General features: G+C 35.2%; 2 protein-coding genes across 5 annotated transcripts; one reads left to right on the top strand and one right to left on the bottom strand.

The window, feature by feature from the left end:
* Nucleotides 1–3,765: 3,765 nt before the first annotated feature.
* Nucleotides 3,766–55,092, bottom strand: MFS18 (major facilitator superfamily transporter 18). The gene is made up of 8 exons (XM_081760549.1): nucleotides 54,856–55,092; nucleotides 42,001–42,347; nucleotides 40,046–40,219; nucleotides 33,180–33,345; nucleotides 29,218–29,314; nucleotides 24,750–24,915; nucleotides 15,891–16,049; nucleotides 3,766–12,018 (listed from the first exon to the last, which is right to left on the bottom strand). The coding sequence occupies exons 1-8, from the start codon at nucleotides 54,945–54,947 to the stop codon at nucleotides 11,879–11,881; spliced, it is 1,341 nt and encodes a 446-aa protein (XP_081616675.1). The 5' UTR covers nucleotides 54,948–55,092; the 3' UTR covers nucleotides 3,766–11,878.
* A 14-nt stretch (nucleotides 55,093–55,106) lies between these two features.
* On the top strand, nucleotides 55,107–89,307 carry LOC145686830 (protein O-glucosyltransferase 2-like). Of its 4 annotated transcripts, none has more exons than XM_081760547.1 (7): nucleotides 55,107–55,238; nucleotides 63,922–64,127; nucleotides 67,154–67,365; nucleotides 70,936–71,183; nucleotides 79,568–79,805; nucleotides 83,983–84,282; nucleotides 86,470–89,307. In XM_081760547.1, the coding sequence occupies exons 2-7, from the start codon at nucleotides 63,959–63,961 to the stop codon at nucleotides 86,644–86,646; spliced, it is 1,344 nt and encodes a 447-aa protein (XP_081616673.1). In that variant the 5' UTR covers nucleotides 55,107–55,238; nucleotides 63,922–63,958; the 3' UTR covers nucleotides 86,647–89,307. The 4 variants fall into 4 exon arrangements, with proteins under 4 accessions (XP_081616673.1, XP_081616671.1, XP_081616670.1 ...); XM_081760545.1 differs by lacking the exon at nucleotides 55,107–55,238 and adding an exon at nucleotides 55,300–55,397; XM_081760544.1 differs by lacking the exon at nucleotides 55,107–55,238 and adding an exon at nucleotides 55,331–55,690.
* The last annotated feature ends 12,074 nt before the right edge of the window (nucleotides 89,308–101,381 follow it).

Genomic DNA, 101,381 nt, shown 5'->3' on the forward strand with positions numbered 1-101,381 from the left:
TAAACACAACAAGTTTGTTACCAGTGTCCACCATAAGGCCTTAGCAGGCACACAATATATACATTACCAATCTCCACATTCACCAGTTACGAAGACAAACATTTGAAAGAGCTTTTTTTTCTTCTGCCTGCTATACGACTTACTTCATTGGAGTCCAAATTACAAAAGATGTATTATTTTCTGAAGCCAGGTAGAATCAATAGGTATTCAAAGTCCATTTTATTAAGTTGGTATAATCAGATTAAAATGAATTTGTTTCGACAGTGAACCGAAATAACAGACATCAAGTGGGTTGTCTTTGTTTCGACAGTGAATCGAAATAACAGACATCAAGTGGGTTGTCTACCTCGGAGTGACAACTGCATTAAAGATCTTTACAAAATATGGTTTCCATACCGCATTAAAACCACCTGGAGAAAAAAACATCACCCAATTTAAGATCTACTGCATAGATCCCAGTGATAAATCAAGGGTTTATGAAATAAAATACAATTGGCAGGAGGAATATAGAGATATGGTAAACGAGACATCAAAACACGTGTTAAAGAACATTTTAAGTGCCAAAGTAGAACACTCTGTTTCAGAACTGTCGAAACATTTGAAAGAAACAAAGCAATATTGATGATTGAACAATTTTATTCGAGGCCAAAAACGAAATTGAGAGACTTGCTTCCGAAAACTTGTTTATTTGTTTAAGAAATTCAAAGTTGAATTTAGATAAGCGGTGGTTGAGTAATGAATGGAAGACGGTGATCGACAAATACAAACAACGTTGGCATAGAAATAAAAACCCAATATGAACTGGTAACCTTCTACTACAGAACAAAAAATACAACCTGAACCTGCCATGTTGCAATGTACTGCCCTACTAGTAGATGAGCGTGCAGAAGTTAGGACAAAATTTCCTTTTGCGCACTGCTCGATCCTGGTGAATCCGTTTTTACTTTCCTAATGTTTTTAGACTTCCAAACTATACTATGCATAAGTGTTAATGAACAGCTTGTCTGTCCGTCCTTCAACAGGTATCACAGCAAAAATAGTGAGTGATATCGACAAGCGGTTTTCTGCAATCGATTCAGCGTGTCAAGGGAACATACCACCGCAATTCGCTACACACTACCAAAACCGGAAGCTGTTGAAACTTACTACCACTTACGGTTTCCATACTGATTTCCGTAGAGCAAAAACGGTAAGAGAGATCGAGATGGAGTTTTCTGAAATCGATTCAGCTTCCCAAGAGTAGGTTCTATCACCTCCCTTAACCTTCTATTGAATCCGGTAGTGGTTAAAATTAACCATTTCCGGTTTCAACATCTATTGCCATAGAACAAAACAGTAAAGTACAAGGGTCGTTCAAGGTTGACCGGGATTTTCGTACGTAAATAATCGATGAATAACCGGATCATAATGAAACTTGCGGGTGACGTAATGTATTCCTTCTCGAGTAACTAGCGCCCGGCATGACGTATTTGGCGCATGCGTGGCAGTTGCAGTGAACATGGCGGTAAGCAGTGTGTCTATGGAGCAGCGGTGTGTAATCAAATTTCTTGTTAAGGAGAAAGTTAAACCAGCTGAGATTTTCAGAAGATTGCGAGCAAAGTATGGTGAACAAAAGATGTCACGGACAAGAGTGTACGAATCGTGTGAACAGTTTCGCGAAGGACGGGAGCTGGAAAGATCATGGCAAGTGTCTTCTGAGACATGAAGAGTGTTAAATCCGTGTGGATTTTCTGGACAAAGGGAGCACAATTAATGCCCAGTATTACTCCACATTGTTGAGTGGTGCTGTACGAAAGTCCATTCGCAAGAAAAGACCTGGGATGTTGTCTGGAAATGTCATTCTTCTCTATGACAATGTCCGCCCTCACCCGGTCACTGTGACAACAACAACTCTGCCCGAAATGCGCTGGGAAGTTCTGCCCCATCCCCCCTACAGTCCAGATTTAGCTTCCTGTGATTATCATTTGTTTGCACCCCTTAAAGACCATCTGGAAGGGAAGAAATTCACGACAGATGAAGCACTGCGGAACGATGTCCTCCAGTGGCTACGACAACAACCAAGTTCTTTCTACGCCAAAGGAATCAGGGAGTTGCCACAACGATGGCAACGATGCCTCGACGCGCACGGGAAATACCTTGAAAAGCTGACATAAGTTTGGTGCTTCTTGTGCAATCTGTTTCCTCTGAAGAATGAAAAGTCCCCGTCAACCTTGATCGACCCTTGTAGAACGAGTAATGGCTTTTTGATGTTGATTCAGCGTCCGAGGAACAGGTTTTATCTTTGATATTTTTAATCTATTGCAACCAGTAGCTATTAATGTACCACTTCAAGTTTGAGTATTGAATTCCTATAGTTCGGAAGTCTACTATAGTTTCACACTGTGAAACGAAACTCACTTGTTATTTTTCATGTGTTTTTAACCTTTGTGATGGGGAAGAGCCAAAAGCTAGGTAATGCAAGGTGTTTCCAGTAATTAGACTACCTATAAGTAAAGCCTTAGTAAGATTGTTTTATAAAAATATTTTCGTTCCTGACATTGTAGAGATTTGAAAGAAAGGAAGAAAAATGGTGAGAATTTTTAATAAGAATACGTGTACCTTGCAAACTAATTTAGCCAAAAGTTCCCTTGTATTTGGAAATATCTACTCTCAAAATAATCATAGTTCGTTGCTGATCTTTTGTAAACATTGTATTAATCTATGTAATATTGAACTGCTCTATCTTTTTCGTTTGGTATACTGCAAAGTAATACGAAATATGAGCAAAATGATATTTTTGTTATCGTAATGAAAGTATTTTTTTGAGATTACGTTTGTTCTTTAAGCACAATTTAGGGCGCTAGGTTCACAAGATTCGTTAGACAAAATACTATACTTTGACTAATTTCGTGATAGATATAAGATTCATAGTCTTTTTCTTTGTTTTCAAAACTTCTATTCGTTACATAACTGACCGCAGAATTCTTTTGTTTCAAATTTTTCGTCTAAGATTACACTCCAAAATATTCTTCGTATGTACTGAGATCTTAAAAGATATATATATATATATATATATATATATATATATTTTACCCATTTAAACTATAACAATATGAGAAATGGGAGGAATGAGACAATTGTACCTTACTTTCTTCTCTATGGGTATTAATTCAATGATTAAAAAAGCTGGAAATCGAGCCCGGATCTCTGGCATACTATGTCCGGGTACTAACTATATGACACCCAGTCCACTCTCCGAATACTGACACACCTTTCATTCATAACTGTCGATGTTCTGACATTCAGACCACATGGACTGTACCACAATTTCTGTTGAGCTTAGGAAAACCTAGTACCCATATCCTAGCCCTGTAGATAGAGTGCAGAATCTCACGACCATGCTAAGCGAAAAGGATTAGGCAAAAATCAGAACAAACAAATCATCAACCACATTTGTTGCTAGTTTACTCTCTTCCTCCGGAATATAATCTGACGAACTATAACCCTCATCTTCTTCTATATTCTACTGCTTTTGGGATACAAAGTACACAAGAACAAAACTCTAGTACTCTCAGTCGTTAAACCTTGTTCAAAAAAGGATGTAGAAACGAAATAGAAAACTACCAACCCATATCACTTTCGTTTTTTTTTTTCACCGTGCTCGTGGGTTTTCTCGGGGTTCTCCCGTTTCCTCCCACTTTCTTCATTCCACCATTTCATTCATTTCTCATCTTTACCGTCTCCTTTAGCCTAACCGGCATAACCGTGGGACGTAAAACTTAAAGATTTCGTTTTTTTTTTTTTTTTTTTTTTTAACTTGTTGAAAAACTAGTATGTAAGCGGCTACTAAGTTTCATTAATGAACAAAACTTAATAACGAAAACGCAACACGGATTTATAAAAGGCAAATCCATAATTACTGCCATATATGCACATATCAAAGTAGGTATAACGTCTGTTGATCAGAAAGCCAATACTGTAGGCATATATTGTGATCTCTCAAAAACATTTGATTGTGTAGACCATGATATACTTTTTGGTAAATTAGAAAAATATGGCATTAGCGGTATTGCTTTGGAGTGGTTCAAATCATATTTCTACAAATGTAAACAAATCGTACAAATTCTTCATATGGACGAAACAACTAAAAGTCTGAGCAAAATAAACTCAAATGAACGAATAAATAGAAAAGGTGTTCCACAAGGATCAGTTTTAAGACCAATACTCTTCTATATTTTATTGATTTATCCTTAAATATAGAGAAGGGTAATTTACTTCTTTTTGCTGATGACACAACAGTAATTGTAACTGAGAAAGACAGAGATAGCTTGCAAGAAACCATCGATCCTACAACGTCCCAACTTACGCATTGGTTTTCTTCAAATAAATTGAAACTAAATGCAGATAAAACAAAGTGTTTTCTACCATTTATCTCACAGAATATCACCAACAACTGCCACAGATATCATTGAATAATGAAATATCTACATTTACTAATACTGTAAAATATTTAGATATGTATCTGGATGATAATTTTTCATGGCAGGAACACGTAGAGAAACTAAGCAAAAAATTAGCCCAGGCTATGTACATAGTACGAACTCTAGTCCCAATACTTAATCTGCAATCAATTCTGTCCCTGTACTATGCCATATTCTTTTCTCATATTAAATACGGAATTGCGTTCTGGGGGTCTTCGCTGAAGCTTCAGAATATATTTAAACAACAAAATGTGTCTTAAGAATCATTACTAAATCACCGAAACGCACCATAAGAAACTATTTGAATCCTTGAATATGATGACAGTTCCTTCTTTATACATATTTCAACTTCTGAAAATTACCTGGGATCATTTAGATAATATTAAAGGAGATGGTGATACTCACAACTACCTTACACGTGTAAAAGATAACTTATCCACTGTGTATCATAGAACATCTGCTTACGGAAAATCACACATCTATATGGGTGTAAAGTTGTATAATAAACTACCTAGGTACATAAAAAATAGTCATGGAAAGAGTTTCTTTGTGAACTCAGTGTGCAAACTGCTATTAGAAAACACATTTTATACTGTAAATGAATATCTTAGCAGCAAATTTTGAAACTTCCAAAAGTAATTAAATTCCAATTGTATATACTAGATTTATGTCAGTTTATGTAGGTTTATATATAGTTAAAATGGCAAATACAATTATACAGTAATTAAAATATATTATTGTTATGTAGATTGTGGAATTGGTTTAGCTTTTATCTATTTTCACAAGTTGTTGAACACAAGAGCATTGTATTTGTTTTAAATATTGTATCGAAATTATGTACTGACGAGTTCTATACCATTTTGTACAAATGTACATGTAACATGGTCCAGAGAATGATTAATTAATCTAATCTAAAAAATACACGTCTCATAAATAGCAGGGGTTCGTACTCTCAATAACAGATGGCTATCGTGCTCTGCTCATTGTTTGCAAAGATCACGTGCTCTAATGATGTCACAGCAACATGTGGATTTCGGTTCTCCCCGACCAGAATCATTCGTACGTTTTCATGGCCACTACCATGCAATAATATTTCCTCTTCAGCCATTGGAACTAGCTACGTACGTAGTGGTAGAGATGAATGCAGGCTCGACTACGTAGTCGAGCAGTTAGTCGAGTCAGTCAGTGAAGACGCACGTGCTGGTTCTCTCTCCGGAACACCCATGGTCAAGTGAACAATGGGAGTATCGTTGGAAGTCTGTCGAGCCAGAATTGGCTTGTTTAGAAGTGCAGTGAAAGTAACCTCGAGTTCGTCCATTGATTGCACACTGAACTACACAAAAGCATACTTTGTTTATGGTGGGGTGATTCTTGCATTATTAATTATTGGAGGAGTTGAACAACATCCGGGACCTTATTCACGAAGTAAGCGCAATGACATAGGTGAAATTAAAGAGATGTTGAAATCTATTAGTGCATCAAATGAAACACTGGTGAAAGATGTGAAGATGACGAGGGAAAGTGTATCTAAACTAGTGGACAGATCTACCACCATTGAAAACGAAATTGGACGCGTAACTAATGAGCTTGGTGAACTTCAGGACGTTGTTAATTATTTGCAGCACAAGGTGGATGACCTGGAAAACAGATCTCGTAAGCAAAGTCTGGTGTTTCATGGTATACAAGAAACTGATCATGAACTTGGTCTGACACGGAAAAGAAGATTTGTGATGTGTTACGTGATAGGTTTAATGTGAATATCAATGATGAACTTGTGCAAAGAGCTCATCGGGTAGACAGAAAGTTCACAGACAAACCCAGGCCTATTGTGTGTGAGATTTCAAGTGATAGGAAGAGGGAATATATTTTTTAAAACCGTAATAAACTACGTGGAACAAGAATATTTGTGAATGAGGACTACTCAACTTTGGTCAGGAATGAACGAAAAAAATTACAGTTTTATTTGTCAAAAGCGCGTCAAGAAGGAAAACATGCATTTTTACGCTTTTATCATCTGCTTATTGACGGGAAAAATGGTCACTCTCACAGCTTGAGAACAATGACTTCCACAGCGGTAGGGATCAGGAAATGGTGCGGCAAGACAAGCAACCCAGTGCAATGAGAACTTCTGAAACTCCCGAAGGAACTGTCAATTAAATACCTTTGACGGTTGAATTTGATATTACATAAAAAATGAATCAATCGATTATTTCCTAATGCTGTGGTGGATATGGTGTAAGGAAAATTGTTGATTCCTCTCAATTCTTGTATGATATAATCTGTTAATATGGACATTGGGCTATCCAAGTATAATAGGGGTTATACTACTACAGTCCATGTGATCTGAAAGACTTTACAGAGGAACAATGTCTGGCTGTTCAGAGAAGTAGACTTGGTATCAATAGTTAGCGCGCCGGCACAGTAGAACGGAGACCTAGTTCGTTTCGCAGCTCACTCCTTGAATTTTCATCGAATTCGCACATACAGAGACTATAGTGTAATAAAAAATTGTCTTATTCCTCCAGTACCTCATATTATATCGAATTCAGCTGCCATATATGTTTATTGATATGGACGGACACTGAGTTGTCCAAACAAACGGGAATTATGTAGTCCACGTGGTCTAAACGTCTAAGTTTGGACTCCAAGACTGAGTGGTATTCAGAGAGCCAACTGAGTTTTTTAAGCATATCGGCACGGTAAGCCAGAAGCCCGTGTTCAAATCTCAGCTTAGTTAGGTTTTTCTCATCTTTGAACTTTCATAACTGTAACAACTTGTAAGGTCATTCCTTGTTCTTAAAAATAAAGGAATTTCAAATGAAGTAAACACAAAGGTCGAAAACATTATAGCTGTTATTATCATACACGTGAACAATACACACGTCACAGATTGATGTAACTTGGCAATCTTATGCGTCTTCAATGGAAACTGACAAGGGAAGTTCGGGAGAAAGCACTCGCCTGTAGAAAAACTAAGCATGCTATTTGAAGGACCAATTTACGCTGATTACAACAAGCTAATAAAATTCCTGTACGGTTGAAAACTTTTCGAGAAGTTAAACAATAAATGCACGATTACGCCTTCTAGCGACCTACCGTTACTATGCAGCCTGGTGGTTTGAACTTGCTACTGCTTAATCATTGGAGTCTATTCACAGACAAATTGTCCTTTGGAAGTTGGATGGCAAAGACGTAATGTTGAGAATATACCAAAGAACTGTACACGATTTGTACAACCAATTAATGTGTTTGGGTTCCGACTAATCAATGATGGCAGGAGATTTGTACATAGTATGAAACGTCTTCATCCGGACGTTATGATATACCAACGAAACAATCAAATAAAGTTCGTGTCCATGCTAATGAATCAATTCCGATCAGCGCGATATATTGGATTGTTTTAGTTTGTGTTCCACAAGGTAGGTTACCAACAAATATACATTTTGAATCACCTGTCGAATTTGCTTTTCGCTTTGGTTATGGGAATTGTTCCCTTGACGGATGCAACGCAATTGCACATATAAAATGTTCATGGTGCGAGGAAGTCTTTTGCCTACGTCATTTCTTCATAGAACAGAAGAAAAACATTGATCAATTTTTCATTTCTAACATCATTATTGTGAACAGTATGATGACTAATTTTAACTATTCTAAGGCCATCATAACCTGAGCTCTGACAGATCTAACATCGTGTAAGTTGACGACAGTGTTGCGAACTGTCATAACAAGAAGAATCAAAGCGACCACTTGACAGAAAGATGAAGGAATCGAATTACTTTATCACTGATTGAATCAGATTATAAGTTGAAATATTTACAAACTAGATATTTAAAAAATAACCGTACTTCACTTTACTCCTCAACATTCCAGTACAATGTAGTTCCACTAGGCCTAACGTTATTGCCACAATAATGAATATATATGTATTTTTTCCTTTTCCACTTATTGACACAACTCTGTCCTTTTGACAAGTTTGCTACGTAAATAGAAATGGGGTTACATGGAACAACAACTGGTTCACCTCTCTGTCGCCGCAGGGAGTAGGTTTTCGTGGAATTGAAAGCGAAGAGGGTAGCGAGTCTGTATGGCTCTTCTAAAGTTCAAGGGCAATGAACTGTGATTTGGAATGTCAGGCTGAAATTAGTAGAATTTCTAATGGTCTTTGTAGGAAATTTGTTGACATCGAAAAAAAATGTACATAGTCTATATATTACAGAGACCGTTATAATGAGCTTTTCATAAGGACTGATTTAGAAATTGAGTAGTTGGAAAGTAACGAACATGATGCACCTATGTTTGTCTTTTTGTAGAAGACATTTTTTCACCAATATGTGAAGGGGAGGATAGGTTTAGACCTACAAAAATACATTTGAAAACACTACGTTGTTTCCGTGGTAACAGAACAGTATTGTCTCATTTATACCTACTCAATGCTGTGAAAGTTTCTGTGTTGTCAGGTTGTTTTGATATTTTGTGCTATCATCTCAGTGCATTGGTGTGAATACTGTGGTGTAATCGTTATTTTCATTCATCAGTGGAACATAGTTTATATTCGTATTATTCACATAGACCTAAAATATAAATTTAGTATGTGTATGTGTGTGTGTTTGTGTTTATGAACACAATGCCTGAAGTGCGGAAAGGGGGTGCCCTTGACAAGTCAGGCACGGGAATTTGTGTTTAATCTTAGGGAATACTTCGAAACAGAACGTAACGACGGTCCTTTATTGCCATTGAATAAAGTGATCGAAAGAGTAGATTCAGCTTTATACATTAGCCCTACAACTGTGAAAAGAATCACAAAAGAGAAGTGCCCGAAAGACCTCGCTAAACCGACGGAAACTTTATCCATCCTAGGAAAAAAGCGTACGATTTCTACAGTAAACGGAATTAAATTGTCTACAATTGAAAACCATTCTCTAACGTAAGTAGTTTTCAATTTTTAAAAAGGATATAACATTATGGGTCTTACGCAGAGTCGTTCTGACGCGTGTTTAGTGTCATACTAAAGAGTTGAGTTGATTTTGAGTTTAACGTCTCTTTCAGCAGCGAGACTATATGAGACGTGGACCTACTGATTAACGTGGAATCCGAACCACATGAGCTCCCGCCGGGAATCGAACCGGGGTCTCCCATACCAAAGGCGTACGCTAACCGCTTAGCCACGAAGAAGGTCGATGTCATACTAAAGAGTTCGACTAACATATGTTTCCATGCAGTAATCAGGCATTTAGTGTGACGCTAATCATATGTCAAAACGATTCTGCATAAGACCTTACGTGTTTAGAAGTAACGGTTGTTTTCTTTACAATTTTGTACACTATCTTAACGCAATACTAATTTGTTTGTTTCTTTTGACTAATATTTTCGTCAGGCAAAATGTTAAATAATATTTTTGTTGTAATACATAGGTAATTCTTTTCCCACAAAATGTGCCCCTTATTATATTGTATTGTTATAGAAGATAAATGTGGCAACCGCGCTTAGTCGCACGTGAGAGTTGTCAGAGCTCTTGTTAGCGCGGCCTTACTCTAACAAACCCGTTAGTTATTGCAAAACAGTTTTCTTTTTCTTTTTTCTGTTACACCCGATATATTTCAATTCGTTGCCAAAAATGATGTACTTAACGCGTTTAAATGAGCATATACTCATTTTTCATACAAACTTCCAAGTTGAATCTCTCGAACAGTTCTCAATCGTACAGGAATTTTATTAGCTTGTTTGTAATTAGCATAAATTGGTCCTTCAAATGGCATGCTTAGTTTCTCTGCACGCGAGTGCTTTCTCCCGAACTTTTCTTGCGAGTGTTGTCGTGTCACGAAGGACATCCGGCCTGGACAGTTCTGCTTGCTCTTGATAACTATGCAAAACCAGCCAACAGCTCATGTACACGAACTACATCACAGGCCTTTAACCCACGCACACGCTACTCATTGCAGAATACTCTCTGACACTGTAGCAATCTTAATGATTCACTATTCCACTTGTTGGTAAAGTCACTAGCAATATAGCAGATATTTAAGTTTCATTGAACAATACTTCGTAGTGGTTCTCCACCAAACGGTTTATTATTTTTTTCTTTCTTTCTTTAAATGTCTCATGCTGAAAATGGATAGTCGAAAGTACGTTTGTTTGTTTGAAGTATAATGCTTCTTTTCGTCGTAAGTTATATGAAATAAAACCCGTAGGTTCTAATGTGGATTCTGAACCGCATGCGTCCCCACTGGAAAGCGAACCAGGGGCCACTTGTACAAACTATGCGGACTAATCATTAAATAATAAATCCGGGTGCACTATTGAAAAATGAACACAGAATTTCTGTTATTGTTATGGATAAATTTATGTTTTACTTTATTAAATTTCTTGTATTCGGTTTTCTATTAACGTTCTTCGAAAACAATTCAGATCAGTAATGAATATTTACAATATACGAATAATAATGACGTACACAAAGAAATAATACTACATTGGAACTTAAAATACTTAGCTCTTTGTTTTATAGTGAATATAAGTTTCAAAAAATTGTTTCATACGATTGTTTCATACGAATATTGTAATGCATTTGTGAATTGATTTAATGATATTCCGTTTTATGTTGCCTGAAAGCATGAAGGACGGCAAATCGTCAATAAACATAAGTCTGATTCAACATAAATTACTCTAGAATTATCATAACTTGATACTTGAATAAACATATATAAATTCTACAGACACATACACATATACAAGTACATGGACTTCCTTACGAACTGTACTACCCAAAGTTAAAAACTATATGATCTTTATTAAAGAAAATACAATATCCGTTTTTATTACCCATTTCCAGAAACGAATTGTATTTAATATGGAATACTACTTACTAAATTTTCTAAATCTATACTTACAACCTGTAATATTAAGCCTAATATGGCAGTTCTAAATTATGGAAGGAGGTTTCGGCATCTTGTTTTCGAGTTTCCAGGCCTCGTCTCCATTTGATTTTTACAAATCATACTGAATATACATACACACAACTAAGCATCTAGGTGCATTATACATAACTGTTAAAATTACTGCTTTGAAAGGAATGGTAAACAAACAAAACACAATGCTCTTCACAATAGATGGTACCACGCCTTTTACTTGTTTCCAACATAGTCACAGATTATAATGCTTCCATAGTTTTTTCTTTCTTTTCGATTAAGTGATTTGAGGGACGTAATTTTTGAAAAGTCAATTAAAAGCATAAAATAAATTTACACACATATACACATATATACACAATCATTCTTGTAATGCTATCATACGAAAATTTATGTGAATTGCCAGAACTCAGCTGCCGATTATGTTTCACAATCATTACGTGTTGAGAAATAAATTCATCTTCATTACCATCTAGGTTCTCATAGCACCGGAATATAGATCAGAAAAACTTCAAACTAAGTAATGGGTTTACCACTGCCAAATATAACGAATATAATCAATCCAATAACGTTGATTAATGCTGTAGTATGGAAAACAGCTTCCCAACTCTTGGTAATCTCCAAAATGTAACCAGCAAGATATACGCCCACAAAACCTAGAGAATAAAAATAAAGCCGCTTGTTTTTATACATATTAATGAGTAGTTGAAAAGCTTCCTGAATTGAAAATAGATTTTATACATAATTCACCTCCGTAAGAAATTTACGACGATATGAGCAACCTGCAATATAATATTTACGACAATGATAACTGGGAGCATGATGTGTAAATAAATTCGATAAGTAAGTAACTTTATTGAAACATTCAAATATATACAGGGTGATTCAGAAGAATCACACTAAAATGAAACAGGAAAGTGGGAGTGCTCTACTAAAGAATGTAAATAGACAACTTAGGGTCGTCAAAGGTACTTATCATATGAGAATGAAACTTTAGGTGACCACCATGCATATTTACTAATTCAATTAAACAAAATACAATTGTTCGATAGGAAAATCAAGAAGTAACGTTAATGAGAGATTCTGTGGCAAAATCATAGACCTGCGTGAATGATTTAATCCACTGATAAACCAATCACGTGGATTGGGCCAAACTAAAATAATAAATATCATCCGAGTTGTTCGAATAGTTGAATAAATGAAACAACTACATGCACTGCAGATGTTTTCGATCCTGTTACCTGCGACATTCCTTGAAAGCCTGCTACCCTAAGCTGCTCTCTATAGCAGAATCGAGCATTAGCTGTAATGAAGTAAAGTATGGAATGTTAAAAGCGGCAGAGTTCAAGAAATACAGAAGCAAATATGAATTGGAGGAATAAAGGGGTGGTGGTTGTAACGTAAATTATACTTGGGCAAGGAAAAGGCGACAACAGGATTACCGAACTTAAAACGGTATTGTCACACGAAACATAACAAAATCAAGAAACATATTACTGCAACTATATGATACTATGCATTGTTGAAGCAAGCGACCCCCCTATTCCATTTCATTGATTTCTACCCAAACTAAACGTGCAAGTCTCTGATTTTCAATCGAGAGGGAGGAGATTAACTCCCTTATTATTACTCCATTTCACGTCATCATGAAAGAAGTTTGGAATTTTCAGGAAAATTTACGCAATATTCTACCAAAATCCAATTATTTCATTTCACGAAAGCTATGGTGGAATATATAATATTAAGTTATAGCGTGTATGTGGGAAAGGTGGGGTAGAGTGGTATGGTAAATTTTCATTGTTGATCAACTTTCAACTCCAAGCATTAAGAATTATGTGAGAGCCTCAATAAACACACATACCATATTGCATCAAAATGGTACGTAATCGCGGAATATATTTTTTTACACAGGGGAGGAGAAAAGTTCACACTCCTGTTGATTGATTGATTTTAAATCCAAGTAATACAGATGAGTGTGTAGCTTAAAAAAAAAAAAAAAAAAAAAAAAAAAAAATCTCCATATCGCATCAAACTCTTAATACATATATCATATTTACTAAAATTGATGTGAATTCTTTCCTTTTTTACTCGGAGGGAATATTCACATCTCAAGAGGTAAATTCACCGTTTATTTCTGTGTTTAACCCAAGCACTGAGGACTCTGGAAAAGCCTCAAAGAAAATGTTCATAATATTTTATCAAAATCGATTTATTTTTACGAAAGTTACATCGGAAACTTTCAAAAAATAAATAAATAAATAAATAAAAATTTTAAAAAATTAAATAAAATCGGGAAGAAAGGGGAGGGGAGGACGTAACTAATACTTTGCTCTTCAGAGATCTTACATCCATCCAGAGGGGATGATTCGGAAGCCTCAAAGAAAAATATCCCCATATTACATCAAATCAAACATTTTAAAACATATTTCTGAACTGGGGGTAATCGGAATCCTCTAGAATAATTGAGGAGTTTGATGTAAGAAGGACGTAAGCGAGTTTACGCTTTTTTTTGCATCAAACGCATTTGTGGCTTTTGCCATGCTCGTTTAGCCTCCTGGTAACATTTCAATTCAATATCGGAATACAATGCTGCATATTACATTGTCTTATGTAAGAAAAAGACACTACTTAAATTTTCAACATCGTTTTTCTCCAACTCATGTTTCAGACTTATGCCCTTATTGCATCAAATTCCTCAACTGTACACTACGTTTTGTCTAAATCAAATAATGTTTTCGTACGTCATTCTGCAAAATTGTAAGTATATGTTCAAACCTGCAACATAGGGTTGATTTTACTCCATTGGCTCCGCTTATTCTTCATGGATTGGAACCGCATACAATAGGATTAAAGGAACCTACATACCGAATTTATTAAAATCAGTTGACATAGAAAAGACAGATAGACATGTCCATCGAGTCAAATAGTAGAAGCTCGCTTCAATAACATGAAACAAACGATGTTCTTTGTGTTGAGTTTTGTGGAGTGGTAAAGGATAATATCAAGTGAAACACCAAATAGCACATGCACTATAGATTAGTCGTAGTTGATGGTATTGAAAAGTAGTAAGAAGATGAAACATTGAAGAAAAGATGAAAAATAAATATGTGCTCAATCAAAGGAAAGAGAGAAAAGTCCGCCGGATTTTTGTGTCAGTGGTTTAAGTCTACATTTATATTGGGTTGCAATTCCATTAGGTTAGAAATATACATGATGAGTCATCTATCAATTAGGTTTCGCATTAATGTATTTATAACCTTTTGTATGATGGTTTCGCTGACCTTACGATGTCTATTTCAGAATTCTCAACGGGGCGTTCCCTCTTTTATGCTTCATTTTGGTACATTTATTTTGAATCACCCAATACTAACCTATCATTAATATTAGCTTAACAAAGAATTTAGCATTTCTGTGGCTGTATTTCTACGTCTGAAGTTACGGATAAACGTTAATATCTATAGCAAAAAAAAAGTATGAAATCCAAACTCAACTGTAATTTGTATTGTCGCTGATTTTAAAACCTGGGACAGAAAAATGCTTCCAGTCTTAATTGTACTGTTCATCGACCCTACATTTCAGATGAAAGTGCTCCCCCCCCTCCCCCCCAAAAAAAAACTTTCATGGAAGCCAAATTATAAATTATGTTTGACGTTGATATACACATTAAACCGCTGTATTCGTAGTAGCTGAAGAAGTTTATGCCTAATTGCCATTTTTTGCCATGCTCTTTCAGAGCTATTGCATTGAACATTATGAATATTGGTAAAAACAATACATGAAATAATCTTGTTTCTTTTAAAGAGGACAACAGAATTAATACAGATTAACATATTAAAGTATTCATTTTAATACACTATTTTGTATAAAGAGATCAAATAGTATTACCTGTGAAGCGTGTCTTGTTCTACATTATTTCGCAAACCTTACTGTTTGCTTATTCACGTAGTTCAAGTCTCTGGATTACTTTTTGTACCGCTTAATTCATGTTTCTTTTCCTGCGGTCGGTATAAAGGATAATTTCAGCACTTTAGGTTGAAATTCTGTATATTTGTATAACTTTTTCCCGCTTTCTAGAATTAATAACTGTACACTGAACAATTGTAGACTGAAAATAAAATCTATGCTAAGTGCCAAAAATGAAGAGTTCGGTTTAATGTCAAAATGTGGGCTACGTGCCTAACACTGTTCAGTTTAAATCGGGCTATCTACTTAGGTAGTATTCACTGTGGAAGTAGTTCAAATAATTGCCAGAAGAATGCGCGTGGGCCTATGTGCCACCAGTTCTGAAGTAAAAACTAGGCGTTTTCTCAACATTTTCATTTTGGGACTTAGCACGGATTTTATAGTCTGTCTACAATTTATGACGAACATGAAGTGTCCGCCATCTTCCTATTTTGAAACAGCTGTTTCTAAATCTATTAACGTGATACTAGATTGACTTTTTTTCTTTTTTTACTCGATACAGGTAACAATATTTGCTCTCTTTTATATAATAAAGTTAAGTTTTAAAGTCATGTGTACGACTAACCTGGAATTGCTCCAACTGTGTTCATCATACCAAACACACTCCCAGAATGCTTTGGAGCCAAATCTTGTGGGTTAACAACTATGCCATTGTTATGGAATCCTGAAGCGCCTAATGTGATAGTCATGCACATTAAGGCACCATAGAAACTGTTTATTCTAGCTGTGATTAGAAACGAAAAAAATTATTAATATCTCTTCTTATTTGAACATAATATTTTATTTATTGAGTACACTACAGAAGTATAGACTACATCTCTTATATACTGATTTTATATAGAGTGTCCGAAAAGTCTCTATACTCCTAGGTTCGAGTATCAGACTGATTATTGCTGGGAATTCTACTGAAACCTGGTCTTACCTTCTAAAATGCATTTGTAGGTCCAGCGGAGTTCCTCAACATCTATATTTAGATAGAATTTTTATTCGTTTCTGTATCATTTTTTTTTTTCTTTTCTTTTCATAAGGAATCATCTCCCAAAAGATGAAGTTCCACTGATCATAAAATCGTCTCTCAGATGGGGTCTTGCTAATTATAAGAAATTCTGAAAACATACTAGTAGAAATGGATTTAGTCCATTGGAATCATATGACAAGCTGGGACGCTTGAAATATTTCAACGTTTAAATCACGCAATGGCTAGCACTCGCGAAGTGTAGCCAGCCAATATAAACGAAAGTAGTACATCTTTTCTCACCTTTACAGTTATTTTTTTAAACTATTGTTTAATTAAGTTCACGTTGCAAAGATTCCCTAATACATTTATATCTGATTTATATGTTTAAAACAGGTGGCTTAAACTGATAAGTTTTACATCTGGACTTCTGACATTCTTGGAAGTGCAAGGCGTTTCAAGGAATCAGTTCGCTAATGAAGGTGCGAAGGTTGCTAAACTATTTTGGAGCTGATATGAAACGTCTTTTAGGTTTAGGGCGAGTGAAGCAAGATTCACGTAAGCTGGAACAAAATTTTGCAGAAGGAAATACAGAGTAAAGTATTTTACACTGTAATTTTTTCTTCTTTCTTCGATGGAATTTCTTCGACGACTTAATTGTTTGGTAATAAGATTATGGAAGTATTTCAGTTTGGAAAGTGTTCACGAAAGGACCTTCAGGGATAATCTGGTGGAACCGAATAGCTACGATATAAGATGGAAGCAATTGAAATAAAGTTATTGCATTGTGTTAATAGCTTGAATGCATACGCCAGTCTCGAGATATCCATTCTCAAGACAGACATCGACTTCAAGAAAGAGGACTGAATGGTTGAGAAGGACAAAATGAATTGGACCGACCACTTGATGTTTACGAACTGTAGAAGTAGTTCCAGTGCTGGTTGGTCGTAGGTTTCATATTAGAAAAGTGTTATCTGTGACTATAAGACCAAAGAAAGGTTGAAATAGTAATGAATGTAGTATTTATTGTCCCAGGTCCCCAATGAATAGCTTGGTGTATAAGGAAAGTCATGCAAGTACTCAAATCAGGGACGGCATTAAGGATGGGCAAACGCCCACCCGATGAATGGCCTTGCCCACCCCAACAGAAGTAGAATAATGAAGGTGACATCTTGTACTTCAAAACCAATAGGTATTACTATCGATTGTAATGTAATACGTTCTAGGACCCTGTTTAACTCTGCAATGAACAATGATTTTAAGTAGGATAAGCAGTCTTCACCCTAAAAGTGAACATTTCCTCTCATTGAGACAATTGAACCACTTGCATGTCATTATGGATGTAATGTCGATAGTGTAGAGGTGGAACTGAAACTTCTCCCGAAAGTTTTGAAACGTTATGAGGAGGAAAAGCAATGCAAAATTACCTCCGTATCTCAGTTTGCTGAAGTGATGGATCGTTTCAAAATTGCTTTTCATGAAATTCACAAATTAGCCATAATTGCTGTCACCATTTCTGTATCTAGTTCACCATATGAACGTTCTTTCTCGTGTCTTAGACGGGTTAAAACATATCTAAGAAATCGAATGGCAAACGGTCGCCTAAGCGATCTTTGTTTCCTTTCAGTAGAAAGAAAACTTGTAATGAATATTGCTGTAGGAGGATGTGGTAAACGCATTCGATGCTGGATATAAAAATCGACGCATTGCACTTCATTAGAGTGCAGATATAAAAGTTTATTGTAAGCTTGTTCGTGCCATGTGATCATCCCTTCAGAGTTTAAAATACATTGTTGTTTCTGTGGATCATGATGAAGTTTTGTTAATTGCTATTTACTTCTTTATCCAATTTATAGTTTTTTTTTTTCAACTTGAGTTTCAGTTTAAAAGATTTCTGTGTAAGGTATGATCAAACAATTATGCTGTCGAATTTCCCTATTCTTTTAGTAACATTCTTTTAGGTCTTTGCTGTTGCATATAGAGATCACGTCAAAAAATCTAATGTGCACAAATTAAGAATATACGAGAGAAAATGATTTATATTTTTTGTCTGTTGCTTTTTTATAATAAATCCTTCAAGGATAAAAATGTTTGCAGTAACCTATTTTATCCTTGTTTTACTTTACCTACTTTGTGTATTTTATGATATTAACGAAAGGCAGAGTATTATCTGTTAGTCTGTTTTTTGAACCTTCTTTTATTTCTATGCATTCATGTGCATTCTTGGAGGGAGAGGAGGTAAAGCTGTCTTGAACTTCATCGATTTCACAGTACACACCGTTATTATTATTGTTATTATTATTATTATTAAAAAAAAAACTGGAAGTAGAGGTAGTGTGTCTGCTACGCGGAATTCGGTAGGTCGAGCATATAGCCACGAACTCCCGCAGCCCATCCTAAGTCCTGCATTTCTTCAGTCCCACCAGGCGAATGACGGAATTGTACCTTCTATAAGGCCAAGACAGCTGTTTTCCACATCTTTGTTCCTCCCGTATTTCGGTCTGAGCCTTAGCTAACTAAAGAGTATAAAATTTTACAACGACTTATCAAAAAGATAGTCGTAAACCTGGTTCGTTTGCTGAGGTAAAAATTCGAAGTGGTAGTATTTCTTTGACATTAAAATATTAGCTTCGATATTTAAATACCATTAATCTCACCTTTTTAATAAAACTGACAACGTCTATAAACGATGTTAAACTGGTTTATTATTTGATATAACTTATAATATCCTTTTCTTAAAACTGTTAGGTACACGAACTCACTGACTAGGTAACCATAAAACATGTCCATATCAACAACTATCCCATAATAATCACTTACATATATTAAAAACATTCTTCTTTTGTTAATATGAAATGAACATTCTACTAAGCATAGTGCACATGTATGAGTACTTTCTGCCCAAGGTACAGGTAAATATTACACAAACCAAAGTATTTTGTTATATAAAAATGTCGCTCGACAATGGGACTGAATATAAAAGTCATGAGTAGGCTTGGCTTTTATCTTCAAGAACCACTGGTCCGTTTACATTAGTGTTCTTTACATTGCTTATGTCCATCATATTTTAATCGCACCTTGTATATCTATTCATGACATTTCACATATACATATATATATAAATACATTCATAACAATTCTTTCATTTCATCAATATTTATCTTTAATTACATTAATTATATTTATTTCATTATTATCTACTATATTATTAATATATTTTCTTATTAGAATATCGTCGCTTATTTAATTAATCGTCGGAGAGTGCGATTTCAAAAAATGTAAAGGACAAACGTGGGTTACAAATAGTATTAATCTTTACGGGCGCATTAAATAACAAACAAGTTAGATGTTGCATTTAAAGGTATACATAGTAGCACTAAGATGTTATAACACAGAAGAATATCATTCAAGATAGTCGTCAAATAATTGATTTTATAGAATAGAGCTTCTTTTTAACATAATCTTTGACAATTAAATTTTCAACACAAATCAATCTAATATAAATAATCTTTGCTTTTAATTAATTATAAATCGAATTATGATTCTTCACATTAACAAGAAAGAATAAAAATCATTTGAAAATTAATTTTCAGTCTACCTAAAACTCTATTTAAGCAATTCAAGTATTTATAAGAATCGTTTTCATTATTGATATTAACACATAAACTTAAAAATGAAAATTTACAAGAATCTACAACTAACATGAATTTAACCTAATTTCAGTAACGGTAATCAGGTTACATTCGAACTTGCATACGGTTCCAATAACGTACACTGTACTGCGCTATCATGATTAGGTTCTACATTATATTGTACATGTCTTTCATCGTGATTTTGATGTTGATATGAAATCCCATCTCTTGATCTCCAATTACGTCTATCCACGTAGTTCGCTGTATTTCTGGAGTTTCGCTCAGTACTTCGATTATTTTTATATCTATTGCGGTTGAGTGATCTGACATCATAATTACCATGATTAGTGAGGTTAGGCGGATTCCCTACATAACTTTGCCTATTTTGTTCATTTGGATTGCTAGAGTATACTCGGCTTAGGTTAGGTTCTGTATTATTCACACTCCGAATATTTAAATTCCGAACAGGCACCAAATGATCTGAATTATTCTTATTTTTATCCATTCCTGATTGTGGATTCATGGCATGGTATTGGGTTTCGTAGCATTGGACAAGCATCAATAAATGGCTGAAACTCATACACTGTGTGGAAAATAAGATCTGTTGCAGTTTAAATGAAAGCAAATTTCGAATCGATGCTATTATTCTCGATTCCGATTGCAAAGGATTAACGACCTTTAATTCGTTGTAGACATTTACAACAAACTCTACAACAGATTTGTGCAATCGAGGATTGAAGTGTTGATTTCTAAGGGTGGCATCTCTATTTGCCAGCAAAAAGTCATTTTCATAATTTGCGATCAATGCCGCTTTGAATTCCTCATATGAACTAATGTGATCACGTATTGCTTTAAACCATAAGGAACAAGGTGGGAGTAATACATGGAGTATTAATTTCATATATTGTGATCGATCGATAGACATTATATTGCATTCGTCTTGGAATTTCTCTAAGAAAGAAGTAGCATTCTCATTACACTTACCACTGAATTTGCTCATAGCTCGAATTTCACTCATCTTAACACTTAATTTTACCTTCTTTTTCTCATTCCTTGTTCTTGTTGAGTGATAGTTCCTATCCGTGACATGCTGTGTCGTCACACCATCTATGTTTCGCTCATCAGTACTCTTCGGACAACTTTCTTCTAGTATAATATCTTCATCAGACCCCGGCGAAGGCGAGTTCATCTCTGGTGAGTGGGGAAACTCAAAGCGATCACTACCCAGGTTATTACGGTAAAGGTTGTCTTTAGCCTGTAACGTTCTAATCTCTTCCTGAATAGTAGCTAACAACTGTGTATTTACACGTATGTTATTAGAATTGTTGCTAACCTGGATCTTTTGCTGTTTAATGGAAGATTCTATTACTTCTAAATCTTTTTTTACTGCACTAAGTTCTTGGTTTTGGTGATTGTGCCTTTCTTGACAATCATCGGATATCTTTTTTAACTTTTCCTCGAACTGTGAGGATATGTCGTTCACCACCTGGACAATTGTTTGTTTCGTTTCATCTGATTTCTGTTCTATCCGTCTACTTAATTCTTCATATTGCTTATTAGATTCGTCGAACTTCTGGTCCATTCGTCTACTTAATTCTTCATTCTGCTTGTTAGCTTGGTCAAACTTCTGTTCCATTTCGTCAAACTTCTGTTCCAATCGTCTGCTTAATTCTTCATTTTGCTTGTTAGCTTCGTCAAACTTCAGTTCTATCTTCTGTTCCATGGTCTGCTTTAATTCTTCATTTTGCTTCTTTATCTCGGTAGACATCTGCATTAATTGTCGCTGTAAAGCTAACAAGATATCTTCCGATGTCAATCCTGGTGTTACACTAGTCTCATCACTGTCACTAGTATTTGATTCCTGCTGCATTGTTTCGTTGTCCATTTTTCTAATGATTACTTTACCACTTCGCAATAAGGTTAAGTTCGTATTCATAAAAGTAAATTCAACCTTACTCTTCTTCTTCGGGAACTGAATTTACAAAGTCCCGGGTGAGGTAAACCAAATTTTTACAACGACTTATCAAAAAGATAGTCGTAAACCTGGTTCGTTTGCTGAGGTAAAAATTCGAAGTGGTAGTATTTCTTTGACATTAAAATATTAGCTTCGATATTTAAATACCATTAATCTCACCTTTTTAATAAAACTGACAACGTCTATAAACGATGTTAAACTGGTTTATTATTTGATATAACTTATAATATCCTTTTCTTAAAACTGTTAGGTACACGAACTCACTGACTAGGTAACCATAAAACATGTCCATATCAACAACTATCCCATAATAATCACTTACATATATTAAAAACATTCTTCTTTTGTTAATATGAAATGAACATTCTACTAAGCATAGTGCACATGTATGAATACTTTCTGCCCAAGGTACAGGTAAATATTACACAAACCAAAGTATTTTGTTATAATTTGAAACTTAATTATTGTCCAAAAAAATGTCCACATTGCCCAGTTCTTATTTTTATTGTCCGCCCACCCAGCAATTAGGTCCGCCTCTTTTCGCCCACCCCATCAAACGATTCTGGCGCCGTGTCTGACTCAAATTATCCTTGATTTCAAGATAGTGGTTATTTTCAAATGTGAAATAATTTATAGTTACACAAACTGGGCTAGGATGAGGAATTGTGTGGTGAGATTTTGAGAATCAAGCATGTGTTAGTAATATTTCAAGGGTGCTGTGACCATGGACAAGTAGAATAAATAAAGTTACACCTACGGAGACTAGGATGACAGGTTTAGTGATGGAACGAATATTGGATAGGAAGTAATTTGTGTCATTGAGGTATGATAGAAGAGCATAGAAAGCAGATATACGTTCGTTAGGGTTATTAATACTAGAAACAGTGGATTTCCCTGGGTTATCAGATCTGTGGATTTTACAGTGGCGCCCTTGAATTGGCGAGTCAGTATGATTTTTGAAGAAGAAAAAAAATGAAGTTTTCTATTTATCTATTATTTTCCCATCAAATATTAATTACAGAAAATCAACTATTCTCACGTAAAAATGTCATGTCACTACTCGCAAAACTGATTCTCCTACACTGTGTTGTCAATGGCGATTTGATGTTTTCCTTCTTTAGGTCACAGATTACTTTCAGACGTTGCGCGGAGTAGAAAGTGCGAGTGCCGTTACTACGGTTACTATGCCGTTGAATCGATGCTCAAGTGCGTAGATTTTGCGATTCTACAATTTGAATGTTGTCACAGAAACTTCTGCACTTCAGTTGAAAATACAGTGATGCCAGTTTGGTTCAAGCAATTACCAGATAACAATCGCTGGTGAAATTTTCATTAAATCATAACAATAAACAGCAATTCTAGCCTAGCTTATTTTGTGAATGAATACAATTATACATGAGATTTCTTTAAATATAGATCACATTGAATTTAATACTCTTTGCACACATATGTCGGTTAACTCTCCTGAAGGTATGTTCAGAAAAAAAAAGTTAGTTTAGTTATGTATGTGTCATCAGTGAATTTATGTTATATGAATAAAGCATAGAGAGGTCTTTTCTGTGGTGGGAGATAAGTAATAGGTTCTACAGTACTATTATTACTAACAAGCAAAGTACAGAACAAGGCAGGATCAGATCCGACTCAAACTTTGCCCAGAGGACACACAATAGAAAATAAGAAAAAATGCCAAATTTTAGCTGCCCCCATCCAGAAACACCGGAGATATGCTCCGCAACATAACGCACCACGCGACAATATGATATAAGGTAAACGTCGCAAGATACCCATTTATGTCGAAAACGAAAAGGATGGGCAGCACCAAAATGATATCAAGATATTTGATATGCTACAACACTAACTTGGCAGCCATCTTGAAAACCGCGATTTTGGATATAGCGTAAGGTATTGAAATGAGAAGCAGGATGTGTTATATATTAATGTAAGGTAAAATGCAAAAGGAAAACCAATGATGTAACCGCGAAAAACATATGTATAATGGTGTGGACGGGACGAAGTGTGGAAGACTCGGGCAAAACAAACGTGTTATCGAAGGACAGAATAATAGGGCAAGACCCCAAGAATTTGGTACGCGACAAATAACTGCAACAGTGTCTGTGCATGAAAGTGCATCCTCCTTGACAGATTATCCTTTTCGAGGATATTGGGATTCGGTTTGGAACAGTTGCAACCCGCGATACGAGCACTCGTTTGGCGTCTACATAAACTACAAAGGATAATCTCTTATGGAACAGCAATTCGGCAGCTTGCTCCGGAGTGTAAGAGATATCATCTTGGATTGGTGATCAAAAGCACGACCTACCTGGGATGGAAGCCCACTCCTGGACAACGTTTTGTGTTTTTTGTTCAATTTTCTTGCTGTTTCGTGTAAACAAAGGACATTTTGGCCTATCTGAAGCAAAGTGTGTACGGATGAGAAAGCCCAGCCATGTTGTAGCTTACATTTCTTTACGAATGTTTCTTTTCCTTTGCGGGGTTTGCTACACTATTTCGCGACGGTCCCAACTGTCACAATATCAGGGAAAGGAACATAACACACTATCACTTCTCACTGGCCGGCCCCTGCTGTCACGTTCACTTCGTTCCATATGTGCAAGTGAAACCAGTAGACGCAATTCGAGTCGTCTCATTGTCGCCTGGTGCGTTATGTTGCGGAACATATCTCCGGTGTTTCTTTATATGGGCAGCTAAAATTTGACATTTTTTCTTCTTTTTTATTATGTGTTCTCTGGGCGAAGTTTGAGTTGGATCTGATCCTGCCTTGTTCTGTACGTTGCTTGTAAGTACTGTACATAATGAGTCTTTCCAATCAGTATCTTAAGAGGATATAGTAAACTTGCTCACCTATTAAAGATAATCCTAGAGCTTGAGAGCCCAGACAAATGACTTCGATAATTTTTCGTGTAGAAGTCACAGAATACCCCTTCCTAAGGAGCTGTTCTGATAACCATTTACCTAGGAATGTGCAAGGTACGGACAAAAGCCAAGGAACAACGTTAAAAACCCAACCCTGAAAAGAGAAATCAATGCAATAATACAATAAATAATTGATAGTAATACAGTGAACTAGTAGAAATTCAAAGAAAATTTATCATTTTCAATGTTTATGAAGTGAACTGTTAAGTAATTATAAAAACCCATTGTTTCTCCAAAATTTCTTTATCTAAGTTCAACTTTAGTTCCTCGTTTTAATCTGTATAATAGGATTCAAATACTTTACTCTCTACATTGAAAAAGTTCTAAGTAAAATTTTTACGCCTAGATGGACAGTTTAGAAACACAGTGCTTAGCAATGTGGTAATTGAAGGGGGGAAAGAGGGGAAATTCCCAGGCACCTCTGTACACTTTCCCGGAACCTCTTTCCCTTTGTGGTTTCTAGGGCGGGAGGGACTTGGTAATGACCCCAACCTTCATGTGTAATTACAAAAATTAAATTTATATACAAATAAAAGTCATCAGTTTTTCAAGTTACTAATAAGGAATCTGTGTCGAAATAGAATCTACTCCGAGAAGTTTTAGTACAGTGCAGTGGCGTATTTAAGGGGAGGGCTATCGGGCTTAAACCCCTCCCAAAATAAATTTGATGGTTTTTCGCATTCCACCTAGGGCTAAAACAATAATCCTGCTCATTATTTCTAAGAATTTCATTGACTTTCCATTTTCTTATCCTCTTTGTTCACAAATAATACTGTATATGCCAAATTTCATTCCATGTAAGAACTGTGTTCTTTTTTCTATCTTTCGTCCATTCAACTCTTCTGTTTCTTTTTCTTGGATGTTACTTTTTTTCGTTTCTTCTATCATAGTTTCGACCGTTGTTGGTCGTGATTTGAGTCGGCCGTCGTCAGTAACACCGAAACTAAGAGAAGCTGACAAGCGAAACTGATGTTCCACACCAACTTGTACAGAATCAACATAGCGGGACTTTATTTATTATAGCAAAGGCATATTTACATCGTTTAGTTATAAAGAAAGGTACATGTTTGAATTAAAGAAAATCAAGAGGGGGGGGGGATACGTGGCCCGGGAAATTAGGTACGTCAAGAGAATGCTTCCTTTTTCTTCTATGAATAGAATAAAAGTTAAATTCACTGTTAAATTTTTGTGTGTATTATATTATAAGATTCACCATCTACAATTCTTGCCATTAAAACTGCAATCAGTATATTTCAGCTTCTACTTGTCTCAATATTTTCTTTCAGGTAAAAACTTACACAGATAAAACTGAATATTTCCATTTTTTCTAAATTGAAATCAGTTAAGTTGAAATGAAATTACAAATATTCAACGTGTGTTTGTAGGAGTGTCATTTCGGATTTGCATGGGAGGTAAGATCCTCAACCGACATACGAGTTTCACGTTTTTCCTAGTACAGAATTAGTAGACAATTGATTAAAATATTAATTCTCAAATTCAGGTGGGCAATTGCTCCCCTTCTTCCCCGTATTGCGAAACAAAATCCTAAATACCCCACTGGTACAGTGAGTTATCCGAAACGCTGAAAAGTAACATCTCCTGAAGAGTGAACAGACTGAGGTGTGTTTCAGTCTCTCGGGTTTAGTTCTATGTTTCGTTGGAAGCTATTTTACTGTGAGCAATGGATATAAGACAGTTTTTAACAAATATCTCTTCTACCTTTTTTGTATAATACACCTCTTTTAAACTAAAAGGTTAACTACTTTGAATGAATATTCATAGTAATTGCGGTTATGCGTATTTGTAACTTAAATTTAACGTGGTGTTCAAGTGATTACATGAGCACATTTTATGGAGACGCTCTCACAGAGGGCCTTCACGTGATCCTTTATACACTATACACATTAGAAAAACTGATTTTTCAAGTCTTTTGTGAGAAAAAATACTGTGAACTGAGAAATTATAACCTTTTCCAATTGTATAGGAGTATTTTCCTGCGAGTACAAGTTTCTTTTGGAAAGTGTTGAGAAATTAACACAGTCTGCACGACACTGTCGTATTTTGTGGACTACCGGTCCTACCGGCAGCAGCCCAGAATATTAAAAAATAAAGTTGTAATATGAACTAAATTACATTAACCGAGCGAAGTAGCTCAAGTGGTAGAGCGTTGGCTTCGCATTCGGGAGGTCGTGGGTTCGAATCCCACTGCCGACCATCCTGACTGAGGTTTTCCAGGGTTTCCCTCAGTCCTACCAGGCAAATGCCGGGATGGTACCTACTAAACAGGCCCTGGCCGATACCTTCCCAAATCCTTTCCATTGTTGTTGTTGTTAGATATCCAGTGTAAAATGGCCTCTGAGCTGTATCTGGTGATTGTTAAATAAATAAAATAAAATAAAATAAAATAAAATAAATTAATAATTTTATATTTTAGTATCTTCTTTCAATGATAAAAATTTCTGAGAATGTATTTAGAAAGATCCACTGAATTCTTTGCACGCAGCCTGTCTCGCGAACTTATGAGGTCTTCAATATGACAACGCAGCAGAAACCACTCTCTAGCTACTACAGAAGAATCGTATCAGAGCATTCCCCTTCGCTCCACTCCGCCCACAGCGTACGAACGGGCTGCAAGGTAAAACCAGTTGCCTCTAAAGAAATCGGTTTCTTGGGCGTGAGTGAAGAGTAAAAGGAAATTATACGAATAATGACAGTGCGCTTTGAAGATCTCTGAGAATTGTTTTGGACATCATGATCCTCGTTCCGTAGCGATTTGCGTTAACGCAACCAAAATTTTGTGTTTTACAGTAGTTTGCGTAGCTCTTACAGACTAAGGCTCCTTCTTTCCTAATCGCCTATTTCAGCGTTCATTATTACTTGGACAGCTTCCATTTGTTCTGGTGAGTAGGATTTCCACCTATCCAATGCGAAATGTAGTGACAGTTCATGCAACAAATAAAGATAGAAATGTACGATCGTTTTTCCGTAATACTAATAAGATAATGTAAGTCTTGCTAGTGAGGAGAAAATATTTATCTACTCGATAAAAGGGTGGTGTAAGGTGTTTTCTTATTTCCGAGATAGTATAACGTGGAAACTAAAGCCCAATAATAATAATAATAATAATAATAATAATAATAATAATAATAATAATAATAATAATAATAATAATAATAATTAATAATAATAATAATAATAATAATAATAATAATAATAATAATAATAATAATAATAATGTACAGCTGTGATAAAGGTTAGTGATAGCACAAGCCATCAAACGCCAATACTGCAAGACTACACTCTTAGTACAAGTATATTTTAGGCCTACACTAACTCCCCCCCCCCCCCACACACACACCTCAAAGTGCTTCAATTTCCACACTGGTGCTTAGACAGTCCTGATACCCCTGAACAACAGACCCTTAGCGTCCCTAATGAATTCCTTGCTTCTACGTTTTTCTCAATCGTACAAATAGATGTGTTTCACTTCATAAACACCAGAATTCACAAGCTTTTAGGAGATTTAAATACAACCTTGATTGAATTCATCTTGAAGCGTAATCTTAAAGTATAAAAAATGAATTAAGACATAGTAAGAATTATATCTATTTTACTTTATATATATATATATATAGATAGATAGATATAGATATATATGTAATAAAAGGTCCATTCAATAAATACCGGAAAAGTTATATGAAAAATACAAAACTTCGACTAAGTTTTTTTTTTTTCTTTTCTTTTTTGAATGGTGTCCTAGAACTATTATCAGGTGTGCCTGGCACGCCTGCATCGCGAATGGGATGGTGGCATCCTTGCAGGCTTGCATCAACGTGGAGCACTGGAGTGTCATTAGACTTCTGTTAGCTGAAGTCGAACACAAGCGTGCGAGTGGGAGGGGAATGGGCAGATAAGTACTATTGTTGACGATTTACCACGCTCAGGGCGCTCTGTCTGTGCAGACATGGAGAACAACATTGCGAGAGTTGATGTCAAATGTTTTGAAACCCACGTCGCACACAATTCCTTGAACACCAGTACGTCATGAACAATATAGTGGGCTGATCCGACACTAATGTTCATCTTTGCTACAATATCATTCAGCGTAATACGTCTATTTTCCCACATCAACTCATCGCCCCAGATGTTGGTGCAAACCTGTAAGGGTGCCACCATCTTGTTTCATTGATTTCCAGCATCTTGTTTGCGAGGCAGGCGTGCCAAGCCCATCTAATAACAGTTCTAGGACACCACTAAAAACTAACAAAAAAGCACAAACTTTGTCAAAGTTTTGTATTTTTATACAACTTTTTCGGTTATTTATTGAACGAACCTTGAATATAACCCCTTCGTCTATCAAACCCTTCGATTAGTATCAAGTGTTATGAACACATACCTTGGCATTAGGGAATGTATCGTGAAAGTAAGTTGGCAGCCAGGACAAAAGAATAAAGAAACAATTGTTTTGGCACGCATGACCTATTACACATGACCTGAAAGAAAGAAAAAAAAATACACAAATATCCTTAAGGAGCTGTTTTCTTGTGCGGTTCATTGTGTTAAACATTCTACATCATATCTACGTTAGTTTTCAAGATATACATCGATAAATACAATTAAATACAATAAACTTATAAGTAACACAAACATTACAGTATCAAAAGCAATATTTTCTTATTAAATTCAATGAGAAATATTGCGATTGGGCCGGAAATGAAATCTAGGTCTCAGGCTTAGTGTGTCTGTGCAACTGACTACTGTTTAGTTCTTCCTCAGAAAAGGAAGTTCTTCTGCAGTTCTTCCTCAGATACGTTATACTTCTGGCGTTATGCAAACCCTTCAGACATAAGGGACGTACCAAAATTTATTTGTGCTTAGATAGTCGACATTAATGAATACCTTTTATGATTGAATCTATATTAATAGAAGTGAATGAATGTAAACTTGTTTGTGATCGCATCACAGCCCAACGGCTGCACCAAGTGACATGAATTTTTAAACTTTATTAGTGTCAACCTCGAACTTTGATTTTATCGTGTCACTTTCATTAAAATACATGTAGTAAGGGGATAACGGGAATTCAAAATTTATGCCAAAATGAAATTGTTTCCAACAGCAACAATGGATTTATTATCTAAACATGTGTTTTTTATTTTTACATGTCATAAAATATTTTCCATTGTTTCTTACGTAAACACTGAACATAAACCACACAATGCCAGTGAGGAAACGAACAAATTTAGGAAGGGAAACCAGACACTCTACCGGTATGTCCAACGACATACTTAGAACAGCAAAGGAAGAAGAAATTACATGAAAGCACTTATGCAAAAAAGGGAAACGAAAAAACATAATCAGCACTTGGCTCGAACTGAGTCCTCATAATTTCATTTCAACTGAAATATGCATTCTAAGGGGAATGGTAGGAGGGTGGGGTTGCGTGGGGGTGAAGCAGGTTTATATACACCTTTCAAATATTTCCCATAAATCTACCGGTCAGTCGTTGAAAATGGAAACTTTCATTGGTGCGGAAAGAGCTAAGTGCGTGTTTTGGTTTGAAGAAACGAAGTCAGCAACAAGTGTACAGCGTAAGTTTCGCACACACTACGGTAAGGAACCACCCAGCAGACCAACAGTGTACAAATGGCACCAGACATTTGTTGAAACAGGTTGTTCTGTGCAACACACAAAGGCTCCAGGGCGTCACCCGTGACTGACGATGTGGTGGAAGCAGTTAGGGAGAGTTCTGTCCGCAGTCCTCGAAAATCTACACGATGTGCACCACAAGAAACTGGTATCCTTCAAACCACTGTTTGGTGTGTATCGCGTAGACGTTTGTTCATGAAGCCATACAGACTGTCCTTGGTTCAAGCACTGAGTGAAGCGGATAAACATACCCGACATGAATTCTGTGTTGCAATGTTGGATCGCATTAGTGGTGATGAGTCATTCTTGAACAATGTGGTATTCAGTGACGAATCAATTTTTCACCTTTCTGGCCGAGTCAACACACATAATCGTTGTATTTAGCACGAAAATTCCACATGCGCACGTGGAGCTGGTTCGTGACAGCCCCAAAGTGAACGTGTTTTATGCTGTTTCCAGAGCAAAGGTGTATGAACCATTCTTCTTTGCTGAGAGCACCATCACCGGCATCGCCCATCTTGATATGCTCCAGAACTTCCTTGTTCCGCAGTTAAATGAAGATGACTACAATGGCTGCTTATGGTGGCAACTAGATGGCGCACCGCCACACTACCTGATAGACGTAAGGGAATTTCTTGATCAGCGTTTCCCAGATAAGTCGATAGGTCGTGGTGGACCAATTGCCTGGCCGCCACGGTCTCCCGATTACACGCCACTTGACTTCTTTCTGTAGGGGTTTGTGAAAGATAAGGTCTGCACCCCTTCCCTACCTGCTAATGTTAATGAACTGAAACATCGCATCAAAGCAACCATCGCGGGCGTTACTCCCGAAATGCTGGCTATTGTTTGGCAGGAAATCGACTTTCGTTGGGATGTGTCCAGGATGACCGCAGGTGTACACATTGAGCCATAATGGATTTGTCACAAAAAACTTCGTGTTTTGCAGTATAATGACATATAAACCAAGTCTGTATGTGGTTCCAATAAAGAATTATAACTGATTGAAGTTGTAAACCCTATAAAGAATCCCCCTGTATATATATGATTTAAGAGAAAATCGTCTGTTCCCTCCATTTTGCGATACAAGTAGCTTATGCACTTGACTAACAGAAACAGGAGTTAATTAATTCACCTTTGGAGCCAGTGGTTCTGGGATCGATTCTTTGTAAGGGCTCAGTTTGCAGTACAGAGAAAGGGAACAGCCAAAACAGAAAGAAGGACTACACATTTTTCAATATTTGACATGTATACCAAGTGTTCTGGAAGAATAAATTTTTAAAATCTTCGTCTATGAATATCTAACTGAAATTGCCTAACAATCACCAAGAGAAACGTAAAATGAAGTGAAGACATATAAACTTGTGCTATATTACAAAACAGGAACCTATTGAATACGTAATGCCAGCCGCACAAATGGTTATTTATGGGGAAGTGAGCAAAATGTACAATATTAACAGCTGTTTGAAACTACGTATTATATGACTGGATAAACAAAAATACTTAGAACTAAAACAGGACCAATAAGTAGTTCAATTAACATCTACGGGAGAAATGGAAAATAAACATATACTATGATTTTATATTAAAATTTTACTCTTATCGCTATAAGCAGTTTTACAACTTGACCAACTATATAGTCTTACTTCAACATATCTCATTTGTATAAACGTAAGTTCTTCAGTATTTCACCTGAAAATCGTCAAAATGCTCACTACTACATGATTAAGTTTATTACAAACAATTTGAGAGAGATGAGAGCATGACATTTTAAAATTGCACTGCAAAAATCGTTATAGTATAGATAAGCGCGGTTCGATGAAGTTGTGGTTAGATATGTATTGTTTCAATTATTATACTTTATGATATGAAGGACATTAGTAATTTTATATTGCAACAGTTCCTATATAGATAAGAATTCAATGATATACGAAGAATTAAAGACAGGAAAAAAAATGCACGACTGGACCAAGATCAACGTACTAGACATAGAGCTACTCTTAGAAGTCAGTAATTCTTGCAATTCTTGCAATTCTACTGAACATTAATGCAATCGTGTATCATATCCATCAACTATCAGGTAAATGAATTAAATCTCGAGATATCAAAACATCATGCCATTGATTGCTATCCACAATATTAATAATAATTATAAATACGTCATTTATAGTTTTCATTCTATCTCATTTAAAGTTCTGAGGTTCTTATTGGTAATCCTTTTATAAGCCGTTTCCTGTTTCGATTTTTTTCTCTCCTATACAAATGCATAACGTAGAAAGCCAAGTGGTCAGAAATACACCTCTTTTAGAGATCCTTACCGCATGATACGACCATCAGATCATTTTGAAATAATTTATTCATACATGGAGGACGTAAGTGTATACCATGCAGATCTGTTTACAATATCTGTCGTTATTAAAGAAAGAAAAATATCTGCACAAGTTTCCTTGAACAGGTCTTGTACAAATGTCTGGGTCTTTTTATTTCACTTTATCCTTTCTTTAATTAATATATTGAATTGAATAATGGTATAATATGGAGATACTTGTAAACAGTGTTCTTCCAACTTATTATATTAAGAATCTATTTAATTGTATAAAAGTTTTTACAATCTTAAAAGAACCATACAGTTACACAGATAGGTACCTTCGAAATAGAAATTATTATTAAAGATATTAATTAGTAAAGTAAGTATTAAGCGGATTTTGACCATACCAAAACGCAGATCTTCTGAATATTTGCACCCATGGTACTGGAAGCCTCTGTCTTGAACAGGGAGATGAATAGAGTTTTGAAGGAAGAGAAATCAGAGTATGCTTCCTTTTTTCCACATCAACAGCATAATAGCGAAGTAACATTGTCCATAAGACTCCAAAGGAACCTACAATTTACAAAAATCTACGATCTAACCTTTACAATATAAATATAATCATGCTGCAGAAGTGTTAAAAAGACAGAATTTTTAATAAGAGAAGTACTAAGTTGTTAGCTATTACCAAAGTTGAATTAAGTTACAAAGTGTGGCATTTGAAATTTTATAGAAAGTGCTTTGATTAAAGACAGTAAGCATATTTACAAAGCCTAATTATAAAAATTCTATAAGTACATTCAAAGTTGCCTGCAGTGACTGAATTTGCTTTATGTGCTTATGCAACACTAGAATGGAACTTAATATTTATGTGGACTCCGGTCATGCAGGAACTGCAGTCCGACACAATTGGCTGGTGTACATACTATCTATCATGCAAAAATACCTCATACAAGAGTACGCCGTTCACCGCCACGTTGTCTCACCCCCACAAGGTTGAAGTACAGAATCATGTCATAGGTTCCAGCACTTAAATTGCTGTTCAAATGTTATCTAATATTTTTCTTGTATATTCCCATATACGGTTAAATTAACGGAAATTAGTTGAGTTATGAAATAAGAAATAAAAAAAAAAAGGGGAAAAAATAACTTCAGTAATAGCCTGTAGTTTGTCAATTTACGGTGGACTATAGAAAATTATGAAGCTTTACGAGGTGTTTCTTCTTAACGCTCGGTTAAGTCGGATACCCTTGTGTATACTTCACGAATAAAACAAATGCTATTACCTTAGTTTCTTACCTCCTGTCATATCCAGCAAAGAATAGTAGTTCTAAACGTTAGAAAGGAAAATACTTGCAGCTTTAACTTACCAGTTTCCGAGTATTTTGAAAGTAAGATTCCTTGCAATCATGAAAGAATGAAATGCTGCTAGATTTATTGCTAAATTTCCTTACTATGCTTAATTATAAGACTTGCATGATTATCAAAGTCTGGCACATTTTTTTTGTTAAAATTAACAACTATTAACTTTTTATGTGTCCTGGGAATCCTTATCCGGTAATTGCTTTCCTAGAATATAATCGGTAGCCAATCCTGTTGTCATTAACTAGCAGATATTAATTGAAGTACGCAGTTTACAAAGATTATTACATGTTAAATTTAACATAGTCCTTTTTCACAGAAAACATATTAAACTCAGTTTTTTAACAATTGGTGATCACCTACACAAACTAGTTCTGAAGTTGGAGGTAACAGTTATGCATAAATAAAACGACCTTAGAAGCAAATATTTACAAACGAAAGTAACAATTTGAAATATTTCAATGTTGTCAATATCATTTCAGAAAAAAAAATCTGATAAGGATTCCTAGGCACAAAGAAAAGATTACTGCTTGTTAGCTTACATGATTATTTCATTATTTCAAATCACATTCATTCCCTCGAACAACTAAATAGGGCATTTTCTCCCCTCAAAATTTTTCGGCTGGTTGACAATAAGGTTGTTCTAAATTCTTTTCCTCTTCTGAGGTAGACGCAGCTATAATTTTCTTTGTTGTTCACTTGGAATTCATTGTCTTCTTCATTCCACAAGGTACTTTTCTCAACTGCCGCTCATGAAATTTGATTTAATTATCCCTTTCACTTCTCAGCTTTGATATGTTCCCTCTTTTCTATATTCTGTCTACTTTCCTTTTTTCCTTTAGACGTAGAAGACTTTTCATTAAGATTAGTTGCTCCTAGTAGCTTTGGCTCATTTTCGCTTGGTTTTTAAGTTTTCTTGGACTAGTATGCAGTTTATCTGGTACCTCCCAGTTTCTTCACATGTATCTTCTTCTAAGTAGTTGATCAAAGACAAAGTATCTTATCGTGAGATTATGGCTTCGTCGGAAGTCCTAGTATTTTGTCACCTATCCCTTCACAAATAGCTACGTTTAACCAATCATAATTTTTAAAATTTCCCCATCTCGGACCTGTAGCAGCACTTCATCAACTTCCTCCTAATCACTTAAAGTGGGCATGTAAACTTGCACTAGTGTTGCATTTCGCGGTTTTGCTTCTATCTTGAACATCGAATTTACTAACTACTCCCTGTCGCATATCCGATTTTCTTTTCGAAAAGAAATATTACACAAAAAAGCATATATTACAAAACTTCCTTTAGCCTAAGGGGCATAATCGTGGTGCGTTAAACTGAAATATTTCATTGCATTACAAAACTACATTTGCATTAATAAGTGTAACCACTTATTTTCTATTATCTCCAAATTTTCGACCAATTCCTTTTATACAAGATATTTACCTAGGAAATTGAGTTTTGAATATCCTATTCATGTTTTATTGATATTTGTATACAAAGTATCACTATCATAGACAATGTTCCAAATTACACTTTTAAATCGTATTAGCATTGAATTAGCTCAACGAACTGTTTGGCTCTTTTGGAAGTTTGATATACTGGACACTTGCAAGTGTATGAGAATACTTTAAGCGACCTTACATTACTAGGCACTATTTTAAAGCAACCTTCCCATTAATAATACATCTTTATCCAAATTAAATATTGGGTTAGTCTATTTTTTAAAAAGTAAATATTTATAAAGGGAGGGAGGTTGTACGTAACAGCTCTTGCTACCAATACATATTTTTCTGATATGTTAGTGTAATCTGTTTGTATAGTAAAAACTGAGCTTTTGTTGTAGTACAAAGAGTGATACTGTGACGATAACCGTAGATCGTTGAGAGGCCCGGATTAATGCCTAGGCTTAAGACTGGTGCCTCGAGCGCATATTTCCCTCCCTCCCCCCTCTTTACATATTACAGAATAAATTAATTTACTGTACTAGAAATTTCCCAAGTGGGAGTTTCTGTATTACGGATTATATCAGGAAGTCGACAAATTATTGAGTCTTTTGCGCACAAGATGGCGTAACTGTCCCAAATCTCGCGGTATATGAGTCGCAGCAGGTCAAGCCTAACGTCATTTGACAGCTGAGAGTTAAAACTAGTAGTTGTGAAAAAATTGTTAGAATTCTTATAATCAAACGTAAACTATTGTGTCGTTAAGATAAGTGAACTTTTCGCAAAACTGAGCTGTATTTTACATTTTTATTTCGATAAAGGTGCAAATGCTACGCAGGCAGTGAAGAAATTTGTGCTGTTTATGGTAAGATACTTTATCAAAAACAACCACCAAAAGATGATTCAGTTGCTTTCGTTCTGGAAATTTCGATGTCCATGATTCTCCTCGTATTGGGTGACCAATCACAGCAACAGTGAATTATATTCTGGCAAAAGTCGAGCAAGACCGGCATGTAAGCAGTCACGACATCGCCAAAAACCTAAACATTTACCACCAAACAGTGTTAAACTACTTGGAGAAAGTTGGCAGCAAAAAGAAGCTCGTCGTTTGGGTGCCACATGGTCTGAATCAGAAAAATTCACTCGATCGAATTTCTATCTGGAATCTCTACTGAAACGTAAAATAACTCGAGCCATTTTTGAAGCGGTTCATCACAAGTGATGCGCAGTAAATAACCTACGACAACAACACACGAAAAAGATCACGGTCGAAGAGAGAAGATGATCCACAGTCTGCGGCGAAGCATAATTGACGTCTAGGATGTTATGCAGTGTGTTTGGTGGGACTGAAAGGGCTTCGTGCATTACAAGCTGCTGCCATCGGGCAGATTGATACACTTCGATCTGTACTTCGACAATTAGCGTAAGTGCACCTAGCAATTCAAAAGAAACGGCCGGAACTGGTCAACAAAAAGGGTATCGTACAAATATTTTTTGAAATATATTTGTAAGTAAATGATTCCATTTTTTAATCCATTGTACTTTTTTGAGGGGAGGGGGGGGGGCAAATGCGTTGCGCTTCAAAAAAGAGAGTTTTATTTGCAAATTAATCAAGCCTCTTACATTATATTAAGTAAATATTTAACTGATTAGAGCATTTTAGTTGAAAACTCGTAACGGTAAAAAACAATTTTCTTAAGCATTTCTAAAAAAATCGCTATATCTAAATACTGATTAAACGCATAAAAGCGTTCACCAAAATGAAATGAAATGAAATGAAATCTGTAAGTTTTACGTCCCACGATTTTCACCAAAATGAATAGAAGTATTCGCAAATAAAATGTATCCATATATTTTTTTCTAATTTCTACAAAATTGAATGCATAACATTTTATCACAGGATTTATCAACCTTGATAGAATAGCAGAAAATGGATGTATAATTACTTGTCGCATGGTATAAATAAACCTTCCATATTTTAAAATATCTCATAGTGTCAGGAGGAATCGATGCATTTATAAAAATACCAACCAATTAGTGTGTATCTGCTACAGAAAATACGTATGAAAGGAAATAACATTTTTGGAATAACGACAGGAATGTAGGTGACAGCCAATTACTTCGTTCTCAAGGTACTGTAGACCAGAAGAAGGCTCCAGATTCTCTTACAGGATCCCAAATCATTATCCTTTAATACAAATAATGTATACTCCAAGTACGTATACATTATTAAAATCGTATAATACAACATGATACTCTTAATATATTGTGACTATATGATTTTAGCCTATACAGTAGGAAATATTAATAATCGCTTAAGTTATTTTCCGGTAACTAAGCAGTAGTCGAACTGTGTGGCATCGTTCCTATTTGTTTCTGAATACTTGAATGATTTCATTAGATATACTTTTAACTCTTGAGCTCCTCCGTGGCTAAGCGGTTAGCGTACGCGCCTTTGGAGTGGGAGACCCGGGTTCGATTCCCGGCGGGAGCTCATGTGGTTCGGATTCCACGTTAATCAGTAGGTCCATGTCTCATATAGCCTCGCTGCTCAAAGGGACGTTAAACTCAAAATCAACTCAACTCAACTTTTAACTCTTACTGGTTCCTTTGAGTATATTCCTTACCCTCAACAACTATTCATATGGTTATCATGTTTATGTTATTTACTTCTGGTATTATAATTATTAAGTATATTATATGTACCTACCTTGCTTTTCAATTAAGTTTGTAAAACATCTTTTTTAAAATTGAAGAGACTCTCCAATGCGCTTAAGCAGCGTTTCTCAAACTATGGTTCACGGATCTCAAGTGATCCTCTCAATTTTGACATTCATTAACCCAAAGAAGACAGAAAAATAAAATTTAATTCAATTGTGTATCACATACTACAGTTGAGAATTTTAAATATGTACAAATTATATAAATAATCGATTATACAATTTAATAACGTAAAGATGATACAAATTTTAATAATTTATATAGATGTGTCATTATAAAAATATTCTAAATGGGCTACAATTATTAAAACAAGAAATATATGTATTTATTCTATTAATACCAATACAATATTAAGGAATTTCAATTAATATTTTTTTTAAATAAATACATTTGTAAATAGATATAGGTATGTTCAAAACAAAAGATGATAAATTTGCTTTTGAAGGGGAGTGTAGAATATTCTGACTAAGTCTCTACTCGAAAAAAGTTTCACCAACGCTGCCCAAGAGCTTTAAGAGATGCTAGGAAACCACAGTGTACCTTTGTTCCCATTGAAGCGTGTCGAAAAGCTGAAGATAGTAGCAGAAAATAGAAATTAAGTTAACTGATTACTAGTCCTATTATCAATATTTGTATGTGTACGAATACGACCTATTAAATCCTATTTTGTTTAACTAATGACACTCTTTTTTCTTTTTCTTTTTAGTATCTCGCTCTATTAACGTCTTAATGTCAACAACATATACGTGACTCTTCATAGTCGCTCTTACCTTGTGTGGGGTCCCGGATTCAATTACCGATGGGTTTGCTTGCCTTGAATAAAAGCACGAGAAGGTCCCTTCCCTTCTCATATAGCCTCGGTGCTGAAAATGGATCAAACTCCAGTCAATCAATCTACAACGTGTAACGGAGTATCTGTTGTTATCGGTTGACATTTGTAACTGGGTTCACATAATTTCTATTGTTATTTCCCTAAAGAACACTAGAAATATAGTGCGAGAGAGAGAGAGAGAGTAAAAAATAAGAAAGGCAAAACTGTTTTACCACCGTTTTTTGAAGCACTCACAAGTCTTACCTACTAAAATCAAACGTACACTCATGTACAAAATTATTGTCGCATGTCTATAGATATATTGTTGTAGGAATATAATTTGATAACGAATTCGCCCGGTATTTCTTATAATGTTAGTACCTGTATAATCGCCAAAGACATGTATGTGTCAAATTTCATGTCAAAAAGCAGTAAATAAGAACAATAAAACGAAAATAAAACTTTTTTTGTCCATTTAGCAACATTTTGTTTTACTCATTCTAATTTTCGTATTTATAATTCTTTTCCTATGAAATTTACCACAAATATACATTTCCCGATTATACACATAGTATCAGTATTAAAAGTATCCTGCAAAATCATTATCAAATTATATTCTTACAAGAAGACAGTTCTAGATATGCGACAATTATTTTGGACATGAGTGTATATTCATGCAGTGAAAGAATCATGTAAATGTAAGTAGGTGATTTTTTTGCGGAGAGATCACACGAATGGAATTAATGAAACATTGAATGTTACTTATTCTGATACTTACGCAAGTACGGTGTCCTTGATAAATTTCTGTTCACCTCCCACCCCCCAAAAAATGTTAAAGCATCAATTAAGGCTATTAAGGCTTTATAATAATGGGTGAAAACAATACAGTTGCATTTATTACCAAGTCATGCCAATAAATACTGTTACCCTTGATGCTCTTACCAATAACATAGAATACTGCTGGCCATTGGTAATGCTCTAATAAATATGATCCAAGAGTTCCCGTTACAAGCGTCCCCATAGCAGATCCTGATGTTACAATACTAAAAAATGATGCTCGCTCTGTATCTACAAGACGCTGACTAGACAAACTGCTCATACTAGGAAAATGTACACCTGAAATAAATTTATCAGAAATAAATAATTAATATAATGCATGAATGCTCTAAAAACTGCGAAAACTTTTCCATCTATCAACATTTAAGATAATTTGTCATAATCACTTTGAAACATTACTTACATGTGGAAAAATACAGCGCAAAGAAAGTTAATATTTAAGATTCGAAAAAGAGTAACGCGAACAATGAAAGTTACCAATTCAATAGCTTAACGTAAAAGAATATTTAGGGAGCTTAAAATTCTTCTACTATCCTGTCTCTACATATTACGAACATCAATCTTCATAAATAAATATATCAAATCAACACTTAAATGCAACAGTTACGCATACGTACAATATTAGAAATAAAAGGGAATTTGCTATTCAAATTGATGGAGTAAGATCCAAATGAACGACGACTGATTTCAATTAAATATAGTCCAAAGTTGCAGTTACATGAAACGAAGAGAATTTTCACGATTATAGTTATGCCACGAAAATGCGATTTTTGAGACTGAAATTGACAGAACTAACTTCAAATAGATATGCTATTCTTTCTGTCCGAATAACAAACAGTTTAACATTCATTAATAAATGCATTTTGTCCTTTTAAGAAACACCTAACTAGTTCAACTATTCCCATTTGATTCCAAAGATTTCCAACCTAAGTGATTCCCATCACTCTTTTTAATGCTTATAATACAAATTGCAGGGAGATTAAAATTTAACTCCTTGAAGTATGTTGCTTACATATACAGAACAAGTACAGAATTCAGAAACTAAATGGAGATTGCAATACTTTTGAACTGGATCGTAAATAACTATTTTATGAGAAGAAAATTACTTAATTTCCGTTTTGCAATGCGCCGAAAAATATTTCAACGTTCACTTGGTTCTTGCAGCTCGTGCGATTTTTTAAAAACTATTTAGTTATTGTAATGCGATCAACTGTCTCTTCATCTTTTACACACAGATGTTTCGACGAGAGACCCTGGTTCAATTCCCAATGGAAGGTCATATAGTTCGGATACCACGTTAAGCTGTAAATCCATGTCTCAACAGCCTCAGTGTTCAACGGGATGCTAACTTCCAAATCAACCAACCAAATATTTTAAATACTAGAAGCAAAACAAAAGTTATCGAATTAGAATTTACTGCATCTTCATCTTTGTGCCTCTCAAATCACACATGGAACGCATCACTGCATAATCTTTCAGGACACAAGCCACAAACTACCACTACATACCTAGCTATACCCGTGCTAGTGAGCATCTTCGATGGTTTGAACTGCTTCAGTCATGTGAGATACATGGTGGGAACGCGACAAGATGTGGAAGATTAATCGAAATCAAACATTCTCTCTGATCAAGAATGACATTAGCAGTTAGTATATAAGAAGAGAAAAACAGGACAAGCAACCTCAGTTCTTGAAGATATCTTCATATACGCATTAAGAAGTTAGTGGCTATAACCAGCATTGTTGATGATACACACAAATTTGGGATGTGGATAGCCAAATTTAGTACTAAGATTTCCTACTAACCGAGAAAGATGGCGGTTTCCATTAAAACTGAGGTGAAAATAAAACAAGATACATTTTTGGGTAAGTCATCTATATTGCAAAACTTTCAGTTTGACCTTATACCTGATCTCAAACATCCGACACAAAACTAATTTTACCGTTGTTATCTTCAATATCAAAGACACTGTAACTGAAGTTATTTTTTTTACCTCTATTACATTCACTAACTTATTAAGGAAACAATACTAAATATATTGAAATAAATATTCCATTTACCTTGAAATGCTCCATGCAACACTCTCATGAAGACAATAAAACGAATAGAACTTTCTTTGAGGGAGAAAAATCTCACAATATGAGGCATCCAAAACGTAATCAAAGACCATCCCACAGCGGCTGTTAACATTATTTTCTCTCCACCGAGTCTGTCACTAAGGTAACCACCCATTACTTGGGTTAACGTGTAACCCCAAAAGAAACTAGATAGCACTGTTCCAGAGTCTGTTTTGCTCCATCCCCTGTCTTCTGTAATAGCAGGAATGACCAACGGCACCGACGTCCTGCTCGCATATACAGCTGCTGTTCCAAATAATAGTGTCAGAAGCCATTTCCTTCTCTCGCTCCTGAAAAATAAACAAACAAAATATTAATAATAGTTATTATAATGATATAAGCTACCTTCTCTGATGTAAACATACCTTTAATATTTCGGCTGAAGCCCTCACCGATGGTTTAGTGGCTAGCGTGCGCGCGTCTTTAATGCATCGGATACCGGGTTCGATTCTCGGTGGGACATTATTGAAATTTAAATGCATTATGATGACCCACATCTGATATAGCCTCACAAGGGAACATCTTATATTGATAGTAGCATTGCCCAATCGATATAGGAGTAAAGAAAAGTGAGAAATCCACCAAAGTTTTACGGGCCGACACCCAGAAACATAGGAGATATATAGAGAAAAGAAGGATCTGGAATCATGTGAAGATAGCAATGCAAAAGATACACCGACACAGCAAGAACTTCAAAATGATTAAAGTAATCAAAATGAAATTTACACAACAGTATAGTAAGCAAACATTGTACCCACAGACATGCTCAATAAGAACATATGTAATGCAGTGTTGCCAACTGAGAACAAAATGAAGTTTTGTTAAATGGCACGGAACGCAAATTATAACATCTAGCAAATTTAATTATGAGTAGAACCATACCTGTGAAGTATTGATGTACAGTGTTGCCAACGTTTGAGGATAGGTCTATATGAATCTTGGATGTAGAAGAGGACATACAATACACGATTCGAACTAGTTAAAACCAAAATATGAGACTACAAACAAGAATATAATCACTGAAGTACGAAAAAAGGGACGAAGCACCGTGTCGAAGCAGGTTTGCTTAAGTGGAAAATCAGCTTATGTTCTGTGTTTTGGTACTATTTTGACATTTTCCTTTGGCCGTACATCAAGACTTCACAGGTATGGTTCTACTCATAATTACATTTGCTAGATGTTATAATTTGTGTTCCGTGCCATTTAACAAAACTTCATTTTGTTCTCAGTTGGCAACACTGCATTACATATGTTCTTATTGAGCATGCCTGTGGGTACAATGTTTGCTTACTATACTGTTGTGTAAATTTCATTTTGATTACTTTAATCATTTTGAAGTTCTTGCTGTGTCGGTGTATCTTTTGCATTGCTATCTTCACATGATTCCAGATCCTTCTTTTCTCTATATATCTCCTGTTTCTGGGTGTCGGCCCGTAAAACTTTGGATTTCTCACTTTTCTTTACTCCTCTATCGATTGGGCAATGCTCCTATCAATATAAGATGTTCCCTTGTCAGTGCTGGAAACAAACACTAAACTTCAACAGACAACAGCAATAATATTTGACTGAACATATTGAAGACGTGCGTCTGTGTAAGATTAAAAATCCCGATTGAGTAAGCCAATGCTTTGGTCAGCTCCTTCTAAAAATTTGGGACCTACAAATCTCCTTTTACTCTGAGAACATACGCAAGGAACACATTGTTAAATTATTAATATTACTGATGTTTTTATTCCAGTTACTATAATTTCACAATAATTTCAATTACTGGTTCCGTAATCTTATTCGCGTAAAGAAAATAACACAGGTTTAGAAATTGTAAAAATTGAAACTATACTTTAGAGTTGCGTGTTCCTTTGCTATTCTGATCAATTTTTGCTGCCTATACTTTATCCGCTAAATCTTCTGCGACTTTCTGAGGTTTTACAGCTTTTTATACCAGGTGAGTACGAAGTTTTTACGTCTTGTTTCAACCTTGTTAAATACGTAAACATTGCAATAAAATTATGAAAACACTAAAATTACTTATTCAATCTCCACTACTAGAATGTTTTTGTTATTTAATGTTTACTAGTTCCAAGCCTTCAGCTCGCTGTACGCTTCGGTTCGGCTCGTAGGTTAAAATTAGTTATTAATTGAATGTTCTGTTTACATTTAACTTTTTTTTTTTTTTTTTTAAATCTGTCCATCATCTAACCCGCTGTTACACAAATATTAATGCTCAAATCTAAATATGGTTATGGTTCTTGTCTTAATAAAGAGCAAAGCACAGAGCTCATCATCACTATCCATTCTCAAATAATTAAATCAAACAATATAGTTTAAGTTGCGAGTAAATCGTCACAATATATTATTGTAGATATACATAAATATTAATGCTCAAATGTATATGATTACAGCCCTTGTCATATTTTCAAACAATTAAATTGAAACAATTGAGTTTTTAAGTTGCAATTAAGGCAATGTCTAATGCTTTCAACTGAAATCGTTTACCCATATAAGATAACATGGTAAATTTCGTCGCTAAATACCACGAAAACTATTTGTCGTACGCAATTAAAAATTTATCTACATGCTACATATTCACTTTTTATTTTTAAACTAACTTTCATAGTTCATTAATATTACTTTTGTTAAAGAAATATAGCACTGGAGACAACATAAATATACACCAGATGCAGATATTGCAAGTTCGTGGCTTTCCCTTTATTCTTACCCTGCTGCGAACTTGGCCATACAGACAGGAGGGATATTGTTTGGAAGAGGGAAGAATTAGGGGAACAGATTGTTTGCTATCAGACAATGTTATAACAACAGCCTTGTCAAACGGGGTAGGCTTTCTCTATTTAAGTCATTTTCCAATCATTTTTTATCCTCTTTTACTCTTTAATTCACAAGAATATCTATCAATTTACAGCATATCTTTTTTGTATAAGATAGAATTGACATCTATTTGCCCATTCATCAGTTTGACTGATTTAAATTGTTTTTGATACAAGTTAAGGCCTTCGGTCTGTGAAGTTGTTTATACAATGATTTTTGTAGTATAGTGGACATGCGATAGAGGAAACACCAACCTCAAAGCATCATCATCAAAACGGCTCGATCGATTTGAACCATTTTTTATACATATATAGGCATTTGGGCCCAGAAGATTTATATATAGTCGTTATCGTAAAAAAGTTGTTCAAAAGACGATATCTTCCGTTTTCAGTTGCTTACTACCTACCAATGTTCATTCCCTGGTCCAATACAATGTGTTGGTGACTTTTAACTATTGATTATTTCATTCCTAGTCTCTCGACGGTACTTATTCGCATTCTAAAACTCTCATATAAATGAGAGACTACATAGCCAATATTAAAAATGCTTCAATCCATATTCAATAGTAAGGAATTCATTTCTCAAAATATTTAGTAACAGGAAATCCAACTGTCTCCCCATGATTTTGCACTCTAGGTCCTGGGTTCTATTCCCAGCGTAATCACATACGCATGTATTGATCAAGAATCATGAGCTGATTGGGGAGTTACCTCAATAAATGTAGCAAATTCGTTTAGAAGGCCCCGGGTTTGATTCCAGGCGGGAGCTCATGTGGTTCGGATTCCACGTTAATCAGTAGGTTGCGTCTCATATAGCCTCACTGCTGAAAAGGTAAACTCAAAATCAACTCAACTCGTTAGAAGGCCAGAAATAATAACGCTTAAGAACCAATGGGCTGACCATGAATCATCCAGTTGAACGTATGTCATCTGGCCAACCACAGCCCTTTACTCTGATTTTTACACCTCTCCATGTTAAAATGTTCTGCAAGAATGCCTATTTAACTGCATGCAGGTGTTATTAGGAGAAAATGGCATGTTTTTATCGTAACTTACCGTATTATAACTTTCGTTCTAAAGCTTGAATAAAACAAATGTATAATTCAATTTTAAGTCACTGGTTTCTATTTTTTTTAAATATGTATGTCTGACCAGCCTCGAAAGGTTTATGTTCATTTTGGTGCCTGGGATGATGGGGTGCACCATCCTAAAACAGTTCGGAGGAGGACGCAAAATATTACCTGCTGAAACACTTGGGGATGTAACTTGATTGTAGTAACAATACACTGAAAGCAGACTATTGATTTAATACCTGTTACATCGACAGAAAGAAAAAATACTCTTGTCGTATCGTCTCGTTGAAAAAAAAAAAAAAAAAAAAAAAGTATTTTTCCTTCGAGGAAGGGACGACAATATGGATCAATCGATGGTCCACGGATGGTTTATATGTTTTCACTCTTGGCCAAAAGGTTGCAAAGTTTGAGGGACGCAAAATACTAACCGCTGTAACACATGGGGATATTAGCTTGTTTGTGCTAATAGAGTGAGAGCAGATCATTGGTCTAATATGTTGACAGAAAAAAAAAATACTTTTGTCGCCTCGTCTCATTGAAATAACACAGAAAGAGTTATATTTTCCCTTTGGGAGGGGGGAGGAGGAGGTGCCCCTTGTGGATCCGACACTGCCTTAAACAAACTTGCATAAAATGAAATTAGCATTTTATATTAATTATAGGGGTTTACAAGCAAAGAAAAATTCAAAACAATTTAACTCTACTGATTACCGAGAGGTAATTTCAGTTTTATGAGAAATTAATAATTAATAGTGCTTCGAAAAATGGTCACACAAACTCATCTTTTTAAGAAAATCGTAATTTTATTCGGTATCTGCAAAGAAAATCAAAATGGTACATTCCAATTTGCGACCAAGTCAAATATCGTTCGTTTAGCAGTCAACTTTGAGTGACAGGTAGATAAGATTTGTCAGCTATGATAAAAAGTTCCAATTTGCGACCAATTGGTGACAGATTCTTTTAAAGAATTTTCAAATCGCTCATTACTGTCAACAACGCTTTACCGAAAAGAAAACGGTGCAGAGACACAAAATATGGTTGAGACCTGTGGTCGGTTCTGAAGTTGAGAATTCGGACGAGACACACTCGCTGAAGGATTCACCTCTGATGCATGGGATCCTTGGTTCGATCCCAGCTCGCGTCAAGTGAGCTTTCTACTGGACAAACACTGTATGCGTGGGTTTTCTCGGGGTTCTCCCATTTTCTTCATTGCACCATTTCATTCATTTTTCATCATCACCATCTCCTTTAACCTAGCCAGCATAATCGCGGGACGTAAAAACTTAAAGATACTCAGTTTCTTCGCTCGCTGAAGAAACTGACAAGTAAACCTTACGTTTGGGTGAATCGAGTTGCTGACTGAGACACATATGAGAAAGTAGTACTAAATGTGGTCAGTATTTCAGTGAAGTTGTAGGTGCGAAGCTCCAGGGGTTTAGGAGATACAGCTACCAGAACATCACATGGAAGTACAGAATAGTCTTCATACAGTTGGAGGTAAAAGCCCTGTAAGACCTCTTGTAACGACAAAAGGTGAATAACAAATATATGGGTACATATTAGGACTAGGGGAGAAGTCATATAGTAAGGGTATATCTGACGGCGGCCATCTTGAAATCCGCCATTTTGAATTAAGGTTAAGTTTTTAAAATAGGAATAGGGTCATGTGATACATGATTTAAGGCGCAAATTTAATCAGAAGAACAATGGTCACGTTAATTTTGAGTTACGCACAATTGGTAAAAAGTTACAGAGAAATTAAATATTGTTGCATCATATTAGTCCTTTACCCCACCTTGTAAATTTTGTTTTAATGATAATAATTAAATAAAAAGCAGGTGGATAAATATTAGGTGTATGGTAAGAGTTGCCTTGATGGCGGCCATGTTCAAATCCGCCATTTTGAAGCAGACAAAAGTTTTAAACAAAACGCATAACAGTGATACCTTATTAATAGCAAATTTTACCATAAATCCAACGGTATAACCATTTTTGCTTAATCATCAACCAGCATTTGTTATCTCATAAACAAGTTGCTAATTTAAGAAAAAGTGACCAAAGAGGAATTGAGTCATAATTGAACTTGGGTCTTTCTTCCAGAAAAGTCCTCAATTAGTACAATCAATATGTAGTTCAGAAAAGAGTGCATGACTTGCACAAATGCTCTGCTCACAGTGAGCACATCTGACAAAGGCAATCGAGTTACACATGACACATCTGTCGTTAACAATTCCGTCAAAGCAGTAGTCGTAAGGAGCGATCCATTTCATTTTGTGCTGGTTAATGATAAAGCAAAAATGGTTATACCGTTGGAGTTATGGTAAAATTTGCTATTAATAAGGTATCATTGTTATGCGTTTTGTTTAAAACTTTTGTCTGCTTCAAAATGGCGGATTTGAACATGGCCGCCATCAAGGCAACTCTTACCATACACCTAATATTTATCCACCTGCTTTTTGTTTAATTATTATCATTAAAACAAAATTTACAAGGTGGGGTAAAGGACTAATACATATGCTGCAACAATATTTAATTTCCCTGCAACTTTTTACCAATTGTGCATAACTCAAAATTAACGTGACCATTGCTCTTCTGGTTAAATTTGCGCCTTAAATCATGTATCACATGACCCTATTCCTATTTTAAAAACTTAACCTTAATTCAAAATGGCGGATTTCAAGATGGCCGCCGTCAGATATACCCTTACTATATGACTTCCCCCTAGTCCTAATATATACCCATATATTTGTTATTCACCTTTTGTCGTTACAAGAGGTCTTACAGAGCTTTTACCTCCAACTGTATGAAGACTATTCTGTACTTCCATGTGATGTTCTGGTAGCTGTATCTCCTAAACCCCTGGAGCTTCGCACCTACAACTTCACTGAAATACTGACCACATTTAGTACTACTTTCTCATATGTGTCTCAGTCAGCAACTCGATTCACCCAAACGTAAGGTTTACTTGTGAGTATTGCAACGCATGAAGAATCGTACAGTGGTCCACTGAAAACAATTCATGATTTATAAGTTTCCATTCCACATTGGGTCTTACATTGAATGGAGAAAGGTTTTTGCAAGCGAAAAACAGGTTTTGATCTTATCAGCGGTCAAACGCATTTTCTTGGCATTGTTTTCAAGGCAAACCTATCTAAGTAGCTCAAGGATGAACTTCCACTCTGTTGTCATTCCAAAGTCCACTCATTTTGACCTTGCACGGCAAAGAGAATCAAAGAAGCGTTACTCAGATGTGGAGCATATTTTAAACAGCTTTTAAATGGAAAAGAATAATTTTTAACTAGCGCGTTCTAATGTTACCTTAGCAAGAACAACTAAAAGTGAACATATAGTATTAATAATAACACAGATCAGAGCGAATTTTGAAATCTGTAAAATAAATAGTTTTATTAAAACTTCCGAATGGAATTTGCCATGTTATTATATGGAAAGGTTCAATCGTTTCCCAGGTGTTAAACACAGCCTTAAATCTGCACGCTAGTGACATCAATTAGCGTGACTGTTTATTATTAGGAATTTGCGCGACTCACTGACATGTTTTTTTAAAATTACTATTATCATTATTATTTTTAATAAATAGGATTGTAAATTCACTATTAGCAGGTATCGACTTTTACTGACGCGTAGGATTGTTGGTACAAATCATTAAACTTCTCATATACTCATAGATACTGGTATGTTCTCGAAACTCCGAGAAACATAGGTTGTAATTTAATAACACTGTTAACTCCTTCAGTGTGAGTGGCGAGTTAACTCGTGTCTTCAAAACGCACCTGTTGTGCGGATGGCGTATATATACGCTTTCATTTTGCTTTGGCTATTTTGTATTACGTATGGCGAATATACTTGTCCATAGTATGAGTAATGTTATCCCAACAATATTTAGCGAGTTTGCGCTCAGCTGGTTTCAATTGTTGCTTAATTAAGAGCAGAAGAGAAAAAAAGAAAGAAATTAAAATAGAGTTTGGGCTTCGTCAAATAGTTTTCATTCTTTGTTTTGTTTGAGAGCAGACAGCACAGTAATGGGTTCAAAACGATATTTCAACGATGCTGACATCAAGGAAGAGTTATTAATTAGTGATTCTGATGTAAGTGATTTTGAAACAGATTTAAAATCAACATCCAAAGTTCTCAAAAAAAAAAAAAACTACACTTTTTACAGCGGTTCGCATCTGAAAATTACGCACTGAAGGTGTTAAACTACATTTGATACAACTTGTCTTTTTTGACAGTTGCTTTCCTCTGTTTATTCAACCCTGCACGTGGTCATAAAAATGAGGCAAGAACTTGTTTATATGGCAACAGCACTTTCAGCCAATTACAGTGGCTTATTTCTCTCGCTCTGCAATGGTAAACATTCCACCCTTTCCGCACGTTGCCAATTTGAATATAAACAAATGCATATTGTTTTACCCGAATGTCAACTTGAGTAGTGGACCTGTCGGTTATTGAGAGCATTCTTTTTAGCTCTCTTTTGTGTCATTTACTTTTATAAAACTGAGATTTACTTGCAGTGAATACTTTCGTGTTTCAATACCTGACGCAAAAGCTGGCAACACAGCATTGAGCACCACGTGCGGGCAGTGAGCTGTCAGAAAAGACAAGTAGTACCTACTGCAGTATAATTTCGGATACGACTGAATGCACTAACACTTGATTACCATCTTCCACTATAGCTGTAATTCATTTATATATGATCTTGCTCTGCAATGACATGCTACAACAGCTAATTTGACCTTCGCTTTCTGCAGAAGATGTGAACTGGCAAAAGAAATTTACAGATTCTAAGCATTGCGTAAGAATGTGAGTTTCTTTGCGAGTGACTAACTGGCTTGGATTTGTATCAAGATTAATAACCAGGAGATTTATTTCAACCCTTCAGACATTTGACACGATAAATCAGCTGGCCACAGAGTCTGAATCAATCTTTCTAATTTCTATCGCATCGGTAGATGCAGTAAAAGGTTTTGATTAAAGAAGGTATCGATAATCAACATTAGAAGTTATCAATGTTGTAAAATGTCTGAAAAGATTGAAATTAGTCTTCTAGTTTCTATCCTTGGTTGCGACTGGGAAGTTGAAAATCACTATGACATTTCGATAAGTGCGTTTTGATAACTTGTTTACATAAGATCTCCCTCGGAATTATTAGAAAGTAGTGCAATGATATTTAGTAGTTCATAGAAAGCAGAAGAGCAACTTCTGAACATTCCTTTTCTTTTCTGTTCTATATATATCATAATAACGTGAATGAAGGAAGTATATAATTATGTGAAATATTTCCTTATATTATTATTATTTGGAGTTTTCCTTTTAGAAGAACTGCATCCTTTTTATGTCAACGCCCTAGTTGCAGTGGAATGCCGTTTCTCGTGAGATAAACGAAGTCAACTACTGCTCACCAGGTTGAGGTGTTGACATGTGTCTATCTATCGTCGTTAGGAGAACTGGAAAGCTACTTGAAAGAAATAAGTAGCGAGCCGGTCGGCTGACCTCACATCACCCCAAAGGTATGAGTGCCACAAGACGGTTGGTAGGCCATACCTTCCCTAAAGGTTGTTTCAACAGAAATTTACTTTAGTTTCAGTATCCCTTTTATATTTAGATTAGTAAAGTACGTACAATTCCTAAACTCGTATCACCTTTTCCGCACCAGGAAAATTATACAACTAGCAGTTGAAATTACTGTAAAATGAAATAACTAAAATTCCAACAGGGCCAGCAATATAAAATACCTCATTCCTTACAATTAATAGTACTTACACAGATGTTCCAAAGAACTGTTAAGTTGTAGCTAATTCATGGCAACTTTGGATTCTTCGGAACACCTGTAAATACTAATATTAATCTTATAATTTGTCCCATGCACTTTATATATATATTCATGAAAGAGGCCGACTATTTTCCGATGAAATATTGAAGAATTACTTTATATACAAGTCCAGGTAATTTTCACCGTTCTGAGTCTTCAGTGTTTATAAAAACAGAACTGAAAAGTAAATAGATTAAAACATTTCGAAATAAATTATTATTACCTTTCTATAGAAGGAGTTACAAAATATACGTTTAAAAATAGTATCTATTTTTTAGAAACTACAGTTATTCATTTTCGGTAACTTCTTATTTTTACAAACGTCAATTTAAATTCTTTAGTGGGGCCGCGGTGGCTGTTCAGTTGTAGAGTGCTCAACTCTGGTACATGAAGTTCCTAGTCCAATCCCAGCTCAGGTCAAGTTCTTTTCTTGGTGGACAAACACCTTGTGCGCGAGTTTTCTCTCATTTTCTTCATTCAATCAATTCATTCATTATCATTACAATCTCCAGCCTCGGAGCATAACCCTTGGACGTTAATTAAAAAAAAAAAAAAAAAAAGCTTTAGGGCACACAAACAAAGAATGCAGCTTTCCTATTTGTCTACGCCGAACAGCGTCAGCCAGCTTGGAGAACAGCAGCATATTTGTAAATAAAACAGCACGTTCAGACTTGCCAGCACTTGGAATCGGCGCTGACAAGTTTGCCAGAATGAATTTTTAGTTGAGCGCCGTGGAGAAAGATAATAGTATGTCTCATTTCCTAGCTTGAAAGTAAAGTGGGAAAGAAAGTTCAACATTCTGTTGCAATTTAATGCAATGAAAGTTTCACACTCTCATCGACGGCTCCGGAGCCAGTTTTTGAGCCAGAGTCAGTACAAAGTGAACAGAGAAGAAATTAAATAATATCCATTATTTTATTATTTTCGATTTCCTGGAGAAGTTTAGACGCCTTTGTTTTGAAAGCCTACCCTAAGGTAATTTAAAACATTCCTTACCTAATTTAGTCCATTTTGGAACTTTTTTTTTTTTCGACTTTTCGTATGGTCCGGTGATACAGCACTAATGCCAACATCGTTCTCTTGTGGTAATAAATAATAAAAATTGATTCCAGATACTTATTGACTTATTCTCACACCTGTTAATGAAAATTTGCATGTACATACTTACAGAAAATAAACTTTTCAATCTGAATCCTTGTACCGTAATTGCATTGTGTTTGATTTGCGTTCAACAAACGCAAAAACAACATAGACTAAAGGTACCGTTCAAATTCAGAACTTTTTTTTTTTTTTAATATGATGCTTCACTTTTCATGCTCCACATGATTCCCTAAGATAATCTGCATGCTTATTTCCTTGATGTTTGAACAAATAGTTGCATATAGATTGATATGTGTACAAACTAATGCGACCCCTTATGGATATAATTGCACGCTCGGACGAATATCGCAAAAACTAGTGCCGAAACATTAACCAGCCTGTGTTTAGTGTCCACTATAAAGCGAGAATGGTATAGTTCTTGAACCGTGGGGACACTACTAAGTTAACCTAACCTAATCGAATCTAATATAACCTAACATAACCTGAACTGACAAAAATAAAGCGGTTAACGGTAAGTCTTTACTTTGACTCCAACTGTGACTTTAATCGGTTCCTATAGGTTCAGTTACTTCCTGGAATCTGAAAATTCATAGTCACCGCTTCACCTGGATTGATGTTTAGTAACATTGTGGCCCTTGTACTAATAGTATAACTCTTAACATCGTACATTACTTTCACTGTGTTAGTAATTGTAATCGGATCACATGAATCGGTTGAAGTCACTGTTTGGCTCAAAGTAAAAATTTGCCGGGTTAACTTTACAATGCCCCTATATTTGCTCGGCTATTGTTTAGCTTTGGGGGGCCAGGTTTTTAACAGACTTATTTATTTATTTATTTTTGTAAATTATTCATTGTAGCTTTGGAAAATTCAACATTACTAATAAAACTCCAACTGACCAAAACACTATATATATATATATATATATATATATATATATATATATATATATATATATATATATATATATATATATATATAATCTTAAATATATATATACGACTTTTTTGCGATATTCTATTCACATTTGGTTAGGTTAGGTTAATAACATTAAACTCAGACAGTATTGACGAGCGAGCGTCAGCGAGTGAAGGCGGGTTACAGCCCCGCAGGGCACATCCTTTTCTGTGTTCGTTGGTATCGGCTCCCCATTACTAAACAGTTACCGCCCGCTACAGCTACTATACTCACTGGGAAACGAGAAATTACACATCATTAATTTTACGAAAATGGATCAAAACTTAGCTAATCTTAAGCTAACCCGCTCCAACCCTACTTACCCCTATCTTACTCTGCTCTACCCTACCCTACTCTACTATAGATTTTTAAAGCGACCTTACTTATCGATGAGCAGCTGGAGCAAGGATTGTGAAGTTGACCCAAATATAGAAAATATACCGAGAGAGTAAGAGATTTTAATCTAAAAATTTCTGGCCCACAAACCCAAAATATGCTACGAGAATGTTTTTAACTGAGTCAGGGCAGGAGCGTAGTATAGGTAGGGTTGCAGAAGTGAGGGTGCGTCCGTAGTATATGTGCGCATCAGCGATGAAGGGGATGCGCAAATATAAGGATAATGGACTTTATATCGCATAGAAACAGAGCACTTGTATAGGTTAAGCACTTCGATACTTGTAAACATACTTCTTTCCTGCATTGTTCAGAAACACTCCGCCAATGGAACTTAATATGTCACACAGTTGTCTTTCAAATGCACCCACTCATTTTAACTATAGTATTGTACTTGGAATGATTTGACACTTGTAAACACAAGATAATGGTTTCCTAATACGTGCGGAAATCCTCTGCCAAAGGAAATGAATATTTTATAGTCTTGTTTAATTTGCATTCACTAATTTTATCTTAAAAAATACCATTTTACAGACGATGTATTATAAATCTACATCCAAATTACATATAGTCAACGTACTTCAACATCTGTATCACTATAACAAGAACAAAGCTAAATTACCTTGTCCACAAGTACTGATTTTCTTCATTGGACTCCTCTACAGATGTAGGCCTATGTAAGAGTCGTTTTTCCTGTTTCGATGGAGTTGTCATTTTATTTCATTTGTCAAATTTATAAAATAATGATATGTCTCAACATAAAGCTTTTATGATATTACATTATGTATTAACAATGATTCACAAAAACATTTCTTCTTCACTGCCTCCACGCAATCGTCTGCTGCAAATCAATGTTACGCATAACGATTTTTCTTTGTTTAAACCTTTATCTTCTGCTTTTTATTGCTCAGTTTTAATTGTCATATGCAGTATTGAAATAATCAGTAGAATCTATAGAAGATAATTACAGTAGAAAATAATTGTTTACCGGTTTTATTTGAAAAGGTTGAGTTTTATTTTCAATCAATTTAAAAATAATTCTTAAGTCAAATATTGATGAAGGTGGCGTCTAATACTTCTTTTGTTACAGCAAAAGTATGGAAACAAAATACTACGGCTGTGCGCGTCGTAAATGTTGTCAAACGAAGTGGGCCGCACGAGTTTGTAAGATTAAATATGTACTTCTGTAGAAACTGTTGATAGATTTCTATTTAGGGAAATTTAGAGCTCTTTATCCAATTATATGTTATCGTGTGAATATATATAGTTAAATTATACACAATGTTTCATGTTTTATTTATTGTTTCTGTGTTGACTTGTGCCCAATTTTGCGCTAGTTCAACATTGGATATTGATCCTATAAACACTATAGTGTGGGGTCCAGGATTGAAACCTGATGCGATTGTTATGCCAGCACGATATTTTTTTATTCATGCAGTTGACAAAAATCGGAACAAGTAAGTGAACAGTTTATTAGTATATTATAAGGGCTTCGCGAAAAATTGTAGACAAAGGTATCTAACTGGCTTCAAGACTAGGAATGAATGCTATGGTATTATATAACATATTTACTAATTTTGTGTTCCGTAACAACTTGTTCGGATGGCATTTAGTATCTCCCAATACAGTGATCGGTTGTAAACATCCTCATTTATGCGTATACTTACTGTCGCTGACGCGCCTGATCTTTGCGAACACACCCCCTCACCACCACTCGTATCCCCGTGCTGCATTGCTGCTCTGACTCAGATAGCATTCGGGCTTTTTAGTGGCCACCTAGCACAAGTTGGTTCGTTTCATGCATTGTAGTTTTTATGCCATGCGTTCACACTGTATTTATATTCATGACTAGATCACAGTTAGAAATAACGAATCGTGATCACTATCAAGTGATTCGGGAGAGAAACTAAACAATACCTTCTGTTCAGAATTAATCACGCAGATCAAATGTAGTTGCTTAAGAAGAAATTAACAAGGTAAGGTCCCGCTGATGGCTTCCCCGTGATCAGAGAATCATCAAGCTGTTGTAAATATTACTATTCTAATTACTTGTGGTTATGTTAACGTATTTTACTTCCACAATTACCCTTGAACCGCGGTGGCTCAGTGGTAGAGCGTTCACCTCTAGTGCATGGGGTCCTTGATTCAATCCCAGCTCGCACCAAGTGGACTTTGGGTGGACAAACACCGTGTGCGTGAGTTTTCTCGCATCCCATTTTATTCATTCCACCATTTCATTTATTTCTCATCATCATCGTCTTTTTTGTTAACCTAGTCGACATAAACGTGGGACATAAAACTTACATATTTCATTTCATTTCCCACAATTACTCCTGCTTCATTTCTCTACTTCAGTCTTTTGGAAATATTCGTTAATTACCTGCTTTCTTTTATTCTTCACTGACGAAGTATCTATCCATATTGTTTTACTGCGCAAAAGTAGTACCTTTCAACTGTTCTGTGTTCCAAACTCTGCCATGATCAGAAATAACGGATGAAATTACAAACTTGTTTGCTTTCCTTAGCGTTGTGAAGGAGAGTATAGCTTAACATGAAAGCTACAGTACAAAACCCAACCAAAAGAAAAGGAATATTTTTGGAACGGAGGGGGAGAATATTTTGCTTGAAGTTCGTGCTTTCTTGGTATATTTAATGTATTTTTTGATGGTTTATGTTAGGTTAGATTAGGTTATGTTAGTAATTACCCATATGTAACATCAACTCATTTCTTCTGTAAACTTAGTGCTTTTTACCAGATTCTGGCCCCTCAGTTCCAAAATTATCCCAAAATACAACTAGTGCTAAGTGTCCACTAAAAGAAATACCTATGCTGTTTAACCTAGAGTCAGAGCAGGGTGTCCGCACTTTAGCAGTGTTGGGTGTATACATAAACAAGGATAGTGGAAAAATACTTTATGGCGTAAAAACACATGCCTCGTGTATGGCATAGCTTTGCGGCACTTCTATGATTACTTTATAGACTGCGTTCACATGTACTTCATTTTATCATATCTTACTTTTGGGATAGTACCTGGTAAGGAGCACAGTTTGCATTTCGTATTTCTAACTTATTGTATGTATGAGAGAAGTAAGATCCGGCAAATTTTTACTTTGACTCCAACTGTGACTTCAACCGATTCATGTGATCCGGTTCCCGGAGCAGTTTAGGAATCATTCCTAAACTGCTCCCGGAACCGGATCACATGAATCGATTACAATTACTAACACAGTGAAAGTAATGTACGATGTTAAGAATTATACTATAAGTACAAGGGCCACAATGTTACTATACGATGTTAAGAATTATACTATAAGTACAAGGGCCACAATGTTACTATACGAAGTTAAGAATTATACTATAAGTACAAGGGCCACAATGTTACTAAACATCAATTCAGGTGAAGCGGTGACTATGAATTTTGAGATCTAAATGGGGGGCTACCGCCCCCCAACCCCCCCGCTCAAGTACCATAAAAACATCCAAAATAATAATAAATAATCACACCACTACTATAAAGCTAAGATAAGAAGGGAAAAATTAAAAAAAAAAAACCACTCGTCTCTAATCATAAATCAGTGCATGACAAAGAAAAAAAAATTACATCTCAACAAGACAATAGGACAAGCAGCAGCAAACCAAATACTTTGCCTAATACTCAAATGCAAAACAAATCAAGAATAAAAATAATATGAATTAAAAAAAGAAAACACTCACCATGTCGCCATAGGAGAAATCTCATGAATAATGAACTCATAACTGCTGATTCCACACACGAAAAAATAAGATACCAAGAACTCATGCACAATACTCAACATTACTGAAAAATGTTCCTTTCCGCACACACGTCGTTTTATTAAACCGAGCACACTTGCTATTATTACAAACAAGAAACCAATAAACGTCCACTTTTAGAATACGTCGAAAATATCTTCAGTTTAGACCACAACTATGATAGGTTTTCTCTAACTCAATTCAACCAATTCAATTACGCGCTCCCGCATGCCACAAACAGCTGCACACACATACATGCACACAGAACATGTGACTACTAACCAACTACCATATGACTACACAAACACCTAGTGGGAAAAATATGAACTAAGACGTCACACCAAAAGCACGAACAGTTCTAACAAGTGACTCACGCACAAACAGTTCCAGGAAGTAACTGAACCTATAAGAACCGATTAAAGTCACAGTTGGAGTCAAAGTAAAGACTTACCGTAAGATCCCAATATATTTTGATTTCGTATACAATCCTTTGTGAAGTCAATTCACATATTTCATTCCTAGATTTTACAAATTTATGCTCCCTAAGATAGCATAGTACCGAGTCCTAAAGGGGTGATATGTTGTGAGACCTATCGAGTGTTGCTAGAATCAACCTATAGATTTCTCTCACATACTCTCCTATTGCATCATACTCCCTAGGTTAGTTACTAAGTCCCTAACTAGAGGGTTTGAAACACTGGCACATTATGCTCTATTGTCAGGTTAACTACTATAGCATCTTAACTTACTACACATCTTCATATAGTTCAGGATTAAACTTCATTTTTTCCGTAATTACTCACTGTTTGTCTGATGCTTATATTTCTATCAATTTCCTGGTACATTTTGTAATTTTGAGAGGCCGTCTGTAGAACTTAACCCAAAATTGGCTTATTAAAAGTATAAATGTTAACTTTACATTTCTCACTTCAGTTCGTATTCTTACACAGCCACGAACAATGACCACTTTCAACCATGAAAAGAAACAGTCATACTGTAATAGTAAATCTTGAAACGAAGAAATCTTCCTTTATGCACAAACTCACCTTCGCTAACGTGCTTGCTTCCTAGGAACGCACTTCGCGTCCTCCCGCTTCCCTGTGTCCTAACTCGAATTAGATGAAATATTAGCTTGTAGGAACCATTTAGCTCAGACAGATGAGTGATTTTCGCACAATTGCAAGAGACATACCTTACGTAGAAAGCTATAACAACGCGATCTGCCGAAAAAGCACTTCTAAATCAGTCCTACTTTGCAATGCACATGAAGACCATCACTGCGCGTGTAATGTAAAGTTAACCACTCAAATTTCACTACAACTCATCCCTGGTCAGATTAAGCCTTTTTCGGTGGGCAACATGATATATCGCTCACTGCGCATTAAGGACGATTTATAACGTACCTATATAAATTGCAAGTTTCGGTGCAGTTCCCTCTTTATATTTGCTGAGATGACATTAGGTGCAAATAATTTAAACTAATTTTAGGAAAGTTTTGATTAATCCTTACACCAGAGACTAACTTAAAAAATAAATAAATAAAAAGAGTTTACACAAGACGCTTACTAAAAGTGAGTATCCTATTTGGTTTTCCGGTAGGTACACGCTTAAATAATTTATTACTAAGTGAGTCTTCGTTCAGAACTGTGACCACCAAATTCTTTGTCTTCTATGGTGTATTTTTAAATTATAAACTAGCTGAACCTGCGCTCTCTACACAGCGCATCATTCGCATATGGGCATAAATCTCCTTCTCATTCCTCACAACATATGTACATGTCCCTTTACAGACACAAGTAAAAGACGTCTTGATTTAAAAAAAAAAAAAAAAAAAAAAAAAATCGGCAAGGGGTATCATAAAGGGGAGATTTTTCTCAATATCTCGCACCGTTTGTAAGATTTGAGCCTACTTCCGGTTGGAGTTTATAATTCATGTATGACCAGTGTTTTCTTTCTTCTTGCATGCAGTATGTAATAAGCAAATACATTACATATACAATTAATTATAATATCAGTTATATATGGTGTTCATTGGGCAAAACACTCAAAATATAAAGATTTATCTTAAGACTCGAGAAATGGTTATCCTTCCTTTTTCACTATTATTTGGCCATGGAGCAAACGCCTGAGACATATACAACCCCAATATACAACATTGTGGTGTTGGAATATATAACGCATAGGATATGATACTTTAGTTTTTTTTTTTTAATTTCAACGCTTCCAGCGTACCCTAAAAAAATGTAATAAAGAAATAATGGCCATGTTTTTTTTTTTTCAATATTCAATTAGAACTGGACAATCTACGCAAAATTTCCAATCGATCAGTGGAAACGTCATTTTTCTAGAGCCTTTAGTTTCCGAGATCTCATTGTCGAAAGGATTGGCCATAAACATATAAACATAGTTTAAAAGAACTCGGAAGATGGAAGCACAACTCACATGCATTGATTTTAGAGAAGGCTTATTAAAATACAAAGGCTTTGAACAATAATTTTATATCATAAACTTTATGAAAAAGGTACAGTTAACTAATTTATACTATTTAAAGTACAAATACTTAAAATGTTTGTCTTTGTTAAACGTGAAATCACACATAACCGTAAATGAAAGATTTGAAGGCTAAAGTTATAGGTTGGAGCTCAGGTGCTTTTAATTGCTATTGTAGCATTTTAATAGCTAGATTATTATTATTAAAGTATTGAGAGAACATGTCAATATGTTATAATTATTAATTACCTGATTTGTCTTAAGTTCAGTGTATGAATCAGATTTGCTGTAGTTGGTTGCGTTGGCTCAGTGGTACATTGTGGTTCTTTTCTGGTGCGTGAGGTCCCTGGTTCTACCGTGGCCTGCGCCTACAACGAGATTGTATAAGTCTAATCTCTAAATTACTTCCATTTTCTTGTAGTTATTTTGGGCAACGGCGCTTAAAGGTGTACAGTTTGTTGATAAGAAGAAGAAGAAAAATAAATCTTTGAGTTTTACGTCCGACGGTTATGCCGGTTAGGCTAAAGGAGACGGTGATGATGAGTAATGAATGAAATGGTGGAATGAAGAAAGTGTGAGGAAACGGGAGAACCCCGAGAAAACTCACGCACACGGTGTTTGTTCACCACAAAGTTCACACTTGGCGGGGCTGGGATTTAACCCGGGACCCCAAGCACCAGAGGTGAACGCTCAACCACTGAGCCACTGCGGTCCCAAAGAAGAAAAATGTAGAATATATATATGTTGATTTTATATAGATAAGTATGTAATGTGAGCTATTGAAAAGTAGATAGGTTTTTGTCTATTATTACTATAGCAACAGAATAATGTATATTCATATTAATAAGAAGAATAAAAGGTTAATGGTGTCTAATATTTAATGTGCTTGATTTTCCAGGAATTCAATTTACAATTTCAGGTAACAATAAGGGTGTTTAAGCGTGTTGACTTCAGTGATTCGAACTGTGGACATATAAATAGAACGCCAAGATAGATAAGAAAAAAATATAATAACGTCACGCGCCAAGTAGGCTTTGTGGTGAACAAATACTATTTGTGTGGCTGTTTCCTTCTATTTTATTTATTCTACCATCATCAGCCACCTCATAATCTCCATCTTCATTAGGGTCAATGCATAACCATGGAATGTTAAAACTCAAAAACGAAAGGGATTTGCTGAATCTTCCTTTATGCCTTTTTCCGAGTCCATAGTAGGAAGGAATTAATTAGGATTTTTAAGTTTAGATTTGTTATGACAATGTAAAGGTATAAACTCTGAGAGGGATGCCGGTAAGGTGGCGTGGTCTTGTAATCCAGTATCTTGTAGGTGACCTTTATTGTCAGGGTTAATCGTAAATGATGGACTGTACGGGATTCAAACCCCGGAGCCCAAGTTAAGAGCATGTTCTGTCTTGCTTAACCTCAATTAGATGATAGTTGATTTGAAGTTTAGCGTTCCGTTCTGCACTGAGATTATATCACACGTGGACCTAAGGCTTAATGTGAGATTCAAACCACATGGGCTCCCTTCGGAATTGAACCCAGGTCTCCTGCGGCAAGGGCACAAGCATAAATTCCCTGCTGAACAAGGTTGATAAAATTTTTAAAAAGCCTATATAGTGTGTGTTAGTTGAACTTCTTGTTTTAAATTAAAATTAGGTACTGATCTTGTATCCCAAAAGAATATTGTATTAAATTATGATTTCTATCCTCTCTTGGGGTCTCTTAACTCTTCCATCTCTGTTTTACATTAATCCCAATAATCAAGAATAAGTATAACGGCAGGGAAAAGGTTACTGATGAAGATCCCAGAGATGGTTGAAATCATTTAATTTAACACAATATTTTTTGGGGATACAAGGTTAGTACTTAATTTTAATTTAGTGGCATGTATCCTACAGCGTCCATTAGCAGCTATTCTTGTCGTCTTGTTTTTGTTTCATTTCTGTACACTTATGGATTTTAACTAATGAAAGCACTGATTCAGCGTGCTCTGACCTGAGATAAAAGGAACCCCCACAGGAAAATCATATCAGTGTGACTTTTCCTGAAACATTAACACACTTCTTCAATCGGCCCTCCGGTGCTTCAGTTCCAACAGAGAAAAATATTTCGGGTGATCCTGCAACCAAGCTTCCACAGCGTCCATAACCTCAAAATCACTGCAAAAATGTCTGTCACGAAGGACCGTCTTCAGACTCACGAGCAGGTAGAAGTCAAAATGGGGAATACGGGGGCAAGTTCGAACTCTGATTCTTGTATTGCAGCCACCGCAGCTTGGGAGGTATGGGCGAGTGCACCACCGGCCAAGGTTTCTCTTTGATGGCAGTACGTAATTTGGCAATTAAGGTTGTAAAAAAACACCTGTGATTGTCTTTCTCTGCTCGAGATAATCTTTCAAAATAATTTCCTCTACACCCAAAAAACAGATGCCTTCATTTTGCCCTTTTATATTTGAACTTGACTCTATTGCATGCTTTCGCGTTTACACTAAGGATCGAAGTGATGAACCCACGTTTCATAAATGGTGACAAATGTGCTCAAAATCTTGTGTTTGTCAGCCTTGATTGTTCGTGACAGGTTCCAAAGGTTGTTTTGTAAAGATTTTAAAATAAATCAGTTATGCTTAGCAATACGGTGAATATTGTAAATCTTGTTTGATTCATAAGCTCTATGAAATGCCTAACATGTAATATTCTATGGGGATAATATAGCCTATATAAATAATAAGAAGAAAAATTGAAATGAAATCTTTCAATTTAATGTCCCGCAATTATGCCCTTTAGGCAAAGAGAGACGGAAAAAAGAACAACAAAGTGTTGTTATTAAGAAAACTGTGCCGATGTTTTTGATGACCTTACCCATCGTCAATATAAGACCTTATGAATATTCTTTTCTTGTCAGATTTCTGATTTATTACATTAAACTGAAGATTAACTGAAGAAAAATCTTTCAAATTGAATGGATTTTTTCTGAAAACAGGTGGATTTATTTTCAGTCAAAATACTTGGGTACCAATGTCATATGTAAATTGATGTTTTGTTTGAAAATCGCAATCAAAACGCAATGTTTGTTAGGAACTAAAAAAATATAAGTTCACTTCCTCGTGTAATTTAATAGGAAAAACAATTCAATGTAATATTGATTTGGTTTATTTTTTAAATTCTCCGTTTCCTAAAAATCTATATTAGAAATTATCTATTCAGTTGTATAGATTCCAAATAGCTTAATTGGTAGTGGAAGATGAAATAATGATTGTCATTATGAGGACTACGATACTATCACTAATAACTGTATTCATAGGAATTCATATTACTGGATACCTTATTAAGATTATTTCACACTTTAGCCAAAATCATTTTTCTTCCTATATTAGTTTTCTACTTAATTTAAATGTCTTGTTTTATTATCCTCTTTCTGTTCTAGATTGAATAAATCTCCAGGAGAGGTTTTTGAAGTATTTATGACGGGAGAGTCTGAGACGAATAAATGTAGAGCATGGGTTAATATTTTAGACAGAAAAGATGGAAGCTTTATTGTAAGATACAAAGTGTATCATACTTGTGAAAACTTTCACATTCATGTAAAATACAAAGGAATACATGTGGCTGGGTCACCGTATAGTGCGTTAGGTAAGTTTTATTACATTTGTTTTAAATTACTGCTGAATTCTAAATATAGTTGTAGAAAATATATGTCAAAATAGTTGTCAGAAATTCCTCTGTTGGCTTACTATTGTCTTTAGTAAAAGAGATTCGTGTTCGATTCCCAGTTGGAGCTCATCTTGTTCGGACCTGATGTTAAGCTCTGCATCCACCTTTAATGTAGCTTTGGTACTGAAAAGGAACGCACAGTGGGGCGAAAACGCAAAAAGCTGGCCAAAAGTAAAAAAACGAAAGTTAGTAATATAGAAAATTTTTAATGTGTTTGGCTAGAGTGATGTTAGCAGGACCCAAATCCATAAATAGAATAGGGTTTTTACTTTATTCCGACTACCTGAGCCACTCTTAAGTAGACCCTTCAGCAGGTCAAATGCGTAGAGAACAACAGAAGAATTGTGAGGCGTCCGTTGAAACGGTTCTAACTTTCGAACGCATTCATAGTTTTTAAATCTGTAAAGTTTTCCTATATCATACTGGTAAGTAGAATAAGTGTATGAAGTGAAAAATTAATAATAATGATGTAATAATTTATAATTTGAATCGCAAGTCAGGCAAAACTTTCACATTGTTTATATATTTTATTAACTTAAAGCGTTGAAAACATTATGTGCACCCTCGTGCACCACGTTCATATTTTGTAGAATGGTAGTCTGAATATTAATTAATGCAATCGACAAAAACGTAGCTGCCAAAACGTGCCAATTAAGAAGCGTGTTGATGTTAATTATTGTCTATTTAATGTTATAGTGACAAGCCGATGCAGTTATCATAACCGAATCAAATACCAATAATTTGTGTCATTTAAGTAATAATACATTTCTAATAAATAGGAACGTAAGTAACAAGTAATTGTTCATCAAAATATGTGAAAAAAGTGAATGTTGTTAAACATACATTGTGAAAATTATGAAGTATGTTGACATTCTTTTTATTCCGCCATTTTGTTTTTTTCAACTTTAGTTGCAGAATCGTAGTCAGCAACCTCAATAACCCCTTTATCGCCACTTTTGAGGACATTTCTACGAATTTTTCGACTTTCGCAAATTTTATTCCGCCATTTTGGATCCGCCATTTTGTTTTTTTAACTTTAGTTGCAGAATCGTAATCAGCAGCCTCAATAACCCCTTAATACTAAATTTCAATCAATTTGAATATAGTTATCATATTTTGGCCATCTTTTTGCGTTTTCGCCCCACTGTGGGACGTTAAGAACTCCCTCGTCATTATTTGGTTGGCGTACATGTCTTCGCCGCGGGAGATCCGGATTCAATTCTATGCGGGAGCACATGTAGTTCGGATCCCACGTCTTATATTGTCTCGGCACACTTAATTTTAATCCAACCAGAAGGGACGTTAGACGTTAGACTCCTAAACAACTGTGCCCATTATAAGTATAGTTCTGGCTCAGTTTTTGGGAATAGCACTGCTTCTGTTAGAAAGCATAATTTCCATTAATAAGGAAGAAAGTTATAAGAAGAATGGCGTAGCTGTGCCTTAATAATAACAAAAAGTTTCAACTCGATGATTTAACATAGCTTATATATATATATATATATATATATTACCATTATGCGTACTGGAAGTAGCAAAAATGTAAGCGAATATTTAAATATAACCAATTTTGTTATGGAGAACACTAAAAGCGAATTATTAGTAATTGGGCACAAGTTTCCGATAAATATACATGGAAAATTATTTGACAATGACGACTACTAGACGGTTTTTATTTTATTTAGTGTATTTTAAAGAAGATTGATTGCTTCTTTTAAAGGAATCTTTAAGTAATATTGTCCTGAAAATATTAGTTTAATAAATTGACTAGGTTTGTTTTCATTTTATTTTTAACCCCCTCCAAATTATGCAGGACTTTCCACAATTTCAATTGTGCATCATTTGGTGCTATATTCATACTTTTATGCTACTGCTTTATATACGAAGTGTCTAGTATTCTTTTATTGATGATATGATTTCATTTTCCGCCCATATACTCCATATAAACCCATTAGTGAATCTCAGTATTCATTTTTCTCCGAGATTGACACCACTTATCATCGGATTTTTATTTGCGGTGTGGTGCGTTTGATTATTGCCCGTTTAAGATACATGATACCAAAGATACGATCACCCATCGATATACAGTATGACAATAAGAAACTCTTTTACCCGGATCAGTACTGGAGTCGACGACAACGTAATAATTTAATATGGTAATTAGTGGGACATACCTTTTGTTATATGTATCAACATTACCGTCAGTGTGATTTGTTGACTTATATAGTCTATATTCAACAACGACCCAATTCTGTTCATCGCAGGAATAGACTTCATCGATATTTTTCTACCTACTCAGATCATTATGTGAGTTTCTTCATTCATTATAATTATTTTTCTTACTCTCATTTTTTTGTTATAGTTTTGTACGAATGTTTGATTGATAATAAAAAAGTCCCCTAATAAGCCCCTGAGTCTGCTTAGTCGACATTTATCGTATATTTCATTATATAAGTGTATTCATTATTATTTTCTTTAACCTATTGTGTAAGGATGTTCGTTGATATTTCACGAAGAGTTGTGTTTTTGCCTGTAAGGTGTTCGATATTGGAAATAAAGGAACTTTCTTCTTCTTCTTCTTCTTCTTATTATTATTATTATTATTATTATTATTATTATTATTATTATTATTATTATTATTATTATTATTATTATTATTATTATTATTATTATTATTGCTTCCAGTATTTCAAGCGGCTGTCTGTGTGTATATAGAAAGCCGTAATATGTTAGTAACAGAGAAGTAGTATCTAATATCTCACAGTTCAGGATTGAAAAAAAAAAAAAAAAAAAAATGTTGGTTAATTCAAGTATTTTTAGGTTGACCATGTTTGGGTTCCAGCCAATTATTATATCGGTAGTGTTTTTTCTAAAAAATTGCTTCTTTTTCCTGAGATACATTAATATATTTTCTTTACATATATAAAGCAGACTTTCTTTTTCAGGCCCTGTATACTCTGAAAACTGTTATTGTCCTGTGAATTCCATGTCAGACTGGTTGAAACAATATGGCTGCAAAGATTCGTATAAGCAAATTGAAGCAGATTTAAAACCGTTCACAGCTGTGAATTTTACAACGTTTCGAAAAGCTGCAAGGGAAAAATATAATCATCCCGGTAGTATGAGTATCTGTAACTATGTTGTAAAGAATAACCAGGTAATATAGTATAATTTTACAAGATTTAAAACTATACAATGCATGAAAATTTGTAGCTTAAAAATATCTTCCTGTTTTATTTCGTTTGCGAAACTTGGAACAGTTTCACTAAGTTTTGTGTCTGTTTTTCGAGTTGCCTGGTATAATATTGTAAAAATACAACATTATCATATCTATATCTTTAGCGCAAGATATTATTTGTTAGTAGTGTAACGCATTCCAGGCTTTCTAGCTTTGTGTACTTCGTCACATTAAATAACAATACTTAAAGAAATTCTCATTTTTTAATAATATAATTGCCATCTTTTTAAAAATAATATAACCATGTTAATCTGTATTGTATTTCAATAAATTAATTTCTTCTTTAACCTGTTTGACTATACATCAAATTAAATTATGATTACAAAATGAAATACGTATTGAACGTATAGAACACATTGCAGTAATAATAGTGTACTGACTCACCTGTAAGGTTCCTGTAACACGTATATTTTAGCTTATATTTCAATAGAACTATCGGCTATTCTTCCTCAGGGCAAGGGGCTTAAATATTTTCTATGCAGTCTTCATACAGGCTTTACAACTAACAGTGGTACATATATAATATGCCTCCTTATATGAAGATCAGTGCAAGGAGATTGCATTGAGTGACTTAAAAAACATAAAATAGTTCAGTTAATTTAAATATTAAAAGATTAAGAGCTCTGAACTGATAGAAAATGTTCGTGAAAACCTCATATAAGAATTATTATTATTTAGTATTAGTAGTAGTAGTAGACGACGACGACGACGACTACGACTACGACTACTACTACTACTACTGCTACTACTAGCCCTATGCTCTTTATCCAGTTTATCGGTCATGAAATCAGAAAACGGTCAAGAAAATGTCACGAAATTTAGCTTTTGGATCACGAGTTTTTAAAATAATTGTACACATAAGTACAGACTGGAAAATTTTGTTCTATAAAACGTCAAAATTCACTACCAAAAATGTCTATGGTCGGCTTTAGACGCTACCAAATCATAAAGAAAGCACGCTTCTATCGCATGTATGAGAATTCGGCCTAATTCGCACCCAAATTCGTTCTTCAGAATTTTACGAAATTTTATGGTTTGGTAAAGAAAAGATCACGAAAAAGTTACGAAATTTCATTTTGGAATTTTAGTAGACACCCTGTGCTCTAAAAAATATTAAAATAAAGGTTAAAAGAATACGTATTAAAGGAACATTACAAGTGAGCCAGTATACTATTATTATGTATAATTAGTTACAAGACTTCCCAGAAATTCTGTAAGATGCATAATAGTTATTACTATCATAGGAAATACGAAGAATAAACACAATATGCAAGCTTTAAACAGTATCACTCATACTATTATCCAAAACAGTGTAGTTATAATTGTTTACGAAGAAATAAAATTAGAATCAGAATTATGTTTTACTTTTTATTGTTTATTTATATTACACCAGATAGATTCAATATTACCTGAATTCTTATTACAAATAAGCATGTGTAATAGAATCATACCTATCAACCTCGAAGATATCAGATTTAATAATAAAACAACAATCCACAGTTATCAAGTAGTTAATTAAACATCTAACTAGTCAAGTAGTTAGTTAGATGTTTATATGATGCGGCAGACCTGGGTACGATCCTCAGTGGGAGCTCATGTGATTTGGATCTCACATTAAACTGTAGGTCTACATCTCTTATAGCCTTGCTGCTAAAAGAGACGCTAAACTCTAATCAATCAAAGATCTGTTTATAATTTTCCTGTTAAATTTAATTTGGGTTTACATTGGGTAGTACCATTCATCAAAAATTAAAAATAAAATAATCCAATTATGAAAAGAAATGATAGATTTCAAAAGTAGCAATAACAATTTAAAGACTATAAAATTTACGTTAACATTCAGAATTAAAGAAAATAATTATTTGTCATGCAGTTACAAAACATAACTTTATATAGACCTATATCAAAGTAATAAATAATAATTGTACAATAATAAATAATGCTTAGAAATGTACTATAGGATATAGAACTAAAGGAAAGTCCAAACTAGATGGAGATGTAGCATTTTATGAATGGGCTAATTTTAATAGTCTATAACCTTTCAGTAAAAGTATTCAAACTTGCTTTATTTAGTATCCTTTCAGTTATTGCAGTATAATTGAATTTGTGACCTTAAAGGTCGTTATGCGTAGCTTTGTAGGTTAGGAATTATTCTCTAGCCATCTTAGCCCGTCACTTATGAAGGATGACGTCACTCGGCTATCACATTACCCGTGAATTAGGAAGGAAGAAAGAAATGGAGATTGGAGGAAGAGCGCCATTATATTAGGCATTTGCCTGGTGTGAATAAGGAATACCTCCCTCAGGATGGCTGGCCTGATGAAGCTTTCACACTTCTTCGACCGAGTTCTGCACCAGGAATCAAACCCGTTACCGTTCACACAAAAGGCGTCCGTAGTTTTATATTAAAACTATATGAATTAAATTTCAAAAATTAGTTTTCAAGGAGTTTGGTGTACTAAAACTCCTTTATATATTTATCCTGTCCGTCCGTCTATTCGGAAGACAAAACAACTCAAGAACTACTTGACCCATCACCACTAAATTTAGTGAAAGTGTAGAGTATAAAACGTTAGGAACCGAGTTTTTTATTGGAGCCGATACTCAAACCGGAAATGGTAGACATTTAAGTTTCCGATTTTAACTTGATCACTATAGATTAAAAACGGTAATATGTAGAGAATACAGTTTTCTGTAATCGGTTAAGCGTCTTAAGAATACGCACGAATCCTGAACCAATTTGTACACTTTGTAGTTAATAATTGACGGAAAATTACGTTGTCAATATGTTTATGGAACTGTGGCTAAAATCGCTTATTGATTCCTGAGTTATTGAAGAAGAACATGTGTTTAATGGGTATGAATTATTTTGCTGGTAATTGTAAGAGAAGGTGCCAATTGCAACCTATTGTATCAGAAATATTCACAAGAATTATTCGCAGATAGTGGACTGGATAACATGTTTTTATAAACAAAAGTATTTTATCAATAAACTCAAATGATACTCACATTTCTCTTCTAAAGTACTATAGATTGTTCAAAAATTTATGTTAAACTTGAAATTTTTGCTGATAGCTGACAGCATTGCCAAGACACAGGTTTTAGTAGAAATAGCATGAATAGGAATTAAACGTTTCCATTAGTAAATAAAAACTTCTAATCTATATGAGTTTAAAAGAAAAAAGGTGACTCCTTTTGAATTTATTGATAAGACTTCTTTTCAAGCGGTTTTATTATAAAAATATTTTAGTTTAGAATTTTTTAGTTTTTTAAGATTTTATTTTATTTTATTTATTTATTTTTACTGATGTAGTCAAATAATAATTTTAAGAAAAAACAAGTCTTACGATATTTGATTATCTTCTTAAGTAGGAAACTTTCCACACAATTTCTTGCTAAATTTCGAATCAAGGTTCCAATAGAATCTAAACATATGTTAAAGCTTTAATTAGTGTTTCTGCTAAACCATCAGTTCTCTTTGTATTTTAGGTGTATCGAAAATGTTACGGCAAGTACGTTGGTTTCAAAATGTTCATGGATGCTATCTTATTGTCTTTGGCACGAAAAGTTAATTTGCCAGACATGGAACTGCTAGTAAACTTAGGAGATTGGCCTTTGGTTCCTAGTAATCAAGATCCTTTGTTTCCAATGTTTTCGTGGTGTGGGTCAGACGATTCAGCAGATATTGTTATGCCAACTTACGATATTACTGAATCTACGTTGGAATGTATGGGAAGGTGAGAAAACCTTTGAATATACAGTACATGTTTAGGAAACCTCTTTATTTATTTATTTATTTATTTATTTATTTATTTATTTATTATTTTCACCAGATGAGCTATAACATATTTCTCAAGATGTGGATTCTGTTATTTCTAGTTGAAACCTTTCGTAGCTTTAACTGTAACATTGCAATAAACTGTGTTTGACTACATAATAATAATGTTTCCTAATCTTTAGTACTCATAAGATACTTAAATAATTGTTTAAATACAATTGAATGCTGTCAATCTATTATATGTAGTGTAGTCCTTTTCTAACCGAACCATCGTCTTGCTGTGAACGTCAGATGTGAAAATGGACGTCTCCAGACCAAACTTACCAGTAGTATACAGTACTCCCATTTCGAAAGCTCCGCGCTCATCATATTAAATATTCCATATCGTATGCCTAGCTAATCGAGAAACACATTAGATTTTATACATAGGTAAAAATATATAGTCATCTGCTGAAATGTTTTCGTGTGCCTGATTTAATTTGTTTATATATATCAAGTCTTAGTCTCGCCCAGAAGTAAAGCTTGTCCTATATTCGATACCAGTTTGTCCTTTCAATATCCCACCACAAAATAACATTGGTGGTAAATAATATTCCATCGTTTTAGAAGGTGCAATTTTTCTGGTTTCATTTACATCTTTTAATGCACCGTATTCAATCTTCTGTTTCGGCAAAACCAGTCTTTCTGTTGGCATGGAACGACAAAATGGCGTCGAGCAAGATGCTTTCCTTTCAATAGAGCTCCTAGTGTCTATATAGTTAGCGTACGTCCCTTTGGCGCGAGAGATCCGAATCCAATTCACTGTGCGAGCTCATGTGGTTCCAGTTATACTTAATCTGAAGGTCTACACCTCATGTAACTTTGTTACTAAAAGGGATTCTAAATTTCAATTCAACCCAACTTTTTAGTTACTGCTTTTTCTCTAGTTTAATCTTTCTTACTTCTTTCCTCTGTGTAGTTGTAACGCTTACTTTCACGCCATAAATATATATATATATATATATATATATATATATAAAACATACCAGGCAAATCCTGGATTGGATCGTCAATTGTGTAACGGCTTAATTTTTCCGTGCCACATAAATTCAATGTTTTTCTAGCTGATGTGTCCAAATTTTGTAAAGGTCTAAGAATTTACTTTAAAATGAACCAGAATATCAGAATAAACAAACCGCTTATATATTGCAAGCTACGGTTTTGTTTATAAAACTATTTTTCCCGGTTTATATTCAACGCATTCTGACTCGTCTTCCAGAGTCCTTCCTAAGAGAGTAACCGCTCGTAAGAATTTATAAAGCATTATTTGATTACTTACGCTAGACTACCATAATATTTGATTTAATTGGTTTATAAGGCTAAATTAGATTGTTCCATTTTATATCAGCGATCTCGTTTATTATTTTCAGGTAATTTCATACAAAAAAAAAAAAAAAGAGTTTGACATTATTAACAATATAGCTAACATCAAATGTCATCTTATTGAGGAAGAAGAATATATATATATATATAATACTCAACAACATATTTATATGATTTCTTTCAAAAAACAATCTGTATTCTTTTGACAGTGAAATAAAATTATACAGGTTCATGTTGTTTGTTTCCATAAGTACCTCATTGCAGTATCACATGAAACGAACTTGGATGTTATTCCAGACTGATCTAGAATCATCTAAGCGTAAAATAGAATATGGCACATCGTAATATAAAATAAAATATGGCACATTGTAATTCTCCTCCTTCAACAAGATTGTATTTCATGACTCCTCATGAAAATGCAATTAACAATTAAGCTGTCTTTATCAAAATGTGGGTTTATACGAGCGATTATATATCCTCTATTGTGTTCCACAATTTATATTCCTTCTCAATCTCATTATTGAAGGAAGTAGTGGCAGATATGAGGCATCACTCTATACGGCCATAACGTTGAATTTCTCAACTCAGCCACAAAACCCGAAAATGGTGAAATAATGGAAACATGAACTAGGCACATGCATGCACTACCAAAAAAAAAAAATCTACCAGACAGCACCTTTAAGTTAATTTGTAACACATATCTTTTGTTGGGAGAATTACAAAACAGAGTTCAAACTAAATGAAGTGCCAAAGAGAGAAAAAATTTCAATTTAACAGCAGATCAGTCTATCCTAAATAAGTAAGTGCAACAAGCTGATGCCGTAAGTACATCTACAAGTGAGGTAATTATTTCGTCATTAGATGTCATCAACCTGATCCTAATAGAATATAAAATAAAATTATGCTTAAGTTCCATACTTGGATTTATTTCTGTATTTTTCCTTGCTTATCTGCACGATTCAGACTATTTAAATAGTAAGAAACCTAACATTTGACGTTATGCATAGTTACCATAGCAACAGAAATTATTCGTGATGGCTATCATGGTTCTCGAGAATTCTGAGAGACTACATTAGTGGAGAGACAATTGAAGAATGTTTAAGATGTGTGAAGCCGCACACAGATTAACTTGGCATTGTTGTATTCACCATTATTAACACACAAAATAAATACCAAAACACTGTTACTCAAAAGTTACTTCGGTAGAAATTATTATGATGATGGTAGCGTGGAAGTCGCCATCTTGGTTTTGAAGAATTTCGAAAATTTACGTGTCTAAAAGTTTAAGAAAAACTTGTTTTACCTGAAGCACTGAGAGTATTTTGTAGCTTATACACTGTCAAATCAGCTTCGGGATTCCACCAGGTTTCACTTCCATGAGAAATTGATGCCCGGTAGTCTCGCGACGCTCATCACAGCTTATTTTTTTTCATAGGGCCATTCTACTAGGCCGGACAAACACTATCCCGTGACAATCCAAAATAGGTTTATCAAATTTTTAGCAGAGCATTCTTAATCGACCGAAACGTACTAAAGGTTGGTCCTAATGATAAATTCTGATAGATTTCTTGAAATAAATAAATAAATAAATAATAAAAAAAAAAAGCAATTCGCCAAAGAATTTCAACTTTAAGTCGCTCTGCGTCACAGGTAACTTAAATCAACATGTTAGACTTTTTTCTTCCCTCTCTTCACACACGGCATGCTTACTCGCACATTATACATGATAATTCACATCACGAATAATAATAAAAGTAAACATCTTTCCCCGCTAAAAGTTAAAAATGTGCAATATTACTGTTATCTATATATATATAAATCCTAAACTAAAAATCTGCAACGTATATCTAATTTATGTATTATTATCACTTACTCCCGCCATGTGCCGCTTCGTTATACTCTTCTCAAACAAAAACGCAGCGTAATACTTGTAGTATTGCAAACAAATGAGGAACGATAAAGAGAATTGAACTTTTTAATGTGTAACGCAGGGAGTAACTTTTCTCCCATGTAAATTTCATTAAGGTAAGCCTAAAATATGTATACATATGTATACAAATATACATTTCCACATAATCTAAAATATTTATACATATGTATGCAAATATACAATTCCACATAATAGCAAAATTTTACTTGAATATGCAGTTGTTATTATAGGTTACATTTTAGAGTAAAAGGGTCATACACATTTTTATTGCAATGGGTAGCTATGTTAAATTTTTTATCTTCAATGTAATAATCAGTTAATAAGGTTTCTCTCCACTAACAAAGTCTGCAGATATATTATACGCGGGTCAATAATATTTACCAAACATAAAACATTTATTACATATTAATACTAAATTAATTTAAGTCGATGCCTAACTAGTTTCTAAAGATAATCACATAGCCTACAGCGCAGGTAGAAAATACAGATACCCAGGCCATGGTGCAGATCAAAATTACGTAGGCCACGTATGGCATCAGTATAAAATAATAACTATACGAATCACGAATGATAACAGGTTAAACACAACTTAGTACTTTTAGGAATAAAGTACAACCTGACACAACCTGAAATAAAGAAAATTCAAACACTATGCAACAACAAGAAAATATAGAATGTAACGTTACCAGTGTACGTTACATAGTGAACGTTTCTTGTAGTGTTTTACTCTGATACCCGTATGTAGTCCTACAGCTCTTAAAATTCTCCATCTACTGCGCTAAAACCCTCTCCCCAGACTCTTCCATGTCCCTCAGATAAAGATGGAAGATACTAATATTACCATTCTATCCGCGAACTACACCCTGACCTTAACCGTTTGTAATACCTTACGTTACTGCACTGATTCCATTTTCCGTGTAGGGGCCGCGGTGGCTCAATGGTAGAGCGTTCACCTCTGGTACTTGGGGCCTCGGATTCGATCCCAGCCCCCGCCAAGTGAACTTTGTAATGGACAAACACCGTGTGCGTGGGTTTTCTCGAGGTTCTCCCGTTTCCTCCCACTTTCTTCATTCCACGATTTCATTCATTACTCGTCATCACAGTCTCCTTTAGCCTAACCGGCATAACCGTGGGACGTACAACTCAAAGATTTGATTTCATTTTCCGTGTACCTATTTTTGCCTTTTCCATTTTTCGTTTTTACAAGTATTATTACTTTTCCAATATACTTTTCATTCTGCATTACCTATCATTATTTTCATTATTAGTCGTAATTTATTATATGTTAAATTTTTAATTAAGCTATTTGTTTCTCTTCATTTATTATTATCGAGCGACGATAGGAGAGAAGAAAGTATGGTAATCCTGAGAAAAATCGAGCTCAAGATGAATGCATTTTTATGTTCCACGGCTCCTACATACCGAAAAAGTTATTTGTATAAATACCTGTTCGTCCATTCATTCGTCCTGATGTGTGTACACTCATCAGAAGACCATACCGTTCAAGGTACCTGCAGCAAATTTTAAGCTTATAGTATTTGTAATATTTCCCAGGCAATCTTAGTTTTCTTCTTATCCTCCCAAAATAAGGGTAATTTACTGAAGAGCGAAAGTAAGAAGTTGATTGCTATTTTCTCGAAAACTGCTCTACTTTCATATATCAATATTTCGTTTTCATCCCTATACTGCACTGTAAATCATTTCTCTGGCTGGGAAAAATCCAGAGCGGTAGTTGTTAGTTCTTTAGTTTTTCTGAATGATTATCTCAAACGTATGACTAAGTCATTTTTCATGAAAATATCCTGAACGGTTATGTTTGCTTTTCAGTGTGAGTTCTCGTGGGGCAAAACTATCCGAAAACGCCTCATAATTTTATTCGTATTTCATAAATAAATGTTTCAGTAATGACTGCAGCATAACTTGATTTAGAAAAATACACACACTGCCGAACAAGACTGCACTTATTTAATATAAAAACACATTTACACGTTTTTGTAATACACGTATACACGTGTATTACAAAATATTACGTGTATTTCGTATTTTGTAATTCACGTGTAATGTGTAATAACACATTTACACGTATAATATAAAAACGTGTAAATGTGTTTTTATATTAAATAAGTGCAGTCTTGTTCAGCAGTGTGTGTATTTTTCTGATTTTATTCGCAAGACGTTGACTATGATTGTGTGTCAATAACTTGATTTAGTTTAAAAGAAACTAGAGTGAAAAAGTTTAGTGCGGTTTTCCATGTCTTTTATTATTTTTGCCGTACTACCGATTGACTAATTCGTTGCTACGAAATTTTCCGTAACTTTTTCGTGCAATTCGCAACCCTGCATTCCAAGATAGCACAGATCACCTCAAAACTCAAACGCTACTCACTTTCTTTTTTTTCTCTTCCTAATTGATAAAGCATTGTAGCAAAAGAGTTTATATGTATACTTTGTTGTGTTGTACCAGAAGATCTCGATGCGAAAAGGGGGACAACTCCAATTTGAAAATATTTTCAGGGTTGAAAAAAACATTTTAAAAATCATTGGTTTTAATTTAGCTTCCAAAGTTTTTGCCAAAAAAGAAAAAAAAAACTTGTTTTATCCATACCCCAAAACCTTTCTTTACAAAAAGTTTGGACACTAAAGTAACAAAAAGTAAATAAATAACAATGTGTTATTTTTTTTTAAATCGTGACAATTGGAGTTGTCCCCTTCTTACACCGAGGTACGCAATCATAATTTTAGTATTTTCTAGTAAGTAATTCATTTTCTATTTCCGCTTCGCTATGCTGTTATATATCTAATTTCTGATATATAACGAATTATATATATATATTGTCAATCCTTTTCGTGTTTTCCTTACCCCTTTTCTGTCAGAAGATGGATCATAAGTTGCATTTCGGACTCGTTACAAATAAATAACCATATATTTGTCTATTAACTTGGAGTAATCTTGTGTATCAAAGTTTTCAGTGAGAGCCGCATCTTCCTCTGCGGCGTTTACTTAAAACATTATTTAAAAAAAAAAAAAAAAAAATCTACGTTCATTTACCAGTGAACGACTTATTCGTTATTTTACACAATCATAGACAGATGTACGGAGAAATTACTCTATAGGAATTCGAATAAATGCTTTGTGTAAAATAACTAGTGGAAATGTGTAAAGAAATTGAATCGCGTGAAAAATGAAAAAGTGGAGTGTTGGCTTATAGATACCTATAACAAGCCTGATAGATACCTAAAACTGTAGAAAAGCTATTGGATGTATGTATTATTCACAAATAGAAGATGAGCATTCCTTACATTCTTCAGGTAACATCCGTATGGTACATCTGTTCCATTCAGGAAAGTTTTGAATAACACCAAGAAAAGTTTCTGAGGGATTCTGTAAACATTCAAATGGCAGAATTCTTTCTTGGAGTCTTTGAGAAAGAATTATAGGGTTTCTTGGAGCTGCTGTTCAGAAGTGATGGCAGTGGGTGGTTGAATGATGCATCGTTTTGTTTGCCAACTCAAATAGTTTAATGCCATGTCATGAGCGGCTTGCAAGGAGAGGAGATAGCACTGCTGTATGGTGGTTTTTCGAAACGAATGAAAGCATGTAACGTGCTTAATTTCCCGTTATATTGTTTAAATAAATATAATTAGGTACAAGGTTGGTTAATCTAGTACTAAACTTTATATAATCAAACATACAATGATCTTAATGTTATTTTCGTTTATTATTGCTACTGGAGATAGTATTTATTTAACACGGTTATTCTATTACGGACGGCCCGCTGTGGCTCAGTGGTAGAGCGTTCACCTCTGGTGCTTGGGGTCCCGGGTTCGAACCCAGCCCCCGCCAAGTAAACTTTGTGGTGGACAAACACCGTGTGCGTAGGTTTTCTCGGGGTTCTCTCGTTTCCTCCCACTTACTTTATTCCACCATTTCATTCATTACTCATCATCACTGTCTCCTTTAGCCTAACCGGCATAACCGTGGGACGTAAACTCAAAGATTTCATTTCATTTTTTTTATTACGGACGGATAATCAATTTGTGCATATCCTAATACGTATATTGTTATTTCGAATAGGATAGTATATTCTAAATTATATAAATAATTGATATTTACGTACAATATTATTATTTCTTACCAATTATAATAAAACGAACTGTGAATTGCATTTAAATTTGGGTATAATATTTAAGGTATATTTATGCACACCCTATGCATTGATTGATTTTCAGTTGGTAATAAAACTAATCACCAAACAACCGTGTTAAGTAAACACTAGCTCCAGTAACAATAATAAACGAAAAATAATATTAAAATCATTGTATCTTTGATTATATAAAGTAAAATGTAAGAGTAAATAATCGATCTTGTATCTAACTATAGTTATTGAAGGAATGTACCTTGAAATCCGGTCCACTACAAGCACAATCTGAAATATACACAGAGCACTGATTGATAAGTTGGAATCAAAGCGATTGTGTGCCGTGTTTTAATCTGTAATGTGAACCACCTGAAAGCAAGAATCAACGAGGCAGTTGGCACTGTTACGTCATGCATGCTCGACAAGATCTAGTGTAACATTGATTACCTGCGTGGACATGTATCATCATGTTGTGAATGATGTACAGATAGAAACATAGTGACATGCAAACGCACTTCAATATATCTTTTATCAGCGGATACTGATACTGATAGCACTGCGTTTGTTTTTGCACTAAATAAAGCATTTGAGTTGTCAAACAAAAGGAAATCACTCAACCACTAAAGTGTCATCATTTCTGCACTGCAGCTTCTGTTGCTGATAATGTACAGATACTCATATATATTTTTATAAATAGAAGAAATGTAATGCTTCTATACTACAATGATTGATGCTATGTGATGTGATAAATTCGCAATAGATGCTTTCAGAAAACGCCTCTGAGGAAGATGAGAGTTTCCCTATTGAAAATTTAGGTAATTACTAAATGACAGACGTATGCTAAGGTTAGTTCAAGGTAATATTTGCGTCAGTATACTTCCTTAAAACTGTTATTAATCTATCTACTTGCAGGGTAATGTTAGACATGCTTTCCGTCCAAGGTAACATAGAGAAGAGCTGGGAGGAGAAGATAGAAAAAGCTTTCTGGAGAGGACGTGACTCCCGCCGAGAGCGACTGAAACTTATTGAAATCGCCCGAAAGCATTCAGAACTATTTAATGCATCCCTTACCAACTTTTTCTTTTTTCGAGACCAAGAGGAAATTTATGGTCCAAAGGAGAAACATATATCTTTCTTTAAATTCTTTGATGTAAGTTGTTTATTGAAGTTGAATCCTTTAGTAAATTAAAAGCCTCTCCTTTATTACGAAAATGTCATACCTACATTGCAGTGAATAATAATGCGTTAAATTTATTTGAAAATTTTGGTTTGATGACTGTTCGTATTTTATTAAAGCGTTGACTGTCTTATAGCCTATTGGTTGAGATTAATAAAGTGAGGGAAGGTGCTGTAGTTATTAAAAAAAAAAGTCTTCTGAAATTTGTTAGAAGATGCTAAAAGTTTAAATTACAAAGTACAACACAAGAGAATGTAAGTTCTTCTCGCTTATATGTCAGAAACTATGTATATTTACAACTCATACATTACTTTAATGCTTTCTTCTTTATTTAAAATTACTTATATATATATCCTTTGTTTTTTACTTACTTTATATATATATATACGATAAGTATCAAAAAAGTTCGTACATGTGGAAGAAAACAACTGTGCATACTTTGAGATCGTTATGATATTAGTCTTGCGTAGTCGCCATGTTTCGTGACACCTTTTTGCCAACGGTCCTCTCCATTGCTAAGCTACTTTTGTATTGGAGAAGTCTGCACTTTGGCTTGAAATCACAGTTATACTTTGGAAATGGTATCATCCCTGCTATCGAAATGGGCGTTCTTTGAGAAGACGCATTATTTCTGAAAAAGGGGAAACCCTTGATTCTGTTAAATATGCAGAATGGGGCAAGATTTCATAACTGCACTGCCTCATTATAGATGTATTGATTGAATGAGTTGGTGCATTGTCAGCCAACAGCAGCACCCCTTTTGATCTTCAGTTTATTACGTAACCGAAGAAATGAGAATAATATTGACTAGTAATAGTTTGACCCTCTGGCAGGTAGTTCGTGATGATGACCTCCGCACATTCTCAGAACATGAAGATTGTCACTTTGGCTACAAATTTTGCGCCTTTTTCTTTTTAGAGGTGGGAGAAGAGGGGTGTTTCCGCTGCTTGGTCTTTGCCTTTGTTCTTAGATAATCTTTTTCGCAATTTGAAATTAAACATTTCACATTTGAAATATAAAATTTCTTATTTTGTCACTAAGTTAATTATTTTACAAGCTCTAATATATAGGGATGGGAACGAGTCAAGTTAAACTCGACTCGACTCGAAACTCGAAGCGAATTCGAGTCGAGTCAAAGGTGATTTTCTTGAGTCGAGTTCCGAGCCGAGTCACTGTTTTGAGGTCAAGTTTCGAGTCGAGTCGAGTTTGATAAATCTCTCGCTCGTTCAGCTCGTTTTAACCCGTTTTGAAATCATGATCTGATTAGACTGAAAAGCGAAAGCCATGGTTAATGTAAGTAGTAATGTGAAATATTTTTAGTGTTGCTCACGAGATGGGACACTGCTCGCATCTCGTCTCGTCTCGATTAACGAGACGACAATGGGTTTTTATAAGGAGACAGCCTCAAATGTCGTGAGCACCAATATAAGTGTATACTGTAGTTTTTACCATCAAGGCTGAGACCTGCACAGTTGAAGTTTAGAGCCCAAGCAGAAGCCCAACCCGGGTAGTGATATCAACCGGCTCAACTCGGTTCAACTGAGCGACCAGCTTAAGCCGACTCGGTTCAGGTGAGCCATCGGCTCAAGGCGGCTCAGTTGAGGTGAGGCATCAGCTCAGTTCGTTTCGGCTCGAGCCAGCTTGGTTGGGTGAGCTGTTGGCTCGGCTCAATAGTGAATGAGCTGTAAGCCGAGCCGCTCGAACCGTTGACATCCCTAAATCCGGATCGAGCAGTTTTGTTCATGTTTGGCAAGCACCCCACAATTTTTAACAATTTTTGGCTCGGGTCCGAATACTTGCTTCTCCGGAACTCAAACCCAGAACCTCGTGAACGATGTCCTTGCTTCCTAGACTTCACGATTACCGAGGTCAGCAGTCAACTAGTTTTTAGTACTCAGAAACAAACTGCCTTTCATATTTATACATAATGTTGTTAATAATAATAATAAGTTGTAGCAGTAGTAGTAAGTATCATTCATAATAATTATATTGTCTATGTAGAATACTTGAAGAAAGTACTTGAAACTACACACAACATTTGGCTCGATTTGGTTCGTTTTGGCTTGACTCGACTCGAAACTCAAGTCAAATTCGAGTCAAGTTGGAGGAAATTTTTCGAGCCGAGTTCTCGAGTCGAGCTCAAAGATTTCTGTTTCGAATCGAGTTGAGTTTCAATAAAAACTCGCTCGAACTCGTTCGTTCCCATCTCTACTAATATATAAACTCTAATATGAATCATGGCTCAATGGTAGAGCGTTCACCTCTGATGCTTGGAGTCCCGGGTTCGATTCCAGCCCCCGCCAAGTAAACTTTGTGGTGGACAAACACCGTGTGCGTGGGTTTTCTCGGGATTCTTCCGCTTCCTCCCACTTTCTTCATTCCACCATTTCATTCATCACTCATCATCACCGTCTCCTTTAGCCTAGCCGGCATAATCGTGGGACGTAAAACTCAAAGATTTCATTTCATTTTCTAATATAAATCATACAAACTCTAATGTAGGCCCAATATAAGTAATAAGCAATGATACTACTTACGACAATGAAGTTATTCTTTATGCATTTAATAACAACAAATTACTTCTTTCTTCTTTTACAACTCCAAAAACTTAAAATATACTACCACAGTATCTTCACGATTGCCATCACAAAACACCATACATTATATTAGCTATACACCAAAAACATATACATGGGAAAAACATACATAAAATATATTAGCGCAATATCTTCTATATCTCGTCTGCAAATTATTATTCTGATGAAAAGTGCAACATGTTGCACGTTTCCACATTTTCTTCTTTCATATGTAGCCTTCTATCATTGATTACCAAATTGTATTTCGAAAAAAAGCTTTTACAATCAGTATTCGTTATTGGAAGCCATGTTGCAGACAGGTCATGTTACTGAAATTTAAATTTTTCTTCTCTTAAAATTGTAAACTCTTTTAGCTTAAGTATTCCACAAAAACAGCGAAGTAAGGATTTCTGCATGTTCCAAGACGCTGAATGTTCCACACAGGCTCGTATCCCCGGGGGCCCTAGGGGGCTGGTCCCCTAAATTTTTACTGCCCCCCATAAATTTTCACGGTAGGCTTGCAAATGAACTAGAATATGCTTGGATCGGGTCCAACTACAAGCTATGAACTTGAAACGGAAGTTAGTAGTAATCAGCTTGCCAGTTGCGAAAGGAAAACGTTGGAAAAATGTATTTTTTATTTCTGTATTTTAACAACTTAAATTGACGTTTTAAACCATTCGCAATTTGTCGAGCTTTGCGGCATATTTCGCTCAAAATGTCAGTTATGCATTTTGTCGCGACTTCAAAATACCTATTTCCTTACTCAATCTGATGTAGTTCATTGTAAAACCAACTCCCTGCTTTGTCGAAAAACTTTCCGATTTCGCAACTTGCGAAAAATTCCTGCCCCTAACAATCGTCATGTGGTGGTGGATGGATTTTCTCAATGACGTGTTGTATGACCTCAAAATCTGTTACTCTGGCACGTTGGCTGATCTTCGATATTTTTACAACCTGCACGAAGTTTCTAGAACCAACGAGTTGCTGTGCTGTGGTTGATTCCACTTTCCTCTTTCGCATGACAAACTTTTTCGGGTGCTTTCGCATGACAAACGTTATGCAGCAACTTAAAACTCGAACTCATATAGTAACAATTCACGTATCACACATTGTTGAGCACTCAAAGTTACTGTCATTAAAAACTGACTTATGATACTGACGGAGAGGGGTCCTCCGTGTTAGTCTGCTTCCCACGTTACTTCGTGGGCCAGTTTGACCTTGTACTTGTGATCGATCACGGCGTATAAACGCACCTGCTGTTTGGGTTGAGGAAATATTGCATGTTACTCTGAATGTACTTGCATGACGATCTTTCCACATCAGTAGAGAGGAAACTAAATGTGGTAGTGGATTATAATTAGTACAACGCTTCATCAGATAAATTAATTATTATTTTAACGTCGAAGATATTATAATATATTCTTACATTAACATAGTGTGTTCTTCGCACAATATTATAAAGTACAAGGTCTTTATAGAAGTATATTTGGCCAATCATACTTAACAAGGTTGTACAGTGTTACATAAAGAAACTTTGAACGTTAATATGTGTTTAACAATTCTTTTTCTAGTACAAATATCAAGTCACCATTGATGGTACTGTGGCAGCGTACAGATTTCCGTACCTACTTGCTGGAGATTCTGTGGTGCTGAAGCAAGATTCAAGTTATTACGAACATTTTTACAAGAATCTTGAACCGTGGAAACACTATATTCCATTTAAGAGTGACCTTAGTGATCTTGTGGAGAAAGTGCAATGGGCAAAAGAACATGATGACGAAGCTCGTAGAATTGCATTGAATGCACAAGAATATGCTAGAAATAATTTGCTGGCTCAAGATATATTCTGCTATCATGCTGTTCTTTTTAACGTAAGTATCGCATAGTAGAGTTGATCATATAAGTATCTGTTAGCGTTTCTGCGTTGTGCAGTTCTTTTATATTTGATTCAAAAGGTCATGGAAAGCTTTTAGGCCAGTTACGAAACTATTTGATCAATTTATTTGAAAGGTATACTGCCGTTTAAAAGTTTAGAAGCACTAAGAAATAATTTTAAAAATATGTTTATTGAAATAAACGTTTTTCCATATGATAGAATAGTACTTATAGAAAATTAATAAAGTGTAAATTGAATACTTAAACACAGAGAAATTAAAGTCTATCCTCGTCAAAATGACAATCTTTATTTTTAATAACTTCCTTATAAATTTTTGGCATTCTATTGATTAATTTGTTAAAGTATATACCATCAATTGTTCCTATTCGGCTTGTGAGTAGTCGCGTAACTGTTTGACTCTGGTTAGAGACCACCTTTAAATTTCCTGCCTATTCATTCCACACTAACTCAATTAGAAACAAGTCGGCTGATTGTGATGGCTATTTCCCGATTTTTATTAATCCTTCTTATTTTTGTTCGATAAATTCTCGACACAGTTTAGATGCATGCTTTGGGTCATTGTCTTGTTAATATACAAAACTAGGGTCAATAATATTTAACCCAGACGGTATAGCATGTTTTTTTGTTGTTGTTTTTTTTTTTTTCTTTCTTTTATATCCCTCTATTTTCCAGGTTTGTCATCACCAAAACACTCCCAAAATCATTACGCTGCCTTCACCGTGCTCAATAGTTGGCACGGTACACTCTTCTGATGTTCTTTCGTTTGCTGAGCGTCGCACAAACACCCTTCTATTAGAACCAAATAACTGAAATTTGGTTCATCTGTCTAAAGGATTTGCTTCCATTGGTCTCTAGTCCAATTTTTGTGTGTTTTAACTTACCAGTTAAACGTCATAGGTCATTTTGAAGTTCTGAGTATATCAGCACCCTAACAATATAATATCCTATATTTTGTAAAATAATACGATATAAGGCTAGCTTCATTCTTAGAAGTCCAAAATGAATAAATTGGTGGAAACATATTTACGGACATCCAGCAGGAGGAATTCACGTATCTGACACAAGTTGGTACACAAGAAGTTGATGCAGGTGGTGGTGATCCCAATGTGGCACTTGTAAGACATCCTGAACTTGTTATATAGGATGTTCAAAATACACAATATTCACCTTAATAGTATGTGTTACCACTCTGAGCAGACACACAAGCAGCTTTTCGCGAAGGTAGATATTGATCATTTAAATGCAGTTTGGGATATGATTCCACGCTCGCTTAATAGAGCTTGGCGTAGTTGGATGATGGTCGTTGCAGAGCCTGGCTGAGATAAGGTGCGACCCATAATGCCCCACACGTGTTCAATAGTAGTTAGGTCCAGACGCTTTATTAGCTTAGCAGACCAGGATACAGTACGTATGTCGACTAGAGCGCACTATGTTTATTCTGACGATATAAGGATACGCGTTATCCTGCTTTAAGATGAAATCGTACAAAGCGCCCAGATAAGGTTCGAAAACGGGATTGACGAAGTCTAATAGTTCCGCCCAGAACATTTCCTTTAGGGAGATCCGAATGAGGCAGTCTTCAAAATTCAACGTAAAAGGGTCTCCCTTTGTAGAAAGATTGGAGACATTTAAACTATATTACTTTTAAATGTCATCTTTTCCCCAAGTTTCGAAACTCTTTATAAAATTATATGTTTATTTATTTAATAACGTATATAATGTTAAAACATCCTTGCAAGCCAAATCCTGCAAATTTATAAAGCATGATTGTTATATTACAGTAAAAATAATCTTACTATTTAAAATACTAATAATTTTAGAATTATAAGAGAGCCGAATATGCATTCGCAACAATGGATAAAGTACTTACAGGGACATGTAAATGCAAATGTGAATATTAATGCTACGAATGTTTAGAAACATGTCGATAATAGTTTTCCAAATACACAAATGTATATTGTGTATCATGACATATCTAATTTATATAACTTCACACATAAGCATTACTGTTTAAAGAAACATTCTTTAAGCGAAGAAAATGAATGAGGATTGATTTTGATATTATATCTCTTTAACATTTAATTAATTCTTTGTAGATTTAATTTTAAAAGAAATTGGAACGTGTTTTATTATGGACATTTCACTGTGCTTAATTTTTCAGGAATGGAGTAAGAGGTTAGTTCACAAGATAAAAGTGCTGAAGAAAATGGAACATGTTCCGCAGCCAGACCCAGAGAAACCAATGGAAAGATGTACTTGTCATAGATTTGATGAAAATGATAAGGAAGAGGGAAAAGTTGTTGTAAAGAAAGGGAAAACGGAAAAGGATGAATTGTGATATTAAGAAGTGAAAATTGTTGACATCAATGTATAAAGGGTTAAGGAAATGTAAGCATGGTATGATGGAATGAGATTCGGTTCAAGAGAACTCGATTCTTGCAGGTAAATTGTTAGAGAAGCTATTAAGTTCATATTCTTACTTCCACCATCGTTTTATTTTCGTGATAATGCGTATCTGACTGTGCAGATTTCCTCCACATGTCAATATCATAAGGAATTGCCTCTTGCAAGGTTCTCTGTATGCTGACATAGTAAGCAAACTGAAGAGATATTACAGGTAAGTTGAGTCCGAAAACATGTGATCGTTTAAGTAGAATAAAATAAATACGAGTGTTAGTCTGACTGTTCTTCACGGTACTTTCCTTCGTGTGTTGAAGCCACTACTGTTCTTTCCAAAGGTGAACATACGACACGATGTCAGAGAAGTGGCTGAACAGCGTTGAGTGCCCTTCGAAGAAAAGCTTTTAAAGGTTTTGAAACCTGCTCAGTCAAGTTTTACTACTTTAAGTTTTCGACTTTCTCATGCAGTTGCAAGCAATGTATTTTCCATGAAACTATTAATGTTTTCGTTCAGACTTTTCTCCAGACCGTTTCTCGGACATGAAACAGATTGAGTATTTACGACGTACATAAACTAAAGTTACATTATGGTGAAAGATGAATAAGTGTTTACTTACTCTCGTTAACGTTTTTGAGCCCTATTTGTATTTTTTTCAGTGTATTTTGTAACTTGGATTGTGCATAATTTGATCACGACTAAATAACATTCTCATCTTTGGATCCAGAAGCTTGAGTTCGATTCCTAATCAGAATACATGTGGTTAGAATCTCACATCAAGATGTAGATCGAGCTCCTCCGTGGCTAAGCTTTTAGTGTACGCGCCTTTGGCATGGAAGACCCGGGTTCGATTCCCGGCGGGAGCTCATGTAGTTCGGATTCCACGTTAATCAGTTAATCCATGTCTCATATAGCCTCGCTGCAGAACGGGACGTTAAACTCAAAATCAATTCAGCTTAACTTAAGGTGTAGATCTAAGTTTTATTAGATCTACACCTTGCAGAAACATGATGTTAAAAGAATTGGCTGTTGCTGTGTTTCTAGTCTCCTACAAGTATTTTAATATCTCTAGCAATGAACACACACAAATACACTCAAAAAGTTTATTTTTGAGATCGTTCTATAAAGTAACAGTGTTATAATAGCCATTCCTACCTTCTAATAATGATAAAAGACGGTGCATAAAGAACGCATTCCAACTTGTAGTGGTACTATTACTTTGGTTATCAAGATCTTACGAACGTGTTACTCATAATTATATATCTGGTGTAGACAATATTTAATTGATTTTCAGATTAGATGTTGTTTGGGAGACTAAATTTAGATAGTCAAACGTCCTGAAGCTGGATTTTTCTCTGTGCGCTGCCGAAATTTGATTACATTTTTATTTCATTGTACAATGCAATCAGTGAACATGTGATGTATTTTTTCAATCAGTGCCGTAGGGTACAGTTTCTTAGTTTGTTGGAAAATCCGCGTGAACCTGATGCCAGCAACAGGTAAAACATAAAGTATAGTAGACGTAAGTCATATTATTATTAACGATGTTCTCTTGAGCCTAAGTTAAAAGACTATTATTGTTATTGTTTGTGGTCTTCCTGAAATAAATACTGTTTAGCAATTTTGTACTGTGGAAAGCAGCTCAAGCTTAATATTTTTTGATACTTTTGTACTGTATTTAACTTTAGTTGTATAATGTTGTATGAATTTTTAGAAGACGCGTTGTAAATACTTTTTTTTATTAAAAGAGAAATATATATTTATGAAAACAATAAAAGAAAGTGACAATTTCGACAATGTAATATCATTTGACTGTAAGAATTTTTAAATATGTAACCTAAACGAGCATAATTATTCTTTTGGACGTCAATAGATTGTCTTCAAAGAATAGAAAGAAAAAAAAAGAGAAAGTAAATAGACTCGTTGATGTTTTCTATCCTTTTTTTTTAAAAAAAATTCTTCGTTTTACTATCACCCCAGCTCCCCTTCCCACTTCCCCCTTTCTTTCTGTGCTGTGTGTATGAATTATATTGATTATAGGTCAGATATATTCCCATGTAGAGGTAATAATAGAACTTTGCATTATATACGTATATGTATAAAACATTAAATAAAAGGTTTCCATTGTCTTCGTATATTACCTCACAAGACAGTGTGCAATATAAATTTGAAGCAAAATGTTTTACAGTGTTATTTTGCTTTCCGAGATTTAACTGTCACAATACCTTTTGTCTTTTTAAGGGAAGCAAAATACTCTTGTATTCAGGTGTTTGTATACTGTTTTATACGAATTTTTCATATATCAAAGCGTCAAAATAAAAATATTTTAAGGAATAAGCATTGAACATATCTTCATAATATTAATGCTTAGTCTTTTATTCCAGTGTTTCTTTCAGAAACTATGTTTTGGGGGGTCCACACGTGGTATTCCGGGGGGCACTGCTGGTACTATGCTATTTATTATTATATTATAGACGTATTATTTTGGTCTCCTCTAGGGGGCCACTCTCAGAACTCCGGGAGGGAGGGCAGTGCCCCTTCAAACATGTCTGGAAGAAACACTGTTTTATTCGGCTAGAAATCATTAAAGTCATGATTATATATTGTGTATTTTCACTCCTCTTCCGCCCTGATATTTCGATGAGAATTGTACGGTACTCAGACTTTTCTTGGTATTATTGTCTAAAAGTAACAAACTTAAAAAAAAATAATAAAAATAAATAAATAAATAAATATGCAAATAAACCCAGCTGCGATTGTCTGAGCTAATGTTGTATCTTATATGTGAAGATTCGGATAAAAGTACAGTCGTAGTTGTATCCTATTCAGATATAAAAGATTTCGTCAATCTACATAATATAGTAGTATTTCCTTTTCTGATCTCAATAAATTTGGTGTTTCATAAATAAAAACAATGGAAATTGCACGTCTTGTTACGGAGTGAATCATTCTTATTGCAACGATTAACGCTCACTTGCTTAGGACACTATATCTCGTTATAGCATTTACATCTTAATTTGTATGATTCTAAGGACAATGCTGTATTATACTTGCATATTTATATTAGATAATGAGGAGTTTGAGTTAGGGAAAGTTCTACTATGTAATTAGAGTATTTTGGAGAATTTAGAACATGAAATACCCGTTCTTGGACACAGCCTTTGTGTTAATTAGTTCTCATTATATCATCTTTTATTATACAGGGTGAGTCAAAAGTCTTTAGTTATCCTTTATTTAGAAACTGAGGGAAATGTGAAATTTGTTAACAAGAGATGTAGAGGGGTTGAGCGCAACTTATAGGGTACATGGCAATCATGGCCGCCATCTTGAATGCAAGTTTGAAATTTCAAATGAGAAGGGAGTATGTCGCATGTCAAGTCATCTGCGTGAGATCAGGAATCCAAGAATTGTATAGTTTCTTTCGTGTCTTGAATGATTTAAATTTAATAAACACAAAATTTGAAGATCACCTAGCAACGGCACGCTACAGCACATTTTCTGATTCACAACTGTAGTCGCCGTATCCACTCAGACTGCACACGTAGTACAATGTCTGTTGAAATGGAGTAATACGTACTTACTGCAATCCTGTAGGTGCCTTATATCGCAGGGTTTCTCAGCACACACCATCTGTTTCAGATGGCCGGCCATACAGATAGAAATCAAAGAATGTGACGTCAAATGATCTGGGCAGCCATTCCACAGGACCACGCCAAATAATCCACTTCATCGAGCCATTGACGCACACCAACCCCATAGGGGAGAGGACTCCATAATGTTGAAAATAAGAAGGAAGATTGTCGTCTGAGCTCAGAATATTAGGGAGCATATATTCCTGCAAGAATGTCAGGTACTGTTGCACGTCTAAGGTAAGTTGATGAAAAATGAACCAGTGATGCGGGTGTCCCATATGCCATATCACATCATTATCTTTGCAGAACTGTGTTCCATACGCAAATCAGTGCACACCAACACCGACAATTACGCCGATAGACTTCCCCATTCAAACATACATTTACAATAAGTAAGCCTCGTCACTTAACAATATTAACATGTGCTACAAATTTCTGTCTAGTTTAGCTTAAATCCAGAGAGCCTCGAATAATTTGCAACAGTGTGTAACTCGTGAGAAGTTTGTAACACATTTAAAGATGACAAATGGAATGTTAGAGACAATTTCTAGGGATTAGAAATGAAATAAATGTTTAGACTTACAATAAGTTGTTTACGGTTTCCGTTTTATACAATCCTCAAAATTATTGGAGCGAAGCTCCTCTATACTCCTCCCAGATACCTGAACAGTTTTTAACCATATTTGACACAGTGATTCAAGAGCGCGCGCTAAGTGTCGTAAGGGTTTGCATGTTCCGATCGAACATACCTTGAGGAATAATTACTGAAAAACGGGATTCCCAGAGACTTACCCTTGGAAAAGCATTTGGTGCGCTAATTCTCATTGTAAACAATGGAAAATAGAATTTTCAGTATTAGAAATAGCACAAAACCCATTTCGTTTCGTTCTGCTAACACAATTTTTCAAAGCCATTATGCTTTTCTCTTGATATGCCAAATTTAACAAATATTTGCTTGTCCTGTTCGTTCACGAAAACAATTGATGCAGTAAAAAAGAACTATGAATAATAAATAAAGGTCAATCGCTTCGCTCCAAATTTCCAATTAATGCATAACTAGTTGAATTTTGGGTACTTTACATTACACTCGCTCCGTAAATTTGAGCGCGCTAATACGTAGAATTGTTTTTCACCTGTAGACTGGAGGAAAAATCGTCCATTAAGTAGTGAACACTGTACGTAGTTTTTCATCAGTATATTGGGAGGGGGGGGGTCGATAAAGACTTTGCTCCTACTGATTTATTGCCAGATCACAAACCATGAATATAAAACGAGTTATACACAATATTCTATGCACGGTTAGCGTACGCGCCTTTGGCGTGGGAGACCCGGGTTCGATTCCCGGCGGGAGCTCATGTGGTTCGGATTCCACGTTAATCAGTAGGTCCACGTCTCATATAACCTCGCTGCTGAACGGGACGTTAAACCCAAACTCAACTCAACTCAATATTCTATGCACTTTTGTCTATTTTTACACATAATCACCACATCTATTGAGGCACTTGTTCCACCGTACCACAAGTTTCTCGATGCCCGCTGCGTAGCAAGCGGTTGGCTTATCACGGAATCAACAATAAACAACGTTCTGCGCTTCAGTGCTGTTTATGAGCCTCTGTCCTACCAGTAACCTCTTCAATAGACTAAAAAGATGGTAATACTGGGGTCAAGGTCTGGACTATAAAATGAATGATCCATAATCTCCTATCCCTAAGAGTGAAGTTTAAAGATTGTTTTGTTCACCACGTGCGTTTTTGCGTCGTCATATAGGAAAATCACATCGTTAACATCCTGAATACCCTGACGGTTTTTCCTAACAGCTGCTCGTAGATAGAAAAGTATGCAACAGTAGCACTTGATGGGTTTACCTCATGACAGCAAATCCAGCAGGAGGTGTCCCCGACTATTCCAAAACACTGTGAGCATCAGTTTACCGATCGATGGTGTTGTTCGGAATTTCCTCGTTACTGGCGCAGGGCGTGCCGGGAGCGTAATGCAGTACCCACGTTTCGTCACCAGTGACAATGAGCTTCAGGAAACTGTCGTCCTCCTCGACGTAACACTGCAAGTGGTTCAGTGACATGACCATTCGCTTGTTCTTGTTGGTATCATTAAGAAGCTTAGGAACCCACCGACATGTCACCTTGGGGTATCCCAAAAAATCATGGACAATTTCATAAACACTACCATAGGAAATGCCAAGCTCGCTGGCTCAATGTCCTTCAGATGAGTCATCATTTCGACAACACGCGTAATGTCCAGTGTCGCCGAAAAATGAAGTCGGCCCGATCGCTCATTGTCCTGGACATTTTTTCACCCGTTTTCAAACTCCTTGCACTACCACTGCAAATTTCGCACTATTAAACACTCCCCATACACCGGTTCCATTTCACTGTGGTTATGTGTTCCTTGCACCACAGATAACGAATAACAGTTCGCTGTTCATATGGCGTGTACATCTTGAATACTCCAGCCATCTTTAGCAACTGATAACAGTGCCATGCTGTGGGGGGAAAAATCAGTTACTGTTTCTTATAAGACGTAACCTCATTGTTTTAAGAGTATTTGCGTTCTGAGTTGTCGAATATTCAACTCTGTGTTGTTGTTTTTGTACTAATTCTTACTGTTAGTGTTTTTTCGTGCTATGAGTATGGGTCACGATTTTATCTTCAGACTCGAATGACCTTATGGGGGCGCGGTGGCTCAGTGGTAGAGCGTTCACCTCCGGTGTTTGGGTCCCTGGTTCGATCCCAGCTCGCGCCGTGTGGACTTTGTGGTGGACAAACACCGTGCTCGTGGGTTTTCTCGGGGTTCTCCCACTTTCTTCATTTCACCATTTCATGCATTTCTCATCATCACCGTCTCCTTTAGCCTAACCGGCATAAAACTCAAAGATTTCATTTCATTTTTTTTTCCAAATGACCTTACTGTGAGAAACGGTGGACTCAGATTCAGAATCAGAAGACGTACACCTACACTTCTTCTTATATGATTTCGTAATGCGCTCATCAATTTCTAATTTTACATTAATTTGTCTAGCGGATAAAGGATCTGTATAAGTGAGTCCAACATCTCAAAGGACTTCTGGCTTTAGGTGCTGAATAAAATATGGCTTTAAACCCGTTACAATAATAGAAACGATTTTTTTGTTGTGTTAAAATTATAGCGTGCTTATGAAATGAAATGAAACGTTTGAGTTTTACGTCCCACGTTATGCCGGCTAGGCTAAAGGAGACGGTGATGATGAGAGATGAATTAAATGGTGGAATGAAGAAAGTGGGAGGAAATGGGATAACCCGAAGAAACCCACGCACATGGTGTTTGTCCACCACAAAGTTCACTTGGCGGGAGCAGGGTTTGAACCCGGGACCCCAAGCACCAGAGGTGAACGCTCTACCATTGAGCCACCGCGGCCCTAGCGTGCGTATCTACCATTGCCAAAATATATATATACGAGCGAAGTAGCTGAAGTGGTAGAACGTTGGCTTCACATTCGGGAGGTCGTGGACTCGAATCCCGTTGCCGACCATTATGACAGATTTTCCAGGGCTTCCCTCAGTCCTACCAGGCAAATGTCGGAATGGTACCTACTAAACAGGCCCTGACCGATACCTTCCCAAATGCTTTCCATTGTTGTTATTGTTGTTGGATATCCAGTATAAAATGGCCTCTGAGCTGTATCTGGTGATGGCTAAATAAATAAATAAAATAAATACGACTGAATCGGCCCGTTTTTTTTCTTTCTGAATTTTATTTTGTACAGCAGAGAAAAATTTGCATTGTCTTGAGCACTCTTGAAACTTTTGATTATTTCGCTTTTACAATTCTAGTAAAATAATATATCCGTAATGTTCTTTCTCTCAAAAATGAAATGGAATAAACTCGTAAAGTTTTACATCCTATGGTTATGCCGGCTAGGCTAAAGGAGACTGTGATGATGAGGAATGAAATGGTAGAATGAAGAACGGGAGAACCCCGAGAAGAACGGGAGAACCCCATTTTGGAACGATGTAATGCGAAATATCCACATTAACAACAGGATTTTAAATCCCCTGTCATTCGTTTTGTTGGCCCTGCATTTTCCTCAATTTATTATATTTTAGGTTCAGGGGTTATTATTTTTATTGATATCTACAAATTTCTTAAAATTTTGTATACGGCATCTGACTGTTCTGTTTTGCTGTTATTCATATCAGTACATATTCAAGTACATAAAAATAGATTTTTGTATCACGCCTAACTTGCAAAAGTAACAACGTACATTGACCATGTAGCTTTATTAATGTAGCAAATTCTTCTATTATTGAAAGAATCTTAGTGTATTGCTTGTTAGTTTAACAATATAAAAAACAATGCTTTAATACATGTAGTATAAGCAGAATTGGCCCCTTCTACTTGGACATGATAATTGAGTGGCTTATGCTTCAATTGAAGGAATATCTTCCTAATTAGTCTTTCGGTTGGACAGTGTAATAAATGCTACCTTACTCGGACATTCGGTCGGTCGTGCATCATCAGATTTACCTGAACGATCCAATGAGGTATAACAAGGACCCAATGTATCTGCCTCCTATATCACAGAAGCTTGACGAACTAAATAGTGTATATCTAAAGCAGTTGAGTGGATTGTGGTAGAATGCTTACCTCTTGTGCTTGGGGTCCCTGGTTCAATTCCGGCCAAATAAGTTTGTGTTGGACAACATTTTGTCCGTGGGTTTTATCGAGGTACTCCAATTTCCTTCCACTTTCTCATTCTGCCAATTCTTTCATCATTCACTTACGTTATTCATAGTCTCTCAGCCTAACAGGCATACAAGCATGGGACGTTAAACTGAAAGATTTCATTTCATTTTCAAAGTTGACTGAATTTCTAAATACATGATGGGATGTGTTGTCTTATATAGGAATAAATGATATTTTATTTTCTCCCATTTCTTTTAAATCAGTATATATGCAGATATGATAACTGAATAAAATGCAATTTACCTTATTAATACGGCATAGAAGTACCGTTACACTACAGAATAGCTCTGATTTGTTGTGGAGTGGAGGCAAAGTCATGTAAGTTATGAATTATTTCAATGATTGTACTATTCCTCATGCAGTGCAGCATTCAATTCTGTCAGCAAAAATGATGGAGGATATCGCTCCGGATTCTGAGTCTCAGGAAGGACTAACAGTAGGTGTTCAATAATGTTGAAGTTTTAGGATTGAGCGGACCAGGGCAAGTTCATCCCGATGTTCATGCAATGGTACCTCAACAGCTACAGCAGTGTAAATTGGCGTATTATCATCTTGGAATATTACGTTAGTGGCTGGAAACAACATTTGGAACAACATAGCTATGATGCACATGATCACCTAATCACCAGTAGTAATCACCCTGTAAGCATAATCACAGGACCCACGGAATACCAGGAAATTGTGGAACACAATACCGCAGAGCTGCTGTCACATTTCACTATAGGCATGAAACATTTTGGAGCATAAGCGTCTTTGGGCGATCACCATATACAAATGTTGCATATTGTTGGAAATCAGTGAAAGTGGACTTTATCGGACGCATTATATGTTTCCAGTCGTTGGGCATCCATTCTGCGTGTTTTCAGCATCTTTTCTTAGCATTAATGTGTTGATTGGAATGTATTCTTTTAGATTTGAATTTGCCAAATTAAATTTCACACAATACTTTTCTATTTGTTAGAATCGAATTTTCCAACTTAAATTTCACGTAGAACTTTTCTGTTTGTTAGTGTCGAATCATTCGACTAATTTCACATAGACTACTTTTGTGTTTGTTAGTGTCGAATATTCCAACTTAAATTTCACGTTGAACGTTTCTGTTTCTTAGAGTGACATCTTCCAAATTAAATTTCGCGTTGAACATTTCTGTTTGTTAGAGTGAAATCTTCTAATTTAAATTTCACGTCGCCTAATTTTCTGTTCGTCAGAGTCGAATCTTTCAACTGAAATTTCACATAGGCTACTTTTATGTTTAATAGACTCGAATCTTCCAATTTAAATTTCACTTAGGCCAGTGGCGGCTAATTTTAGTGTTGCAGCGTTGCGCAACGACCAAAGTATTTCAAGAAAAAATATTATTAGCGGGAAAAAAGAATAAAGAACAGGAAAAAAATACTTTCTAATACTCCCATATACTTTATTTTTTTTTTTTTACTTCTATAACTATAAAATCCGATAACCCTTTTCTAAAAGAGAAAAACAATCCGTCACAGAGTTTCTAATTTGTATTGCGTTGCAGCGAGCATACCCAACGACCAGATTTCTACAGCGCGGCAATTGGAGCGAATGTTAAGTCTCCTTTCTCCCATCTCAGAAGTGCAAGGTTCTGGTTGTTGCAGTGCAGTGCAGTGCGGTTTCCAGCGAACGAGATGGTTTCTCGCGCAAAATAAGATGTCTAAATTTTATTTCACTACCAATTACAAATGAAATTTATTTTTATGCGTTCATATTTTTAAATACGGGTCTATACTGAAGGAAATCAATATAATGACGATGAAAAAAAAATAATTGCAAAATTACAAAATAAAAAAGAAAATATGTAATAGAATAGAAAACAAATGAAAGTAAATACGCATTTACAAGTTAATTCTTAGCTCAGATAATGAAGGCTTCTTGTACAGTAATTTGTGAACCAAATATTAATAAGTCAATATATAGAATCCCTCTCTGTGAATAGTATTTTAGTACATACATATTTGTTTTATAAAAGAAATGTATTTTATACTCTTTATAACATTCCACATAAAACTGTATGATGGGAAACGCCACATTGAATTTGAGATTAGTTAGCAATGCTCAGGGGCGCAGCAACGAGGGGGGTCCACCAGGTTCGGACCTCCCAAAAATTTCGAAACTCGACTATATTCGTAGATCTTAACGAACTATACTTGTTTAACAGAGAAATAATTGAAGTAGGTCAATAGTTTATTTTGCGCTTCATCATGTACTCTTCCTTTTCTTACAAAAAATAATCGTTCTATCACTTTTTCCAAAAATATATGTGACAATAATTAACTACTTGTCATCTTTTCGGGTGAAGAATAAGACAGGTTCGATATTACATAGACGTATTGGACCCCCTTAAATACTTTGGACTCCTCCCAGCAAACATTTCTGGGTGTTGAACTGGCAATGCTGTTTGTTTTGAAGTTCTTTGATTTTTGGTTTCTATTACATGCTGATCCTACATCTTGCGGTTTTCAAAGCTTGCTTTACAGAACATATCAGAACGTATCACATTGATAAGCATTGTTTTCTCTCGCGTCGAAGTATATTGAGTTCATTGTGCATTGCTTACAACCAAGACGGATGATTTGGAATGTCGTTTTTCTTTTACGCACGTATGTGTGTTGGTGTATACCTAGGTATGTGACATTCGCGATTCATTTCATATACCTCTGTTGTATCAGCTGTTTTCTCTGAATCAGCTATTTTGGTTTTTAGTTATTAGATTTACTTGAGTTCTGTGAGCTCTAATTCTGTAAATAACTTGCAAATTCTGAATGAATTTTATACCATGACTTTCTGTAAATAACTAACAAAAAATACCCAGCTTTCCACTGAGGACAAACTTGCAATTAAGGCCTAGACAAAACAAGCAAAGGGCAATTCAGGATAGTGTTCAAAAAAATGCTGGTTTGAATTCACACCACATCTTGTGGCAGCAATTTTGTTTACCTTAGATATATTTCTACAGTTTGTTTTAAATTTTTCTAGATAAACTGTGAATAAAGTGTATTCAATTTACTTTTTTTTTTTTTTTTTTTTTGTATATACAGATAACACTAATCTCTGTCACAAGCTCTCTTTAGTCTACGCTGCGGAGGAATTTGGATCACTGTCAAGGATTGGATTTGCTAGAATGAATTGCTCGCAATAATATGGAAAAAACTATTTAGTGAATCTACAAAGCTTCTGAAATTAATATTAACTTTACCTATAACGTCAGCAAAGGGAGACGCGTTTTTTTTCACATTGAAAAGAATTGACGCTTTCAAGGAGTTAAATGTTCCAGGAAACGTTATCAACATTGGTGATGCTTTCCATCGAAAAAGACCTGATAATAAAAAAATAAAAAATAAAAACAAAGTTCAACCAGCATGTTCGAGACAAATTTACTCCAATTAAAGAGAGGAGAATGGACTTACTAATTAAATAAGGTGACTAAGGGTGATTCTGAAATTAAGGGGAATTTTGGCATTGGAAAAATCTTAAAATTAAAAATCGGAGAAATAATGTATAATTTATTTTTTACACACCTAAGGGCTAAACAAATACAAACATTACAGTGGATGAGGTCAAGAAAATATATATATATATTTTTTTTTTAAATGGTAATTTATTATTTTGACAAACACGGTGGTTACATTAATATCCACGGAGGTTACAAAACATACTCAGTGACGATATATTTAAGTTTTATTCACTGGTAAAATGTAAGAAAATGTAATATTTTGAATTGAATGCTTAATACAGTTTTGTGCACACAGCTAAAATTACAGTAAACGTAAACCGGAATGTTCTATTTTTCAAGAAAAGCTGTTCCAATCCCGCAACAATGTCTTTAGTATCCACAGTGTCTCTATTTGCTTTTGAGGGAAACACAATTATGAGTTCTGCCTCTATTCTGTAAAACACTCTACTTTATTCGGAGATGTTAGTAGACATTTTAAGGCCACGTAATGTCTGATGGTGTTTTTGGAGTACATAATTTCAACATAACAAAAGAGTTTGCTGTGTAAATTCTGTCGATATCCCCCCCCCAAAAAAAAAATGGCATCGTTTTCGTTGTCACTGGCGGATTACACATCTTGATAACACAAGTTTGTTGAGATTTATTTGGTACTGGGTGCAGTACTTAAGTAAAAATACGGAACTTTTAACACGTAACTATAATGAAACTTCTGAACATCGTTAGGTTAGAGTAAGAGTACGAAGATCTGAAAACAAGTTGTAGCAGTTCATAAATGCTGTTACATAAAAGAATACACTTTATGGTTGAAACACACTGAGAAAAAAATTGTAGGTGGCATACTTAAAAAGGTTACATGCGTAATTCCTGTAGTTTTTGGACTTAACGTACAGCAGACGTATAACTGAAAACGCATGTTTTATAATATTTTCTGTGTAAGTGTTCCATCTATATGTACTTTCCATATGAAACAATGTCGGCGGTCAGGATCTCACATACAAATGGACGTATATAACATATAGCTGACGAAGGTAACAGAAGTATATGCATTTTATATACGGAAAACTGTTAGATGTCAGGTATCCTGCAACGGCATGATGTAACATCTAAGGGCAGTGCCTATGCAGCATGAGGATAAGGTATGCTCCGTACTGATTTGTATAGTAAGCAAGTGGATACCGTATATTTGTTACTGCTGTCCGGAGAACGGATTTTTCTCTGTGCAGCGGGCACAGAGTTGTATTGTCCCTCATGAAAATGACTGCATTTAGTGTCAGGATTACATTGAAAGCAGCTTAGTCTGCGCATATTTAATACCAATGTGTTTCTTCCCCATGTCACTTGACGGCACTTCCATCCCCTTTGGTAGCTATAAACAAAGGAGATTGCCCCCCTCATTTCAGTTATAATTCGCACACTGTCAACAGATGTAAACACGAAGCGTGAACATTTTTTGCACAATGACTGCGGCAACCATAATATAACTCGTGATACCAATATATTTACGGAATAGATTACATTTTGTTGATAGTTCACATGGACCATTGAAGGATTTTACAACTGATTTCAACATATCTATTGTTTTATTCATTATAAACATAATGGAGAATTAATAGTTTACTTGTAGCTACAAATGGCTACTTTATTGGTTGAAGCAAAAAAAAAAAAGTAAAGTTGACTCGGGCGGAAACCGAACCCGGCACCCTTTGCACGTGAGTCGTAGATATTCCTCAATCTGACATGCCGTCACTTGATAACTTCAAGCGTCGTACGATATATGCGGCCAGTCGGAAACTTCAAGACGCTTTTTCTCCGTTATTTTTGGCTGTTGCGCTCTCTCAGTTTGTAATATTAACACTTTAAATATGCACTAGCACTTCGCTAAAAATAACCCCGAAGCTCATTTACCAAAGTTTGCTTTCTTCTTGTTAGTTTTATTTCGTTTTGCAATTTTCTTACCACTTTTCTTTCGGCTGGTTTCTACCCGTTCAAAATTAGGCCCAACAATATCATTCCTTACATTTTGATTGTTACCACCATTATCACTGTCAGGAGGAGTTGCCTCTTCCAGCATTTTATTTGCTGCTTCCTTCTTTTCTTCGTTTCTTCTTTTCTTTATGCCTTCTAACTTTTTCACGTATTTTTTTCTCTGGGCTCTTTTCTCTCGTTTACTCATGTCTGCTATTTTTTAAAATCATTCCGCTTGTAGTTCTGGCTTCGTATCTATCTCTCTCTTATTTTGAATTCTTCGTATAATACAGGATCTGCTTTTATTCTTTCTCTTCTTCGTCTTTCTGATTCTCTTTTCATTTTTCTATTTCTGATACCTTACTAGGCTTTTTCTCTCCACAATTAACGCTTTTATTTGATTCCATTGTTACCTTTTCACTACCATTCCTTTTTTCTTGGTGCCATTCTCTCTATAAAATAAAAAAGTAAATCAATAATTTTAATAAGCCAGGTTTAATCAGCAACAAACCTGTTTTTATTAGCTTGGACTCTATAAAGTGCACATCCTAACACCTAACTTCAAACATTTAGTGCTTTTGTTCAAAGAGATAAGCAACAACAAATGGTACAGATGTTCTATTTCGAAATTTTACTCATGTATAACATTTGATTAAATTTTAATTCAATATTCATCAACCAAATCATATATAATTGAAAACAACATGTAATTTATATTATTGTAGCATGTTTAGCAAACATATGATGGAATTTTTGGATTTTTTCCCCGGGTAGCTCTAATAGGTAGCATTTCAATAAGAAGCTCATAGTAACTCAAATATATAACTATTTTTTATAATAATATGAAATGCTCATTATGGTAA

Source organism: Thermobia domestica, chromosome 1 (genome assembly GCF_964235325.1).
Source record: "Thermobia domestica chromosome 1, izTheDome1.hap1.1, whole genome shotgun sequence".
In the NCBI taxonomy this organism is placed as follows: domain Eukaryota; kingdom Metazoa; phylum Arthropoda; class Insecta; order Zygentoma; family Lepismatidae; genus Thermobia; species Thermobia domestica.

Bases quoted from the DNA above. Each gene is read 5' to 3' on its own strand.
- LOC145686830 (XM_081760544.1), top strand. From the start codon at position 55,515: ATGTTTCATGTTTTATTTATTGTTTCTGTGTTGACTTGTGCCCAATTT. The intron at 55,691-63,921 runs GTAAGTGAACAG...TTTCTGTTCTAG, and splicing joins GTTGACAAAAATCGGAACAA to ATTGAATAAATCTCCAGGAG. The intron at 84,283-86,469 runs GTAAGTATCGCA...TTAATTTTTCAG, and splicing joins ATCATGCTGTTCTTTTTAAC to GAATGGAGTAAGAGGTTAGT.
- MFS18 (XM_081760549.1), bottom strand. From the start codon at position 54,947: ATGACAACTCCATCGAAACAGGAAAAACGACTCTTACATAGGCCTACA. The intron at 42,348-54,855 runs GTAATTTAGCTT...TTTATTTTTCAG, and splicing joins AATCAGTACTTGTGGACAAG to GAGCGAGAGAAGGAAATGGC. The intron at 16,050-24,749 runs GTGAGCAAGTTT...TTCTAATCACAG, and splicing joins TCTAGGATTATCTTTAATAG to CTAGAATAAACAGTTTCTAT.